General features: G+C 32.8%; 4 protein-coding genes across 6 annotated transcripts; 2 read left to right on the top strand and 2 right to left on the bottom strand.

Moving 5' to 3' along the window:
* Positions 1-300: 300 nt before the first annotated feature.
* On the top strand, positions 301-73,444 carry LOC123711001. Its single transcript, XM_045663377.1, has 17 exons — positions 301-446; positions 52,689-52,839; positions 56,612-56,828; positions 57,318-57,436; positions 57,806-57,949; positions 58,419-58,566; positions 58,867-58,995; positions 61,475-61,666; positions 63,377-63,708; positions 64,371-64,573; positions 65,281-65,430; positions 65,798-66,029; positions 69,837-69,915; positions 71,476-71,564; positions 72,126-72,186; positions 72,850-72,976; positions 73,272-73,444. The coding sequence occupies exons 2-17, from the start codon at positions 52,690-52,692 to the stop codon at positions 73,408-73,410; spliced, it is 2,511 nt and encodes an 836-aa protein (XP_045519333.1). The 5' UTR covers positions 301-446; position 52,689; the 3' UTR covers positions 73,411-73,444.
* Positions 18,810-44,597, bottom strand: LOC123710606 (lysozyme-like). Its single transcript, XM_045662625.1, has 4 exons — positions 44,456-44,597; positions 40,031-40,119; positions 20,276-20,339; positions 18,810-18,943 (listed from the first exon to the last, which is right to left on the bottom strand). Exons 1-4 carry the CDS (start codon positions 44,595-44,597, stop codon positions 18,810-18,812), a joined length of 429 nt encoding a protein of 142 aa, XP_045518581.1.
* Positions 73,445-98,202: 24,758 nt separating the features above from the next.
* LOC123710971 (odorant receptor 4-like) lies at positions 98,203-104,648 on the bottom strand. 2 transcript variants are annotated; one of them, XM_045663317.1, is made up of 9 exons: positions 104,386-104,648; positions 102,714-102,862; positions 102,364-102,622; positions 100,754-100,849; positions 100,030-100,222; positions 99,247-99,349; positions 98,923-99,024; positions 98,594-98,746; positions 98,203-98,305 (listed from the first exon to the last, which is right to left on the bottom strand). In XM_045663317.1, the coding sequence occupies exons 2-9, from the start codon at positions 102,759-102,761 to the stop codon at positions 98,249-98,251; spliced, it is 1,011 nt and encodes a 336-aa protein (XP_045519273.1). In that variant the 5' UTR covers positions 102,762-102,862; positions 104,386-104,648; the 3' UTR covers positions 98,203-98,248. The 2 variants fall into 2 exon arrangements, with proteins under 2 accessions (XP_045519273.1, XP_045519272.1); XM_045663316.1 differs by lacking the exon at positions 104,386-104,648 and having other exon boundaries at positions 102,714-102,983.
* A 214-nt stretch (positions 104,649-104,862) lies between these two features.
* Positions 104,863-113,138, top strand: LOC123711408 (lysozyme-like). Of its 2 annotated transcripts, none has more exons than XM_045663985.1 (5): positions 104,863-105,038; positions 107,737-107,825; positions 108,857-108,917; positions 111,397-111,529; positions 113,001-113,138. In XM_045663985.1, exons 1-5 carry the CDS (start codon positions 104,918-104,920, stop codon positions 113,134-113,136), a joined length of 540 nt encoding a protein of 179 aa, XP_045519941.1. In that variant the 5' UTR covers positions 104,863-104,917; the 3' UTR covers positions 113,137-113,138. The 2 variants fall into 2 exon arrangements, with proteins under 2 accessions (XP_045519941.1, XP_045519938.1); XM_045663982.1 differs by lacking the exon at positions 104,863-105,038 and adding an exon at positions 106,019-106,150.
* Positions 113,139-121,896: the final 8,758 nt, after the last annotated feature.

The raw sequence follows: 121,896 nt of genomic DNA, 5'->3' as shown, positions 1-121,896 counted from the left end.
CATGCATTATTCGATACTCATTTAAAATTCTAACATGAGCATATAAAGAAAGCTCGCCATTTCGATGCGGTCCCCTGCTGTCGCCGGTCGTCTTGCGGAGGTAGTAATCAAAGGTGTTTTATTCATATTACGCAAATTTACTTTGGGCTGTACCGGCTTGCGCCCACGCTTCAAAATCGCGGGGGCGATCGTTCGGAGGCTTCTGCGTTCAAAGCTGCGCGCGCGTTGCTCGTCACAGACGTAGTTCAATAAGTTTAATTCAAAAATCGAATTGACAATTCCGGTTTTATCTGTGCTTGATCTGTTTGGATTTGGAATGGCATAGTGTTGTACACTGAGTGAATGTTTATGAATGAGTGTACTGTGACGATATGAATAGTGTTGTGGCTGGTTCTAGTCCGGTGGGCGGCGAATAGTTGACAATGCGCAGTCATTAGAGTGGAAAGGTGAGTGTAATGAGTATGCCATTTGTTGGGGCAACAGTAAAAGTCAGTATACATCTAAGGTTGCTACTTACGGACTATTCGCCTACACGCAACCTACGTTTGCACGAGGAGAACCTTCGTTTATACTCCAACGTTCATTTTATGGCCCTTATGAATTACAACTTCTTAAAGGTTTCCAAAATCGAAAACAAGGTCGCTAAAAATATAGGTACATAAACCTATTTAACATCATAATCTACCTATTTATTATACTCATAAACAGACTTAGCAAACAGATAAAGTAAAATGTTTTATGATAGCGTTAAATAGCAAGAGCAAATATGAACTAAATAATTTTAATAACTTATAACAAAAGGAATTGAAAGCGTTTATTTAAAAAAAAAGTTAACGTTCTCAATATAAAAAAAAATTATGAGACACCAAAATACAATTTAGCTAAATGCTACATATATTGAAAGAACAACGTTGAAGGGGACTTTTGTCGTGATGTGATTATCTTAGTCTTAAATTGCAAAAAAACAATTGAATCACTCATACAAATAAGCAATTTAAATTTAATATCAGTAAATTTAATATAGTTAAATTTAATATCAATGCCAGCTAAACTTTAGTTGATTGATACTTATTTGAAGCCGTGGCGACAAAGTGATGATTAAAAAGATAAATTTCCTGCAGTCTAGAATAAACATTTAAGCCATCCGGATGAAACATCGTATTCATAGTAATCATTCTAGTTTACCACACACATACGAATATTTGAATGGACGCGTGGGAGACGTAATGTCGCGACATTTCGAAATTATGGCATTTTCACGAGATAGTTTGAACTTTATTCTTATGTGTTAAGGTTCAAAATAAATGGACATCCTCCGGCTGCTATTTGCTAATTTTCATATTACTTTAGTTTTACAGAGTCGGTTGACATAAAGCTTTGGCTCATAATTATCTGAGTGAATAAATCGTAAAAGGTCTTAAAAGCACTTTAGTAATAGCTGAAATGCACTGAAATTTTAGATAATTAGACTACCTATACATTTTTTGGTTGATATACAAATTCATTTCCATAGAACTGCTATACTATATTATCGGCGCGTGTCTTACCCTTTATTATAATATGTTCACACCCTCGTAAGACAGTTTCAGATCAGATTATACATGTCAAATGCATGACAAAAAAAATTGATTCAAAATAATGCCTCCTGCAATGAGAAGAAATAGTAGATTTGAAGATTTTAAAGTGTAATTGTTAAAATATATTGTTTTATAAAGAAAAATCCTCTTTAAGAAAACACTTTTTAAACGGATTGAAGCTATGTATTATTAAAAACTTCTAATTATTTACATACATAGTATATGTGGTACTTTTGACATTCAACACCTTTTGTCTTCAGTCACCGTGACCATGCACGCCGTAAAGCACGCGAAACGTCGGAATTTTTTTTAAAATTTAAAATTATGTAAATAATTATAAGTTTTTAATATTAATACATAGCTTCAATCCGTTTAAAAAGTGTTTTCTTAATGTTAAAAAGTTATTTAACACAAGACAATACTAAAAATCCTCTTTAAATGCCACGTTGTACTAAGGCTACAGAAATATGTCAATATTAGCACTGCCTTTATTGAGTGCATCATTGCAAAAGGACACTGACATTATAGCAATACCCCTCTTGTTTGAATAGCCCTTAGCTCCATTGTCGGGTAAAACGCTTTTCATACTTTCTCATTTACCCTTACATCAGTCTATACAGGTCACCCAGAGTTACCCCATTGTCCCAAGAATAGGCCAGCGGTCAAAAGGCAAACTGCACATTGTTCTACAAATGTTTTTTTTAAAAGAGTGCTTGTATTTCTGCTTTCGTTACTATTACCCACTATAGGCTTTTAATACATATTTGAAGTAGACAATGATCCATATCCATAAGGATATTTTTTTAATAATTGTCGTAGAGAAAATATAGTATATTTACCTATTAAAACTGCACTGAAACCGTATACAAAAGGTCTATTAGCAAGACAAACTTGTATAAATATTATTTTAGAGGAATATACCTGCGCCAGCGATCGCATAAAAATGTGTCTATGAAGGAGTTTCAGGTTGCACTTACACAAATTCTCTGAATGATTTGAATTTGTTTGTATAGATATATATTATAACTTTTATATAATAACGTTCCTATATTATAGTAAATTTGGGGGCTTTTGAAACTTACAATTGAACTAAATACAGGTAAAAATTTACTCGGATTTTGGAATGTTTCAATTTAATTCTTATAAAACTTTAGCATAGACACGATCTCGGCATTTCTCTCAAAAAACTCAAATACGTAAAATGGTGTGAAAGAATTCTTATTTTATGCCATCGTGAATATTTTTAAAAATAATGAAAATGCCATATCGTTCGCGTAGATTTTATATTTCTTTTAGAGTTTTGGCAGTGTTCTCAGTTTTCCGTGCTGCGTTATTATATAGATAAACTCACGATAGTATTTTAAAAACTCTTTTATTTCTCTGTACATTTCGTACGAAACCACAGTGCGTGGTTTTTATGAGTTGGATTTTACGGTGTATGAATGCGAAAGGTAGATTCCATACCATACCCACCTTCATCTATTTGCTTAGCACTCCTGGTGCTGTACTCAATTCCCGCGCAAATGGTTTTTGGTATAGTTATAATAGTTATATTGAGAGATTTTTATTATATTTTGTCAACGTAAATATTTAATGATTTTTTGAGTTTGCATCGGATATTGGGGGATGATGATAATACGTAGACTGCCGAAGTCATTAGTATCAGTTTGAATATGTAGGTGTAGAACAAATGCGTTTTACGTTTTCGTATGGCATTAGAAAGTTACTTTCAACTAAGGGCTATTAACTATATGCAGGTCAATATGTGCATATGTTAGAAAAGTAATAAATTTTGGATATTTTTAGGAATTTAAAATTACGAGACGTATTGGCACCTGTCATCGCTTTAAATTATACTGAATATTTTCGAATGTCGCTAGGAGGCGAATTATTTGGAAAAATGTCGATGTTAAAGTTTTGATATTTGCGTTTTATTCATTGTTATTACCAAATTAAATCTATCTTAAGTATTTAAATTAAAGTTACTACCTACAGAGGTTTATGGATGATAGTATAATAAACGTAATACAACGAAGCCCACTTTTACTTCGTTTTTAAAACAATGAAGAACAATATTTAGACTAGACAGGCAACGTAATTTTTATACATATAACCTCATCAACGTTCCGACATTTTTGATAAGATGTTAAAAGTAATACTTATCTTAAAACATTATGTAGGTTATGCATTTTAAGAGCTTGTTAACATAACTGACAACCAGTGGGCTTATTAGCCCACGTAGTTACATCATGATTGATTACAGGTGTTGAACCCGCTATCCGTGATATTATTATGTGTTGCTATTTGGGGACTGGAGGTCTTGGGTTTCATTCCAGCACATTGTCTCGAGGGTACTTAGCTACAGGCTGCTGTTACAACAACTTTATAATTCGCTTCTAAAAATTATTAAAGAGACAGAAATATCTCAGTCCTGTGCTCTATTGCAGGGTAACATGGCTTTAAATCAGCTAGTGAATCACTTTTTTTAAAGTTCTTGAAGTTTCAACTAGCTACCTTAAAAATGAATATAATCTTGCGTGTTACTTTCTTTACGACTCAAACCACATTAATAAGTTTGTTTGATTATAACGCTCGCATTTTAATTGGTACCTAAAACATTGTAATGTAGAAAACGTATCGATAACAACCGGATAAAATTTTACGACAACCCTGAGTCCGCATTTTAAATACGGACCGATATTGTATTAACCCATTATGAGTTGACATAATTAATTCTTGTCTACTTAACGGTTTAAGGTTAAAGCATGTATTGAAATGTATGTGGACAGTTACTGTTAGTGGATTCTTATGAAAAGCGACTGTCCGATACCTGGTTCGACGCCAATATCATAACTGCAAAGGAGATGACATGCGACTGGAGTAAAGTAGACACCGTAATCGTTTTTGTAAGCGCGGACGCAACATATGCGGCTTCCATACAACTGTACCGTATTCTAGTATGCTTCGTTTCATGCGGATATTATATACTATAATGTTTGTTTTTGATGGTTCGGAATCCTTTAATGTTTCTCAGGACAAAACCAAGCATCTAAGAAGCATTCTTTATTGTAATCAGACAAATGATTCATCTTTATATTCATTGCGCGTTATCCATTATACTCATACAGAGACTAGATTATAACTTTGTTGGATGCTTGCAAAAATTAAATGCACTTTGTGCGTTTTATTGCATAACTGTGATTAATTGTCTAACGTATAATAATAGTATAATAATTTGTTAATCTGTTCCGAAATACCAACAGTGTGTAGGCGTCTGACGAAACATGGAGGTAACTGTTGGCTTCTAACAACATTTTATAATTATGACACTTTAAATTGTAATCTTTGACACTTCGTAATTGTTAATTCACATTACGGTTTGTTAACGGAATATAATGTTATCAAATTTAAAGGGATGGGAAAGTTAATGGCAAATAATATTTTGGATTTATAATTTTATTTATTTATTTAGGAAACAAAACAGATACATTTCTATAAAATAAAAAGTAAAAAAATAAAACATACAATTAATACATAGGATATATCCAAAAAGTTTTACTGAAATAAAATTGGATACTTGTCCTGTCCAAGAGAGTTTGTGATCTATACATTCATTTAAAAAAAATCCACCCACACGAGTAGCGTAAAATAATTATTCAATAATTTTATGGTCTGTTTGTCCCTACCTATAGATATCGATACCGTTAGATATAGTATTTATTGCAATTACTATTAGAATACAAGGTATCGGAAAGAATTAAATATTGTGTTTATTTGTGAACAGTAAATAAATTGAAACAAAATCAAGGTTTTATTTGTCTTAAGTTACACGCCACAAATTCGACATTGTACAATCGAATTAAGATAAAAATAAATATTTAAGATTTTTAATTAATTATAATTTGTAGCCTTGGTATAATTCTTAGTATGGGGCCTTAGCATGTGCCCCATAAAACCGGACCTGAACAACCATAACGTTTTGGTGCCACACGCATATATACCTCCCACTCGTGCGCCAACAATGCCAACAGCGTAGGCTACGCTGAATGGAAACCGATCAATGAACATTTACACCGCATTTTTGAGATGGGTGATGCCACTATTGTCAATGAATAATTTGCATTTGTATAATAGTTATGGAGGTTCATCCATAACTATTATACGGAAGGGGGGGGGGGGTTGGGGCATGAACACACACATTTATGCTTCTGTTTCACTTGCAGTTGTGTTTGTTCACAAAACTATTAGAATAATGCCACGGAACCGGTTAATAAAACAAGTCATAATAAATAATTAAGGCGTCAAAAAAACTATTGTTAGTCAAATTTAAAATAATTTATAGTATTTGCAAAAGTATTACATATAATACGAAACCTGTTTTATCAAAGCCGTCTTGAGACTTTAATTCTCATTGGTTTTAAAATTACAATAGCTTCTCACTAAAACTTATATTTTATTTACGTTTCATATAAAACTTGTCATATGTTTAATAATCTGCGATAAATTAAAATGGGTTAAGACTGGTTCATATGCATAAGCGGGAGCGAGTAGGGAATATATAGGTATATAAAGTTCAGCGAAAATTAATAGATTAATAATGAATATTATTATTATTTCTACAGTATAAGGTTCCTGTTTACAATTTACTGTGTATGTATGTTCAAGTATTACGTCACGCATTTTTAGGAGATTCTTGAATCTTCCCCCCCCCCCCCCCTCATAAAACGTACCGTAACGTTTTCTGTACCAAATACTTAAACGTTTCGTGACCACCCAGTGACCCTTTATACCTAAAAGTTACCATTTGCGGTGTGAAGTACTGGAAAGTCGAAAATAGTATTTACAATAAGGCGTAATTCATTCCCCGCCCCGTTGGAAACCCTCCCCCCTCCCGCCAAATTCGTTACATAATACTTGAACGCTCCCACTTTCATAAATATATTTTTTATACATTGAAAGAGATTTTCTCAATTGGGCAATAACAAAATTAAGCCTATTTTTTACTTCGTTTGACTATTGCTACCGTAGAATATTTTCTTTACTGATAACTTTGCTTTAAAAAAATAATTTCGCGTTAGTCAAACAAACAAGTATCTCTTTCTTTGCATAAGTTTGGTCGTCGAAAAATCGCCTCGCTTATCAAAGGGTACACGCTATCATCACGAGGTTCCACGGCACCCACGCGTCTGTAGGCGGTACACCTCTTGACTAAACACAATCTAAAACTATTACGCAAATTTCACCTTTACAATAAAACGATAAGACTGATAATTCCATAATGTTTTTTTTATTCAACGCAATTATTACTTTCCAATTTTGTTTGTGTATTTATTTAACGGCCAATATCTGGAGTATTAGGCTATCGTGTAGGTGTGATAAAGTATTAGCATCTTCAAGTAAAGTTGTTTCACGGTTTTTTTTTTCATTTGACTTAAAGCCAATGCAATAATTGTGTCGTGCGATCAATTCTCGCCTATGTACGTACTAATAAAAGTTTGTCTAAGGCACAACAATCGGCGATGTTAAACGTCTCTTCTACTATTTGCGTATAAAAATGCAAAATAAATAACTGCAGAAATATAAGGTCCTTCATTTTACTGCCACTAGATGTACCGTAAGTGTCATGGTAAAACATAAACATAGTCAAATTTACAATATGCTTTAATACAATTTTTTATAAACTGTAAAATTCTACAACATACATATTTAATTGTCTAACTCGGTTCACTTGGCTTAGGCTTATGAATGTACTAGGATCATGAATAGATTCTGAGCTAAAGTAAACCGTTATTAATAATAATATATAAAGGTCTTTTATTTCTAAAAATGTAACAATAAAGTAATTCCGAGGCCGTAAAACTGTAGGACTCGTTTAGTCCATCGATTGTCTTTAGCTCTTGTAACGCCTTCTCTGGCTTCTGGCACACCTCCATTTTAGTCTACATTCCAGTTTCAAATATCTGCGTTTCGTCTCCTTTCAGTGCGTTTGATATTTATCACATTTCTCTCTGTAGCTAATTGGTAAATAATTATTTTGTTACAGTAGTTAAAACAATCAATATAATGTTTTAATAAAGTATTAAACTGGAGATAAAATTGTAGGCAAAGTTTGGTTTTACTCAATTAAAAGACGAAAAAGAGTTTATTACAAAAGGTTTTGTTTATCAAATGTTTTCACTGAAACTTAACAACATTGCATGTCACGGAGCACTAAAAATACTTACAGTATTTACTATTTATGCGGTACAATAACAACTTTCTTTTTTAATAATCTTCAAATCACCCTTTGAAATGTATTTCAACCCATTTTAAACTTAATTCCCTAACCAAGTACGTAAAAACTTTTAACCATACATGAATTGGTTAGTCCTTTAGATTGTGACCACTCCTGACATGGAACAATGTGAACATGCTTGATTTATCATCGCCATAAACGACGCATTTATAATCCATATATGGAAAAATCCAGAAGGCTTGTGTTGAAGATTAAATAACTGAAAAATACCTGGTTCAGATGTTATGTATTTTAAAATAAAGCGTGTCTGTATTTATGTACTCTCGTTAGAAGTTAAACTTCTTAAATAAAAATATTTTTTCGCTATGTTTGTAGAAAAAAAACGACACAACAGAAAAAACTAAAATTTTGACTATAACTTCAGGGTATCCGATTTTGTAACGGTGACGCGTGACGCGTGTGACGCGCGCGCATCTTAAAAATTTACTCTCATCACTTTTCCCTAACGCGCCAAAAGAAGTAAACTTCAATAAATTTATATACACTTAGAGGTAAATACATTTTCAACAAGATGGTGTAGCAGGCTAGCTGTCGTTAGTATGTACATCGTATGTACTCAAAGAAAAATATATTGAAAGCAAGATGTAGCCTATATATTCCATTCGGAGCAATGCTGCAGCGTGCGACTTTCATCCCTGAGTTCGTAGGTTCGATCCCATGCGCACAAAGAAAAAAATACTATATTTAACACTCGCTCATACGGTGAATGTAAACAGTGTGAGGAACCCAGCACAGAAGGCTGATGATCACCTTCACGTCTATAAGAAAAAATAAAATAAAGCAGTAACAGATCTGAGGCCCCTAAAGGGTTGTAGTGCCAATGGTTTATTCTACATACATATATTTCATTACTTATGAATTAGGTGTTTAGGAGTCAATGAGAATGGAATAAAATACAAACCCATTTTTTGTTTGGCCCTTAAGCCTCGTTAATGGTGTGTTGGGAATCCAATAAATATCTAGCTAATCTACAAAGTAGGAACTAGCCTAAACGAAATATTTTTTACTTCAAAAATATACTGATGTCAGTCAACTGTAATAAAATGTAAAACACGCAAAAAATTGCATTAAAATATCATTTTTCTGAAACGCATACCGTAAGATATATAACATAAAAATAATAATACTTATGGTAAACCATGTGACGGCATCAGGCAGTGGCAAAACCTAGTTCAATATTAAGATGACGCAGCGGGCGACATTTTGTGTGGTATGAATGCCAGATTAGGCACGGCTTTCCGAGAAGAATTTCTATGTCCTTCAACAAGGACGTCCATTTCTTTTATTGTTCTGTATTTGTAAATCAATAGCTATGTTAATTGATTGATCTTATCTAAGGCAGCTAAATTGAATAGCGCTTAAACAAAGCCGGTGCCTTATTGTGAATTAGTTAATAGTGTGGAATTTAAAGAGAAAAAAATTAAATGTAACGCTTTTAGACGTGTTTTAAGAAGTTTGTACTTTTAGACTTTACTTAGACTCATGAATTATTTCTTTGTGTTATATATAGATGTGGTATTTGTTGTGTATGTGTTTAAAGAAGGCGCTTTGTCCGACAGTTATCCAGGGTCTTTAGAGGAAGAACTGGCCTAGAATAGGAGGCAAACGGGCAGGAGGCTCACCTGATATTAAGTGATACCGCCACCCATGGACACTCACTTTGCCAAAAGGCTCGCAAGTGCGTTGCCGGCTTTACAAGAATTGGTACGCTCTTTTCTTGAAGGACCCTAAGTTGAATTGGTTCGGAAATACTTCAGTGGGTAGCTGGTTCCGCATAGTGGTGGTGCGTGGCAACTGCTTTAGAAAACAGTCAGTCGTGGTATTTTGTATTTTGCCTCGACATCCTATAATGAAACTCAGCTGCAGCTATTACACCGAAAAACTCTTCTGAACAAGCCCCATGGTAAATGCGGTAGAAGATGCAGAGAGACGCAACGCAAAGGGATTAAACCGCACGGAAAGTGATTGGTCGTCGATGATTCGAATCGCTCTTCGTTGAATAGGAGTCAACGTCAAGTGGAAGGAGCTGGTACTGGGAAGCTCCAGCCCAGACCTATCTGGGGTTAACTAACCAGGCGTTCTTCTTTCCTCGTCCAACCTTCGCAATCCCGCGATGGTATTGTAAATTATCTAGAAATTAAAATATTATTTTGTCAATCTTAATTTCTATTTTTATATTTTAATTGTATGAACTTTCACAAAAATAGGTACCTGCGCAATAAATGCCCCACTGTAAGGATTTTTGTCACTAGCAAATATACAGAAAAAATAGTAATAACGAACATATAATCGGTAATTTTCTCATAAAGCTAAAATCGATCTCTCTTATAGTCAAAGGATAAACATTAGTTGTCATTATAGTTTAATTATACACTTTATAGCATGATCACTGGTATGTCTTTTTACGCTTAATTAATTCGACGTCCTGTAGTTAAAACTTCGATTTTAGCTTAAGTGAAGTCCTGTCATACCATAAAACAAAACAAATGACATTGGGCGAATCAAGTACTTTTTCCACATCCGACCTTCAAGGCATCCAAAGCTCGTTAGGGATGGAATTCAACCAGTTCGCATTCGATAGCAAAAAGCACCAGAACCTATCGATACAGTGTCAATGACCGGCTCAATGTGGGAATCCGGCCGAGATGACATCGTATTGTACACTTTTTGTTGCCAAATTCAGGAGCCCTAGAGTTTTAACGAGGATTCGTAAGGTAATTTCATCATGTATCCGCTAGAGGCACTCGTTAAAACCGACAGAGTTGATTGATTAATAGAATGGACTTTAACGTAACGGTAGAGGTGCTTATGCCACAATATAGTCACACAAAAAAGCTTATATCAAAATTGCGAAAGAGTACGGAATATATATAACACTTTTTATCTAATATGTAATGTGATAAATTTAACCTGCATATTACCAATTTAAATGCATTTATAAATATTTTATAAACAAGTAAGCGATAGCTATGAAATATTATTAATTGGATACTGTTTTAAATAAAACTTCTGACAATTCGATATTGATGTAGTAGATTCTACATTCTGGAAGAGTCTTATAGTACAGATAATGAAAAGTCCTTCAAATTAATAACTCACATCAATATCGCTCCATCAAAGTGGCTAATGCACAAATAACCCTGGGCTACAAAGACCCCACGAAACATTCATGTTTAGTTCTGAATTATTAGTAACTTAACTAACTAGTTAAAACTAACGTTAGTAAAAAGCATATGAAGCAGATATGTAAATGCTCTATGGTCTATTATTAGGTGGTAGTAACAATATCATGTATTAAAGAAAATATGTTATAGTACGAAAATATAGTTATTACTTGCACTTGGATTAAATCTTTGACATAAGTACAATGAATTCTCTAACTATATTCTTATAAAGGATTTTTTAAGATCAAAAGTGCGTGAAATTTTTTCTTGTCTAAGCTGATTGATTGAGAGTTGATTTTCTGTCAATCATTTTCACGTGTTTTCACCAAAGACATTGGCATAATGCTTTTGACAAATGGCACTTGTAATAAACATTTACTCGGATTCCTAATAACATATTGTAATTTTTCGATTCGTTATTAAATGACAAATTTAGAGTTCGATGTACAATATATATCTTTATCACAAATTGTCTCACATTTTGATGTGAAACATCTATAGCCGACGTAAAACCGATTTCTGGCGTGGCGACGCATGCCGTGGCGACGCGTCGCCACGCTATACGAATTGTCACAGTAATACCGTCCTCAGAGGCAACATCGAATATAACTATTACCGAAGTCACTGATAAACGAATTAAGTACTCACAATTTGAAATAAATTCGTAAATTTTTGTATTTAATGAAAATAAATGTTTATTCAATAAATAGTCATTGATATCTGGAAAAAAATCGTAATATTTTATTTTATCATTATGACATATTTAGTTCCTATCACAATATGTTCTTTTCTGCATATTACTTTTACAAAATAATGTCGATGTTTCACATCTGCCAGGCGTCCCGTGACGGCTCACATTTTTTTTAACTTAACGTACTTTGGTACGACTCCTTCCCTCAAACACTTTTTACAATGATGAAAAGAGATTTTTGGGCACTTCAGTTAACGGCAATTTCTACTAAACTAGAAAAAAATTAATAAGTAAAATCGACTTTAAACTTAAAGCTAATGAAGACGTAATAAATAAAGTTAACGTTATCTCAAACGAGACACTACAATCTTTATCTTAAATGCTTTACAATTCTAATACGGTGAATGCTTAACCTCTGTTAGATTTACTTAAGTGTTAAGTGATAATTATGGTAATTATAATCAATGCCACTGAAATTAACCAGTACAACGTAACGCTTTTAACATTTAATCTAACCGACTAAAGAATAATTATTGAATTATTTTTATTATATATTACAGTTATATATATATATTATAAATAGCAAGAACCTTATAGATTTAGCTTACGAAAGCATTAATGTATATATATAAGATTAAAAAGCTAATGTCGCTTTTGTAATATAGTAGATATAAATATTTGACAATTTTTAATCATTTAAAACTTAAGATAACGAATTAAGACGGTAACAATATTGTACATAAGAGTTTGCTTTTTTTTGTAATAATGAACTCGTAATTTCTGCTCTATTCTAAATATATTTTTAGTTGTCATAAAATGTCTACTGATGAACTATATAATTACGGTTAGATTATAACTAAAATATTTTACGTTCATTTTACTGCTTCGTAATATTTTAGGTACAACATTTCCGTGGCCAAAAAATATTTGTAATAAGCGACTATGAGGCAGCCCTATAAGTTATACCCATTTGGAAATGTAAGAGCTATCGGAATGAAAAAAAGCGGACAATATTCTGGTATTTACGTAAGCGTAGGCTTTATCAGTTTATTGAGGAGTTCGTTAATAAATTAAACTGTGTAAACGGCGCCGATTTTACGATTTTAATGGAGCTTAGTGATTTTATTGCTTCCGATGCGCTGTTAAACGAATAAGATTATGTTTTAGGCTATAACGAGTGTACGCAATGAGTGATTGAAAAGACGTTAATTTATTTAATGCTATATACAAGTACAGTGGAATCTCTATAACTCGATTGTCAAGGGAAATGCAAAAAAATCGAGTTTTTGACTTAACGAGAAATTCTATTTATGATTTAACTGCTGAAATTTTGACTTATGGAGCCGCGATTTCTAAGTGTATTTTTCGATTTGTAGAGTGGAATTTAATAACAGCTCAATTCTAGTTTTGTAGTATATATTATTTACATATTAAAACAAACTTATTAATGAAGTAAACTGTACTCTTAAATATCTTCTTTTGATTAAAAGTATTTGTGACTTAGAAAGTTTTATAAATGTATTCATTAATTGCATGTGTACAAGACAAAAATAATAGATTAGAAGTCCACGAACATTCATTTTGAATTTTATTGCTATTATTTCGGGAAATTCAAAGAAGACGTCATTATATTTTACTAACTTTGAAATTCGAGGTATAGAGTATAAATATGTATTATTCATACTTTTGAGTTACAAAGTCTAAATAATTCGAGATACGCGCATTTAAGGGTCCAGCGGATGGGAATGGCAATCTTTTTCGACTTTTCGATGTTCGAGTTATCTCTGATTGTAATATTAAATTTTGTTTAAAAAGATCTTAATTCCTTTAAAGAAATAATAAATAATGATTTGTTGTTCAGATCACTTCATGAAATATCTTAGATTGACAAATTATTTTCCAAAATCTCTCGTTTTGATTTTACACCTACTGAGTCTCATTTTCAGTAGAATAAGTCTAATTAATGACAAACATCCTGTGTGGCATCGAAACGGAAATTGAAGCGAACGATTAAAATAATCGGATCCATTTACTTAAATTACGATTAATCATTGTAATGACAGCAGTGAAAATGTGAAACAAGTTGAGAGTGAATAACAATTTATTGCTTATGAGAAAACAACTGATAATTGCATCTTCAATAAATATAAGTTTGTAAGAAAGTTATTGGTTAATAGCATATTTATCAATTATTTTATATTTATGTATAACAGTACTAATTTAAAATTGGTTCCTATGGACTGTTATGGGATGTTGCCAGCATATCCTTACATTAGTGCGATGCTGATACGCTGAATTAGAAAAGTGATCCCCGGTATGCTGGTACCTAGTTAAAAGTTATTTAGCAAGAAGCACCTGAAGGTTTAAAGTTTCTTGTAATTCTTCTGAATACATTCCCTGTGATGCTTTCTTAAATGTTACATAGGCGTATATGTCACTCAACAAAGACAATCTAAAGATTACTACAATTTAATTTGTCTATCAACCACCGTGTCTATGGTTAGTAAATAGGCTATTAAGAAGTCTTAACATGTGTATTTAGTAATAAGCAGTCAGCTGTAGTGCAATTTAAATCTTCCACAGAGTACATATTTCGGTCCGTAACATCAAGATCCCGTTTCATCAGACTACGAGGCTTTGAAAATAAAACTGCAAACTAACCGCATGTTAGTAATATCCGGGCCTTTGAAATTTGTAACGAGATGCTGGGATTAGGGTCACCAAGCTCATAAAACAAATATATTTTGTAATATACATTTAAAGTTGGCAATATATATATATAAAATGGCTTGTACTGTTATTCAGTGAATTCATTTTAAATTCAAAGTTTTACAATGATAATTATTTTTATTTTTTATTTCTGTATGGTTTTTCTGTGTGCCTTATTTTCAATAAGTGGTTATTTCCATTCCAACAACAAAACAACAGTCTTTTTTGTAAGTTAACAACGGGTTGGGTTAGGTTAGGTTTCATTAGATGCGTGTCAGGACTCAGGACTGACAAATAACATAAGCTGCATTAGTTAGCATACTTATTATTTGTGTCTATTTATGTCTTTCACCCACACTTTCACAAAATCACACAACAAGTATTACTTAGTTTAATATATTTAATAATTGTTATCGTTTTCATTTTGTAAATGTTTCAAGCTTTTTGTAAATATTATGTTTTCCATCTTTGGCTTTATTTTTAGTATAATTGTTTAACGATAATAATTTACGTTAGCTGTTGGATTACAAAATAAATTATTAATACGATGTTTAACTCTATATACGCGATAAATTCAAAAACTACGAATGGATTCTACACAGCTTTACAAATGATAAAGGGTTAGGTATATAATTAATTATGATTTTATGCCAGTTGGCTAAAATACATTTTGTAATTAAATAAGTTACAAAAAATCTTGCCAAGAAACCGAAATTGACGCCAAAGCTGCGGGGTGAACCTAACAGTGAATATATTATGCTTGATGCAGTGAAGATATTGACATTTTTACTAAACGATTAAAAAAATATTTGTCTCAAATTATATATATGGTTACCCTACTACAGTCGTAATATTAGTTGCAGTTATAACTTAAATATGAAACATATTTGATATGCAATTTGTAGCTTTTCGATATATAAGTGACGTTTAAACTTTATTTGAATACTTCAAGTACTTGAGTGCAGGAAGCAATTATTTTTATATTTTTTCGAAAGTTTTAATTAAAAATCTCTTAGCAATGTGATGATAAGATATATTTTAGTACTACGTCGGTTTCTGAACGCAAAAAAGGAAAATTAAGAAGTCTAAATTGTCCTTCGCATATAAAATAATTAACTCATCTGTAATAATGCACGGCATATTTTCTTTAAAGAAACCTTTAATAACCTATCAATAAAATTCTTATAGTTTTGGAGATTTTTTTCATAAAACCATTGAAGCCATTAAAACTTCACTTTGTCAACTATTAAATTTTTATCCTAAATATACTTAGGAGATCGTAATAATCTCTAAAATCCGTTGGTCGTTGATGCAAAGCATGTCTAACAGTAACTAGTATATGGCTTCAATCAATTCACAATCATTGTTCTTTTCAATAAGCCTTCGTGGAATTGCCAATAGTGAAAAAAAATTCATATGAGAATCTCGCAACTCTATAGGTAAATAAAATTCTGTCGTTATCAATGTGTTGCAGTTTTTCACTTTTTTCCAGAATGTTGTTCTAAACCCTTTTCCGAATTTGTTATTAGCTCACAAATAATTTAACCTAAGGGCTAGTTGTTGCAAACCGTCTATAAAATACAAATGGAAAGTCAATACAAAAAATCATTACAAGTAGATGACGAATAAGTGGTGGATGATGTGCCGGTTAGAGTATATTTTATTCAATATTTTTTTTGGTTTTATCTACGATTTGCGCCAAAATTAAGGAGTTTTTGACATGACATCGCAAACGAAGCTTGAAATAAGCTTAAATCCAGTTGCACTCGTATTTTGATAGTCTTGCCATTTCATGTGTTACACCAAGTATACCAAGCGAAGTAGTTAGTTCTTAAAAGTTCATATGCGAACAATCTTACAATGTGTATATCTGTGTTAGGATTCCTAGCTCTTCCAACAAAGTTAAAATATATGTTTATATTTATTTGATTAGAGTTTTGATTTTTATAACCTGTTTACAACCAATTCTTCTACTATTTTTTAACAGAGAGCGGAGATGTTACACTATTTAATTGTAGACATAGTCTGCCAGCATATTGGGTCTGGCGAAGTCAGTCCTCACTGTTAGACCAACAAAAATATCCCTATTTATTTTTAAAAGCAACTTACAATCAAAAGCTTTATGCTTATATGATTTTAGGTACAAAACTGTAACTGTTGCCGGCTTGACTCACGTGTTTTAAATATCAATGAAACATACTCAGAAATATGTCTTAAACCCTGTTTGTTTATTATGGCATATACATTTATAACCTAAGGCATTTTGATTTAAGCTTTAATTGTAATATTAAATATTATAATTATGTTCACGTTATCTAGTTAAAGGATCATTGCTCTAATTAACACAGTAATGTGCAGCTGATAACTTTTAATGAAACTTTAACAGTATAATGAAATTTCGACACAATATTATTCCGCCATATTTCATAATTATGTTTGATGATAGGTATTTAATTCGAGCCCGAATTAATATTTTGGTTGTCTGTGAATATTTTTTAATTAATGTTTAATATATTTTTAATATGTTTAATTTATATATTTAATGTATTGTCTTTTGTTAACGTAGCTTTTATACATTAAGAAAACACTTTAAGAAAAACACTTTTTGAACGGATTAAAGCTAGGTATTATAATTAAAACTTATAATTATTTACATAATACATATATTTACAAATACAAAAAATAAATTTAAAATTATGTAAATAATTAAAAGTTTATAATAATAATACATAGCTTCAATTCGTTTAAAAAGTGTTTTCTTAATGTTGAATATTTTAATATGTTGTAGAATCTTAGTTATGATATCTGTTTTTTATAACGAAAACCAGTTTGGGTCTGAGATTTCTGTTTATGTTTAGTGATCATTAATTTTTTCTAATAGGTCAGTAGGTGATCAGCCTACTGTGTATGTGTCGCAGTAAAGTAGTTAAATCAGAGAGTTAATTGAATCTCTAGGCAGTTAATTAAATTTCGATATTCAATCAAGTGGCTAGCATTTTGATTTAAAAAAGGCTGCGTCGAAAACGTTTAACTAACTATCTGACCGAAAGCCAGCGTGTTGGTTAACAATGTAAAACAAGATTCCGCCATGATTATTTCATTTGTTATTGTTATTTCGGTGTGATCGTGAAGAACACAGATCTGAGATTTTGGAAAATCCATGTTTTGCTTTATTGTAAATGGTTAAGTTAGGTTAGGTGAGTCTTGTTGCCTTGGAATGTTTATGAATCTCGTTAAACATTTCATTCACTCACTTGTCTGACGGAACTTTTTTTTTTTTTTTTTTTTTTTTATAAAATAGGGGGCAAACGGGCAGGAGGCTCACCTGATGTTAAGTGATACCGCCGCCCATGGACACTCTCAATGCCAGAGGGCTCGCGAGTGCGTTGCCGGCCTTTTAAGAATTTGTACGCTCTTTTCTTGAAGGACCCTAAGTCGAATTGGTTCGGAAATACTTCAGTGGGCAGCTGGTTCCACATAGCGGTGGTGCGCGGCAAAAATTGCCTTGAGAAACGCTCAGTCGAACTTTAGCGACTTGATTGAAAATCGATTTTTAATTAACTGTCTAGAGATTCAATTAACTTTCTGATTTAACTACTTTGCTGCGACATATGAATCACGCCGTTATCTTTCGGACTGGCATCCCGGATTTCTCACGCTGTTTCACTGCGGCGTACGAACTAGTGTGAAATTTTCGTTTCCATATTTTTTTTCACGAGAAACTATATTGAGGGAAGAGTACAATCTACCCTTGCATTATACTAAATTATAAAAGAAAAAATGTAAATTGGTTACCCACGAATCCATACTTATTAAGCTTAAATTGTTCCGGACTTATGAAAATATAAATAATTTTTAGTAATAAAAACAATAGCTTTATTCTTATTTATATTGGTAAACAATAAATGCAGAGAAACATTACGATGTAATCTTGCGTTATAATAAAAAAAAAATACAATATTAGCAACTAATTTAGCTAATAACTTAAAACTAAGGTATAATTCGGAATCAACAAAGTGAAAACTGCTTTCCCTCTGATTTTTTTTTGTGTATAGCAATGTAACACCCTATATTTTTTTATTCAACCTAGGCTGATATAAATTTATCAATTATCAATAACCAAGATTAAATTTCGTAAACAATACATCAGTCGTTTAAAATACGAATTTACTAATATTTAATTACATATTTAATGATTGCTTACACACTAATGAATAATAATATCTATGTTTGTATTTCTATAGATACTTCTTTAAAAAGCGACTTCAAAACATTAGTAGCGCAAAATATACGTTTTTAAAGTCGATTTAAAATAGAGGTATCGTGCATATGCAACATTGCATTAACTTTGTCGAAGGCGCAAATGATTTCTCTTAGCACCTAGATAGATCCGGAAGGCTCTTTTCCTTGCAGTATGCGTAGGAGGAGGGCCAGGCCTTGAACCCAACTCTATCGTAGATGCGTTTAGCACACCTTACGTCATCAGCCAAATCTTCATTTAGGAGATCTAAATAAAAACATAGTGTTAAATACAGATATGCTATTGAGCCAGACCCATAACAAAACCGCTTCGATAGTTTAGTCACATATTCGTATACTACGCACTTGCCATTTTAATTTCATTTTTATTATTCATTAACGTCTAATATGTATTATATTTTACGAAGTTTAAGTCCTAAGGAAGCAGCAGTCTTACCATGTTTAGTCAAAGCATGTTAATTGAATTCATATCATACGCTTTTACTATAATATGTTATTACTCTGTTCGGTTTAGCAGTTGAAGGTGAAGGACAAAACATAGTTGTACGAAAATGTGCTAATTAAATCATCAATTAATCATAAATGTAATATTGATTATCTTACGCTGTGAAACTATTACAATAAACAGAAGCACTATTTTTATACTTACTTGTAAAAATACAATGACTTTGATCTTATTATTTCGTTATTTGCGCTACGTACAGGAAACGAATTGCTTTAATTGTCTTCGTTGTATTTTATAAATATTTACATACATGTGTTAGTGTTATATAATAATAAAGTTTAACTTTTGTTTCCAACAACTCAGAACACATTGCAATCAAAATCTGTTGTAACGACATTGAAGGGACTACTCATATTTGATGACCGATGACGTTGTTATTAAGGCCCTATCCCGGCACGAATTGCTGTGTCAGTGTCTCGGGGTGGACTGCGGTGCGCAGTAGAGAGCTGGAGCAGTGAGGCGCGCCAGCCCGCAATAACAATTAGTTAAATACTACATTAAATTAATGTAATTTTATTTAAAAAAATCTGAAATGGATTACTTGGCTTGCGATAAAATATATCGTGTAAATTTCAAATACATTTTCCTGAAAAAATCCATTCTTTCAAAATGGATACATAAACCACTCAACTTCACCAAATATTTTTTCCATTCGCCATACTTCAAGAAACGATGACAAAAAATGGAAAGATACAATGTACTTTTTTGAAGTTTGGCGACCGGGTAGGCCCTTAAGTACCTTATAATTCACCTTTGATTTTGGTCAATATAACTGTATGTTGTTCTAAACGATGTCGTCGTAAACAGTTTTGACGGTAATTTTAAAATATCACGACAACTGAAAGAAATGTGTTGTAGTTTTTTAAGTTAGCAAGTAAATTAGTTTTAAAGTGTCTTATTTATATTAAATATATGATCGTTAAATGCGTTGCTTAAATTTAGCTTATAATGATGCATTCTTACCCAGCAAATATGCATTGCATTTATGATTGCTCTTTATGCTATTAATATGGACTTGTATCTGTTTAAAATAACTAAAGGCTATGAAGGCACAAACAAAATTAAGTAAAATACCTTCACACTTCATACTGCAGTTGCCACCTTTTCTGCCTTTTTTGCACCAGTCCTTGTTGTTTATCTGTAAAAGATTTTGAAATAAACAAGTTATCACTAGCACGGCTATTTAAAAAAATGTTTTAAATAAACATTATATCGTTCTTTATATTTTTCTTTCTAAGTTAAATTATAAAACACAAAACTATATCATCACTCATTTCTTTTAATCTATTCATGTCACAGGATGTAAGTCTAAAGTACCATCATTATCACCGAGACGTACCGTGATGATCATGAATTCTATGCCCGACTGCTTAACTAATTCATGAATACATATAAATATATCTTTGACGCACAGCAATCCTTAATTTCAACAAAATGTTTTACACTTTCAAGAATTTCCGTTGAAACGGTTGGAATATAAAATAGTGAAATCCCCATCCAATGGTGACGTTTATTCGCTGTCTGCGCCCGTCTATATAGATCTCCTTCACTCTATAGGATTTCAGGCCAATTGAATTTGCGGAAAATATAGGATCACTTCTTTAGCATAGGTCTCTTACATTTTACTGAAAAGTAAGAAAAGTAATAGTGACTTTTAAAATAGGCATTTCTCTTCAAAGGTAGTTGGACAAATAGAAAATTAAATTATAAATGGAAATTAAGCATATGGATTAATATAGATATTTATACGATTACTTAATCGTGATGTTTCATATTTAATGTTGATAATTCAAACATGTATTTAATGTTTTGTCTTAATACGCTCAAATAAGTTTGATAATACATCATTGAGAATCATTTTAGGCTTAACTTATTCATTCATGATTGAATTTGTATAAAAGATTCCCAATTTGTTTATAACTCACACCAAACCTTATTAATACATATGCTATATCTAAAGGAAACACATTTTTTACCGGATTGAAGCTATGTATTATTATAAACTTATAAATATTTTACATCATTTTAAATTTCTCCCGACGTTTCGCATGCTTTACATCGTGCGTGGTCACTGTGACAATATTAAAAGATATCTGATATACGTCACGGTTCGGTTTAACTGTCATTGAAGTTTAGATGTATTTTAGTAATTGAATTTACATCGTAATTCCTGGACTATTTAGAAGCATTGTTCCATACGTAATTAAAATACTAATACAACCACAATTAAGCTTAGTGAAATTGGATTTACTATTCTGTCGCAATATGTTCAATAATCAATAGTTATTAATTAAATATCGTAATTACTGTTCGGATTGATTGTGAATAGGCCGACCGTTGTTGACAATTTTCATGTTTAATATTAGTTACATTAACAAATTTGTATGAACGATTTGTGTTTATTTGATATTTGATTACATTATACAGCATATTATAACAAGAATGTGAAATGATTTTATGAATTAAATTTAATTCTTGTCATTGCTATAAGATCACTTGACATATGTTATGATTTTGTTACAATAAACAGCATTGAAATTAAATGGAATTAATATATTGAAATGTACACTTATGAAGGGCGTAGGAGGAAAAGATTTGGCAAGAAATGGCCATTAACGTCACAGGCTAACCAGAGAAAGAAATTATGAAGTACAGTAATATGTATTATCATCAATATACTGGATTTAAATAAGTGGTACTTTACCCACTAGGACTAAGAATAAAGGTAAAGGACGTTTTGTCAAATGAAATAGTATGACATGGAAAGACGAGACAATGTTGATGAAGTGTTGCATTTCTTTAGGTAAAGAAATTTCAGACGCGATTCGGCTGGTCGTACATACATAGGTGCTAATCCCGACATTAACATACGGTAGCTAATGTTGGGTGTTGTAGAAAAAGAATGATAGTAGAATAAGAAGTACCTGGAGTAAAATTGCAAGTAAGGATAAGTAATATTAAGGGTTAAAAATAACGAAAGACAAGGATATGCTTAGTTTGTTTGGCCATGTAGAACGGATGCACGAGAAGGGGTTAAAAAGTAGTATAGTAAAGTCGGGTTGGGTTGGCGTTGTCAAACATACTTAGAAAAGGTTGGCCACTGTTTTTTTTTTGGCTTATATATTGCTAAATAATATAAACACATTTAACACAAATTGTTTGGGATCGCAAAAATTACAATCGTTTATTAAATCACCGGACCGCAATATTAATCGTATAACCGCACCGAACATGCATTATTTTGGTTTGTCCCCAATGCACTGTATACAATCGTAACTGATCATTCTGAGGGTTAAGGTAATTATAAGTTATAAGCATTTATCGATACTTTGTTATTTTCCTATTTTCGTAGCTCGTAGCACCTTATCACACTTTTCCGATACGTATATTCTAATTATCGTTTAAATAAAGGTAAAATTTATTCAAAATTTAAAATAGATATTTTATGAAGATATAGTTATATAAAGGATTACTATGTGGACTCTCAGTCATTCGTGGTAAAACACAGATTTCTCTTAAAATTAGTGACTCAGTTCAGTGGCTTTTGGCTAGGCACTTAGGCAATCCCTGACTGCATTCAGTCAAATGGGTTACAGGTATTCGAAATTCATGTAAGTTAGGTTCGATGGGTAGTTAAGAGATTTCCAAGTGTACTGCATATTAGTAACTTAGTATTTTATTCAGTATTGGATGTGCAATTAAAAAAATAAATTTTTATTTAGTTAAAATCATACTTGTCGTCCATTCTCGTACATTTTACGATTAATCTCATATAAAAAAATGGATACAACTATTTACTTGAAGCCTCACATATACCTTTTTTTAATTCTACATCAGATTTACAATTAATTATTATAATTATGTTTTCATCATCAAATGTAACCTAAAAAATCTGAAATATTTAGATATATTGCAAACGATTTACGGCGTATTTAAAATAAAACTACATATGTATTTACAAAGCTAGAAAGCGCTGATATTTTTCATCTCATATATCTAAGTTATAAAGTATTACCATATTTGTATAAGCTAAACATATTTGTATGCAAGTCGTATCATAAAAGCCATTACAGCGACATTTGAACCGTAAACGGTAGAAAAACGTCAGATACGCACATATTCGCGGGGAGCGCGATAAAAATGTAAATTTCAGCGGCACAGCGCTGCATTTTGTATTTTGTCAGCAAACACGTTTTTAATTAATTCGCTTATTTATTTGAACGTGTATTGATAGCGCTGCGGGATATTAAGCATATTGAGTTGCTATACGCTTTATTGGTGACAACCATATTATAATTAATGCGTAAAGTCTGTGTACAAATTATTCAGTTCTGTCAAATATGTTCTTCTCTTTGAATTCACAAGTTATTTTAAAACAAAACATTATTTTGCTTATCAATAGTTTCATTTGTATAAACTTTGCTAGTCTGTTATTATATAGTATTATGTATTCTATATCAGTATGCATACGACAATCATATATGAAGTTTGATGTCTAGTAACCACTGTCTAGACTTTGACATGTGATGAAATTGTCATAGTTTAAACTTGTGATAGTTACATCATGAATACTTAGATATGCCAACTTCGGAATGCCAAAATGATATGGGTCTTTATGAAGTTCATGGTTTAATACAATAAGGCAGTTTATTCAATTTACCACAACTTTAAAAAAAAAACGTTCTAAGCAATTTACGAGAAAGGTTCAACGCTTTCTGTTATTTCATCAAAATTATTAATTTATTATTATATATTTATTATAAATTTAAATAATATTTTATGATTTTTTATTAAAATATTTAGTATACAGCCTTTTAACTTAAAATATCAAACTGTACTTATAGGTTTGAGTATAATAAAGAAATATTTATTTTATTATAGTCAAAATTTGTTTTTAATATCTTATTTGGTTCATTTTGACCCACGACAAAGGCAAGGCAAATTTTACTAAGCCTTAATAGCATACCCTAAATTATTAACCTATACAATTCATTTGCACGCATGAATGAATTCTGCCAAGTGATCTCAGTTATTGTGAATGTGAGCGAGCAGGGTACAAGCTGGGGATTAGCAATCTCGCGTGAAAGTATTAGCTCACTACGTTATTTACCGACCCCAACACGTCTCGGCGACTTCTGACCTTTTGATATAGGGCTGTTACTGCTATAATTTACAAATGACCGTGATTTATTGTATTTATTGAATAGTTAAGGTTGATTATTGCTTAATAGTATTAGGAAAGTATTTAGAATTATATCATCTTTGAAGTTTTCTCAAAGGGATTTAAAGCATTGCTTGTAAGGATTATAAGCAGTGTTGTAAAGGATTTCTATATGAACGCAGTGTGCGCCAATATATATATCACTCTTATGTTAGAGTTTAGAACTATATTAGAAGTATCTTCACATAAATAATTTGCGATCAAAAATCCCAAGTTTCTTAATTTAAGACATTAATAATAACAGGTCGACAGAGAGATGTAACATTATGTTCCATGTTTTAGTAATATGTCTTAAAATCAGCCCTAGCAGTCCATACAATTAAGTATGCCAACAGCCAATTTACTTACAACAGATTTAAAAATCAAAATAATATGTTTTTGAAAACATAAGTTCTAACATATTCAGTACTTTTAAATGCCTTAAATGTAATTACAAATATAAATTGCCAACCCTATCATTGTCCCGTCTGAATTCAACGACTTCGATTTGTCGATACCGTCTTTAGTGGTTTCAATTTAGTGTACTAAGTCTTGAGAAACGGTTTTCTGAGTAATCACATGTTGGCTGGAATAATACGGTTTCACGAAATGAGACTCACGCTCACAGTGTATTAGGATTTCGGTAAAGTATATGGATAAGGGACCAATGTTGATGTTATTAATGTGATTGTTTTGTGAGCTTCTTAACTATGATAGTTTTACGTGTAAGCATCGTTTATTAGTAAACCACGAACCTTATGGAAGCTATTCTACTCATTACGTTATAAATGGAACTTAAAATACAAATACAGGTTCATCACACAAATATTCGTTAGGACCCGATGTGGTTGGCAGTACCAGAAAAAGCTGTAATGTCACGAATATGTTTCTATTGTTTAGGCAAATTGTTTAAGATTTTATCTATAAAAACATTAAATAAAGTTAATTAACCATTTTATATGTTTGGGCGGATGCAAGGCACTGGGATAATCCTGTGTTATGGATGATCGAACTCTTTGGAGGTAAAAAAATCTACTGTAAATAATTTAGAGATTTTGAGCCTGCGTTGTCTGGAAGAAACTTTCTTTAGCAGTAGTATAATGTAATATAATTTTTCTCCTGCTCTGTGTAATTATGATGTAAATAAAATTTTATTATTATGTATGCACATAGATGTCGTATATTTCTATTAATAAAAATATTCCGCAATTAATTTTCACAATACCGTTTTCAGTCAATATGTTTCAATCAATGAAATTTTATATATCTCGTGAAATGGTTGTAGATTCGCTTTGATTGTAGAACTGTCGAGCTTTGTAACAATTGACTTGATTGCCACACTACAACAGTGATCTGTCTATTGTAGTGGCAGTAGACGATTTAATTGTTTTCCAATTGTCATCGATCTTAATAAAGAATTAATTTTGTTGTAAAGTTCGATTAACTCTCTATTGAGACGGGTACGATATGTCGTACCCGTCTTTTTACTAGTTGTTTTATTAAATATATAAACCTTCACATTCTTTATGGAATGTTGATGATGCTTAATAATTGTATACGCTTCAGATTTCAGACAAAATACTGAATATAGTATAAAAAGACTTAAAGGTTTCGAAACTCTCCCTCGAGGGCAGCAGGGCTTCTCAGCCCTGTATTTTTAAACGTTACTAAAAGTAAGTACAACGAATGGGTCGAACTCGTTGATGTTTAAAAAAAGCAGTGGCATACAACAATTTAGGTCTGGGCCTCAGATTTCTGTATCTTTTTCGTGATGATTTGTTTTCTCTATTTCATAAGTAGGTGATCAGTCTTCTAGGCCTGATACGCCATCCACATTTTGGGTATTAGAAACCTTTTAGAGACAAGTAGGTGATCATGCTTCTGCCTGACACGCCATCCAGTTTTTGAGTATTAGGCAAGCCGGTTTCCTATTAATCTCTTCTTCACCGTGCGATTGGTGCAAAGCCAGGGTTGCTGAATCTACGATCTGAGAGATGAGAGTCGCATGTTGAGATCCCTAGAACGACACTGTTAAAAATTATTGGTAATTGCTTTTCGTATATGTATATATTATTTTAGTTTTTATTTTCCATAATATTGAATACGTCGTACTTGGAAACCAAGACATATTAGATATAATTATGCTACTAAATTTATATCAAAGGGTCTTTGTAAACGATTCGGTTCAGATATACAGGGTGATTGAAACTGTAAGTACTATCTTCATGTATTGGAAGCTTACGTTTGTGAGTGACGCGACGTGTTTATCGATACTGTTAAAACAAAAATATGACTTTTTATTCACGTGTTGTGTTACTACACAACATAGAAGTATTAAATTTAAAAGAAAATATTTGTGTTGGCCACTGATTTTATTTTTATTTGAATAAAATATTGCCTGTGATGGTAGATTTACGGTGACGCTGATATAAAGCGGTCAGTAGCAGTAACAACTGCTTGGGCATCTGTATGCATAGGGCATGGCCCATATAAAATGATGAATTAGAATAAAGAATAATAGAAACAGATCTATGTTTCTATTATTAGATCTGTTTCTATTATTAACAAGCTGCTTCCGCGAACTTCGTTTGGTTTTGATATATTCTTATTACTTAGCGTACCTTTGTAGCAGCATTTGGTTTGAAACATGTTGCTAACCCATAGAGACACTCACTTTTCCAGATTAAAACTCAAAGTACAAAACAAAATAAATTATTGTTTTTTTTTATATATTTCTCTCCAAAATAATACGAATTGGTCCAGCTGTCTTCGAGGTTTGTGCTTATTAATTTATTTAGCTATTCATTTTAATCGATATGCAGTAATTCAGTAGCCCAGCCCTATTTAAGTTGAAGCTGACACAGACGAATGATGGTATAGAGAAATCACCGGTCGCCTGGAGTCTAAGTTAGGAGAATATCACAATTTACACCCCAATTCACGCTTACATAATACAGTAATATAGTACTGTATTGTAGATATTATATGTGTTATTTTGTTTACGTTGACCGCTATTTTGTTTAGGCCTAAGAAGATGATTATATAAAACGCTAAGAACGATTGAAATTGTCATAAAGAGTATCATTTAGTAACGTTTTAACGTCTATTAAATTGTCTTTCAAAGTTTTTTTTTAAAAACACTGATCTTTACCAATAAAGTATAAATTGTTTTATTAAATACAATTTTCAATATGGTGGATTAAATTCCATTCGTTACAATTTTAAATGTGGTAATTGTTAAAAATTCAGAATGAAATTATGAAATAATAAATTAAAAAATATGAAATATACGTGGTTTCATTCGTAACAACTATTTTCTTGAATAGTAAATTGTCTTGGGTGCAATTTCTCTGAAAATGGCGGTAATTACTTATATACAGTTAGCATAAGTGTTTCTCGTATGAAACACGGAATTAAGTATCTCTTTCAAATCCATTTAATCCGACAAAGCCATAGCAAAACATGTATCCGATTAACCACATCTAATCCTGATATTTTGTGCGGTTCGATGCCCTGTCACTTCCACTTAAATTAACACGACGAATCACGGTAGAATACATTGTACAGAGGAATATACGTGAACAGTTTGACAATAACGCAAATTGCTATTGAAAACGCACATTGTACACGAAAAGCGGATTTTCGACGTATTGAATTGAAGAGATACAAACATGCAAGTATTCATACAAATTATGTTACAGCAGTAAATTATAATTTATTTTTTTAATAATTTACTGTATTTTATGATTGCTGTTGTCAGGTTCTACCGAAACACACATGTTAACGTGTAGAACTCAAACGAGGCACAATAAATTATTACATATATTACAGTAGTAGTAGTACCTGTAGATTAAAAAATATATTATATTTAATAATGACATAAACACATACATTCGAAGGAAGGAAGAAAGTCCGACGGAGTGAAGGCCTGCTCCAAATTCTTCCAGTTTTATCTTTGCTACTATTTTTCAATCTTGTCATAATGTCTAAGACATTATAACATTTTAACCATACAGTATAAATATAGATTAAATCTTTATAACTATCGTCATAGTTAAAACATGTTAAATTTGTTACGGTCCAGTTTTAACATAATACCAGTGTAAGCCATTACTGAAAATAAATGTTTGTTAGTAATCAATTGGGTGAATAAATATTGACCGGAGTTCGTTTAGAGTTCTATGTTAGTGATTAGTGTGGAATCATGCAAATAAGCGAATATTGATGCCTTGTTCATGTTTCACATCAGTTTTTTAAAATTAATTAAAAACACCTTGCTTCGGCTCGCCGTATGTGTTTTTAAGAGCTGGTTCCTCTATGATTGTTAGTTCCTATAAGGTTAAACCAAGGGGATGAAACTATTGATATTGAGCTTGAATTGGTAAATTTAATCTATTGAAATTGGACGTGGACGAAGTGTGTTGTCGAAGTCAGTTTCAGCTTTTAAATTGTATATTAATTAATTTTTGTACCAAATAAATAATTCATTGTTATTAACTACTAAGGAATCTTGTTAACTTTTTTCATGTAGATTGAAATATAAAGAAAATTTTGAATAATGATTCCAGTAATTATTCCTATACAAACGACCCTTACGTAGTATGGAAATGACGTTTTCATATATTATCCACGATAAGGCTCTCCCTCCTAATGATATAATGCGATAATCAGAAGTTTTGACAAAAGAATTACCATTTATATCGCGTTTCATTTTCATTTCAGTATACGTTTCAAAGTAGCTCCTTTGAAAGCACGAATGGAATCTTCAATTTTCATTTAATCTATATTCATTTTTCAAATTAAACGACTTTATTTTTTAACAGTTAACTTGAAATAAATAAATCCTTTATTAATAAGTCGTAGGGCTTGAAGTCGCGAACAGTCGTTGTTCAGGTATTCAAAATTAATAACAATATCGTTAAGATCGTTTCATATTTTGCGCTTGAAAACATAGATTTTTTTCTACCTTACGTTAACATTGATGTAGACTATATATGTGAATAAAATAATTACACTAATAAACTAATTAGTGATAAAAACCTAAATATTAATGTGAAACATCTTTTATTAAATAAACAGCTGTAAAACTAATTTAGAGCTAATATTAAAAAAAGCATCGCCACCCTTCGCCTCAGATTTCTGTATATGTTTCGTGATGATTTGGATTATCTAATAGGCGATGTAGGTTTTTAATAAGCTGTGTTTGACATGCCTTTTTTGGGTCTAAGACATGCCGGTTTCGTCACGATGTTTTCCTTCACCATAAATGCGAGGGGAAGTGCACATAAACGTCAATTGGTGCACAGCCGGGGTTCGAACTTATGACTTCAGGGATAAAATTCACACGTTCAAGTCATTAGTCTTATTAATTTATACATTTTTTTGTTTTTGAGTTTGTAGAAATCATTTTCTGAACTACTTAACCGTCTTTTGTTTTAGATTCTCAATCTCCTTATCTGATTTATAATAACAGACCTAATGAACGATAAAATGGATACGTTAGTTAATACACATTCATTTACTGGCCGTTTAAATTGTTTGCAATTAGCCTGCTAATCTATCATTAATATGTAAATACATTGTCTGTGTGCAGTTGAGGTTTGGCTCTGCTTTACCTTAGTTTGAGCATTGAAATTGAAATTACACAGACTGATTTGCCTGGCACAATTATATTGTGTGAAACGTAATGGTTAAATGTAGTACATAGATAAATGTTATTGTTGTATTAATTATGTAAGGATGGAGGCTTTGTGCCCATTAAAATCATGATGGTTTTTTGATTGAATAAGTACTGTTTACACTAACGTTAGTACTTAGCGATACGTAAGACTATTTGTTTAAAGCTATTCTTTCTTGCAGCAAAGCCACAGAGTTAAACTTGAAAGTTTGACAGATAATGGAACATGTTATCTTCAGTGGGTACAAAACTTTGATTCATCTTTACGACAGGATACTTTGTACCAAGTATTTTGGAATAGGGGATGAACAATATAGTCAGAATTTAAGCCTTGTTATCCTATATTTATTTAGGAAACGACTTTGATATGGAGACATTTGCAATACTCCCTCGAAGTCAGTATCGTATTCCTGTGTTTTTTTTTTTTTTTATAAAATAGGGGGCAAACGGGCAGGAGGCTCACCTGATGTTAAGTGATACCGCCGCCCATGGACACTCTCAATGCCAGAGGGCTCGCGAGTGCGTTGCCGGCCTTTTAAGAATTTGTACGCTCTTTTCTTGAAGGACCCTAAGTCGAATTGGTTCGGAAATACTTCAGTGGGCAGCTGGTTCCACATAGCGGTGGTGCGCGGCAAAAATTGCCTTGAGAAACGCTCAGTCGTGGAACGTCGGACGTCGAGGTGATACGGGTGGAATTTTGTATTTTGCCTCGACGTCCGATGCTGAAACTCAGCTGCAGGTATTAATCCGAACAACTCCTCTGAACACTCTCCATGGTAAATGCGGTAGAAGATGCAGAGTGACCCCACATCTCTACGCAACGCCAAAGGATCGAGCCGCTCGGAGAGGGATTGGTCATCGACGATTCGAACCGCTCTTCGTTGGATACGGTCAAGTGGAAGGAGCTGGTACTGGGGAGCCCCCGCCCAGAGGTGAGAACAGTATTCCATGTGGGGCCGTATTTGCGCTTTATAGAGTTGCAAGCGGTGGCCCGGAGTGAAGTACCGTCTCGCCTTGCTGAGCACACCAAGCTTTTTGGAGGCTAATTTAGCCTTTCCCTCCAAATGACCGCGAAACTGAACGTCGTTCGATATGTCAACGCCAAGTATTCCGATGCTGGCTGTGGCTTCAAGAAGAGTGTTTTCGAAAAGAGGAGTAGCGACAAAGGGTATTTTTTTCGCGGAAAACGCGCAAACCTGTGTCTTCTTGGGGTTAAATTGGACTAGGTTTAGTCTACCCCAGTCCGAGACTCCACGTAAAAGAGTTTCGACTTCAGACACAAGTTTGTTCCGGTACTCATCGACAACTGCCCGAGAAATACCTGCCCGGCCAGTGTAAAGAGTATCCCCAGTGCTGTCGTCCGCATAGCAATGAATGTTGCTAAGTTGCAACATGTCATTGATATGCAGAAGAAACAGGGTCGGGGACAGAACACAGCCTTGTGGGACCCCAGCATTCACGGGTTTAAGGTCGGAACATGCTCCGTCGACGACGACCTTGATGCTCCGATCGGCTAGAAAGCTGGAGATCCAGTCGCATAATTTCTCAGGAAGCCCGTAGGCTGGTAGCTTCGAGAGCAGTGCTTTGTGCCACACCCGATCGAAGGCTTTCGCTATGTCCAAACTAACCGCTAGTGCCTCCCCCTTGGACTCAATTGCCTCTGCCCATCTATGAGTAAGGTATACTAGAAGGTCACCAGCTGAACGACCACGACGAAAGCCGTACTGATAATCGCTAATCAGCTGGTGGCCCTCTAGATAACTCAAGAGCTGGCCATTAATAATGGATTCCATTATTTTGGAGAACAAGGAGGTTATTGCGATTGGGCGATAGTTGGATGGATCAGTGCGATCGCCTTTTTTAGGGATCGGATGTATCGAAGCGGTCTTCCAGCACTTCGGGACAGTGCCGAGCGAGTACAGGTACCGGAAAAGGCGCGTCAGGACCGGAGCCAACTCAGGAGCACATGTACGCAGCACAATTGGAGGGATACCATCCGGCCCGCTCGACTTATGAATGTCCAAGGAAGATAGTGCTCTGCGAACAGCACGTTGCTGGAATGTGATTTCCGGCATTGAGTTATCACACCGCGAAATCGCCGGTGGTGATCTCCCCCGGTCATCCAAAGTCGAGTTGGACGCAAAGAGACAGCCCAAGAGGTCGGCCTTCTCCTTCGCAGTGTGGGCGAGCGAGTCATCCTCTCTGTGCAGCGGTGGTATCGATGGCTGACAAAAATTCCCTTGTACAGCTTTGGCGAGAGACCAGAAGGCTCGAGTCCCAGAAGGGAGTTGGGCCAATCTCTCGCCAAATCTGGCGATGTGCTCTGACTTTGCCTTAGCGATTTCCCGTTTGAAGGACCTGGAGGCTGAGTTATATGCTTTTTTATGTTCGCTGGTATTGGCATCACGAGATATCGCCGCCTCCGCCCATGCATTAAAGCATTCTCGCTTTCGACGCGATGCCGCCTTGCAAGAACGCTTAAACCAGGGCTGTGACCTGCCACCGATCGGCACCGCAGAGAATGGAATAAAAAGTTCCATGCCCTGCAGAACCACTTCGGCGACAGAGGCAGCGACGGAATCTGGAGCTTCCGACGAAAAGCACATAGGCCCCCAAGGGTAGGACGCAAAGAAAGACCGCATCCCATCCCAATCTGCTGACCGATAGTGCCAAATACGACGACAACCCGAAAAACGGGGCCTAGGAGGGCGCGTAGTAGGCACAGTACTCCGGACCACACAATGATCCGATGAACCCAATGGCGGGTCAACAGAGACTTGATAGGTCTCCGGATGTGAGGTCAGCAGAAGGTCCAACAAAGAGGGTTTATGACCATCCACATCTGGTATTCGCGTAATCGCAGGGACCATTTGTGACAGGTCGTAAGCTAAAGCAAAGTCGTGAAAGGATCTTCCCGCGTGATCGGTGGTTTCTGAACCGAGCCAATCGGCATGGTGAGCGTTAAAATCGCCAAGTATCACGATTTCAGCGGTAGGAACCCCTTCGAGCAGGGAATCTGTAGCCATTTGGATGTGCTCAATGAGTCGCTCAGTTTCGGTATTTCCGCTATGGGACCTATACAGGCATGCGTAGAATCGCGGATGGTCATCGCAGTCTACGCACAGCCAGAGGCTAGATAGGTCCCTTCCTTCAAGCGACCCGAGGCGACGAGAACAGATATCCTCTCTGACGTACACGCAAACTCCCGCCCGCGGCACAAATGAATGTTCCAATTTGTACCCCGGGTAGGAGAGGTAGGAAGTATCAGCCGGGAAGGATATCTGAGTCTCAGTAAGGAAGAATAAGGCCGGCTTCGCAGTTTCGAGGTGAAAGTGAACCGCGTTAAGATTAGAGTTGAGCCCCCTAACATTGGTAAAGTCCACTGAGAGCGTGGAAGGGGATGCCTTCGGTAAATTCTTCCGTTTGCCCCGAGATCGAAACTTATAGTTTTTTGAGCAGTTTTTGCCCACCCCAGAATACGAAGGGCAGCCTGTGCATCCACCACCGAATACTGATTGTTCCGATGATGGACGCCCAGAGGGGGATTCTCCACAGCGGAAACGTGTGGTACCCCCCTGGGGTAATCTCTGTTTAAACTGCATCTTCATATTCTGGGGGAGGGGGGAATTGATGGGCTCCGGGAGTCTCACTCACCGCACGAAACGCGAGTACAATAAGATGAACCTATTGCATCACTTCACGCCGGTTTTCTGTGAGACAGTGGTACTGCCCCGGTCGTGCCTGCCCGATTGGCTGAAGCCCGAAAGCAACAGCATGGCACTCCCACTAGGAAAACTCCCACTGTGTGACATGGTATCGTTGTCGTCATTTTTAATAATCATGTTTTTATCTTTACAGTTACTAAGTTTATTTTATTATATTTATCAATTATTATAATTTTTTTTTGTATAATCAGTATTCTTTCAGTGAAATTTTTGCTCTTCGCAATTCATTATTTTTACTTTTTACTCCTATCTGAAAGAGATTGCTTAGTATCCCTGCCGGTTACATCATGATTTGAAGTTTCTTGTTAAAATTAATGTTAAATTTGTATGTTAAATTGTCTAAATAAATAAATATTAGGATAATAGTAAATGTGGATGGTTGACGCACGTGTAAGTGAGATTTTATTTTTTTTCCGGTGTTTCTGTGATTTTCCAAAGCTAAAATAGTTGTTATTGTTCTATCTTCACAAAAGTAACCCTATTGGTGCTGGTAAAGTATAAAATTTAAACTTATATAGTCGCTGCAGTTCCAGTAAAATGGATCCTGACCCCGAACCTCCCGACCCGGGAACCTTTTCTACGTCTCGCAAACGACAAGGAGAGGAGAGAAATATGCCTTCCTTTAAAAAAACAATTACGGATCCCACTCAGGCAAACCCGTCTGTTCAACACCTATATGTCCACCCCTCCTTTTCCGATGGCCCTCGATCGTACTCTAATGATGATAAAGGTCCATTCATTGTCCAAGTTTCCCGGGAAGTAGAGGACCCATCTTCTGGAGCCTCGTTACGTGCTATTACATTCGGTCATTTATGCATAAGCACAAAATTAGTTCTGTCATAACGGTGGTGTAAAAAATGTAGGCCGTAATAAAATTACCGTTGAGTTCTCTTCTGCTGAAGCTGCCAACAACTTTCTGGTTAACCCGATTCTCGCTATGTGCAAGTTTAAAACTATTACCCCTTCTTATAACATAACCAGAATGGGGTTGGTCAAAGGTGTACCGGTAGACTGGTCAATGGACGAACTCGTTGATTCATTAGAGCTTCCTCCTGGATGTGGTGAGGTATTAAAGTCAAGGCGACTGAACCGAAAATCAGTTACTGAGGGTGTCACCACCTGGGGGCCTACCCAATCTGTTGTCCTTACCTTCAGGGGACAAATGCTCCCTTCTAAGATTTACTCTCACCACACTTCCCTCCTTGTCGAAACCTACAGACTTCCAACCATACAGTGCCTGAACTGCTGCCGTTTTGGTCATATCAAATCGGTCTGCCGATCTAAGCCCAGATGTTACAGGTGTGCTCAGCTCCATACAGGTGATACGTGCGAAGTCACCTTAGAAACATCCACATGTCTACATTGCTCAGGTAAACATTTTGCTTCTGACAAGGGCTGTCCAGTATTTACTCGACAGCAATCCATAAAAATGGTGATGTCCCAGAACAATATCTCATACACTGAAGCAGCAATTCAGTTTCCACCTGTCCGACGTTCATATGCTGAGATAACAAAAGAAATGTTTACCCCTCCTGTCTATTCTCTAAGATCTCCTCAAAAAGCCCAAACTCCTACCAAAACTTCCTATCGCCAAACAATGTATCGCTCCTTTCGTCCCCAAGCTTCTCTAGCAAAGGGGTACGATAGAACAGCTCACCAGACTATTGTTGGTGAGTGCTCCTCATCTCTCCCAAATGGTTGTGCTCTCAACAATAATGTTAACACCCTTCCCTCTCAGGGCAAAATGTTAGAATTTATTTCTGAATTCCTTCTCAGTATTGTCGCCCCATGTAGCGAAATTCCCCTACCGCCCAACGTTGCCAAAAACCTACCCCACCTCTTTAAATTATTACAAAACGGACCCAATAACCCTAATTCAATGGAATAGTAAAAGCTTACGTTCAAGAAAACACGAATTGATCTCCCTCATAAACCTCCATAAACCCACAATTGTTGCCATCTCGGAGACATGGCTGAGACCTGGTTACCGATTTCGGGTGCCTGGTTTTTCCTGTCTGAGGGATGACAGGAATGATGGGTATGCGGGCAGTGCTGTCTTTGTACGGCATTCCCTCCCTTTCTCCCAAATTCCTCTTCCTACCCATAGCGAACAGATTAATGCTGTTGCTGTTCGTACCTTAGATATTTCTTTTGTATCTTTGTATATTCCTCACCCTTCTCCTTCTGTTCTTCCCGAGATACAATCAATTTTATCATCCCTTCCCAGCCCTATCATAGCCATGGGTGACTTTAATACCCATCACACTATGTGGGGGTGCCACGCTAGTGATAGGTTTGCTCCACTGCTGATTGACTTACTCGACGTTGTCAATCTCTGTATCCTCCATTGAGGATACAGAGATTGACAACGTTGGGGAGCCATCATTATGGCTCCCCAACTCGCAGGGTATACCCTAATCAGAATCCCAAATCTACAGTGGATCTCACCCTCTGCTCCCCTAACCTAGCCTCGCAACTAACTTGGAACGCCCTTGAGTCCACCTATGGCAGTGATCATTTTCCCATACTTATTACATTAAACAACAAATCCTTACCTCTCTCTTACCACAACCCCCTTTTGAAATATAAACTAAAAAAAGCAAACTGGAAAGAGTATGCCCAATCCGTTGATTGTATGGTAGACACTCTGCCAGATTTGGAACGTGAAGAAAATGTCTTGTCAGTGCTATGATCTATTTTTAAATTCTCTCATATCTTTTGCCGATTATCAGATCCCCAAAAAGCACTCTCCTAAAAATCTGCTGCTTTCCTCTCCCTGGTGGGATGATGAATGCAGCGATTTGTTTGGTAAGAGAACGGCTGCAGAGAAATCTTACTCAGCCTGTATGTCTCAGGAGAACTTTAATAATTATCAGAGGCTTGATGCTAAAATTAAAAGGTTAGTATCGAAAAAGAAAAGATCTAGTTGGATACAATTTTGTGAATCCCTTAGCCCTCGCTCTCCATCCACTATTGTGTGGTCAAATGTGAGGAGATTCCGTTGTTCCCTAAACCATGTTGATGCTTCTTCAAATAACCCTTCTGACTGGATTAACAACTTTGCAGACAAATTGGCTCCACCTTTCGTTCCCTACGTGGACTCATTTCTGAGTTCTATGCCAGCTCCAGCTTCCGATGAAATGGATGCTCCCTTTTCTTTCTCTGAGCTTCAAATCGCTCTTAATGGTCTCAAAGATTCAACTCCAGGGAAAGATGGCGTTCCATATTCCTTCCTGGCTAGACTAAATGACAAAGCTAAACTTTACTACCTTAAAATAATAAACAAATGTTTTGAAACTGGTATTATACCGGCATCTTGGACATCTCAAATAGTCATTCCCATTCTCAAACCTGGAAAAATCCCTTCAGATTCAAATTCATATCGACCCATAGCTTTGTCATCTACTTTAGCTAAAGTAACAGAACACCTTCTTAAAAACCGACTGGAATGGTTAATGGAAAGTAGAAATATTCTCCCCTCCTCCAAATTTGGGTTTCGGAGGGGTTTGAGTACCACAGACAGCGTCAGTATACTGACAACAGACATTCGCCTAGCCTTTACAAAAGGAGAGTACCTTGTGGGTGTGTTTCTTGATATTGCTTCTGCATATGCCAGTGTCCTACTTCCGGCGCTCAGGCAGAAAATGCTTAACCTGAGTGTACCTTTGAGGATGGTTCATCTCATATGTAATCTGCTATTTTGCAGATCTATTCTGATAAAGCATCAGGATACCTCTCTTCCCCCCAGACTAGTCTGGAAAGGTCTCCCTCAAGGCTCAGTTCTCAGCCCTCTGCTCTATAGCATTTATACCCACGACCTCAAACTGTCTGTCACCAGTTTCTGTAACATCTTACAATATGCTGATGATATTGTCCTCTATCACAGCTCCGGCAGTACAGGGGAAGTATCCTGTCGTATCAATTCTGCTTTGTATTATCTAGGCCAGTGGTTGTCTGACCACGGCTTGTCCCTGTCAGCTGGCAAATCTCAGGCAGTGGTGTTTACAAGGAAGAGATACATTCCTACTCTACTCATTTCATTTGAAAATCAAGCAATCAACCTGACAAATAAAGTAAATTTTTTAGGTATTTATTTAGACAATCGGCTGAACAGAATTGCCCACTCTGAACACATAATAAAAAATGTGATAAAGGTTTTAACGTATTAAGAGCAGTAGCGGGGGTTTGGTGGGGTGATCACCCCTATTCTTTAAAGTTATTGTATAATGCCTTAGTACGTAGTCATATGGATTACTGTATGTTTGTTCTGGATCCCTTTAACAAATCAGCTGCTGGAAAATTAAACAAAATTCAGTATAGGTGCCTAAGAATCATTCTAGGTGCAATGAAATCCTCCCCTATCCTATCCTCCCTATCCTATCCCCCCTCGGTATAAAATTAAATGAATGAATTATCCTGAAATTTAAATGTCCTCCCGAGTCTTCAGTGTTCACAGGAGAGGCCACAGCTCTATTGGAAGCAATCCTATTTGCACACTCCCATAACATACAACAGACAGCTATTTTGACAGACTCTTTAAGTTGTTTAATGTCCATTAAAGAGAACCCATTTCGTAGCAAATCACGTTTTCCTATTATAGTAAAAATCAGGGAGACTCTGCTCTCTTGTAATCAAAAAGGATTGTCTATCATACTAGTTTGGATTCCTAGCCACTCAGGTATCCCAGGTAACGAGACTGCTGATTCATGTGCCAAAGCAGCTGTTGAGTCAGGTTCTCTAGATAATTTTAAAAATTCAGCTCAGGATCTTTGTTCTCTTGCAAAGATATATCTGGACAGAACCTGGAAGACATTTTGGAATGACTCCAAATCGGTTAAGGGTAAGTTTTATGCTTCCATCCAACCAAACATACCAAGACAACCCTGGTTTTGTTATTATCGAAATGCAAATCGCTGGATTACATCCACAATCTCGCGTCTGCGTCTTGGACATGCTGGCACCCCTGTTCATCTAGCCAAGCTCCGGATAAGGGATCACTCTATCTGTGAGTGTGGCTTGGATGAAGGCACTGTATCTCACATGCTATTTAATTGTCCCAAACTAACTTATCCTCATTATGATATTCTTCCCCCTAAAGTCCCACGTCCTTTAAGTGTTAAATGTTTGTTAATGTTTGTGTTTTGTCCATATTGTAGATTTTTATGTAAATATATAGAAAGCAATAGAATTAAAGTGTAATATATATAAATTATTCATAAATAGTAAACAGTATTTAATAATGCTTTTACTCATATTTGTGTTGTCTCAAAACTAACAATCCAATTTCAACTATTTTTTTTTGTGTATATTCAAAATTAACTAAATTATTATTTTTACCGATCAATCTCCTTCGTGTCTTCTCCATCTACACGACACTGGCGAAGTACCTTGTGCCCAGTTGGCATAAATAAAAGCCATAAACAAGAAGAAAGAAAAAAGAAAGAATAAATATTATCGTCATTACATTCATTATCATTAAATCTGTTTAAGCTTCATTAGCTGTATATGTTTTATAATATAGCTTTGGACATCTATACGTCATGTCATATTTAAGCTTGTCATACGTTAATTTCTATTGGGAGACGTCACTAGGGGCTTAGCGTTAAGCTAAATTAATGCTTGGTAAGGCGATATCGTTTTGTCTATATAATATTAATTTATTAAGATTTACTTGGTATTCATTAGAATAGTATTGTTTATAACTATTTATGTATACATACTTAATACTTTCTGGCAAATAATTTTAAGTCATCACGTGTTAGACGCAAAAATCTTATATAAATAGAATAATAAAACAAACAAGTCGACTGGATAAAAAAGTCGCAATAATTTTTAGAACTGAAAACGTTTTTAGCGGTTGCTGTAAAAATATTACATACATTCTTTAATTTTAATTGCTTTTTTTATCTATTGATACTACGTATAATGTTAAGGATGTTAATCAACATAGGTGTCTTATTGAAATACCTATAGAAATAATCTTATAAAATAATAGAATATTGTACACCTCAACTCAAACTCAAAATAACTTTATTCATATAGGTAAACATGAACACTTATGAACGTCTGAAATGATGTTAAATTAATTGTAAATTGTTCTTATCTAATCTAATGCATATATGAATGAACTGTACCTACTAAAAGTTAGGAATTGATTTATATTATTCATTTATAAAAATGTCATAGTATTTTTTTATTTCATATTACATTATATAACTATGATTTACCTGAAAGAGTCCATAGCTGCTATATGAGTTGTTGTGGTTCGTTTGTTTGTCCGTCTGTCTGCCACTTGCATGCTCGATCAGGCATACCCCTGAAATAATATTTAATTTTATTCACATAAGAGGCAATTGAATTTAATACTATTTAAGGAAAATATGTACAAAGACTGCTTCGCTGATCACGAGTACTGTAAATGTGTACGAACACTACACAGCAGATAAAGTTGCACTTGTTACACACATCTTATTTTATTGGAAAGTATTCCTTTAAAGTTTTCCAGTAAGAGATCACTGAAAAGCAATAAGGACGTTGCCACCCTTATTCATTAATTTTTACTTTTTATTATCGGTACTGATATCAAGCTTCGAACCTAGGAAACGATATTCGAAGGAGGGTTAATACTGATGGGAATATATATAAAATATCTTGATCCCATCAATAATTCACTTCCAACCCTTCACGCATATCATTACAGTATATCCAATCCAAACTAATTCTACAACAAACTACCACACAGTATAACACTTAAAGACTCCAAAACCGCCCCAAACACGCACCGATATAAGTAATAATTTAACGTTATTCTCGTGATGTTATAAGACAGTCAATGGTTATTTTACTTAAACGCAAATGTAGTGTAAAAAATATCGATAAATATATTCAATAATATACACGTACTTTAAAGCTTAAATTGCTATTTAGTTGTATTCATTACTCTCCGGCTATCCAAGTAATTTTTGTGACAAAATATTTCGATTAACTTACCTATTGGTAAGCAGTATATACAAAAGTGGCACGGTAATTTGTTGCACAGCCTAAAACATGAATACGGAATCGAACGTGAAATATTATTATGCTATAACATTTAAAATAAAGGAAACTTGAATATTTCGGACACGTATTACGAAACACCATAAATTACGAGCCCTTCAACTAATAATTCAAGCCAATGTTGAAAGAGATCTGTGGCTTGTTCTACGTTGATACGCCAATAGTTTGGTCAAAGCACCAAGTCGTTGTTCAGAAGAGTGGCATCCAATAAAATACAACACAATAGCCATGATGATCGCCTTTGATAGAAGATGACACTATAAGTGCTTAGAGCGTGTGCGTTTTCAGTTAATCCCACTGTACGAGTGTGATTTTATCAGAATCCAGTGGCTTTTGATTTAAGCGTTTCGTATTAATTAGAATTAATTTGGATACGGTTCCCTGTACATTGTCAATTAAACCCGTTTTCCGACTTTAAACTTAAATGAAAGCCTCTAGAAATGTTTTCCCTCAGCGAAACCTTTTTATGCAAATAGTTACCCAACTTTGTTCTACTTATTTAGCCCAATTTACTTTAAATTGTAACCGACTTCCGAAAGTACAGGAATGGTTAAGTCTTAATTTATCATAATTTTTAACCCACAGCACAATTAAATTCCGTTTTGCATAATATCTTACAAATTTGTCTATCTATCCTAAAATATTTTGTCTTAACTTCGTGCTTTATACCTTATAGTAACTACTATATAAAGATGTACTCTAAATACACATTATAGTAACCGTAGGATAATGTTATAATTGAGTAACAAATTGAAGTAAACTGGCCTTCCTATTAGTTAAAAGTCTGTGCACTAGTTTTTGACCTTAACGCAAACAGACAAATGCGGCGGAGGGCTTTGTTATTTAATGAAATAATTAATGTATATATATAATTTATAAAAGTTGGAAGTGTTTAAAACACTCGAAGTGTCGAAAACTTTTTGAAACTTATTTACCAAGATGTCTATTATAAATATGTATATAAGACAATTAAATTGTGTGTACTAATACTACATAATAATAATAATAGGTTGGTGAAAAAATATCTTCGCATTTTTTAAGAAAATTCCCAATTTTTTTAATATAGTTTATTTACATTTAACTAAAGTATGTAGGAACCACTTTTTTCGATAATTTTGCCATATTGTAGGTGGGGTATCCCATTGCTATATAAATTTTGGGGCTTCTGATCAAAATACCGCGACAATTGGTTTTGGCAGTCCTCTCGTGATGTTAACCTGACACTGACTAAAGAATTCTGAAGAGACCGAAACAGATGGAAATCTGAAGGTACAAGGTCAGGACTATATGGCGGATGCTATAACACCACCCAGCCAAGCTCTGTGTGAGGTCTAGCGTTATCATGATGAAAAACCACACCCCTTCTGTTGATTAATTCCGGCCGCTTTCGCTTTAATCTCATCAGTTGTTCGAAGAGTTCAAAATCGATGGTTCTACCTGGTGGTAAGCAAATTAATAATACCCTTTCAATCCCACCAAACACACACAGCATCACCTTGTCGCGAGTTAACCCGGGTTCCACCACAGTCTGTGAAGCCTGATCGGCCTTTCACAACGACCTTTTTAGCAAGTTCTTGTCGTAGGTGATCCACTTTTCATCACCAGTTATCAGCTTCTTCAAAAATGGTTCGGTTTCATTACGTCGTAATATAGAATCACAAATGAGTACACGGTTCATTAGGTTTCTTTCAGTGAGCTCGTGAGGTACCCAAATATCGAGATTTTTTGTGTACCCAGTTTTTTTCAAATGCGGCAAAACTGTTTCGTTGTCAATTCCCAGTTCTTCAGCTACGTCGTAACTACTGATATGCTGATCTTGCTCCACTTTTTAATAATTAAAAATAACTCATTTTCCTAATTTGAATTTGGAATTATCTTCTTTAAATTTTAAACTTTTAATGATACCAAAACCAGCCAGATACAAATAGTATAGCCAAAGAGATTTTATTAGAAGTTCATACACACTATGTTAAATGTATATTAGGACTTTTCCCCAACCTAGTATTTGAAATAAATCCCTAACATAAGTTAACGTTGATCTAAACTTACTATGATGATATAACGAAGCGCATTAACCATAACCTTAAAGAATATCAACTTTAAGTATTTCCAGCAAAAATATACAGCTATTATTAGGTATACAGTGCTTTATAGTGGATTGCAATTCGGTGACAGAATTAATAGGGAAATGCATAGTGAAATGTCAATATTAATATAAGATATTAATTTACGTTCGGTTAGACAGTTAATTGAATTTGCAACTCAAACAATTCTATTTATATTATTAAACAATGTTTACTGTTCAACTGTTTAATGTTCAATTGTGTGTAATATTCTATGCTTTATAAAGAATTCAATTATCAACAGAAATTTAAATAAAATATAGAAAATATAATAATAATGCCCTCAATACAATGAAAATAACTCATAGTTCTCGCCCTGAAAGCGTTTTAATCGTTTTAAGAGGTATCTTGATGAATACTCCGTCATAGATGAGACACTTTAAAAAAAACCTTACAAGGGATAGAAAGAAAAAGTCTAGTTAAATCTTCTAGCAGTTACATTTCTATTATTACCAATTAACTTTCTGTGATAGCCCGAAACATTATTTTGATGAAAATCGAACCGGCACCTGAGAAGGTATTGAAACTAAAATAAACGTGTATAACTTTTCAATACATAGTCTGTTTGGTGTGTTGAATAATTTATCGCATTTGCATACTAACTTTGAGGATACGGAAATCAGTAACTTTGACAGCTTTGTGTTGTGTCAGCATCAATTAAGTCAAGAAATGACATTCAGGTCGAGTTACGGTTGGTTTACGTTTAAACGTCTATGTCTGATGCACAAAGTTATAGGTTTGAGACGTACTAGCGACCGGCCCAAGCTTCGCTAAGGCAACCAAGACCAGTAAACTTTGAAGAATTGTCATGAATCCTTTTAAATATTTGTGAAAATCGCAGTAAATTCCTTGATCCTTTAGGCACTTGTTTTTTTTTGTAGGCATTATTAAACTCTAAACTTTACTCTAGAACTCAATCATAATGTTTATTCCTTACGGCAGCATTCGTAAGAAACTTGCGTACGGCCGTATTTTCTCCGAATTACTTTTCAAATCCAGTTACCACGAAAAAGGCTTTATATTTCAAGTTGTTATACAGCCTACATTCACAACTAACGTGTTTTTCTATTGGTTACATAAAATTTTTATAATAGGTTTTCATAACGAACCTCGCAAAATTAAAATGTATAATATTAGTATCTATTAGCTTAAAGCCGCGTTTTTACTTGACGTACTAAATTTAATACTTAAGACGACCATTTTTCACTGTATAACACGATTTTGAAAATGTATTTATTTAACGTCTAGTACTAGAAGGTAAGGTTAGAGAGCGTGTCACACGCCGTCGACTTTTGGAGCCTAAGGCATGCCAGTTTCCACACGATGATTACCTTCACCGTTCCAGAGAGTGTTAAAGGTGCACATAGAAAAACAATTGGTGTTAAGCCGGGGCTCGAAGCGACGACCTCAGGGATGAGATTCGCACGCTGAACGCCACTAATATAGTTAGTTCGTATTTAGAAGACAACTTACAATTTGGTATCAAAGTTCTTGGGAAATTATACCGCAGTAGTTCTCTCGAGAGCTGGCATCTAGTAAACGTCCGTTTGTGTCCATGGGCGCTGTACACCAGGACCAAGGTGGTTAGAAGCAGCAGTTTTGGATGTAATCTCATCTTGAAAATCTGAAAACAAATAAATTTACAAAGGTAAAAAAATTGAATTTATGAATTCCCTGGAAAGTGCAGAATATCCTTTATAATGAATATCAAGTAACGTTGCATAGCAATGTTGACAATCTAATGTGTATTTGTCTAGATAAATTTCTTTATAATAAAACCAACTAGCTTTAATTTTTAAGCTCTCGGTCTTAAATTTCCGTATTTGTTTTGCGAGACATTAATCTGAGGTATAGAATCTTCTGTGTCTAACACAGGCCGAGAATTCGGGGGGACATGCACATAGAAAGTCCATTGGTCGTACGTCCGACCTCTTGGATGAGAGTCGCACTGGCTACTAGGCTTATACTGCTGGAAAAATTTAAAAAACAAAGAAAAACAATAGAATTCTCATCACGAATTTTACCTTCCAACTGTAAATTAGCGTAAATACAAAAGGAAACAACAATATAAGGTTGCAAAAGACTTCCATATTATTATTACCTATACAACTTTGAGATTCAGTCCTTTGCAATTTAAGAGAAAATCACAGTGAAGCTAATTTGAATTCTGTCGAGTCTTAATATCTTAACCTGAAGACAATGAAATAGGAATATTTGATGTGTTTTATGGTTCCACTTTCAGAAATATTTTACCCTTTATCGTCATTATTCATTGTAAAATAAAACCGTTTGAATAATATTATTATTATTAAAATAGAATGCGATTTCAGTTCTATGATATGCAACTATTTTTCGAATATATAGTAAATTATCCGTACTGGAACTTCCAAGCAACAATAATAACGAAAGAACGTTTTCCAGCAAGTTCGATATAGTTCTCCCAATATGCGTAGCGGTGATATTGCAACTCATTGGGATCAGGAGCGCTGTTCATATATCCATTGGATGTTATGACACCTGTATAATCATAGCAGAAAAACAATCCTCAAGCAGCCTTTGTGGTAATTGTACGTACGCCTCATTATTGTGTTATGTTTATAATCGTTATTATAGTATTATAAGTTATAATTAAAAAAAAAATACATAATTTCTTTTTTGCTACATCCACAACCAATGGTAAAAAAATACCAAAATTAACTATAGGTATATTGTGATATTCTATGGTTTACGTCATTCCTAATTAAGTTTTGGCGGGAACGTGAATAGGGAATGGTAGACAAATTAAAAGTACTGTAAGCGATTTCATTAATTGAGCCGAGGTTAAAAAAGGTAAGTTCAAGTGTTCACAACATTTTCCCATTTCACATGGCCAACCTTTTAGGTCTGAGGCTCAATTTTTTTGTTTCGTAATCATTTCTTTTCACTAATAGGCAAGTAGGTGTCGTCATTTCTCACGATATTTTCCTATAATAAAAAATGTGGACATAGACATAGTCCATTAGTGCACGGTTGGAGATCGAACCCAACGACATCAGCCTGCTTTTACATAGTAACATAATTTACAAAACTATATCTGAAATGGAAAAGACTTATTGTTTATATTGGAGCGTGTTGTTTTAAACATGAAACACTTCGCATCGTAATTTTAACATAAATAAAATGAATATAAACATTACAAAATTGTTAAACGATGTAATATAATACTATACAGTCACAAATTTTAACATATACGTCAGAGCATTGTTGGCTATAATGAAAATGCCCGCTCGAGATGCAAAAACTTGAAACTCAATTAAACGCGGAATCAGCGACCACGAACACGATAAGGTCTGTATCACACGAACGACTAAGGTGTATTTGTTATCTAACATATAATCGTCTAAATGACATCAGACAATCAATGACTTTATTGTCTATGATTTTTTCAAGTATAACTACGAAATATTACCAAATATAATTAACATATATAAAGTAATCCCACAACTAAGATAAATTAATATAACAAAAATCAATAACTAACCTTAAAATATAACTAAAATATATTATTAAAAGAGTCTCTTTAGGCAAGGTTCCGAAGGTACTGGTAGCGTCTCCCCTTTGAATAACTAGAATAATTCTTTGTCCGAGGTAGCTGCCAGCTCTTCGGTCTCCTGTGATATCGAGTAACCTTTTTGCTATCACATTAAACAACCTTCTAGCGCTAGGACCCCACGGACCAAGAGTCTCGACACCGAATGGGACAAAATCATATTCGGAGACTAGACGGGTCTATTTGCATCGCTCCTAAACAGTTTATTATATGTAATATAGCGAATCTATTTAGTTTTATGCCGTGGTGTAGTTTTAATAGTTATTATAAAACTTGGAATAAAAAGCGCTTTTAATAAATTATTTGAAAAAGTTATTTTATTTATTACACTGTACTGTCTCAAGTTTTTTAGCTTATTTGAAACACGTCAATGTTTCATTTTGCAACCATTGACAAACACAAAAAAGTTAATTCATATTAATTGTGTAATAAGCATAACTCGAAAGTCGTGCGACTACAGTTATTGTGTAAATACTTTATATAGAAAGCATTTAACACAGTTATGGATACTACAGGCCTGTAATAAGGTTTAAAATTCTACATAGTATGCACATTGCTACTCTATATAAAACATCGGTTTATATGTTTTCGGGGACATAAATTTCTTAAGGTGAGATTGACACATTTACAGCAAATTCATCTAGTAGCAGCAGAAATAATATATTCTATCTAGAAATGATTATAAGATTATAAATGTACCAACAATTGGGAAAGTATTATATTATTTATCTAGTATTGGTATCGATAACTTTTATAAATTCATGGCTACGAATTTTCTAACACCTACATAACATACACACCATTACATAACTGGTATTATTTTACGTTTAATTTACATTTTAAGGTTAGTTCCTACCGCCCTACATACACGAGAATTTCGGAATTGGATTCGCCGGGAATCCAATCAAAGAACTATGAGTATATACGCTACGAGACGCTGATAAAAAGCCATACTCATAAATTACTTATCAATTATACATCACATATATGTATATAAAACATTTTACATGATACGAGCAACATTCATAATTAATTTAAATTAATATGGTCAACGTAGTACATGTTTGGATTAGTCCAACGTTTTTACAACAGCGATTTAACTCTGTTTGCTCTAGTAATACAATTTTATTATTAACGAGCTTTTATTAACAGCATCGAATATTTATACTATCATTATGATTAAAGTAGTTTTCCTTCCAACATTGGAGATTTATTAGTAAATTAGTAATCGATAAAGATGTTTACCTCTATACGAAAACGGTTACGAATTAAAATAAAGGATTAAATTTGTACCATAATGACAATTTACTGAATATTTTTGGCACAAACTTTGTGTAGCGATACGACTGTATTACTTTTTTTGTGGCTTGACTCACCTCGATACTACATGTTAATGTGTTGTTTCTAGAGCAACGTAAATGCTTCTTTAAAAAACCCCGTGATTGGGTTATTTATATATAATTTAATCATAATAATAAATATGTAATAAAATGCTTTGACATGTGATGAGGAGCATAATTGGTGGCAGGTGCTAACGTTACGTACGCAAAAAAACTTGGCGATTTAAAAGAGATAGTTTTTGTAAGTTTTTCTCGTCCTACGCCCTACATTTGAGAACCGGCAGTAACGTAAATTTAGAAGCATTAATATTTTTACGTAATAATCTGTGGTCGATAAATGCCTATGAATGAAACGAAGTATTTGCTAATAAATAAAGGCCAAGCAACGGGTAAATATATATTAAATAAAAGAGGTATTTACCTAGTGTGTGGATGCGGTCGTGATGCAAGTGCAAGTAACTGTGGGCAAGAGTCCACCATTACCAATTTAGGTAATTGTACGCATTGCGTGCGGAGTTAAGGGGAAGTACCATAATAAATAAGAAAAAATATATGTTTTTATAAATCAGAATATACAGTATCATGTATACAGAAGTGATGAAGAGTGTGTGACTTTTAAGCCTTACGTGATGTGTTCAAGCACTGGCTCCAGGTTCTATCGTTCGATACCATTAAAGGAATATTTTGGACCCACAAAACGGCATCAGGTACGGAATATATGGGCTAGGTTTAGAGACATTGATTCTCATAATAATATAAGAAATGTCAAATAACTTATATACTAAAGATACAATTTATCACGTCGTAGCTGAAGCTCTTCAATGACCCACGATGACTGATGATCCTTGAAAGGATGAATTAGCGAAGTGGAACTTGGGTGGACTTTCATTTACGTAGATAACTGGGTCTTTTAGTCTTAAATTAAATATTAAGCTATCTGCAATTTTTATACTTTATGGAAGTCTATTATACCGCAGAACAGCCCCAGCACTCAATGTTTTTTTACCTTACTTATCAATTATACACTAAAATATATTGTCAATAGAGTCCTTATTAAAAAAAAATTTAAATGTCGCATACGGCTTTATTGATGTGTTAATATGTTTGTTTCATACTTAAATGTATGAAGACGACCTTGAATAATCAGTTAGAGGTACTCAATTTCGAAGGACACATTCTTTAGGAACCCGAGATTCAAATGAAGAATATTCATACGAGTCTTGGGTTGATAATTCTAAATTAAAATTAGATTTGAGGTAATTTTTAAACATGAGCCCCTGTTACTAACACTCAAGTTATTTTGATAAATGATTCCAATTTCAAATGAATCCTTTCTCATTGTTTTAATGTGTGAATAGGCGGTTTTCCGTAGGTCCAAATAAATTGGTGCAAAAAACGTCGCCTTAAAAGGGAATATTAAGTCTTTCTGGTGCTTTGTGTTACTAAATTGTACTCGCAGGGTTTGTATATAGTGATATGATTATGTTTATTCAATTGTGCAGAGCTTGTAGGGTAACTGTATTGTACTCGGTTGGATGAGATTAAAATTTCGCTACGTGAAATTTTAGACGTTGTTATCTTTTTTATACATTATTTCAGCAACGTTTATGAACGGAGTTTACACATGTACATGTCGTTTAAGGTTTTTTTCCAAGAAAAAATGAAAATATAATCTAGCCTGACGCGACGCACAATTTAGCTGAGTGCCAAGACATATATAGAAAAGGAGGTAGACTGCTTTTGTATTCATAGAATATAAAATTTATCCAAAGATTTTCTTAACTTAATTTAGATAGTAATACAAAATATTACATACGTATTCACACACAATAAATAATCGAAAATCAATTGCCAAAATTCAACTTCAAATCGCGATCAGTTTAAAATTCGAATATGCCATAGACATATAGGAATTCGGTTTAATTACAAATAAATTATATATTACAATATAAAATAAATTATAGTATAAATTGGTATGATTTTGAATATTCACTGGAATATCTAAACTTCACCAACGCTTACTTATCGAAACATAATTACGTCTCTTAGCCTACTTTTATTATTTTTTGTATCCTAAACATCGTAATAACATAAAGAATTAAGCCGACGAGTAAATATAATATCGGATTATATGTAGACTAGATATTAAATGTAGGCATAGACAATAGGATTATTCGAAGCCTATTAAAATGTATTTTACACGTGAGTTTCTTTATAAACAATAATGGAAAATAACCTATCACAAAGACTTGAAAACCTATTTAAGAAACAAAATAGTTGTATATTATTAACAGTAACTATTTAACTTCCCCAAAATACAGACGCACTTTTTTCCATAAAATTCTCCTTTTCACAGTAAAGAACATTTGTGGCATCATTCTTTGTTGAAAAATCAAGGACTCGAAGCAATTATGATTCGTGTTTTGAATATACAAACCAAGCGTATCTAAAATTGTCAGAAATAATTATTCAAATAGTTGGATTGCTATATGCAAATTAAAGAATGAAATTACCATAAAATATTATATATTATTCGTAGATATTTACAATAGAGTAGTACAGATAACTATAGTTATATAAAATAAACGCGACACAGGGATATTAATGTAACATTGAGTACATCTATTTATTATTTTCATTATTAAGTATATTCTGTGAATTGGAAAGGCAGGGAATATAACTATGAAAATAGGTCATACATCAAGATGCAGATCGAAGACGGAGCATTGTCCGTCCGTCACCGTGCGTTATCAATGGTCCTGCAATTTGCTATTATTCCCACCGTACATCTTGTACCGTGTAAGTTACAAGCCTACGCGCATCATCCATACATATGAAATTGGCGTCTTGTATGAGGTTCATTGATCCCTTTGTTAAAAAACATTCGGACCGGAATCAATAAAATATTTGCGTTTTCGACTGCCCCATCACAGTTGAACTTAATACCTTGCAAGAAGTTATCTAAATTAAGAAAAATTGGTAATCTGTTGGATCAAGGTCCGGGGAGTCTGGTGGATCTTAGACATTCCAATTGCCAATCACCTCTAATTTGGTAGAAGTCTGTTGTCCAGTGATCTAGGTCTGGTGTTGTCCTGAAGCAGCAGTGGCCTCGAGAGATTGACCATTGACCATTGGCGGGAGTCAAGAGCGGCAATTTCATGTTCGCTATCAGAATTTGATGCTAATTTAGAACTTATTGACCTATTTAATAAAAAAATAAATCAATGGCGCTACAACATTTTCAGGTCTGGGCCTCAGATCTCTGTATCGTGATCATTTGTTAATCTTATAGGCAAATAGCTGCCGCGCCTGACGTACGCCGTCGACTACGGCAAGTCGGTTTCCTCACGATGTTTTCCTTCACCGTTCGAGCGAGTGTTAAATGAGCACATAGAAAGAAAATCCGTTGGTGCACATCCGGGGATCGAACTTACGACTTTAGGGATGAAAGTCGCACTTTGAAGCCACTAGGACAACACTGCTCTAATTGACATATTTACGGACATATATTTGTATGAGAAAGAGTTAGAGAGATATTGGAAATAACAACAATCTAAAACAACGTGAAAATGAAAACTTGCAAGTCTTATAAAAATGACTTATTCATTGTAAAATCATGATGCTTATGTTAGTAAAATTTCACTTTAAGTTTCTGTTTTCGAAATACTAAACTTTGTAAAGAACATAAAAACCACGTTAATAAAATAAAAATTAAACCTCTATATGCCTCCATCCTATCCCATACAATATTCGTCCGGCCGTCACTCAGTGGAAATATCCCATTATGTCGCAACCACACGCAATGCAGTGGCAATTCTTTTACAAGTACCACATAATATGACCGGAACAGATTTGAGATGTCTTGTAACCGATGTTTACCTACTTCTTATTGAATTAATGCCTTAGCGGGTTCGGGCGGCGTCGAAAGAAGCGCTTTGTTATTGATCGAACTTATTATGTTTCTTTCAATTGGCTTTCGTTGGTTGGTTTATTTGCAGTACGCAAATAAGCTCATGATATATGACATGATAGCGCGTTACTTTACGAAATCTGAATATAATATGTCATGTGTAATATATTAAAGTTTTTACTAACATAAGCTAACCTGGTCAGTTAGTATACATTTATAAATATACTAAGTTTTTTGTGTGTTGTAATGTTTTCGTTTCGTTTTTTCTTTATTTTCTATTTTAAATTTTTAGTTGCCGTGCCTTCCATGCTTTATAGGGATTTAAAATTTGTACTGTGGTGTAGCATTTCAGGCAAGTTTTTGGTGATTTCTGTATTTTTAGTTTATTTATAATATATTAAGCAACATTAACAAATAAAAAAACTTATAAATAGGTTATGATTTATATGTTGGTTATGGTTAAATGTTGTCTGATATATCTAAAAGACCCAAGAGAAAAGCTAACAAAAATATGTTTAAACTTGCACTCCTAGTACGTGTCTACAGTATTCATAAAGCCTCTTAGATTTATCTGATATTACATTCGACTGAGAACCGTATTCCCTGCCGTTACTATGGTTAAATTTAGAACATAGTGAGTAATAGAGTTCAGTTCGTAAAGCTCAATTTAAGTTTCCATTTTCTGCATTATTAATTAATTTATTAAAACAATTACTTGTGACTTGGGAGGGGGGGGGGGGGGGGGGTTTTCAATTTTAACCTTTTATAGTTATATTATCAAAAAACGTCAAAAGTTTGAAAATAAAGCAAGACCTGGCAAGAACTTTTTCAATCATCATAAGTAATAAATGGTACATCTCTCCTCAGAATGTGGCTAATGGTTCCCGCGTTACTGTGTCTGGTATCGAATTCGGTAGCGGAATGGCGTTGTCCAGAGCTTAGTGCGCGACCATCGGCCGAATGTTCGTGCGATCTACCTCACACACTTCGCTGCGCAGGAGATCATACCGCACTACAGGTAAGTTAATACTATTATGTTTACAGCTATATATAGATTATGAAACAATATTTTAAAAGTATATTTCAGTAGACAGTCACAGACACGTTAAAAAAAAATTCACAACATCGGGAGCCTGGGATACATGTTGTTTTTCTGTTTCAGGGGATTTTATTGATGATACGATAATTATTTATCTATAGTATAAAAAGTAAGCCACTTTTTAGTGTTTTTTAGTACATGTTATGAGAAAGATTGCGTTCTTTAACAGTATATTATGTATACTGATAGCTATATAAGAAATATATTAATATATATTTTATTTTAAACCATAAATACTGGAATATTGACAATTATAATTTTTTTGACAGTTTAGTTCTCCTACATACGGGATGTAGCGTAATGAATGAATATAAAAAAAAACGCATCGCATCCATACTGGAAGACTATCCATTGATTTAAAGAATTCCTTCATTTGGAGTCTTGTCACCAAAATAATGGCAAAGGGTGTAATTTCATTGAATTATTGGAAATTTCGAATATTACGAAAACCGAGAGTAAATATAAAACATATTTTTCTGAACTTTACCTATAGGTAAATAATAAATATATGCATCCGTTACGCCACAACCCATACATGAACCTATTTCTCAAAAGATTTCCAAGTTTATAAGCTTTTTTAAATAAGACAATTTTATTTTTCAACCTCTTCCAAAACATATATCATATTCCTTTCGAGTAAAAATATGAACAAATCACTTAATAATGCCTTTTGTCGCCTGTCACGTAATACACACACGAGCTCAGACTATTATTACTTTTCCTTTTATAAACGGTATCTTATAACCCATCAGTGTTTACGAACATTGACGGGAATAATATCGCTTCTACCGTAAGAGATAAAATATAAGTTTTATAGTAGAAATATTTTTTTTTTATATCCGACGTCCTAATTTTATTGAATATTACTATTTATTTATAAGCACCATTTTTATCGTATGTATTCGCAGATTTGTGTAAATAGTGTCCAGTCCTTCTCTTCCTCCGACATAAAGGAAGGATTCTCGACTTGACTGGCCGGGCTGACGGCCGTTGTGTTCAGCGCAGATTGTACATACTTATATACATATGAAACAAAAATCAGGTTGTTATAAGCAATTTATAAGGACAAATAAATCAGGACCGCATATTATAATAGACGCCTCTTCGACTAAATATAGTGCAAAACAAACACACATTTCTATCACTGACCGCAAATATTTCATATTTTTCCTTCGAGTGACAATACAGATAGACATTATGGATTACTCTTGGATTGCGCCAAATATTTTTAGGTCGGCTGTTTATTTATTTTAGGCAAAACATAATATAAGGAAAAAAATCTGGTTAATTTTTCCATTGTATTTGTAATGATTGTTATACAGATGCATTTTTATTGCTAATACAATTGTGAAAAGAATAATATTCTTTGCTTTAGTAAAATATTCCAGCATCAGCATTTAATTTCCATATTTTAAAATTAATCAAATCATTTACGAGAAGTTATTTACGTCTTATTGATAAATGCAGTATATTAGTTAACGTTTAAATTTTTAAGGTACATTAGAGTCGATAAAGCCATATAGGTAACCTATCGACTTTATCAATAAAATATTTCATATTAACTTTTGCCTGAGATAAATACAATATAGAACAAAAATTAATCTCAGTATGTATAAACATTGAAATAAATAACCTTGCTTTCGAAACACCACCAACACCAGATGCTTGCCCAATGTGTTACACTTGCCCAAATTACTAAGTTCTGAAATAGTATTGTCTTTGGTTAACATAGCTTTTACACATTGAAAGAAAACAATTTTTTAACCGGATTAAAGCTATTTGTATTATTATAAACTTATAATTACTTTACATAATTTTAAATTTAAATTTTCCGACGATCCACGTGCTTTACAGCGTGCGTGGTCACGGTGACTTAAGACAAAAGGTGTTGAATGTCAAAAGTATCACAGCTGTAGAGAAAGTTGCGTTATCTGTATTTATTTCCCCGGAGTTGGTTAGCGGATTGACCCCAAGATAAACAATCCGCGAAAATAGAGGACACCGTGAGTAATTTCTACAGAAACCCGTCATCTTTTAGTCGATACCAACTCCGGGGAAATAAATACAGATAACATAGTTTGCACCCTTTATCGTAAAAATAATACACTGCAATAACTTTACTCAACCATCGTGACCATGCTGGCTGTTTACAGCAACGCGTTTTAATATTTAAAATAAATTAGAGAATTTTGTTAACTAAGCAAATTTTCATTCGAAAATGTATTTATCGTTCAAATACAAATCTTTAACAAGTTGAGTTAAAACGTATAATGGAAACGATATAATTTGTGCCTAACTTTTGTATACAAACGTACAATGATTTGTTTGAAACAGACCACAAATTGGAAATTTCTTTTTTAATTTTGTGAATTTAATGAGAAATCTTTCAATACGACCAGAGACTAAAGGAAAAATATGGATTGGGAACAACAATGGTTGGAAAATTGAATTCGCAAAGACCAAAAGATGTATTAAGAGAAGAGCGATTGTTCAGTTTTCATTATTAATTTTTATGTGACCTGAGCTTATTGAAGCTTTGCCGTAACTTTTTAAAACTATCTTTTTATATTTTCTTCGATTCGCTTTTCGATTCGTATATCGATAGGGTTGGTAACAATTTTTATATATAACATGTTAAATTTAAAAAAGGTAAGTTTAAGTTCAACTTCCACGGTTCAGTTACCTAGCCTTTTCAAATAATACGATTATTAAAAATAAGCAGTAATGAAACGTTATAAAAAGTTCAAAGTTGACCAGGGCTTCAAAGAGCTTTAAATTGAAACACATACCCATTGACCAATAAATCAAATAAAACAGCTTTCTCGTATTAGAAGAACATTAATTAAATTTTATATTTACTCTGAGCTGCAGACTAGGAGCACGAATTGCCCTCGAAGCTAAACGAATTAATTCAACCAATGAATTCGGTACCAATCATTCATTTTAACTGAATCGAATTTGTCCAAGCAAATTTTATTTGAAATATGTTAAATGGAATACAATAGGTTCTTAATTCTTTCTTCACAACTGAGCGTATTTTAAGGCAGTTGCCGCGCACCACCATTATGTGGAACCAGCTGCCTACTAAAATATTTCCTAACCAATTCGATTTAGGGTATCTCAAGAAGAGCGTACCAATTCTTTAAAGACTTCAAAGGCACTCGCTGGCCCTCTGGCATTGAGAGTGTCCATGGGCGGATGTATTACTTAACATTAAGTGAGTCTCCTGCCCGTTTGCCTTCCGTTCTATCAATAAAAAAACATGCCAACATTTCACAAACATTTCTTTGTTGTCAGGACATCGGTTCTCAGTAGACATAATCCAGTGACCGAATTCGAATCGTGTATAAACTTATTGTTTTACGATATTTTTCAATTTAAAAAAATCTTTATTTGATAACACAAAAATTTATAGTGTATGTACATATTGAGAGTACATTATTTCATAGAATGTAACAAACTTATAAAACTAAACACGTTTTTAAAGCCATTTTATTTAAAACTTATAAAACAGATAAATCTCAAAATTGTAAATGTTTCAAAAGATTAACTAAATTTAACTTTGAGATATACTACCTGGGAACAATGCCATCTTAAATATATATTTTATATAGGATTTCCTAAATTACGTCGATGAAATATGAAAAATATACCTATTCTTAACAATTACGTTAATTAGATTTTTTTTCAGATAATAGGCCGACATCTCCGCGAAAAAAGAGGGAGAAATAAGAATTCAGCTGTCTCACTTTTGGACTGTGCTCTACGTGGTGTGACGTCCCTCCCCTCTGCCTCAGTGGCTGAACTTGCAGGAGTAGGACTTCACGGCTTAGTGATATCTTCTGGGGACATTAAACGTGTACAACAGGGGGCATTCACGAGTATCGCTAGTACATTATTGGCTTTAGGTAACACATATAAATATATATATATAAACTGGCTTACGTCCACTTAATAAGAGGTTTTACATAAGAAAATTGATCAATTGTGTCAATTTATAATAAGTTTTAGATATATTTTTACATCGATGGAGGAACTGAATTCAAATTACGATAATTATTTAACATATCTCGGCTTACAGTCTTTTTTGCCGATGACTAGGGATGTCTACCGAATCAAATTAAATGACGTCGAATAAGTGATACCTGTATCTCATATCCCATACTAAACATATTTTATATTTTTTTATTAATGAAAATGAGAAGTCAGAGTATAATAAAAAGTTACAATGTAAATTTGTTATCATTTGTATTTTTTCATTCTTGTAAATTGAAAGCACTATGTTTGTGTACACCATGCGCATATTACTGTCGAAGCCACACATTGGTTCCACTTAGTTTTACAGTGGCCTTGTTAGTACGGCTATAAATAAATAATTCATTTACTTTTGTTCACAGGTCTTCCAAATAACCAACTACCATCGGTGCCTACGGAAGCTTTATCAAACTTAGGTTATTTAGACAGGTTAGACCTATCAAATAACAAAATTCACGCGTTGGATGGTAACTCATTTAAGGTATACATACATTATGAATTCATAACAATAATGTAATGAAATTTTAACGCTTGAAAGCGTAAATGATATGAAAAATAATTTAAAATTTGATAATGTATTTTGTATTAAATGTATTTTTTATTTTTATTGTTAATTAAAAAAAAATAAGTTTTGTATCACTATTTTATAACGATTTTTTTCTTTATAGTTAATTTCATTCGTTTTTATCTATTAACTTTCCTATTCTGAGGAACATTGAGGAACAACAACAAATATTAAAAAAACACTTTAATCTAAGTGTTAAATATCCGCTCCACGTCTCATAAAACAACCCAGTCCATTAATAAGCCTAGGTTACGGGACTGATGTATTTTATGATAATGTTTCCAGGGTCTTCAAAATCTAACTTATCTCGACATAAACGACAATCAGCTGACGAGTATATCGCCCGAGGCTTTCAAACCCCTAATCAAATTATCAGTTTTGAGGTTAAGAGGAAACCTCCTTAAAGTATCAGCCTTATCTTCGCTCAAGGTAAGGATTAATATTAACCAGAATATTAGCGAAATTAGCTCTATAGTTACTTTGAACTCGTTAGCAATGTTGATAATAAATTGGTTTTCTTTATCTATTAGACTGTGTGAGTACAGATACCCTAAATTCTTTAGGCTGATTAAGTCAGAATATGTTATATTTGCTGTCTTTACAATTTAAAATTTTAAAATAAATCTTCTTTGACTTAGATCAACCAAGTTCTAAATTTAAACAAACAAATTGAATCGTTCTAAATTTAAATTTGTAGATTTTTATTATAAATGCCAACACATTGCTGTGTTAAAAATATCTTAAAATTTTATTTAAGAACGTTTAAAATGCATGTTCTAAATGATCAACATAGTCTTGTGGAACATTTACTAACTTCAAAGTTAAGCGTTGAAAGAATATAAAGAGTAAATAAAACGGTTGAATTTCGAACGTTCTCCTATATCTAAACTATTCACAGGGGGCTAAGTCGTTGAAAGAGCTAGATATATCGAGCAATGCATTGGAAGGGCCAGTGGGACCCACAACACTGCCGACCTTATGGGTATTGGAGACCCTACACCTGTCAGACAATACATTCGCGAGTATACGGCGTGGCGCTTTGGCAGGTATTTTGCTGGTTTTATTGGTGGTCACGCGAATTAGGTATTCTCGACCATGAGTTCTATCTTTCCTCATATGTAAAATATTTTTCTTAATATTGAAAGTTTTTAAATATATTTTTTTTGTATTGGAGTTGTTTTAGTATATTAGCTTACATTTTAAATAATAGTATAGAGGCTGGTAATATGGAGAATCAAAAAAATAACCTGTACCTATGAATTTTCAAATTGGAAGCCGTATTTTAAAACGTAAATCAAATCTCTATAATGTTTGACATTTTTTAATAGAAGGCACTTTTTTTTCAGGTCTTGTAAATCTTACACATCTAAATCTTCATAACAATCAAATAGACGTATTGGAGGACTACGCATTTCGACAACTCATTAACTTAACACATCTCGATTTATCACATAATGAGATTGTTTCCGTTTCTGGTATGTCATATATTTAGTATAATAATTAGTACTGTTATGTCCAAAATATAGATAGATTTTAATCGTATACACCACAGTGGACAGATGATAGTTCACAGATAACATGTGACAGTTCATATTTGACAAATGACAGCAATAGATCTGCTCATTAGTGTGCAGCTCGTGTCGATAACAACTATGTAATTAATTTCGTAACGCTAGTCAACTCTAGCAGAAAGTCTAACAGAAAAACCAAAAAAAACACAAAAACACTAAGGAGAGTTTAAAGTCTAAAAAAAGGATCAAACGGATTGTTGGTGGGCTTTGACATTATTATACTTAAAGTTGTGAATCTATATGGGCGACACTAGCGCTAAATCGGAACATATAGAAAACAAGCTGACTCAAGCCAGTTAGATAGCCCAAGTATGTTGAAAACACAAAGCATGACATTTATTTAAACGATTATACCTCATAGATGCATATAATAATGAAAATAAATATTACAAACAAAGATCCTAAGTTTAATTATCAATTTCGTTGCAAACGAATGCTGACCAATCGATTTTTTTTTGCAATTACAGTTCTTATATACGTCGTAATGATATGTAATAGTTGTGTGTATGACTGCCTAAAAATATTAGCGTAAAATAAAAAGATTCATTTTTAATATGCAGCACAATACTCACTTACGCAGCTTTTTGTGGCTGTCGTCGTCGGCAAAAACGTAGATCTTTTTACCTAAGTCGCCAATACCTAACGATATTTCCTTCGCCATTGAACAAGTGTTAAATGCATAGAAATAACAATCCATTTATAAACAAACCGAAACATGAACATTTTTATGTAAAGTTACATAAATCTGCAATTTAATAACATTATAATAAATCATTTCCGAGACATTATAGAATTGATATTCAAGAATTTTTCCCAAGACCTAAATCAGATTAGGTCCAGATAAGCTTTATTGTGATAAAACGGGGCTCAGGAAGCCTGACGGTTCAATTTCCGCAAAAAATGCCGAAGGATTGCGAAAAAATGCCGTATTTTGCTTTAGTCATTATATTTCATGATTTAACAAAAATTAAGTAAACAAGATTTAATTATACATTTAGAATTATATCTCTCCCTTAGTTTTAGAGCAAGAAGATTCAGGGCCTATTATTGTATATTTTTATAAGTCTGTGATACTTTCTATAGACAACTTTTATGTATTAGATAAAGCTCAAGATATTGTTGAACTGTACCTACTGTAATTGATTAAAAAAATAAATTAAGAATAAAAGATGAACTAATTGAATGGTATTTTAACTAATATTTAGTGTTTAAAATGAAAATGTTCTTAAATAACTTTAAGTGAAAATTCACTCTCGTAAACCAAGCAATTTCCTGTTACTGGTCTCGTGACTCGAAAATTATCCAGGATCTAATAAACTCGGTCTAGATTTGTCAAGTATTAACTGACCACTGCCAGTAATTGAATTCAAATAACATTTTAAATTGGTAATTTAAATAATTTCAGGATATTTTCATGTCGTTATAAATAGAATTCAAAATCATTTCTTAATTTAGGTAACACAATGTATACTTATGAAAGTCAATAAAAAAGTACACATTATATTTGCTTATAAAAAATAAGTCAATGGCACTACAACCTTTTTAGGTCTTGATCTCAGGTTTCTGTATCTGTTTCATGATCATTTGTTAAACTAATAGGCAAGTAGGTGACCAGCCAGCCGGTTTCCTTACGATGTTTTCCTTCACAGTTCGAGCTAATGTTAAATGCGCACATCGAAAGAAAATCAATAAATTCTCCGCCACTCTTTTTAATAGCCTAGTTTGTTCCATATGGCATCTTTAAGTAATTTATAGATCATTAGTAATAATAAAAAAACCAGAGATTTGTCCTCAATCAGCTGTATGGCAGAAATAGGAGCACGCACTTACATTCACGTGAGAACAACACGCAAATACAATGATTGAAAATTATTGTACAATGACATAATAGGCTTACACAGATGTGTATCGGTCTTGGCCTTGCATTCAAGATTTATCGTTGATCATTTTATAGACAGGTGGAACAGCCTTCTGTGACTGAAAATCAATTGGTTTTAGGATCTAAGGAATGTTCATTTCCTTACAATGTCTTTCTCTACTGTACTAGCAAAGTATTACTTGCGAAACAAAAGAAATCTATCGATGCATAGCAATGCACCTTGCCTATAGCTTTAGTATATGAAATCTTATGGAGGCTGTATTTTATTAACTTAGCGTAAATTTTATAAACGTTAACAAATAAGCGATACTTCTCTTAACTTATTTGTACTATTTTAAAGTCAAATAAAAATTCCAATGTTCGCAACATCTTAGGATACTTTCATAGTCAAGTATAAAAAATATAACAGTAGTTTATTCTAATTCTAATCTCTTTAACGGGTTTTTTTGCCTAATACCATGTAAAAGATAATTTTGGAGTATTATTTATCTATTTTATCAACAGGTGCCTCACTAGCGCAGCTAACGAACCTAGTTCATCTGGATTTATCTCACAATTTTTTACGTTCACTCTCTGCGGAGCCCTTAAGGTCGCTCTACGATCTCACCGAATTGCTGTTACACGATAATGATATTTCGATTATTGAAGATGGGGCCCTAGGACTACATAAAAATCTTAGCCGGTTTACTATTGAAGGTATGGACAATTTCCAATTTATTTATTATGAATAGTATTAGTTCGTCCACTCAAATGCATTACTATATTTTGTTTATATGTTTTGCGTACTGGGTTTCATACCCAGCGATACCTTTATTGTTTCTGGCTTATTGGTACAGAATGCTGATTGACCATTTACAATATCAAACACCAATACATTACAAAGAAAGCCTCAGGGCTAATAACTCCCGTATGTCAAATTCAATATGTTTTTTACCTTATTTGACATACAAGAGCATAGTTACCTCTAAGTCTGGATTCTGAATCTTGTACTAATACATATTTAAGAGAAAAGATATTCGTCGCTAATATGAAGTTAAGCGCGGGATATTAATAATAATGACATATTATTTATCAATGATGATAGCACGCTATACAATGATTTGGGCTTCCATTGTAATGACTATACAGTGACAAGCATCTTATTGGGATACTTACAGATTGAAAGTGTATCAAATAAAAACTATGATGTTGGTACACTGTAATTTTAAAGCCTTTTATACATATTTTAACCTACTAAAAACTGTTAAATTTTTGTTAATTAAGCTTATCTATAAAAATATTCATTATAACAGGAATTTTTCGCGAATTGTGAAATTTGTATATAAGTTAAGACTAAGTTTTGTTCACGTGCTTCCTCTTGCTGATATTATTAGTTGTTGGGAAATCTTAACATTACACCATTCTCGCCAAAAGAGCAGATTCCATAAAAATAACTTTACATATTTTTCAAGAGTTTTTTTATTTACCGTTATTTTGGACCAAGCTTATACCAATAGAAATCTTTCCCTGTATATGTAGCTAATATATAAAATTTCATATGTATGATTAATTTCCTGAACTGCTTCGCACTTCTTATGTGAACTACGTTTGTCTCACTCAAGAAACTTTGGGTATGTTTTCTAGTAATTTTTCCCGTATGTCCAATACTGGTCATTGTGCGTCGGTATGTCAAACCCTTTGTTGAGCTGTCAGCGTATCACCCTGTATTATGCCATGGCGCCTATGACTCATTGTTATCTGGCCTTCATAACTTATGGGATTACAAGCTGTTACAACCTGTACGTAAATATTTTCAATAACGGGGCTATCTCCGTCAATTAACCACTATTGGTGGCTATTATGTCTAATAAAAGTCAATTCAAATTACAAATACAAACATAACATCTTTCTTGATAGAACATACAAATACTAAATATTGTTCTAAATTGGGTATGACAAACAATGACCATGAGCTTAACACAAAAGGTTAATCTGGTACTATATAAAATTTTACTTCTTTCTACATCATAAATTTACAAAAATAAATGCAAACAAATACGCCGGCAAAATACAGTGTATTTTTGAATGCTCTCAATTAATTATAAACCACAATTTATTGAAAATTGGTTCCCTCGTAGAAAATAAATCCACTCCATATAATTTAACAACAATCGGGAGGCAATATTTAAAACGGAAAAATATAATTACATTCACTCATTGACTTGATTATCGGCGGAAAGCACTCGATTTTTAAACAGAACAATTCACGAATTCCCAACTTCCATTCACAATTGAAGCCTTCATTAATGCCGATGAAATCACATCGCTGAAACAAAAAGCAAAAAGTTCGCTACAATCGTTTGATGATCGTTAATTTTAATTCCATCCCATTTATACTCATAAAGATAAATTCGTTCTCTTTTTCAGATAATCCTCTTAATTGCGATTGCTTAATGGCTGGCTTTGCCCGGTGGTTACGGGAAGCAAAAAACGTCTCTCAAACCGATAAGGCTTCTGTGGTCTGTGCGACCCCACCTCATTTGGAGGGGGCGTTATTGTCAAGGCTGTCGAAAAATAAGTTATGTGACGACTTCGAACACGTGGATACGAAGGAGGATGTGTACGATTATAGTAAGGTGATGATAAACTCCATAGATGATGAAATGTACAGTGATAAACGCGATGGATTAGATGATGATGTTTATGACGAAGAATTAGATGTGCCAGGCGAAGAGGATTTGCCGATTTCGACAGACCAGGTACCTTGAGATTTTTTACTCAATTATGTTGATTGATTGATTTCGAATGGTCCGTCTACACATCAAAGTATTGTGATAAAATGTTTCCTTATAAATACATAAATTTATTAACAAGTGTGCGTTTTTTTAATATTTCTCAGTTTTATATGGAAAACGAAAAATACAGAATTTGAAGTCTGCCTTGAAGGAAAGCTTAACTGTGAAATTCTTCCTGATAATATAAAATTTATCGACTTTTATATTGGTTATTACTAATTAACGTTCATTAGGGACGTTTAATATTATTACGGAGTAACTCGATAAAAGAGCAGTCCGCTATGCAAAGACGTTATAAGGTTTAATTGTAAAATTAATAAAAATATTGAAATACCTTTTTCAATTTTTTAAATTATACCAACTTCGTGTTATGTGTTGTTTTAATCAATAAATTGTGTACATAAATGGATAGTTTGAGACCTTCGCAGCCGTGGTTTTTCGCGGACAATTTAAATAATGAAGTTTACTGAAAAACATTGTACGTTGCTCCGTAAATAAACAAATATATGCAATTATTACTTTCAGCTATACAGTATTTTTTGCCAAATAAACAAATATTATTTAAAAAGAGGCTTTCCTGTTTTTTAAAATTTTATACAGATTTTGAAGAAATTTACTTATTTTAGGTACATTTGCTAGACGCCTGGTATGACGATGAAGAGATTCACCTATCTTGGTCAGTAGAACCTCCATCTACTCGGCGCTTCAGATGTACTGGGGTCACAGCGTCTAAAGGAGGTGGTCTGGCGAAGCACGTTGCTTGTCATCGAGCTCCACCTACTAACGTAATATTACGGGGGTTAAAAATTGATCCATTAGAGATGTATACGTAAGTATTTTAATATGAATCCTCTTTAAATGACTAAAATATTACAATACTCAACAGTAACGCCTGATATGATACAAACTCGGTTGTTTGGTTATTTGCCTCTTTATGGTTTTAAAATTTCGAAAAACTCAATTTCTTCGTTATATTCTATGTTTCACAGAACAGAATACATGTAATACGTAACACACATAACTGAATTAATTTAGCATTTCATGTAACTTTGACTAAACAGTTCACAGTTAAAAAGTTTATTTAAAACTTTTATTATGACTCTCCGATGAAAAGCGACTCGCTAAAGGATAAGGCTATGTTTAACGAAGACGTAAAAATAAAAAATTGCGCAGTATTCGTTATGTCAATAAAGAGATCAGTCACTTGATCAATGGAAATCGCAATTCACTTTGACATCTACTCAGCTGCGTATATTTTTGAAGGCGTTTCAAACAAAACCTTCGCCACCTTTGTAAAAGAACATCTATAAAAATAAACGTAATTTTTCATGGGTTTTCTATCAGTAATTGCTTATTTTACAAATAAACTTTGTGTTAACCCCACTGATTTTTTTTCCTTTGGAAATTTAAGTGGCTGTCTAGAGTATGTCTATTAAAAAAATGCATTTAAATTTTTAATAGACTTATTCTAAATTTAAAAAGTTTACTTAACACACACCACATTGCTATATATTATAAAAGTCATATTATTCATAGATTCTGCATTGCACTCGAAGAGATGGACGCTAAAGATGTGCCAATGGCTTTGGTACTAGGATGTGGTTTGCCACAGTTGGTACGACAAAGAGCGAGCTACGTCACAGTGAGGACTACTGTAGCTACTCAACCACCAGAACCTGATATACGGTAATATCCCATTTAATTTATAGTAAAAAATGTTTTACACACCCTTAACGTTTACATGTTTTTACTTTTATTTCGTATTTGCAATACAAACCAAAGTAAAGCTAAGGAAATAGGCGTTTCTTTTTTTTTATTTTTATTTGCGCCTAATAATATAGTAATTTTATTTAGTCTGAGTTACTCGTTAAAAGGGGTAAAAAACAAAATCGATATAGTAGTTTTATAATATCCTTATAATATTTTACTCGTAAGCATTGTAAGGGAAAAGTGGGGAGGTTATTTTAATTAGTGTATATTAATTTAAAGTTCGAGAGTAACTCAGGTCTGCTATAAGCTGTTCGCTGGAATGAAAATCTATATTTTCTTTCAGTGTCTCTGAGGTACGATCCAACGTAACAAGCGATGGAGTTCTCACAGTGTTGATATCGGTAATGGGTCTTCCTTTACGTTCTTTACGGTCCCAGCGTCTCTCAGACCACTATCCCCACTGCTATGTCGTATTAGCAGTGCTGTCCAGAGGCTCATTGGTAGCGCAAAAAGATTCGCCATGTCAAGAGACCTTAGCAATTTTCATGGAAGGATTCATTACCGGTCCATATGAAGTCTGCGCTACGATATCTCAGAAGAAAGATAAGTCTCAGCCTATATGCATTGTACCTCAAATGCTGGAACCATTGGGGTCCGAAATGAAATCTGGAGTCAAAGGTCTTAATACAGCTTTAATAGGTGTTGCGTTAGGTTTAATGGTGATTGTCGTGGGTTTGGTCTGGTTTGTTAGAAAAATGCTGAAAAAGCCAGTAGAGTTTCAGCCCCATAGATGCTTTAGGTCTGAGCAGGCGCAAGAGGAGACAAGGGCTAGTTATGTGATGTTGACTGCTACGTCTAAGGTTTGATACTAGTCTTGCACAAAAAATGTACAGTGTATTCGTTATCGGAAGCCTGTAAGTAAGTAAGTCACTTGGGCACAATTTCGGTTCTACAGTTCAGGCTTCTGGTATTAATATAACAGTAATTGGTATAAAAACTGAAATTAATAATTAAAATAAGTCTTTGTTCATCAGAGTGGGACAGAAAGAGACGAAAGAGTTTTTTAAATTAAAATAGTGCTGTTAGTCTGAATTACTCTTGATGAATAAGGTAGATAAGTCTCTCTTGTTCATAGAACTTAAATTATTTGTACGTTTCTAACTTTCTACACACTCTAGTATATTTAAGAAATTCAATATTTCATTTGAAGTTGTTAAAGATTTTGAGAATTTAAAAAGCTTTTGACACACATTGTTATGTTTATTTATGTGTATAATGTAGGTACTTATTTAAGGGACTATTATTATTGTCTATGATTGTATATAAATAATTTAAATAAGGATTACTTTGTGTTTAGACTTAGGGTAAATTAATTTTATTTAACTGTTGATAAGCGCCTGTAACTGTTATTATAATTAACCTTAAGGTTGTAATTAATTCTTGGAAATTCCATTTTATCATTCTAATATAGAAACATATTTAAATAAGTTTAATCATTTATTTTCCTTATTTATAATAACGAAAACAAGACATTTTAGAGGTAAATATTTCACTTAGTAAACGATAGAGTATATCTACCCTACCCATTAAATTTTCTCATAGTGCCATCTCCTTTCCAAGGTTGGTCATAATAGGGACTTTAATTCTGGATGCCGCGCTTCTGAACAATGACTGACCACACCATTGAGATTCTTTAACCAAGACGTGCCTCCGCGACTAGATCTTCCACGTTGCCTTGAATAATTAAATGAATCATATTTTTCTTATGTTTTTCTCTGTTCTGTATTCTGTCCAAAATATTAATATATATAAATATAATAATAAGCATACGTCTGTAAACAATGAGTCCCGTACCCTTTTAATGTATTTGATTCAACATATAGGTTACGCCTAATATTACATTTGCATGTTAAATTAAAATTAAAAAAATATATGAGGCTAGAGAGTCTCGTGTGTGTGCTCTAACTAACCACGTAAACAAATTGATAATTATATATTTATAATTAATTATAATATAACTTTATCTGTCACCAATTTCAACTTCATTATAATTAAGTTATTTATATCTAAGTATATATGTATTTAGGCAAATACACAAATGTGTATTAAAAGAATTAGCATTAGCCAATCATTTTAAAAAGCCGTTTTTCGATAACTAGGTCACCAGGTTACGATTGATCAGGATCTCAAACAACAGGAAGATTAATAGCTTCCAAAAGATCCTTATAGGTTTTGATAACATGTTTATTCGAATGTATTCCTAATTTTATATATTTATCACATGATTACGAATTGGTATCAAAATTAAAAAATATTTTTGAATGCCGCCAAAGCCATGGCATAGAAATTTATAATCTAGGAGTAATTTACCTTTGACCTATATTGTAATAGCCTTTTTTTAATTCGATATTATCTTTATAAAGTATATAATTATGTTATCGTTTATATAAATGTGTTTTATATTCCATATTTTGTATCGATCTTTAACGTCGTAAAATCGTCGTTCAGTGGAGCGGCTATGAAAACCAGTCAAGAATATCAATCAGAATATAGAAACAAATTACAATATAATTGTATTTCATATTTAACAAAAAATTCGACAACTAAAACTAAATTTTCTTAAATTTTAATGTTTCTTTACGAGTACTTTTTGTAGTTCACAAAAAATAAGTCCTTGAAACAACTACATATAAAATACGTATCTATAACTGTGTTAATAAATTGAAGTTTGCATACGAAAGTACATTACAAAATTAACGACCAAAATACCTTACAGATCCATCAAAAGTATAATTTATCCTGATTCCGGTATTATAGATTTGTATTCAATAAAAGTTCAAAAGTATACAATAGGTATTTCAAAGATTACTTGTAAGGAGAAACTCTTCAATGAGCTTTAGTAATAAAATAAAAATACGTCTTTGTAAAGTTTTGTTAATATGCATCGTAATTAAACTAGATTATATAATTTTTATATAAACCGTAGGCGTAAATATCCGGGTTTATACTCAGTTCAATGTATGATAATCCTACCTGGTAAGTGCGGCAACGTCGCAACATCCGATATTGAATAATTACGTAAACTATTGCGTGGAAATTAAATCACTTTATACTAGTACAATGCAGGTCAAAATATTAATAGATAGGTCTTGATGGTAATTGAACTGTAAAATAAGTAGTACTCTTTAGGTTGTAGTTACTTTTTTAAGTTTAAATGTTTATAAGCATCGTTGTATCATGTTCATTTGTTTACTATGTGTGTGAAGAATTATGAACTAATATGATTTATTAGCTATGAGACTAAAGTTCACATTATGTTTTTAGATTCCGATAAAGACTTTTTTCACACAATTTGTTCTACTAATCGGATTAATTATTATTTTTATGTTATATTAAACTTAAATGACGATCATTTTGTATTTAATACAGGGTTCTCCCTTAATTAATTTCTTCTGTTGTTTGTGGTATTAACGTAGGTTTTAATTAATTTGTAACGGCGATTGTATATGTTTGAAAAGAACTTTGGTTCTGCTTTAATTAGAATGTAATTAGTGTACAAATTAAATTATAAATTACATTTTATTTTTTAAAATAAAATATTAACAAATGGGCTTATTGTTTTTTCATTTCATTTCAATCAATATGGTTTTCGCCTATTTTGCTACTACTAAGTTGAAAGTTATATACAAAAAATCTCTATTCTCATATGTATTCATATAAACCTAGGTAGTTTTAATACTAGTTTTGAGTTTTGTTACCTTTAAGATATAATTGTACCTGTCGAGAAGAACAGTTGGAATAGGAACACTCAAAACAGATTAAACAAGCAGAATGTAGTCTGTAAAATATAAATAATATTTAAAATTAGAAGTCCCCACTTGTTTTTGGTTTTTCAGTAACAACTCGCCGATGGCCGCAGGAAAACTCGTAAATTAAATTTGACATATCGAGCCATTTTAAAAATGAGTGCGTCACCATAAACAATAATATACATATAACTTCATAACAGTGTTTTATTCTGAACAATGCGTCTGAGCATTTCGTTGTTGACGTTTACCCGTCTTACCCGTAGATCATTGGTTTACGCGAGTACTACATATTTGAATAATACTTCCAAAGTTTCTCGCTGATAACAATTTTCATATTTTGAACATTGCATTCAAGCCAAGGATTTCCTGCCAAGAGAAGATAAGCAATTACTATGCAACAAATTATAATCTCAAGTGTTTATTATCACTGGCTTCCCCGAATCAGATGTCAAATGTCAACGGTGTGTGCGCAAGATAAAATGTCACACTAGCAGTTGTCAACCAACAGTGATGGCGGCAAGATGTGTGCTGGGCGTTTTTTTTATTTGCTCAATATTTATATATGTAGCAGAGGCGAAAGTATTTACGAGATGTCAATTAACACGGGAGTTCCTAAAAACGAATTTTCATCAAAAAACTTTCCTTAGTAACTGTAAGTAAATCTTAAAATAATAATTTTAATAATATGTACGTGTAATACTCTATTGTTATGTTACACAGTTATTTTAAATTAGTTGGGGTTTTTTCCTGATAAACTTGAAACACTATAGAATGTATAGGACATTTATTACGACCGTGTCATGTTAATTGTTTGAAATGTATATTGTTCTCAATGTTATTAAAATGTAAAGCCGCGGAAATATATAATTTATTCTAATTATTTTTATAATAATAATAATAACCGGTGGCCATTATTCTGATACTCTACTCCGATACGATACTCCAAATCCCGCCTTTCCTCTCTATACTCTCTACCATGTACCTGCTGTTTTTTTAATTTGGTCTATCCATAACAATTATTTTTATAACTAACACATAAAGTGTCACTTTTACACATATATAATTTTTTTTCAATTAAAATTTTCTTTGCTTTATATTTTGGTTCATTAGTTCGTTAGCTATAAAAAGTACCAAAATTTTATCGTATGTTTTATCTTAAAGAATCCTGGGTAAAACAATGAATGAAATCATGTAAGCACTCACATTTTGGATTTCATTTGCATTGCACAAAACCATCGCGACTTGGTGATCAAAGCAAAACTTTAAAAAATATATATATCTCCAGGCAAGACTTGCTATCAGTGGGCTACGGTAACAATCAGTTAGATAATCAACCATATCTAAGTATGATATTAAGAAACATTTGAGTGAGTTTACCTAGAACTAGTTGGAAGCAAGGAAAGGGAACTTAATGCCATATGCTAGATTGCACCAGTGCTTGGATATATATTTATAATTATGTTACAGAAGAATTAAGAGACGACTCGCTGTACGGCTGTAAAGTATATTAGTACCTTCTTATAAAACGGTAGGAGGATACTATATTGGTTTAAACAATGTATAATAAAATTGTAATATTCATACAAAATTTCAAAAATAATATTTTATTATTACAATGAATACAACGTTCAAATAATGTGGTTCTTAAAGTACATACAATTAAATTCCTTTATAAACAGACATGTTTACTTTAATATAATTAAGTAATGTTGCCATCGTGCTCTCGATCAAATATTTAGACATTTTTGTGTACTCTCGAAATCAGTTTTAATAACAAGAAACGTAAATTGTAATTATTATTATGAAGTAAAACATATTCACAATCACATTGACAAAATTTGACTTTGGAGTAGGTGGTCGAATTGTAAGTGAGATTTCGACATTATATATGATTCGTTTCTTAAAAATCCCTTACCCTTAGCCTGCGTAAGTGTGTCGATGACTCAAATCGTCAACTCTTCTGAAGTTAATCTAGAGTTTTGATATATATGTCGTATGTATTTAATATAAAAAATAACAGACACATCACAAATACAAGGTATATAAAAATAAATACAAGAATATAGAGAGAAATTACAAAGTTTTTTATATTTCTTTTTTAAACATTTCAAAAGAAAAGTAATATTTCTACTCAATCATATACAAATAAAATATAATGTTATCCAAATTATCACATTTCTTTCAAGTTAATATGTTTCGTCTGGATTTCTAGGGGTATGCTTAATAGAACAAGAAAGTGGCAGAAATACATCGGCTTTTAATGTAAAGTCTTCGAGAAAGCAGTATTATGGATTATTTCAAGTATGTATTAGTAAAATAGCGTTTAAATTTTTCGATGAGAACGTTTTCATTTGTTTTTCTATTAAATTTTTTCAAAGTGGCGTTTGTGTTTTGGATGAACTTATATGCTAAACAATAATATTCCACAGAAGGATAAAGACGCAAGGACCGTTGGTAACGTTTTCATTTGGAAGGTTATTTTTAAGTCACCTTCGTGGTTCGATCTGGCCAACGATATATAACGCGATTTATAACATTATAACACATGATAAAGTATAACTTATCAAAAACTCGTGTATTTTAAATATAGGAGTATTTTTAAAATACACGAGTTTTTGATAAGTTATACTTTATCATGTAAACATTCAATGATGAGTAAAGTTATAACATTACTGGGCGATACTACCATTTTCATGAAAGCAAATACCTATCGTCATATAGGGATTAACAGATAATTTATGGATAATGTTTATAGACAAGTAGAATCAGCCTTCTATAGCTGACGTCGTAGATTTTTAGTCTTGTGATAGTGGATTCACTATTGGAGGAAATGTTACACGAAAATGGTCTATATTATTACAGCTAGGTAACGAATATTGCAAGGAAGGTCGCAAAGGGGGAAAATGCAACGTCGCTTGTGAAGGTAAATTTGAGTTTTTATTAAACTGATTTTAAGTGATATTACTAAACTTTATTATTGAACAATTTTGTAAAGTTATAGTCGATAATAAAGTTTATTTTCAAGTTACAGATTATGCTTAAGAATAAATAATAATATATAGTTCGTTTGAATTGGGGTAAAAAAATCGCTGGCGCTACAACCTTTTTAGGTCTGGGCCTCAGATCTCTGTGTCTGTTTTATGATCATTTGTTAATCTAATAGGCAAGTAGGTGATCAGCCTTCTGTGCCTGGCGCACGCCGTCGACATTTTTTGGGTCTACGGTAAGCCGGTTTCCTCACGATGTTTACCTTCACCGTTCGAGCGAGTGTTAAATGCGCACATAGAAAGAAAATCCATTGGTTCACAGCCGGAGATCGAACTTACGACCTCAGGGATGAAAGTCGCACGTTGAAGCCACTAGGCCAACACTGGTCTTGTTTTGCTGCTGATTTGGGGTAAATAGGAGGGGTAAAGCTTGTGAATGAAACGTTTAAGTGACATGTACTAAATTTTTATCCAAGGATGCCCTGCATATATATTACATATAGTCAAATTCAAATCTTTTAAAGGTCATTCACATTTCATTTATATAGAAAAAGTTTAAAGTTTCCAAATAAAAATAGTTGAAATAATTAAATTTTCAGCGTTGCTAGATGAAGAAATAAGAGACGACTGCGCGTGCGCATTGAAAGTATTTGAAGAAGAAGGCTTTAAGTATTGGACAAAGTGGGAGAACAGATGTAAAGGAGAACGATTGCCTGATATTGAGAAGTATGTATTAAGAAAATAGGTGCCAAGATATAAATTTTAATTAATTTCATACAAATTAACATTTTAATCAAATATTACGGCAATATTGTTACACGTTTATTTGATATAGATATGTATTGCTTGCTTTTATTTTCGAACCGTGATGGCTGTGCGCATATTTATTAACAAATATCTGTAATTATAATTTTATAATGGCGATATAAACGCGTTTTTTTATAAATTATCATCATCAATTTGTTTCTATATTTGTTTGTTTATCTTCTAGGTATCGTTATTTGTAGTATTTTATTTCTAGGTGTCCAGATTGGCAGTACCCTCCAAGGGCATCCCCTGATCGCTTGAAGAGGAATCTGCGTCAATTTGATTCCGTACCACCAACAAATATGTTAACAAAATACCAAAAAGTAAAGCGGCTACACTTAAGGAAAAAATAAATGACATTAAAAATACATCTTATACTTTCGTAAACTTTTCCTTTTATCTAAATTTAGTGAACTGCTTAATATATTTACTGGTTAAACATTTGTCTTTATCGTAAAAAATTAAATCACTTGACTTAACTAGAGAATTATTTGATTAAACTCATAAAGTCTAAATCTCTCAAGATTGCCGTATGACTGGCGTTCGATTGAATTTTGCACAAAAGACGGAAACATACGGCCTTCCAATTGAAAATCAACGTAGCTTTTATGTTGTAACAACGTTCTTGTACTATGGTGGGGACATTAGTTAGCAAAAAATACGATGATTCCTTATTACAAGTACAGTAGGATTCCTTACTAGAATTTGTAGTAATTAATCTAAAAGGGGCCTAGAATTACGCTTATTAAATATATTTTAATTGTAGATAATAAACTCGATAATAAATCTATAGTCTAGTGTATGAATATTGGTTTTCTTATATAATCTGAATTTTTCTATTTTTCCAATAAATAATTTCAAAATTTCAAAATAAATAATTTGAATGTAGCATCAGTAATTATAAATGAATCCTTTTCTAAAGTTGAGGATTAACATCCTTAACATGGTACGTAAATCTGGATATACGATACCGTGAATTTTTGCTTTCAGATGTATAATAGAAATTTCTAAGGAACTTGGCTAGTCGTATATTTCCCAGAATTACAGCACTCTTGCTCTAACTAGTAAAGTAAAAGAAATGTATAACATTTGAAATTATATAAAATATTATTCAGACCTCGGCCTTATGGTTTTCTTCATTTCCATATATCTTAAGGATGGTTTAAACCACTATATTATTATTGAAGAAAACTGTTTTACTATTCCATTAAATTTATTGACGACTTCGTCTAACATATTACTTGTGGACATATTGACATAAATATTATTAGCAAATTATATTTCAAGAATAGTCCAAACCTTGCAGCTATTTAACGATTTCGTATTTATATTTATTATTTCATATTAAATTATAGACCACTCAAAGCTGGATAAAAATGCTACCTGTAAGGTTGTATACCTTTGAATATCTGGCCGGTAAGAACCAGTATAACCTATCTGTATGTTTGAATTTCGAACCAGACTTGTTCGTGTGAACCACTGTACTTGGGCGATTATCTTATTTAAAACTCAAATATTTAGAGTATATGAAGCATAAAGAATTTATTATGCATGAAGTTGTTTGTGAATACATTATGTATACAACAGATGCAAATAGAAAATTTCAATTTAACACTTGGGCATTCGTAATTTAATTTTGTTTATAAACACAAATAACTGTATTAAATTTGTGTGTGCAGGTTTATTATTCCAGCTAAGGTATTACAAGTTACAAACATTAATGTAGATATAAAAAGACTTTAATAAACTCTTTTAACCCCTTAAAATATTATACATATTTTTTAAACAATCAAGTAGTACATATTAAACCTCTCTCACTAAGTCTTCCAGCAATGAGCATTGATAGCTTCAACGTGCGACTCTCGTCTTTGAGGTCGTAGGGTCGATCCCCAGCTGCACCAATGGATTTTCTATCTATGCGGGCATAAGAACATTCCCGCGAACGGTGAAGGAAAAATCTTAAGGAAACCGGTTTGCCTTAGACCCAAAAAGTCAACGGCGTGTGTCACGCACAAACGATTATGAAACAGATACAAAAATCTGATTTAATTTAAATTTTTTAAAAAGGCCTTCCTTAACATAAACTTACAAACACACTGTTTATGTAATTAAACGTTAATAAAACTTTGTTAACTTTTTTTGTTCGAAAAACAAAAGAAACCTGCAAACCCACGATAAACTTGACGATGATAAAAGTAAACTTTCTTCGCAATCATAAGAAAAAGGTGGAGAGATATGGCCAAATTTAATTAAAATAAACTTGAGTATCATAAGCATGTTGCTGTTAGTCAATATAATCGTATATTTACGAAAAGACCATGTACAGTTAATGTATCATTGATATTCTGTTCGGTTGATAAGCACGCGAAACGTTTTTCTAAATAAAATTGTGGGTAATATATTCTATGACGTCTCAAAGTCTTAATGTTGGTATCAGTGGTAGATATCAAATATGTTTTATTATTTTCCACCACAAAGAAGCATATAAAAAATATAAAAAGCAATATAATATGCAAAAGTATAAAAATAGATGTTTGTTATATCATCTCCGGCTGATACTTCCAACCTCTCCTATCCGGGGAACAAAGGAGCCTTTGTGCCGCGGGCGGAAACCCGTCAGAGAGGATGTTTACTTAAAAATCTGGTAACGCATTAACAAGCCTACTTGGTGCGTGTGTGTCCATGGGCGGTCGTATTATTTAAAATCAGGTACAAGTCAATTAATCCAATTGACATTATTGTTTTAATCTAGAGTCTCATAAAACGAAACAAATATTTCTTACAAATTAGAAAATTACACCTGGTATCAGAAAAAACAACTTATATGCATCGGTACTCTGCAACTCGGAATAGTGATAGCGATAGCTATCTATACAGCAGGATCACAAGGTAGTGACCATCGCTATCCATACTAAACAAAATTACTTAGAAATTGTATTCAAAATAGTCGGGAGCGATATCAATATCGCTATGGATGTTACAGGACTTTTGTACTTCTGAGTACTCGATTTTTCAAAAACTACAAATTCGTAACACTGCAGCAGCATCCAAGCGCCGAGTTGGCTGCGTAAGGGATTACTCTAAATAAATAAGTCAGTAAAACCTCGGCAACTTTGAGCATAATACAGTTTATGAGCGAAACCGTGCAATACGTGACCTCGCATTGCTTAACTTTGAAATTCGCTATACTTCACCTAACTTCTACGTGAAATATTGATGCTTTTGAGAGCTAAGTTTAGTTTTTTTCGCTTTTCACTTAGCGGCAACCGATCACGTTTTATAAACTTCCGTTATCATCTTACGTTGATGGAAATGGTCTGATTTTTGTTAAAGTTTTTCAGACTTTTTTTTATTCTGGAATTTGAGTTTGTTAAATATTTAAAATATTGTCTCTGTGTTTGTAAAACTAATTAAATTTGATAATAGCATATATTATGTGCAATGACAGTTGATATTATATAATAGAAAAATTACAAATCAGTTATTTAAAATGTACCTTCAAAATTCATAGCGTCAATCGTAACTTAAATGATAAATTAACAAATCCATTGTTGATATATTGAGAATATTGTGAGTAAGGTGATTGAGTTTTTCAACTGAGGTTAAACAATTAATGACGAGCAGTGTTGGCCTAGTAGCTTCAGCGTGCGCCTCTCATCCCTAAGGTCGTAGGTTCGATCCCCGGCTGTGCAGCAATGGATTTTCTTTCTACTATGTGCGTATTTAACATTAGTTCGAACGGTGAAGGAAAACATCGTGAGGAAACCGGCTTGCCTTAGACCCAAAAAGTTGGCGGCGTGCGTCAGGCACAGAAAGCTGATCACCTACTTGCCTATTCGAATTAACATATAATCATGAAACAGATACAGAAATCTGAGGCCCAGATCTAAAAAGGTTGTATTTTATTCATACAATTAATACATAGTTCGTAAAAAATAAGAAGCTTTGAACTTTAGTTTTCCATCTCCTCCAGTACATATTGATCCTAGTACAATAATGATATACATTATTTTAACTTATAAACATATCTCTTTTCATCACAGAGTAAATATAATTTGACAGAAAGAGATAAACGAGTACTTTTGTTAAAACACTGATTTTAGATTGGTTTAGTTAGTATTTATCCATAAGATTGATGCTTCTTTATTTTCCCGGATAACATTTTAATCACGCCATACTAACTCACTTACTGCAATGGTGCAGTAACCTAAAGTGAGCTTATGCCCTCGAAACTAGAGAAGGTCACCAATGACGAACGCGAGCTACCGGTTGACACTTGGAGCTCGCGTAGGTCCTTCCTCTCTGGAAAGACGCTGTATCTTTCCAGCGACTACTAATGATAGTTTCCCTAACTTACTTACTCCACTGGTGTAATAACTTGAAGTAAGCTTTTACCTCGGAAACTAGAGAAGGCCATCTTGGCCGAACGCGCGCTAACGCTTGCCACTTTGAGTCCTCTTCTCCACGGCTTATTTCCAGGGACTACTAATTGATAGATTTCTATTGGTTTTAAGTATTTGTTGCAATCAGAACGCTGCTTAATTCGAGCCTGACAAATAGTTACACCATCATATAATAAAATATATTTGAAGATACTTTAAACTTTTAATCATAAGCTTTGTTTTAATTTTAATTATCTAAAAAGCTAAAAACTATTTTACTGTTAATTAATAAATACAATCCAATATACAGAGTAACCAACAAAAGTTTATGAGCAATATATTTTCAAAGAAAATAAATCCCTCATAAAAATCTTGAAGGAAAGTATACATTGTACGAAGTTGTGAAACTGAAGAAGTTAATATCAAATATGAAACGCAAAATGCAAACATGGCTCTATTATACCAAATACATGTTATAGTTCATAAAAGTTAACGACTAGTATTTGTTTAACTACCAGCGGAACCGGTACGCCAGATTAAAGAGACCCTTGGAGTCTGTGTAATTGGACCACACCCTCCTACATTTATTCGGAGGAGAGAGGCCCTCTTAATTTTGTCACGCTACTCCGAGGAGACGTTGTCGTCTTAGAACAAAGGTTTTGCAAATGTAGAGAGAATGTACCTTGGGTTTGAAGGAATAAAGTCAGCAATCGTCTACTTGAATTTTCGACCTCAAGTAATATTGGGTGACGAAAAGGAATAAGAATTGAATAGAGTCGAGATAATAATTTTAATTTCGATAAATATTTTTATAAATTACAACTGTATATGTACATTATGTATGTCTACTTGTTTATGAAATAATAATGATCAAAGAATCGGATGTAACGCCAACAGACGACGCTAAAACTCATATAGGACTATGCTTCTGAATTATTTTCCTAAATAAATAAAGCATAAAAACGGGTAAATTCAAATACTACCTATGTCCTTTAGACATAATGTGGCTTGGAAATTTTTCCAAACCGTTTCAACAATACCACAGTTTATAATATTAGTATAGAACAAAGGTATAATCATAAATAATTAATTTTAAGTAACAGCGTCTCTTTAGGATTCCTTGTGTCAAGTGCCAGCAGTTTTATCACACGTTTGGCAGTCGGCAGCACTTACGCTGCTGGTGCATCTGAACTCTTGAAATATGAAAATTGAATCTTTTTACACGTGATATCATATTCTTTAATTAATTTTCTTGTTAATTAATAACTCAATGTAATAAGTGATTTCCAGTAGTTTATATATTTCTGTTTCGTGTATTCTGTATCCAGTTCGTTAAGTAGATAGTGGTCTGTATCTATCGCGTTTTCAAAAATCTATATATTTTATCTATCTATATATTACTTTTGCATAAAAAAATTTAACAATTAATAGTAATTGTAAAATTTATGTATGTAAATGTATTGTAACATTTTTCATTAAGAAAGTACTAGAACATATTTAAAAATAAGTTAAACATTTAATCAGTCTAAATTTGAAAGTAAACCACATAAAATAAACTTGACGTCTCAATTTTAGGGACCAAGACGAAGTTTACAGAAAGTTCAGAAATATCAGGATTTTACAAGTCTCGTTTCTTGGAGTCTCAAAGGAAATCCTGACTTTCTTCCTGTTTCAAATTTCAATATGCTTTGTTGGATCCGCATACAGTTTTTAAAACCGTCTTGAATGATATAGATGATTAACATATCCTTAATATTTGGGGCAGTATTATTTATAACAAAAATTTTCGGAAAAATCCATATGTACAAAAGCACTGGTTTCTGATAATGACTTTTTCAATTGCTTAATGGTATTGTACTGGTGTAATATCCTAAAAGAATGCCGGAAAAATTTCACGATATCATTTTCAAGTTTTGTAATAGCATTTCTAGGGGACAATTCCTGTGTTTCTATTTTACATTTCGTCACAAATCGTTTTTTCTTAGTTTTCAGATCTGTTATGGACTCTTTCTTACTCACCCACTGTTTTATTGATATTAGATAAATCAAATTAAATTCCGTGTAAGACAGCGTTTTTGAGCAACAGTTACCACATGTTCTCTCTAGAAATCTCTCAGAATATCGATCACAACAAAGCAATTCCAACATATTTTGGTGATTACTCACGGTTGTAAGTATATTTACCTTCTTTAGAGCAGCAAGTTGAAGGTCCATGTTTTCATGGATCGTGCAACTACAAGTTTCACGGTTTGACAATGTAGGGGGTACCACCCAAAATGGTCGAAGTCGGGCAAATAAGGAATAACTGATTACACATGGAGTGGTTTTCAAAAATTTCTTATGTAGGTTTTTTATGGTCTCAAGTAAATATCTCTTCTGTATTTTAACTTGTTTACGAGACACAAACTGTTTCTTACCTGCAGCTTGATGGCTGTTAGAATCGTCTTCGAAAAACTTCTGCACTAATCCTTGCATTCTATTTTTACTTTTATTAAGTTTTTTTATTTTTACTTTTATTAAGTTTTTTTATTTGTAAGGTTATGTCCAGTTTTTTAATACGAGACTGTTTTGTTTTTATTCTCCATAGTTTGTATTTTTCTACTACATTTCCAGATATAACTTGTTTAAATTTTTGTTTTTCTAACTTGTATTTTAATAACTTGCCCAAAAAGGGCTTTCTTCACTAATTCTTTCTTTTTAGTTATATCTTTACTCATTTCTTCAATTCTGGTCGTTGGTGGTTTTTCAACAGATTTTATAACTTTTTTAGCTGTTTTTTGACTAGTTTATATTTTTGACGCTGAGTGTTAAGTTTAGTTTTAAGCTTTGAAACTATATCCTTCATCTTTTTAATTTCTCTGTTTCTAGATTTTCTTTGTCTTTCACTTCTCTTTTTAGCTTCTTTTGCTCTTTGGTTTTCGTTAATAACAGGTCTGATTTCTTCATTAACAAAGGATTGCATTTCGTCTTCAGTTGGCGGAGGAGTATTCTGGCGTATGAAACTATTAGCGGTTTGTTTCAAGAGCTGTTTCCTTTGCCTGTAGTTTGATGAATAATTTTTCCATTTTTTTCTAGTTATTCGTTGCTCTCGTGGTGTCTTCAACGTGTTTTTTGTCCTTTCTCTTGTTTCTTTAAGTACTGAAGTTTTCGTTTTTCTTTGTATTCTGCTAATTTAATGGGGTCGCTTTTAATTCTGGCCAAACGAATCTTTTCGGCTTCTATCTTTTTTTTTAGTATTTCTTCCCTAGTCAATTTGCTCTTAGCGTGTCGCATGATGTTTCAAACTAAAAAAAATATAAATGATTATACACAGTACCAATTAAGACAAATTTCTCTAAAACAAAACAAAAAAACATCAGTCTTCTGGCCCAATACCTGACAGAGGACTGACACCAACGGACTGACGAAAAAGACTTTAATTTTAGGTTATAATCAGAACTAATGTATTTTTTGGTAATTTCGAATATTTGTAAACTACATTTTAACAGATCATAGTTAACAATGTATAAATGAAAATAAACCTCAGATTAACAAGAAAATTGCGACTCACCACAGGACTGAAATTTTGACTGACTTAGCACGTGTATAGATGACAAAAACAACCCAAGCACTGGTACAGTTATGGCGGCCGTAAAATTGTGCGGTCCGCAACTAACTTCATTACCAACATTAAAATTCAAACAGAGATTAGTCGTTGAATCGATTGAGTGATATTTGGCGCGAGTTTCCAAATTTAAACAACACACAACGGACTGACGAATAAAACAAACACAAAGTTTCTTTCATTTTTTTAAATAAAGTGGAGAACATTGCATTATGAAAGTTGTAGTATATATAACTATGTACATAAAAGATTACAGTAAATCAGTAAGTTTTCTTAAATCAAAGATAATGTTTAATAGATAGGCACTTGATTGTTAGTTTTTGGGATTGTGACATGCCAAAGGACTGACGTTTTAAGCATAAATTGTGTGTTTTTTATTAAGTTGTATTTAAAATAAAGGGCTGAAATTGGGTGAACAAATAAAGGACATTTCATTGTTTTAAAATATATTGTAATCTTAATAAAATATAATAAGACTTTGTATATATTAGCTGATGACGTTGAGTTACCCAACTTTTGTATAATCACCCATAATTTATTTTCAAATTTGAAAAGACGAAAACATAAATTAATTTGACAGCCAGAAATAGACAATTGATAAATCACCACAGGTTCACAAGTATGTAATTTCGTTGAAGTTAACAAATATTAAGTTAAAGTTTTACGTAGGAAATTCAATGTAAAAATGACGAAATATACAATTTTATAACATAACATTTAATACACTGACTAATTATCCCATTAATGCTCGTTCAGATTCAGATAATACCTTAAAATCCCAAATAATTAAGTTGAAAAGAAGACGGGCTAATTAAGATACAAGATAAAGCGCCGAATAAAAGAATTTGTAAAAAATACATTTTTGTTCATTAATAATGCCCTAAAGGAATACTTTGTACTTATTAAAGCTGTTACTGCCTTTGCAACTTTACAGTGTACTTGTAATGAAGTCGCTATTCTTAGTAAGATATTTTGATGACTGCGTATGGTTATTATCTTTACAGTATATACATGTAGATGAGTTGAACAATAATGATGATGGTAAACATATTGTAATGTGCCCATTGCTAGCTTTGTCGTTGACCAAGCTACTAGAGCTGGTACCAGCTGTTCACAAATAGTTTAACCTTTATGTGTCAAGCGGCATGTAGTGGAGTAGGATTCGGTGGGTCTCTCGACAAATTTCAGACTCTCCTAAGTCAAAAATTTGTTGTTCATAGTACTGAAGTTTTAGACCTGAATTTGACGAAACGTGTCATCCATAAAAGGCTGACTTGTTCAACTATGATGAATCTGAAATCAATACTCTATATGAATATATGTTAATGATTACCTTACTTATGTATAAGTTATACTTTTTACGTTTGTTGAAAAGTTTTTTTTAAATATATTAATTATATTGTTTTTATAACTTAATATAAATAATACAGTATGAAAAGGTAGAAATCCAAGCTAATAGAAATGACTCAGCAAAAAGGTAACATTAACAGGAAATTAAGACAACACCTGGACATGTCATTATTTTCCAAGCAAATTTATCTACATATTTGGCTTAATTAAATCTGATAATGTTTTATTAACTGGAGACCGGAAATAATCGCCCATGGAGATTAATAATTCATATTTGTAACACAATGGCGAAGCATTATTTGGAGTTATGCAATGAGCATTTGCTTCGAAGAATACCTAATTATAACTAATAGTGTCTTTTGTTTACGTGAGTGGAATAAATGCATCGGAATGCATTTCGTCACAATTTTAATTAAACAATTAAAGTTTTTACAGTATGCATGGTCACGGCTGTATTTTCTTGTCACAGTAATGAAAGAAAAGGTTAAAAGGTTCACCTGATGTTAAGTGATAGTGCTCATGGTCATTCACATACTGAAGCTTGCGAGTATGTTGCCGGCCAAGGAGTTTTGAAGTTTGCGGTCATTTATTACATCGTTAAAACTGTGTAAAATATACCTAGGATTCATATTTTTAAATACAAATAAATATTATAATTAATAATTTTTAATGTTTACATACATTGAATTTATTTTATTAACATAAAAATATTAAAACATTCAGCTTCAACTCTCTAGTTACTACTACGATATTCCATTACATTGATATATCCCAGTATCTGACACTAATTTGACCATTGGACCAATCTGAAATCATTTACCTAACAATTTAATATGATTATTACAGTTAGATTATATGGAAGTTGATTATGGACTATATATTTAAAATGCTACCACGATTAATTGGTTGCCCCTTCCGATTGATGAATTAATGAATTTTGTCTTCGGACAAAACTTTGGTTCCGGTTCCGGGTTATAAATACCAAAATACTGATTTGTTTTAATTAAAAATAAAGTGGTTTGTTAATGGTAAATTAACTACAGTTTATGATATTTAAAAATACACTGTGTCTAAAATAATCTAAATCTTCCAGTTGGCGACACATGGACCTGACAAACCCAAGAAAGGAAACGTTGAATGCGTTTGCAGGAGGCCTAGCCCTATCATGTGGTTCCTTAAAAACTACAGTTTACAGTTTGGACTGCAATTATAATTGTATATTTTCTAGAGGCGAACAGTGCTCCGTGAAATGCTAGTGATAATATGATCTTTAAGGCAATTTTACTACAATATACTCATTGTTATATCTCTATAGACATTTTTAGGGTGGTCATAAAGTGACAGTTGCCGGTTCAGCTACTTAGTCATAAAACTGACTCACATAAAACGTGACAGCAGCTTTTAGCCCACTTTTGTTGGGTTTTAAGCCCGATATTAAAGATAATGTCTATGGTGCCTATATGGGGCCAATAAAAGCTAGTTTGATTTATTCTTTCTGTTTTCCAAAGATCTTGCTATCGTCCTTGCATACCTCTCCCGCTTCCTCCACTCTCATAATAATTAGCTGCAGTCCCTTTGATCTGCCTTTACTTAAGTAAATTCGAAATATAATCCAGAAACGGATGAGCTAGGCTACTCCAACAAATTACTACTAATAGCAAGTTTTGCTTAAGAATATGCCATACCCTCGCATTCCAGGACTACGTGGGTGACTGAATCTGACTGATACTTGACGGATATACAAGCTAATTTAAAAAAAATATCTCCTACAAATAACGATAAACATAGTGTTAATTTGACGTGTAAGGTTTTTCCACAGCTAATAAAGAGAGAGAGAGAGAAACATCTGAACTCTTCTTCATAAAATGTAGGTAAGAACCAAGTCCAGTTTTTTAACAAGCTTGACTTTGATCATAATTCGTACAGTTATAATAATACATTACTATTCTTTTAAACATAACATTATTGGTATCATCCCTAAACTTAATAACCTATCCAATATAATGTAGGAAGTATAATTTATTTATATTTAATTTTATTAAAGATTTAAGTTGACGCCTGGTAGATAGTAGCACCTCAGTGCTGGTGCCTTCCTGGCTTAACAAATAAGTATCCCAATACAGCAAAGAAATTCCGCCAGCGTCAAAGATACACACACTGCCCCAGGGACCAAACTTTTTAATTTTGTTTGAATTTTCTTTATAATAACTTTTATTATTACTTTGTAGGTTATTTAAATTGTAAATACGAAACAAACACATATAGCATGATTAAATGATTCTATCTTTATATTTATGGTTATGTTAATATCGGTGCCTAGGTAACACTGATAATGTTTAGAAAATGAGAAACGGCTTCATGTAGAAAGTTGCCAATACTTTTATTGCTTTTCGCTGTAATCTCCGTTCCTCTTTGATAATCGTCGCATTCGATGGAACCACTGAGAAAAGCAGTGGGCCCATTCTTCCTTAGGGGTCTCTTCTATGTTATTTTCGTACGCTTTTATCTTCAGGTTTCGTAAAGCGAATACCTCGAATTTTATCATAAGTTCTTGGGAATAAATGAAAGTCACAGGGCGCCAGGTCAGGACTGTATGGCGGATGACTCATTATCTCGACACCTGCCATAGTCAAATATTCAATAGTCTATTTAGCGGAGTGCCCTGAAGTATTGTCGTTGTGAAGGAGGATCCTGCTGCGAGGGCGCTGTCGATTTTTTTCCAAGACAACAGGCAAACAGCGATTGACATACCAGTCTGCAGTAACTGTCCTGCCATCTTCTAGCACAACGCGTTGCGTGTTGCGCAACGACCTTTCCGACCAAAGAATGTGGTAATCAATCTTTTTTCCGTGACTTCTTCCTTTCTTTACCTTAGTTGGCCGATTCTCGAAAGAAAACATCCACTGAGCTGATTGTCTTTTGGTTTCGAGTATGTAGCAATATATTTATAATAGCTTCCATCACCTGTGACGGTGTCAAATACAGCATTTGAGTCACCGCCGTTGAACTTATCTAACATTAGGCAATTACAGTCCATGCGAAGGTGTTTGCGGTCGTCGGTTAAAGTATGGGGAATCATTCTGGTACAAAGCTTCCTGACCTAAATGTTCGTGTAATATTTTTTGAACTTGACTCATACCATATGCTAATCGCAGCTTATTATAGCTTTGTTACTGAGTAAGCCGACAACGAAAGTCATAATAAATCATTGGCCGAAAATTTTCTCACGTTAGGTTAATTTTCACGAGTAACAAGAGTTAAAAATTTGCCGCCAATTCACAAAAACAAATGAATGCAATATACTTCATTAGATTACCAAAGAGTTCTAAAATTGAAATTCAAAAAAGTTTTCAATATCAATCTTTCTTACATTACAGTTTTAATTATTACCCACGTATGTATTCATAGCAAATATAGTCAATAAAAAGGATGAGGTAAAACTAGATCAAACAAGGCTAAAAATTTGTCTTATCAATCAATATTTATTCATCGCAATAAATCACGATGGCGCCTGATATATTATAATATTTTGGCTTGATGTTTATGATATATTTATGATGCGTGACTAGGCTCTTTAATCTTCGTTGCTATTTAATACGGAGTTTACGTAAATAACATATACCAAAAACTTTTGAATAAAGAACATCTTCAGCTTTTTCTATAACTGTCAAGCTCTAACATATAGTCTGCTTTATGTATCAAATGTAATCCTTCCGTAATACCTAAAGAACCAATGGTGCTAGAACCTTTTTAAGTCGAGCGAATGATTTCTAGATTTCTGAATCTGATCGTACATTGTATGCACGGTATTAGAGCAGCCTACTGACGCGATCCTATTAGATTACCACAATTCCCGTAATCTGATATTATAATTGTAACACATATCCTAAATTCAAATATGAATTTTTAAAATATGTAAGTTCAAATAAGCAATAGGAAGAAATCTGAGACGGCGCCGTTTGTATGGCTTGAGCTGTATTTATGCTTCTTCATATATTGTAACCGATATGGTAAAGGATACCGTCTTATTTATAGTATTAGGGCTTTGTGGTGCTTTCGTGCTTATATTGAAACCTAAAAAGAAATCCCGGATCGAATTGAAGACGTAATAAAATTATCGACCCGTTGTTGCATTTGCGTTCTAAATATAAGTAGAATTTAATGCAAGGAAGTGTATTAACTGTTTGATACATTGGCTCCAACATATTTTATTTTTCTATATTATCGTTAAATCACTATATAACACTCAATATATTACTTCAATTAGGAATAGGAGAATGTCTAATATTGCTACTTAATTTTCCAACTAGAAAGCTTCACGAAACGAATATTAGACAAATGTAGATGTAAAGACATTTTAATTAGATTTCCAACAAGCAATCGTGACGATATTGTGCGAGATCGCTGTAAATGGATTGTAAAATTAAATTGGTGCCAAATAAATACCAGTGAAAAGTAATTACGAAGGTTCAAATGTTCGCTAGATTTTCTGTTCTACATTTTAACAAGGAATTTCTTTAATGCGCTCTTAGTTCCCAAGGTTTTTGCTTTTTGTGTCTACTATCTTTTATAACTATTACAAGTTGTTAGTTGTTTTATTGTGTGGACAGTTTTGACCATGTAAAAATATCGATGAAAGTTAATATTATAATTTGTATTAGGAGGTCCAACATTGTGTCAGGTATTAAGTTTTTGAAGAACAGCAACAAAATCATATAAAACTCTTAGCCGAATTAATAAAGCAAAGTCGACGTAGTATGAACAATATACTCCAGATTGCCGGTAAGAGATCGCTCGAAAGCGATGAGGCCGTGTTACAAAAAAATAAAAAAAAAATATTTATCCTACAATGACGGCGGATATTGTGAAGTAACATCAAAAAAATATTATATTTTAAAAGAAATGTGCTGAAAAGTAACACCTAGTACTTTAACATGTATACTTTAAAGGAGTAAAGAATACTTAAACCTGTAACGACCCTAATTACCATCGCTAATAAAGACAAATATCTCTATTTTACAGTTCTTTGTATGTTCTTTAATCTTTGGTGGTCAGGCTTTTTCGATTCGGTGCGCTACGCAGTATATGCAAATACTAAGTGACAAGCCGAGTGTTATTAAAAAAGAGGTTACAAAAATGTCTAAAGCACTCTGAATACAAACATAGTTTCATTGTTTCAAGGCAGTATATTGTGTAGTCCACAGAGGTGCAGTTATGATAAATGTTGACTTATATTTTTGTTGTTACTGTAGTTTTGGTCACAGATATAAAATTCTTAAACTAATGCCATTACAAAATATTAAATGGGTATGTAGCCTACAATCACTGCGATGACGCCTAACTCTGAAATGGGCTAAATTATTCCGCAAGGAATATATTGACCTTAGCCAGTGGGGCCTTCAGGCCAGCCAGATTATTGCTCTAGAAGCCTCTCTTTAGGTTGGAGGGTTCACTATCATTCCTCCACAGGAAATATAAGAAAGAAGGGTAACTTTAATGAAAATAAATGGAGAAGTATATATATTGTATAAGAGCAGTATTAATCTAATGGCTTCAGCGTGCGACTCTCATCCCTGAGGTCGTAGGTTCGATCCCTGGCTGTGCACCAATGGAAAGTCCATGTGCGTATTTAACATTCGCTCGAACGGTGAAGTAAAACATCGCGAGGAAACCGGCTTGCCTTAGACTCAAAATGTCGACGCCGTGCGTCAGGCACAGAAGATCACCTACTTGCCTATTATATTAACAAATGATCACGAAACATATACAGAAATCTGAGGCCTAAACCTAAAAAGGTTGTAGCGCCATTCATTTGTTTTATTTTTATATATATTGTAGGTATACTGTGTAGGTATTATCCAAGTACTAGAGACACAAGTGTGTTAATGAATTTTAAAGTTAAACCAAATACCCTAATTGTTTATACATAATGTATTGTGACCAGTTAAATAAATATATAGAAATTAGCTTTTATATACATAGTCTGCGACCTATTATAATATCTTACTAATTATTAAATAAATTAAGAAAGATGCTTTCCTTCACCCCAGACTCGGCTTTCTATTCCTGTTATAAAGCATCATTGTAGCAACCCTATATAACTATATTTTAATCATTTTGATATTTAATTTCTCCAACATTGAGTATAAATGGTAAACAATTTGTTTCGTTTTAATTTAAATCGAATTAAACAAGCAATTAATGCAAATCCAGTAAAACTCAACATCCGTGTAAAGTCATCAAGTGGAAATAATTAGGGCTGCCACAAAAACAATTTGTGACCCGTGACGGGCTACTCTGGATTGAAACTTCCCATCTTCCGTTTTATGCTCTTTTCAAAATTTCAGCGTTTGAATAAAACCTCTGTTGTGAAATGAGGTCGGTGCTTACGGTATGAAGTTAGTTGTGGTAAATTACAAATGTAATACACATTAATACGACATAGGAATGATTTAAGACGCCTGACATCTGACATTGGGGGAAACACTCAAACAAAATACTAAGAGCTCTGTTCTAATAAATTGTAGGGAAAAGAAAAATATACCTGAAAGGCTTTCGAGGAGAGAGGAAGGTGCGTTCTTTTAATCTGAAGATTAACCACGACCATTCTAACTGTCAAAGCCAGTGGTTGATGTCTTACTTACTTGGATTAATCTTCTTCAACCCCTGGGATGGGACAGAGGTCGTCCACAGTGAGTCTTCAGCACGTTCCAACTTGAACCTTGTATTTCACATTGCTCCAAGTCTTTCCGGCTCTTCTTGCCTCATCTGCAACTGTACGGCGCCAGGTTTTGGTTATGGCATGTGGCTGATTAATGATCGTAAATAAAGCATTTGCGAGATTCAAGATATGACTTCTCCCCACTCACGTTAGCAATACGATATGTATTATAATATAGAATTATATAGAATTTCTATCGAGGTAGACCTATTTTTTTGTTTTGGAAATTGTTAAAACTGTATATTTATTTGTTATATTATTTAAAAAAACGTTACAACATTTTTAGGTCTGGGCCTCAGATTCTGTATCTGTTTCATTATCATTTGTTAATCGAATAGGCAAGCAGGTGATCAGCCTTCTGTGCCTGACGTACGCTGTCGACTTTTTGGGTCTAAGACAAGCCGGTTTCCTCACGATATTTTCCTTCACCGTTCGAGCTAATGTTTTGCGCACATAGAAAGAAAATCCATTGGTGCACAGCCGGGGTTCAAACCTACGACATCAGGGATGAGAGTCGCATGCTGAAGCCACTAGGCCAACAATGCTCATACTATATTATTAGTGATAAATATAGCATAACAAGTATATTTAGAGATATATTTTTTTATTGTAAGATTATCGGTGTAGGTTTTATTGCGTAGTTCTATCGCATTAGTAGTAACTGTTAAGAATAATTATGTGGAAATAAAAAAATGACGTCATCGCCGCAAAATGTAGGTGTCACTATACTTTCATATATGAAAGAGCGATTTTATCACTTAGTCTTCATATGCATAACATACCAAGTCTAAAATAATATATAATTTGCATTTCTTGCCTAATAATATTAATTTTAAGTTACAGAGTTCATTAGGGTTATATTTTTAGAATATACACATAAAGTCATTCAAAAGGTTTGCTCTAGTTAAGTGTCAAGAAATAGGGACATTCATGTTATGAGTATTACTCGAATAATTATTACTCGATTAATACTGTTTTATCACAATAGAGTTGTTAGTAGTATTATTTTGTGTAGGTCGCGAGGCGATATGATAAATTATGTTTTTTTAGATTGTACACGATATCGGTACAGCGCTAAATTAGAAGTTCTATAAGACACACAGTCATATTGCTGGCTGATCAAAGTTCCTTAGAATTTAGAGGTATTTAATATTCTAAACTTTAAGACTGACTCGTAAAACAAACTGTTCAAAAGCTCCTATAAAATAATTTAGGTAAATTCCACAAAGTTGAAAACTATTTTAATGGAGAATGTTAGAGACAGGAACTTATCTTTTCGACCTATATTAACTATCTCTGTCTACCATATCGAAATTGAATAGGAAAGAGAAGGACGGAAATCAAAAGACATGCGGAAATTGAGTAGACCCTTTTCACGCTGAAAAACTCAATAGGATGAAAAGGGTGAAGGCTCAAATATTTGAATATGAAAAGCATTTATTAGTTTAAGTGGTCTTCGCCTAAATTCACATCTAAAGATATAATACGTGTACAATACTGGACCTTACATTGATATAAGTTGCATATTCATATATATATATTTATGTATTTTTAACGTCGATATTTGATTTACATAACAAATCAATCGAAGATGATTTGCACGTCCGTTCCGACCCGAGCGAACAAAAATCTATGGTACCTCCATTGATGAGCACGCAATGTACCGTCCCGTCAAGGTGACATAAGGGGTAAGCGTACCAATTTTTAAAAGGCAAAACACTTGCGAGCCGCCTCGCAATGTCTGTGAGCGGCGATATCACTTATCAGGTAAGCCTCCTGCCCGTTTTCCCTCTGCTTTTTCTTCGTAGTCTTCATTACTGAACACTAACCTCAGCATGTCTTAGTGTATTAGGGATGTTGACACCCATAATTGTGTAAATTTGCCTGCCTGCCTATCCTGCATCCATCATATCATATCCATCACTCCCCTGCTATTAACAGCTTGTCGAAACTAGCTGGTCGGGAAATATAATTTGAAGTTAAGAATATAGTGTATTTAGAAAAGTTTATAATATAAATTTTAAACTTACTGTAGTAAGATTGAAACTTCAAACAGCTACGAAAGGTTTATCTTTATCATTTCACGTATTTTTATAGTTATGAAAGTACTTGAGACTATTACAGATCGTAAAAATAAATGACAAAAAGCATGAGGTGATAGGGACTTTCCTGACCCTTTAACCTTGTATTAAATTGCTATACTATTCTTCAGAATCTCCACCAAGAGTTTTCACTCCAATTCTTTTTGAGAACTTTTGATTGAGTATCTGTTACGATACTGCGCTTAAAATAGAAATCTTTGAACAGATAAATATTGTATGAAAAATACATGAAGTGCAGTCTCCTGAGTCACAATCAAACAAATTGCATTCGACTGTAAATACGACTTGGAATATTTACATTGGTATTTCTATTTTTGAATATGTGAGAGTGTATAGCCCAGATAGTGTAGTGGAAAACAATATTTTGTTCTATAAAGTATTTGAGAAAATTATTCTACTATTTAGAATATTCTTTCACAACTTATCCTTATCAGGTACAGCATACTCTTCTGTTTATGTATGTTATTTATTACGAAATAAAAATGATTCACTGGAAATTATACTCTGAACTATTTGTTACAAGCACTAAACTACGAAACGATAAGTACACTAAACATTTCACAAAAAAATAAGTACACTAAACATTTTTTAATCAATATTATTATTGCTAGGCATTTCTAGTTCTTAAGTCAATGTATGCCAAGTCACCGTTCAAACCGCCTTATCTCACTCGTGTCTCCGTTAGACACTCACGTACTCTAGACTATCTGGAGCGCTTAACAATTATCATCCGTGACAATTTGGTCTCGTGCAGTATCCGAGGAATGTGGTTTCTTACCGGAGCCATTCAAAGATACAAATTCTATCTGTATTGATCTGTGTCTCTATTAATTTCTATACAGTCCACTTAATAATCATATAAATACTTACTTCGCAGGTGCAGCAACCCAAAGCACGTATTTGACTCCAGAAAATATAGAACCACCTATTGAAAAATGCTCAGCTCAGCTCAGCATTTTGTTTCGCCTTATTCTAGGTTTGTAGAAAATACGACACTAACAATAGAAAAAAGTTATTTAATACATCGAAATATTATAACGCTTTATCTATTTCTATAAAGTTTATTTAAATATAACAAAAAATATTTTTACTTAATTAAAGAAATTGATATTTTTATTCTAAAATGTTGGCTTTTCTTACGTCAGGTTGTCTTTTTTGTGACGGTGTGCGCGCTCATCGTAAAAATGTGCTCTTATCATTTTCCCCTAACGCGCCAAAAGAAGTATATATAGTATAACTTCAAAAATTATAAGTTGATGAGTCATCCCAATTTAAAATTCAATAATCCCAATGTTAACTATGCTAAAAAAAACTGAAACCACTATTTCTCAGCGGTTGCATAATTGGATCAGCGGTTCAACGGATTTCCAATATTGTCTGTGTCCGCCAATGGAATATTTAGATACAGAAATGGAATAACTTATTTATAACTATTGTTTGAATAGCATGCTCTGTGTTCTATTTTCAAACGTATTTAGGATTGAAAAACGCTAAAAACGACAAGGACGCACTATATTATTACGTTAATTACATTTTACTGTGCTCCTGATGCCTAACTGGCTTTTTATGATACTATGAATGTTAATTGAGAATTAGCAGATCTTGGGACGGTTTTTGTACTTGAATTTTTTGTATCAACCTGTCACTGTGTCTATTTGTTATTAAATAAATTTAGTAGATAAATTTGTTCAACACGTACCTTTCAAAGTTATTTTTATTAAATATGCTAAGCTGTTTGTATAAGAAGTGTTCAAGACGGTAGTAAAAATGGAAGACTTGGAAATTATCGATTTTAAAATAATCGCCTTAAAATCTTTTACATAATGCTATTACTCTGCACCAAAGGTAAACTGCTTACAGAAAATCGCTACATTTTTGCAACTTTATGAGACTTAAACTTTTCTTCCGTTTTGTAATTTCTTATTCCTATTAAAAAGATTGCTTTATTATCATTATTTTAATACTTGTAATTTTCGTTTTGTATTATGGTGTATGTATAGTGTGAGAAAAATATAGAAAAGATTTCTTGCAATTGTTTGACGAACATCAAATAGATTAAGTTTCTGAGAATCTCAATGAGTTTCAACGTCCTTTGTGCGTTCTCAATGTTTGTAAACATTTACGAGCGCGAATGTTTACTTCTAACAATACAACTATCTTAACAGTTAACCAATGCGATAGTTTTACCTTTTAAATGCTACGTGTTGCCAAAGTAAAAGCAACGATGACGTTTCATGCTGCTTATTAGGAGCCCCTTCGAGTTGAATTCAATACTATGGAGAAATACCTTTCTTAAAGCAACTAAACCGGCGTTAATTTTACTATTACCTCTTTTATCCAGTTGTGTTTTTGCTGAGCACGTTGGAGAATGAATCACTGGAAATACGGAGAGAGCAATCGGCCATCAACTTTGCACCCAATGAGGGGTATAACAGACTGCATGAATTGCTTCCGGCACTGCTTAGTAGTGAAAAGTAATTCAGATCCCGGATGTATGCCCTGCTGTCTGAGTGGAGGACTGCCGCCAGCAGTCATCAATTCCGCTTATAATCTCGATCCTTAACAGTTTCTTCAGATCTGCACCAGAACTGGATATATTTTTGACAGGTTTGGGAAGACTGAGAGATGATTGTAAGTTTTTTTTTAAAGTAGGAAATAAACATTTGTAAGTCGTTTAACGTTATTTGTAAGTAAGGGTATACTAATTATTGTTTGGCATAAATGCTGATAAATGAATTCTTATTCATTTATTATTATATATATCTTTATACTACTTTATACTTACTACTACTATACGTACTATATACGTAGGATCTATGCCGTGCGAAGGCACTACTCGTTTTTTGATAATTTTTGAATCATAAGCGATTATTTATTAAATGATTAATTACTTTAATTACAAAAGAAACGCAGAGGACAATAATACTTTTTCGAGAAATCTTTAGTTTATTTTTTCTGAGTTAAATGCCATAGACAAAGATTTGGCGCCCTCGTTGGAGGCACCATTTAATATGCTACTATAGATTAACTAAAACGGCACTAAATTGTAATGAAACAATTTTATGACAAAGATAAGGCACGACTGTAAAAAGAAAACTTTATTATCAAACTACGTAATAGACTAATTTGTTACGACAATACCACTTTTCAGCAGAAAACTTTAAAATTAGTAAGTCCTCGATGACCTTATTACTTAACAACTCTTTGTACTAATGGTTTTCGAAAGGCCTTTATTAAGATAAAGGATAATTTTATGTTTTTATAAAACAATTATATGATTGGAACGGTTAATGTTTAGCCTACGAAAGATTACGCCAGACATTCTCGTGCAAAATAAATAAACCTATAATTCTTTATTACCTTGCATATTTAATAAGGTAACCATGAAACAACAATGTATAAGATTATTATAGAAATTTGAGCACCACCAAATACGATTTTTTATTGACGAGTTTTTTTTTGTTGTAAAAAGTTAAAATAATAAATAATTAATAACAATAATTTTTGACGTACGAAAGTCAGACGTCGCACCAATCTCTTCTGAATGTTACCCTTAGCGTGAACTATAACTCCTGATTTCCAAAATTTAATACAGTTTTCACGTACGGGAGTCGGACCTAGCATTAAGTCACGTTTCTTAGATTCTAAATCTTTCCATTAGTAAGTATTACTCGATAGTAATTTCGTAATTAAAGAATAATACATTTCGATTCGAGAAAAGAACGAGTTACAATAGTAGTACATTTAAGAATTTTAAGAGCAACCAACGCCTTAATAAATTACATTATGCTATGACATCGTGACTGAATGGGGTCGAGACAAAAGTGAGTCGTAAAGAACGAATGAATGAGCTGTTTCATTCGATGTCTTATTTCGCTCGTTAACATTTTGTGATACTTTCTTGGTTACGGGTTTGATAATGAATTTCTTTCGTTACAATATAAGTACATGATTACAATTTAACAATTATTTCTAGGAAGGAGGTTGAATGTGAACTTAAAATATAAATATGCTGGGCTAAGTTTAACAAGTATACTCAAAAACAAAAAAAAAACGCATGTTACGAAATGTTTTTAATCTACTGATTAAATATAAATTAATTAAGATATAATTATATTTTAAGACGGTACGTCTTATTCTAGTAAATATTAATACACTTTTACATTTACAGAAATATGATTTTACGGTAAACGACGTTGCGAGGGTCAGCTTAATGTTTAAAATCCCGTAACCAAGGTAGGCTTTTGTGCCTTTCAACACGAAATAATTAATTTTTCACTGAGAATTGGACCCAGGACTTGTGACAATTGATTGAGTGTACAATTGAGCGAGATCCTCGATGTATGTTGTGTTATTTATACAAATCTATATACTATCATTTTATATTTATATAGAGACCGTTGGTCGAAGTGAGTGCAACAAAAGAAAGAATGTAATCTACCTTTATACCTAGGTAACACTAAAAATGTTTAGCTTAAACGGCTTAATGTAGAAAGTTGCCAATACTTTTATTGTTTTTCGAAGTAATCTCCGTTCCTCTTTACACATCGTCGCATTCGATGGAACCACTGAGAAAAGCAGTTGTCTCATTCTTCCTTAGAGGTCTCTTCTATGGCATTTCACCGCATCTTTAGGGCTCGTAAAGCGAATACCTCGAATTTTATCTTTAGGTCTTGGGAATAAATGAAAGTCGATGGGCAGGTCAGGACTGATTGGCGGATGACTCATTACTCGACACCTGCCATAGTCAAATATTTAACAGTCCGTTTTGCGGAGTGCGCTAAAGCAATGTCGTGGTGAAGGAGGATCCTACTCCGAGGGCGCTGCTGTCGAATTTTTTCCAAGACAACAGTCAAACAGCGTTTGACATACCAGTCTGCAGTAACTATCATTCCATCTTCTAGCACAACTGTCGCGAAATGACCTTTCCGACCAAAGAATGCGGCAATCATCTTTTTTTCTTGACTTCTTTCTTTCTTTACCTTAGTTAGTTAGTTAGTGAGCTGATAGTCTTTTGGTTTCGTATTCCTAGCAACTTTTATCACCTGATGTCAAATACAGCATTTGAGTTACCGCCGTTGAACTTATTTGGCAACACCAGTCCATGCAATTTCTGGTCGTCGGTTAAAGTATGGGGAATCAATCTGGCAAAGCTTCCGGAGGCCTAAATATTTGTATAATATTTTTTGAACTTGACTCATACCAATGCCTAGGCTTGCCCGCATCTGCTGATAGGTCACTCTCTTATCTTCCTCTATCATGCGTCCTTCAGCACTAATATTATCTTCAGTAGGTGCTGATAAAGGACGTCCCTCACGTTTCCCCCAAAAACATTGAGATTGCCACGTCCACGCTTAAACTCGTTAAACTAATTGTAAATAGTGGCACGAGACGGGGCTTCATTAAAAAATGCTAATCGCAGTCTATCATAGCATTGTTGTTGAGTAAGCCCACAACGAATGTCATAATAAATCATTGACCGAAAATTTTCATGCGTTAGGTTCATTTTTACGTGTAACATGAGTTTTAGATTAGCCGCCAATTCACATGATGACGATGATATTAATTTATTCCTACTGGTAAAGTCAAAGGACACCGCTTATTCACAAAAACAAATGACAAATGGTTTAAACAAATAGTTCTAAAATTGAAATTAAAAAAAAGTTTTCATTGAAAATGTTTCCAACTGGCCAGTTCTAAACATTTTCAGTGTTACCTTCGTATAGCAAAAATAAGTTCAATAAAAAAAAAGTTTCATGTTTATCTTTTTTTTATAGAAGTGATATCGCCGCCCATGGGCTTATTAAATACAATGCACTATCTAATTCCTCATTTCACTTTTAGTAATAGTTAATAGCATAATTATTAGCAGACAATGACTCATTATAAGCCACATATAAATTTAACCTATTTTAGGAATGTACGAAACAAATGAACAAATCAACCATTTAACAAAGTCTGCTTTTTGTTTATTATGCATATTTTATATGGCAAATTTGCCCGTGACTTCATTGTCGTGAAAATTATTTGTCTAGTAACTAAATTTCTCATTAGTTAGGTTATCATATTCGACTGCTAACCATAAAGTCTCCGGTTCAAATCTCGGGTTGGGCCGGCAATAAGATATGTGCTATTATAATTTTAACGAAAGCAATTCAAATTAGGATTAGAAGTTCCCGACTTTTGAGCACCCCTCACAGCTGATTCGTCAGCACGTGGAACACACATAGCCGGAATTATGTTCTAATATATTTAATGTGTACGTGTGTAAAATAAGTGACGTTATATTTTCTTGTATTGCAAGCATGCATGTTGTTTTAGAACTTATAAATTAACTAATTAAGAGAGATGCTCCCACATAAGCAGCTCCTTTTTACTACAACCGAATTTAAATGTATCAAGAGATGTCTCATTATAATAAAATATGTTAGATAACCCTGCAGTCAAAAGCCGACGTGAGTCACTAGTATGAATACCATTTATCTGATAAAGATTTATTTGAGGCGGTAAAAAGTATTTACGGGCCCATTAACACAAATGGAAGAAACAGATGAGGAAATGATCAATGTTTTTGTTTCTCTGTATTTGGGTAAATTTTCTTTCGCTTTTCTTAGGCGTTCTTATAAACAGAATGTCTTATGATAAAGCCATTATTATTTATAGCGAAAGCATTATATAATGAATAACTACCTTGTATATTAAAATATTTGCTAACACTGGGCGCTTAAGTCACGAAAATCATTTTAATGTATATTGGAATATGTATTTGGAACATAGAATAATCGAAGAAGAAGTCATATATTGTGCCTTAGTTGATTTATGTAAAGCCAGTTCTTTAAGGGTATAATTTATAACACCTTTGCCGTATACCTACAGCACTTGCCCGTTAAGAAGCGGTTTTATAATATAGCTAAGCAATTTTATTTATAAGTTCTGTAATATGCTTAACTTTGATAATCCACGGGAGTTAAATTAAAAACAACATGTAATACTAGACTACTATATTTCATAATATTTGAGAGATGATCGTGTCTATGTTTCTAACACTGACATCACTAAAGTGAAAAATGACATTCCCGTTTTGATGAACTGAAAAGCAATTTCAAATTAGAAAATCAGAAACCATATGTCATTTTAGTAGGCATTATATGCGTTGAGCGGGTGACACGCTATTTTGCATTTCACTTTTAAAATATGCAATGTTTTTGGTGTTTCATTTGTAATTACTTCACGAGCAACGTGTACTAATTTAGTTTAGTGTAAAATTACGTTTGACGTTTGTGCATTTAGAAGCTTAGGAGATAAAAACTTTTTATGTATTAATGGGATCTGGAAGATAATAAATAACAAGAGTAATAAATATCGCTTAAATATTACCCATGTGAATGTAGGTAGAGATAGTGGTATAGATCCAAATACGAATATAGGCATCCTTTGACTGAGGGCCATGTTGAACACTAAGACGTTGAATTTATGTTTCCGATTAAATATGTACCATTTCTCTGTCACTGCTAATTCTAGTTTTTCACACTGAAATGTATGAAATATAATTAAAGGACCATTTTATGAAGGAGGAATAAAATAGATAGATCAGGGTAAACCTCTGTACCGATGCTTGAATTAAACCTTAGTAAATTTTGTCGAGTTCTTTTAACTTAGGTTTATACTAAAGCATTAACTAGTTGTTATTTATAACATTGAATTACCTGGTTTTCAACCTGCTGTCCCAACGCGCAAAACATGAATACAACAAGAATAAAACAAAATTCATGAATGTAGTATTTTAACGTTTCCAATGCTAGTTTAGGCTGCAAAAATGACATCGACACACACATACATATATGCATTATTTTTTAGTTTCTCCATAAAATTACAACGTTATCGAGATATGATTTTTTCAAGTGTCGTTTTCAAGCAAATTAGTGATTTTGGTAGCATTTTTAATATAGTTAGATTTGTAAAACTGGATGATATTGATATTTGGAGTTTCAGCTGTCAGGTTGCTATTGACATTCGAAAATATTACTTACAGAAACTGCAATCTTCACCGAACATACACAGACCAGCATGATAGCGACCAGTATCAAAGCCAAATAGAATGGCTGGCAAATAACATTAAGCCGATTGGCGAATCTGTTCAAATGGATATTTTTAAAATTGATTGGACGTTCATTTAACATCGGATTAAGTACAGAGAATGTAAGGCTGTGTTTTAAAGGTTGATCATTTTATTTGTATACTCAAAACTGTTAAACGAACAGACTCCTGGGAACAAATTTTTGTAAATTGTTTCTACAGTACTAGCGGGTAGAGTCTAGAGAGAGGTCTTGAGATCTATATACGTTCCCGGTTATCTACGAATATTTTCTTCCTAGCACAGTAAACACTTTATGATTTATTTTAATTATTATGTAAATGTTAAAGAGTATAGAGTTAGTATAGAAGTCAGTCGTTATTTTTTCAAAAACTTTAGCAAATAATATTTTTGGAAAAATATAATATTTGAGTGTGATATATTTAGGCGTAAGTATATGTATTATCATCAAATGTCATTGCAAACCAAAAGTCATATGCTCATGCTTTTTTATTTTATAACTGTTACAATTCAAGTTTTATCAAAATCATATAGGCTCTTAAGATAATAATGTTTAGGTACCCTTAGGAGTACCCTATATAAGTTTGATATGGTGTGTTTAATGCTGCTGGAATTTCGCTTCATTATATTTTTCAATTACATATAATAGAAAATCTATATTAATTTTGTCATATATAATGTAAGCGCCTATCTTCATAGATTAATATATGTAACTAACCGTTTCGTTCTAACATAATGATGAATACATTGTGATAAAACTGATGTGCAAGCGACTTGCCACATCTCATTTCTAGTACCAATCACTTCTAGAACCATGTCATCTAGATAAGTCACTATGAATGTTATTATTTGTAGTTGTCGAATCACTTGACAGACGAGCAAAATTATCATTGCCTGGAGACCGGGATATGCTGAAAATAATATTGATTAAATTATATTTTCACTATTACAAGCGGTTGAATAAAGTGAAATGTACCGTTCAGCACTGTTGGCCAAGTGGCTTCAGCATGCGACTCTTATCCCTGAGGTCGTAGGTTCGATCCCCAGCGCATCCATAGACTTTCTAGTCTATGAGCATTTATCATTTGCTCGTACGGTGCGTTACATTGTGAAGAAACCAGGCATGTCTTAAACTTAATAACTGACTGTTCATTTACTTGGATATTAAAAAAGACGACCATGAAACAGATACAGAGTTTGGTGGCCCAGATTAATTATTTTTTTAGTTAACAAATTATAAAGGTATCCTAAATATGGTAAGTATCCTAAGAACTCGCCAAGGAGATTATTATTATTTATTTATTATTAAACAAACATACGCACTACTTTTATATTTTTATTTTTATACCCCGAGTACAAGGTACTTTTAAGAAATTCACTGGAAGAAAAGAATCGAAATTTACGTCAAACCGTAAGTATGAAAAAAGTATTATTCTACCCACCTATGCAACACAAATAACCAGTATATGCGTGAAATATGAATGACGCAATGTACACATTAAAATCATCCAAGCTCCATGGAAACCACATATCAAACGCTAAAAATAATAAAAATGGATCAGATTGTTTGATTATAGTATTCTTTATTATGTATAATCGGATTGTTCTTGGTTCTGATTTTGGTGTTCCGTCAGTATTATTATCAAGTCTGATTTTGTTCCTACTGGGTTTTCGGAAATAGCGCCAATGGTTGTACCGATACTTCAATTGTACTTATTATTGAAGGGAAACTTCTTTATCGGCGTTGTAAAAAAGTTTACCGTCACATTTTCGGTTACGCGTCACATTATTCCGTTACGCGCCATATTTTTCTTGTCCCTATCACGGTTGATTTGAAGCCATTAAAAACAAAAATATAACGATAGCAATGGTAATAATAATTATATTACAGTTAATGAAATTCTGTAATAATCTTGTTAGAAATAATTGTATTATTTGTATTCATGTCTCTTATAAAGGCCTTTTGTTAAACTTTATATAATTTAACTTTTTTTAACCAATTTCTGTTATTTGCATATAGTAGATCATTTTTCGAAAAATAAGGTCATAAAGAAGTTTCACTTCTTACACAACACGCACACATTTTTTATTTACTATGCCATTTGATAATGTTAAGCATATCCAATGACAAACAATGAATGGAAATGATAAAACCTTACTGGCGTAGATTTCGTGAATTTGACAAGAATTTTCGATAAAAATCGTTATAGTAAATATAACTATAATGTATCTACACCTAAACCTTCATGTGTAAACCGTATTCTATTTTGTTTGGGTTAGGCATGTAATATGTAAGTCTCAAACCGCCCAAAATCGAGTACAAATCAAGAACGGACGGTACAGTAATCTCGGAAGGAGCGGCAATTGTTTTCACAGATGTAAAATATACACAATGTCTTTCTTTTCACCATATACTTGTCAAAATGAAGACAATAAATCTTTATATAATAGTATTGTTAATGCATTTTGTGAATTTAATTTTTACATATAAATTATTCGAAACCCGTAAATGTATATGAAACTGGTTGGTAACGCATCGATTTGTCAAGGGTTATCAAAACCATTCTAACGTGTTAATTACAAACGAAGTCTTTAAATTACATAAACCATAGAGCTTAAATGTTGTCAAACGAAACGGTATCGCATTCCGTTTGATTGTGATTGGTCAAGAGCATGTACACGCATCCTGCAACACGACACGTCATTCCGCTTGTCCAATCACATTTACACGCAGTTTCGTCATTCGTTTTACATTCAATTATATAACTCAGTCTCGGTGCATAGATTATAAATAAAATTACCTTATTGTATTTATTAATAACAATAATTAACGCCATGGCTATGAAACTAATTAATCAACTTTCTAAAAGTTACAGATCATTGCCGTGTAATACTTTTATTGTGTTATTAGAAAGAATTATTATACATAACTTACATGATAATTAATATGACAATTGCATGTCCATTTTTCTGTGGTTGTTATTATAATTAATCAATCTGAATATACAAGTTTCCTGGCATATAAACGATTTATTATTTTATTTATACGTACCTAAAAGTCGTAAATTTTCGTCTTCCCTTATAGTCATCATGTAAATCGGTCCACAAAGATATAATGTAGCGCATAACCAAACACTTGCGACGTATGTCTTTAATAACATTTTGGTTATCTTAAAAACTCTTATTTGCGAAGTAAGTACTAGGTTTTTCAACTCGTGGAGTTTACCCGTCGTAGTAGCTAAAGATATAACTGAATTTACAAGTGGTATGTCTAAAGCTCGATCACAAAATGCCATTTCTTCAACGAAAGCCTTAAATCAGAAATTGATATGTAATATATTAAAAAAAGCTAACATATGCGCTACCACTAATTGATTAGTATACATAGTAATAATGACATACCTCAAAATCCTTTTTAAATATCAAACAAATACCAAAAGAGATAAACATTATAACTCCGGTTGTCCAAACGCAAGCCCCTTGAATACATACCAGCAAGTCAGATAGATTCGATATCACAAAAACCGATGTAAAAATAAATGTTAAAAAACCTAAAAGAAAGTTAAAAGTCTGGATTATCAGCCATCTTTTAGAATTCCAGTTTGGTTTTGCGAAAATCGAAATTCCCGCGAAAGAGAGAATACGATCGAAGACTTGGAAAGTTTCATCCATGTCGAGTGTTAAGAAGTGATTTATTGGAGTAATATGAAATTTTGTGTATCATACCATACAGTCTCGTGGAAATTAGTTTAATTGACATAAAGTTGTACTAACACGTGAAAAAATGCTTTTATTTGTTTTTGGAAATTGCTTCTGAAAAGTTTTGTACAGCTATTATAGTTTTTTTTGATATTTATTTTATTTCCGTTCCTTGGTACCATCAGTAGGGACACTTGTCTTGCATAATTTTTGCTAGTGCTAATTTTTGTAGTGTATGCCTAAAAGTGCGCATATAACTTTTGTACTCGGCTGTACACGATATAATGATTTTCAAGGGTTGTATTTTGAAATGATAAAATAAGTATGTTCTGACATATTTCTTTTTGTATTGTAATTGCGATAATAAGACATGATTGACACTTCTTTTATATTTTCGTAGAACGCTTATATATTACTTTTATTTGATGTCTTTTTTGAAGACTTTGATTTAGTAATTCTTGGCTCTTTAGTAGGGAATCTTCTAGAGACATATTCAAATAGAAATCGTATATTCAATTTAATACATCATTAACATTAGTAGTTTTTTTATGAATAAAACTCAACTCAAAGATATCTGAACAACTTCACTATACATGGTACATTAGAAGATGCATAGAGACCCCACAACTCTACGCAACTCCAAGGGTGATCCCTTCGCCGCTATTAAAAGACCGGTCCTCGCTGATTCGCTCTTCGTTGAATACTGAATGGAAAGAAGCTCTTTGCTTTGCTTTGGTCTCGCTATTACCAGAAAGTGATGAAAGATGTAGAAATATCGAGAAAAATTTCAGTCAACCCGTATGCGTAACAATATTATTAAGTGTATAAATTAAGATATTTTAAAATTTTACCAGCTATGAACCCAAATTTGTTACCAAAGTTATTATTAATCATAAGTAGCAACACATTAGCCACAAATACGTAGCATAGCAGCATAGCTGTTGCTAAGCTAAATTCGAGTTTAATTACTTTAGAATTTAAACTGCTACTATTTACAACTAGATAGATATTCGCATTTTGTTACAAGAAATAAAGTTTGTCTAAAATCAATTTATTTTATTCAAAGTATAAACTTTAAAATAACGAAATAACGCAGGTTGTAATTATGTATTTTTCTACATTCACGCTGACATTTCAAGTACACACTACAAAATAAATCCACAGCGTATTCGAACATGCTAAATGGAAAAAAAAAACACAAACTTTAATAAGAAATCGCGCCACCTCTATGTCAGTTTTAAAGTTATCTGTGGCAACACATGTTAAAACTTGAGTCTCTTTTTGGCGCCTTATCATGAATATGTTTGGTATAAGGCGCGTTTTAAGTTTAACACTAAATGTATCGTTTTGCTACATTTTTAAAAATTATACTCACAAATATTAGTCGTTGAACTTCTTGGTAGCCACAAGAAAAGAAGAAAAAAAGAAGAGTTCCGCGAAAGATTCTAGGCCCGATAAAGATGGATGAGAATGACTGAAAATTGGAGAGTTAGGGAAGGAGAAGATTTCGGAATACTCATCGGAATGAGAAGTTATTACGCATTCCTAGTGGCCGAATGGCAACCAGTAGTGCGCAATCATAGTGGCGTCCGTTAGTTTCGGAGGCTAATGCACGCTTTAGCTCGCTGCCCCAGGGGATGAACTGTAGGAAGATATGTAAATTGTAATGATAACATCGACACAGTCTAGACACAATCGTAATAAAATGTTTTATTGTTTAATAAAATTGATTAAAATCATATCATATCCAATCATAACGTTAGTAGGTAAATATTATTGTAGCACTTATAATGCTTGGATTACGACAAGTATCAATTAATACCTATGAATTATATAACTCGTTGATACATCTATGATAAGACAGAATAAACACGATGCTCATGCATTTTATACGCGATAATTGAACAATGAGAATATTCGTAGTGCTTCTCTTGTTGGGTGTTTGTGAATGTCGAAGGTTTACAAGGTGTAGGCTCGCTACTGAGTTGATGAAAACGTTACTTATCGATAAAACATTCCTTGGTAACTGTAAGTATTAAAATAACTTGCTAATATTAAGGAGTATGGTATATTGTTAAATTAATGAAAAAAAATCTTTCCGTGAAAATCTTTACATAGAAAAATCTTTAACATAAATATTATATATTAAAATTACAAAAATATTGTTCTTCAATCAGTAAGTAATAGAAGCAAACCTATATAGTGTGTTGTTTTCTTCTTCATCCGCTAGACACGCCTAATATTAGCCTAAATTTATTGATCAAATCGATATAAATGTCCTATGAGGACCACATAATTGACGTTTACATACACTTTTATTTATTTATATGTCAGGTAACAGCTTACTTAACACATAGGTAAATATCTTGCTTACAAATTTTATCAAACATATATGAAATAAGTAATATTCAAGCGTTTGATGATTATTCTAGCTATGTATTGCCAGTGAAGATCTGATAGGTGATAGGTTCAAGGTAACACAGGCTTGAGATTTAATGTCATTACCAAGATATTAGATATATATAGATTTTATTCTCCTTTATGTAACTCAAAACAGATTTTTTTAAATAAGTTTCGCAAAAACAATACAATGTGCAACATTATACAGACATATAAGACAATTTGTTAATTTGATTACTAGAAAGTGATTACTTCATAAATAGTTTTATTGTTCTCTCACGTCCATACTGGGAAGTAAATTAAAAACTAATTTTATAGTCATTATCTATTGTTTAATATTGACCTCATAACAATACTTTTTATTTTAAAACCGTTATATTTTAAACTAATATTATACATTTATATTCTAAGATAAATCTAATTCAACAAGTCGCTTTATAAATGCAAGTTATTATAGAGTTCATAAAAAAAGTATGTAAATATTTCAAATTTACGATTTGACAATATTATATTCTACTGTTATCCTAATTATAATCTGTGAGTACTTCCGCGTCATTTGACATTGACATTTTCCTCGCGCGCGCACTTTTACGCCAATACGTAAACGATCGTGATGCGGTATGCATGTCTGATTATTTGTTTGTTTGTTTGTGTGAGTGCTAAGCGATTTGAGACAAGATGCAAGCTAGCGCGGGAATTAATCAAAGTTGGAATGCCCACTGATGTATTTTTTGGACATTGTAAGCATATTAAATAATGTTAAATGATATATCGCATGCGCAGTATAAAGTTCAGTTAGTTTCGCTGCGAGTTACCTTGAATTTAACTAGTTTTTTTGGTCATGAGATTCCATTGTATGTATTTGCGTATTATTGCTACCTCCTCCATAGCTTAGTGTTAACGCACGTGGCGTACCAGCCTAGTTTCGCGTCCAGGGGAGATATACATTGTTTCGGTTTAAGGTACAGATAGCTACCCCATTAAAAAAAATAATTGAAACATAAGGAGAAATGTATCTGCTATGGCCTGTTATCTGACTTCAAACATGGTCAAATTCAAACATGTTTTAAGATGGACTTCCTGTGTAGAGTAAATAGCATTTTCAGACTTTTTAAATTTTTTCTACATAAAAATATACAAGGAAAAACTTATCTTTGTAATACCTGCTACGCTAATACATATCTACTGACAAATCTAGGTATACATAATATCAAGCAACATAAAATAAACAACACAAGAAAGGTCAAGCTGGGCTCGAACTGATTTAAATAACTCGTATAAAGTGAGTTGATTTTAATATTTACAAACGATACATTTTAATAAAAATGTCAATTTTTTTAAATAAAATGTAAATTAAATACCAAAAAAAAAATAGTTCTAATAATGGAAATCATTCTCGATCCACTTGAACACACAAAAAGTTTCAACTAAATCTGTTCCGTCGTTAAGGAGTTTTACAAACACATGCACAGAAGATTTATATATATATACCAACTGTTTAATTGCTGTATAGATAAATAATATAGTTACCGACTACGGCGCCAACTGCCGGCGGTATTTGTAAATCTAAACTATCCAGTGCGCCACGCGAACGCATACAAATAAATTAATTCAAATCAGTACAGCTGTTTAAGAGTTCAGTGGCATACACACGCACAGTAGAATTATATATATATATATATGTATATATATAATTCTACTGTGCGTATATATATGCAATGAAGCATGTATTGATTGAATAAAAAGGTAAAACCATGAATATTAAGTGTTAGTACTTTCTATGTATATTATATAATCAATTTATACGAACAGATTTCCATTCACACATTGGTGCATACTATTTATAATAATTAAAACTTCAGTTATGTTTATTGAAATTGATATAAAGATATACACAGTTTGTTATTAAATATTAATCAGCGCTGCAAAACGAGAACAGTTAAACAATCCTAATTTCCATTTGATAACTATACGTAAACAAGTATTACGAGTACTACATTTAAATAAATATAACTTCGACTTTATTACATGGAATAACATAAAGTTTATATAATTAGTTATACAACCAGGATTTATGTAAAAGAAGTTTTATAAATACTGATTTTATTCTGTTCATCACATTATTCGAAAATCTTACAATACTTATAATATAATGTTTTGCAAATAAACTCCAACCGCCAAGTAATTTTATCATTGAGTTTTTTTATTATTAGCTAGCTAGCGGGCTAGCGGGTCTGCTACCGACAACCTTAGAATGGTATACTCTTTTTTGAAGGTCTTTAAGTCGTCTATCTGGTTCGTTGATAACAGATTTTATATGTTGCAGGGGTTTGTCTGATTGAGAAGGTCAGTAACCGAGATACTAAAGCCTTTGTCGTTACACCGAGCGGCAAGAAATTATATGGATTATATCAGGTATCACTATCATACATAAAACATGGTATATTATAAATTAATTATTTACAAAAGCTTGCCAACGCTACACTCATACATTGACACATAAGAAAAAATATTTAAGATTAAATGTGATAAGTTTATAGGCAAACATAACAAAACCATTAATTCCGCAATTATAAAAAATAAAATAAAAATATTGATTTCAAAGTGTGTTCACAATTATAAATTAATGTAACGAAATGTAGTTTAGGATTATCAAATTAATATTTTTTTACGCCTGAACTGTTGATCGATTTGATGGTATTTTGTACAAAGATTATTTTGAAAGATACATCACAACGATTCATATATAAAATGTACCAGGATACGTTTTTGTCCATAAGTATCTTGTTTTAAAGTACTTGTATTTAACATAATGCGTTTTTAGGTCGTAGGTGCATGTATCTGGGCCGCGAGAGAATCTTAGTGAATATTGTTCACATACTTCAGGGGACGTGTAAAGCTTCTCGGTGAAAATAGGCCAGACATTTCACGGGCCTTTAATTTCTATCTGCCGAGTGACGGCTCCTAACTAAGCCAACGTCTAGACTTAGAATCCAATTGCTTGAGGCTATTCTTTTTAAACCTATTTAAAAGGTTACATTATAAAGTTAAATGTGCAGAAGAAGCTCGTTTATGACTAGCTAAGAATGTTATTTAAATAGTATCTAAAATATTACTGACGAAAGAATACTGTCCCACTCAAAATACTTTCTTCTGGTCTTCATTGGATACGTTCAAAGGAAGATTAGTGTAAAAACCTTCAATCATATTATTAATAATATTATAAATGATATTGATATGACGCGAGTGGGGTTACAATGACCGATTGAGCATGTCTCATACATATACGAAGCGAAAGGCCTATTGTTATTCAAATTAATTCATAGTAGTACCGATACAATCTTGATTATAATTTAAAATAAGACTGTTTTTTAGTAAACGAATAAGAAATACCTTCTAATCGTTATCAATTAAAGTGTTAATATAATTATAATTTTCGTTCACAGATTCCCAGTCGGTGGTGTCGTGAAGGGAAGAAAGGTGGCGAGTGTAATGTTGCTTGCGAATGTAAGTTTTTTACCCAAAGATAAATAATGCCTAATGAAAAGCCTAATAATGTAACGTAAAACAATAAAATATACAATGGAACGGTACGTTTGATTGTTATTGGTCAAGCGCACCTTAAGTCTAATCATAGAAACAAAACGCACATTTATTATTTGGTTTGACTTTCACACCCCATGTTAAGCAATGTCTAAGTCTCCATTTTGAACAAGTTCGTTTAGTGGTTTTTATTTAATATATATTTTTGTATTCATACGCTACTTATACACATCAAAAAGTGGTACGAAGTAGTATTATTATAAGCAACAAATAAAATATAAACGAAGTAAGTTCCTTCAGGCATAAAGGTTCGACAACAGTTACTGGCTGGATATATAGGAATTTAGCCCTTAGACTGATATTTTAAGAACCAATTTTGTATAAACAAAATGTCTTTCTTTCCCTAGGTCTATTGTAGAGTTTTATGGAGCGCATTTTACGTTCGCGGCAATTTTACAACGGTCAAGTACCACTAGTAAAATACTAAGTGAACAAGTGCTTTTTGGTCGTATTATATTTTTCAAATCAAGTTGAGGTTGCCTGTTTATTGAAATGAAATTTGGGAATGGTCTTAAAACAATATCTGTTTATTTACACATTTAATAACAGAGATTATGTTGGCCTAATTCAAAAGTTACTATGCTTATTTTCATATCAGTATAATCAGTTATAATATTTTTATTTAAGAGGCATTTTTCTCTTAGTGTTTAATTTTTTCAATTAGCTTAGCGCTTCAACTCCGGTGGTATGTCAAAAAAAATTGGAATTCATAGTAAATCATTCCATATAAAATTTTGGACTTCCAATTTTTATTCCCCATTATTACCAAATTTTCAGACGTAGAAATTATTTTTATACAGTAATTTATAGAGTTTTATTTTTTCGCATTACTATTAACAACATAGACAAAGGCTGTTATAGTATCAGATAAATAACTAAATAATTGGTGTACCAGTTTGTTCTTACAAAATAATTTGGCCACCGTACCAAGATGTGCCTCAAACCTAATATCGCATGAATAACGACTGCTCGTTATGCATAATATAATATAGTTAGAATAACTGTCGCCTAACTATTGCAGCCAGGCTAACTATATTACGGGGGAAGTGGTTTCCACAATGTAGTTCAAATACAATTTCTAGACTGTGATGATAAACTAATTTCCTTTAAGCTGAGCTAGATATTATCTCCTATTAAAAATCTAGTATCTGTCGTAGATAATAATGATAATTTGCGTTTAAAAGTCATACAATTTCTGTAGTGATTTGTTAAACTATAAAATGCGAATCAAAATATATGTTATTTTGGACGAGTAAAGTTCGGTTGCAGTTGTGGAACGTTCAAATAAATGAAACTCTTTGGAACTGGGTGTTAACTGGCTTTTAACGTTTAAAACTTGAGCATATAACTAACGCTAAATTAGGGATATTGGGGTTACGAAGCTGGATTATCAAAACACTAACTAGACTTCTTGTTGGGTTCTTATAGGTAATACATCTGTTACCTATAAATAATATAAGCGTAGTCGACCTATTGGGCATTGACAGAAAAGAGAATGTTATGTTACAATTTACTAGTGTATAAAAAACATAAAGGTTTCATAACTCACGTAACCACCACTTGCCTTAATATTTAGTCATTATTGTGTCTGTCAATACAGTTAATAATTCTGGAATATATTAATATTTTACTATACGTAATATTTTATGCATTCTAATACTTGAATAGATAATGAATACCTTTTAAGTTAGCTTGTATTATTGTTATCTTACAGGGATAATTGCACTCATAATTTCCATTTCAGTCATGGATTCTGTAAATCAGCAACAAGTATTTTGATAATTTAAATATCTATCTGGGTAATAAGATCAATAAATTAAATATTACGTGAAATATATTAAATAATATGTCCAGTAATCCCTTGACTTAAATGAAACCGCTGCCCTTGGTCCTTCAAAACCTTTCGAACGTATTGATATCGACAGGGCATTGCCCTTATATATGGTACCTAATTAACAAAAATGCTGTCATCTTAGTCTCAGTATCTTTTGAATCATTAATAAATACTCAAAGTATTCATAATAGAAACCACATCTCGGTATAGATGTTGTTCCTATTATGTCGAAGTAAAAACAATTGGTACTGCTCAATAACGCTCCAAGGTGTCATGAAGTATAATAACGATCAAATAAGGCTTTTATTTATCGTTCCGTCGCAAAACGATATTCGTATATTTAAATATAGGTTATATGTTTTGTAATTTATAGCAGTAAAAAACTTTTTTTGCATAGGAAAATTTGTTTATTAATCTTGAAATTCAATCTCTAGTATAAAATGCCATTTCGATTGAAATCCTTTAAATTCCTCTATTATGGCCAAAATCAGAATATTTTACACAGTAACGTAAAACAAAACGCATTAATCCTTGTCTTTCTTTATCCAGCTTTGTTAGACGATGACATTAGGGATGACACAGCATGCGCAGTGAACATCTTCCATCGCGAAGGCTTCAAGTACTGGACCCAGTGGTCAGCTCGATGCAAGAATGATAACTTTATAACAAAGGAAATATATAAGTAAGCACTTTAGTACGAAACTTTACTAACGGCGAAATAATTTAGTTGGTTAGTTATTTCTCTATAAGTTAAAATAACTTTTGACATACTAACATAGTAATTATTTAATTGCTTATAATTATAAATTGCGGGTTTTTTTATCATGTATAATGATATTTACTAATTCCTAGGCAAATAAATTATTTTATTTAAGAAATTGTATCTTTTGTGGTACGTCATTTTAATTCGGGAAGTAATCATATTTAATACACTATAAATTTAAATAGCTATTTAACTTGAATTCTCATGTTATTTTGAAAGTAATATTCCTTAAATAATTTCGTTTGTAATTCTTAGTATTACAGAGAATCGTGACTAATGACGAGCGCTGAAGGTCGTAAATATGAATATTATTATTTTTCTTATAATTATACATTTCAATATACACTTATATAATTACAAATACATAATGAGGTTTTATATATTGCTTCTAAAACTAAATTGCTTCTAAGACTAAAAAATAATTTCGTGGAGTGTCAGAGTTACTTATGTTAATTGAATAACTTTAATCAAATTAGAGAACTAAGTTTATATAAATATGAAGGAACCTAAAGACAAAAATGCCAAATGCATAGATCCTTATGTTAGTCATTTGTTAAATCTTCAATTTGCATAATCAGCCCTTGGGTCACATTGAATCAACTTGATGGGTTGCATTTTAGCTCTCATTAGAAGAAAATGTTTTGTCTCTAGGGATAAAGGCGTGTGCACATAATACTAAAACTATACATTTATACTTATCCCTCATTTTTTTATAAATAAATAGATAGATAAGGTCTAAAAAAAATTGTAACAAAAAAGAAACCATATTAATTTGTGTTAAGTATTTGATTAAGCTTATTTTTGTTATGTATTTGATATTTTTAATAAGTATTAACGATAGATATTTGCAAGTAACAGTTATGTTTCGTCTACAGCATAAAGAGACACAATTCTTTTGTACGCCTGAAATAAAAAAAAATAGTTTAAGCGCCAATTCTTGTCCTTTATCCATGATATGAAGTGGATATTTATGAAATATCTTCTTTATAATTTTACTGTCAAATTCATAAGTTATAAGGAATACGAATGTTTAGACAATATTATACTGTAATATAGTGTACAACACTCTTATCATAAAGTCGTCGTCGACTTTTTAACTTCTGGATAAATACAATTAAAAATTCAAATGCTTTTCTCTGTGCTCATTGTTATTTTAATGATTAAAAACAATAAGATGCTATTTTCTGAATGAGAACTTCATTTAATTAAAAATAAAAAGTTTTTAAACTTAAAGCTTCCTTACAGATTACTTGTAGTAATATTTATAAGTTATATTTAGTGCTATGTATTCCCTTACGTCAAAACATATAGACGACTCTGGTTCTTACCCTTTTAAGGACAAAGCAGAGCCTGAGAGATTTATTGCCTGTTTACACGTATTTTCTTCCAGGTGTCCAGATCTAATATCCCCACGGACAAGTCCCGAGCGAATGTTGCACAGCGACTCATTGAAAATCAGGAGGCGGTACGCTAGAAGTGCTTTACAATCTAGATATAGCTATTTTGGATTACAATGGTTACAGTAATACATATGTGTTTTATTTATCCTTGTATTCGTTAAATATAAATCATTGGGTGGTGAGAGTGTAAGACAACGAACGTAAGAAAAGAGCACTTTTATGATTGGTTGACAGCAGCACACACTCACACATAATATACGAAGTGAATTATGTATATTGCCAATGTTTTTATTTTCGTTTCGAGTCAAAAGAATATAAACATCAACAATACAAAGTCTCGGAAAACGAATTGGAACGAATTGATTGTAAAATATTAACAAAGCTTATTTTCACTTGACAATTGTGAAACAATATTTGGGGGCGACCTTAAGCGGAAATAATAAACAAACTTTCAGATCCCTTTGTACGCCGCATTTGCGGGTCTTCCTTTATAATAAACATTTTAACAAATTACGTCTTGGCTTTGTGAACTACCAGTTCATGGTTTCGCACTTTATTGTGCCAAATATGGGATTCCAATTCTGATACCTTTATATTGTATTTGAAGACTTTAGAATGAAATTAATCAAAAGCAGAGATGACCCATACAGGACTATAGATACGATAGTTCACTTTAGGTATTCAACTTAAGTGCACATACCTCTCGGGTGCCTGATTCTAGGTATGTTGTATCGGTGCTTACGGAGTATGGGTTCTAGATCCACAATCGGGTAAGTAGTCGGTCTGCAGTATCTTACTCAAAGGTTGTTGGTGTAAATATTTGATAGGGAATTTATTTATTGCTTAGTTTGTGGTTGTCATTTTATAATTCTTTCTAGAAACTAATGTAAGCTTTCGGCATATAACATTAAATACACTTCCTACTGAAAATATAAACGTCAATTCGACATTCTAACTTAAAAAAGTCAACTTGAATTCAACTGCTAGTGCACATCTGGCAACGAAATTCAAGAAGCGTTCCGAGTACTATTTCTTTAGAACTACTGGGGATTATTTTAAAGCTTATTTTAATGGTGGCAATTCTTGCAACTACGTACCGGATTGTAACAATGTGCTACGGTTTTGATAATTCATACAATTATTTTCGTTGTGAACGAGATAATTGGCTTTGTGTAGTAATAAGCGGTCGTTTTTGTATGAAATTCCTGCAATCAGTTTGCAGTACTGTTGATGTTAAGTGTACGTTAAGGAATAGAGTATGTTAATTTCATTATTACATGCATAGTTTCATTGTTATTTTAATTGTATAAAATGAAGTAATCATAAAATTTAACCAAATTATTTAATGTCATTAATACTGAAGTCTTTATGACCACAACCAAATACAAAGAATATGACAAACATAATTACCCCAGGTTTGTAGACTTTAATAATGTTTTTGTCACTCTTGAACATTACTTTATCTGGATGGCTCTTGAAACACAAACACACTTGTACGCTACAAATAAAATACGAATGTACAGGAGAAGAATTAAAAAAAGTGTATGTCATGATGACTTTATTTCGCCAAAAGTATTCTCTGCAATTCTAGAAATTATCTTCAGGAATTTCGATTGGATAAACCTAGGATTAAATGTTACTTCCGCATAACGTATATTAAATATGTTCTGAAGACGACGTAGTCTTGCTTGTATCAGTTAGCTGTCTGTCTACAGCGTAAGGCAAGGGTAAGGCGTTTATATTCATGAACTTAACAAAAACAAAAGATATTTCTAATTCTGCAAAAAAAGAAACTATAAAAATTTACGACGAAATAATAAAGTATGTAAACGGTAAAGTATGTAATATAACTAGTCTGGCCATAAATACTGTAACACAAAACTTTTCTTTTTCTCAATTTTTTAATTATGTTAAATTTGGAACGTTTCATTTTTTTAAAGTTATCACCTTTATTTTAGAAAGTTATTTAGATTTTGCGCCATTTCATATATTTTTTTTTTTGTTTTTTTTATCAAATTACATTGTGGAATGGGATGATAAAGAAAATACGATTGCAGTGATCGCCTTGCACAAAGGTCATTGGTCGTTGGTCGTTGGTCATTCAAAATTCAAAATCATTTATTCATATAGGTAACACAATGTACACTTACGAACGTCAAAAAGGAAATATAAATGCTTCTAATTTTACAATTACTGCCAGTTCTCAAATCAAAGGGGTGGGACGGAAGAGAAGAACTGGCAATAAACTCATAAATAATTGATAGCGATTAAATAATGACTGGAGGCATTTTTATTTTATATATTTAACGCCTTTAACACTCATTTACAATAAGGCACACAATGCACACAATAATATATATATATATATAATTGGTTTTGTCTAGTGACCACACCTGCAATGTTGGGTCTAACGCGTATGTTGCCGACCTACCAGGGTACACTCTTTTCATGAAGGTTCACTTCGATATATAATTCTACCTATGAACTATTTAGACACCTAAACCGATTCCCGATTTAAAGATAGACCCAGTAATTGATGTTTTACTAATACGTCGTTTCTCAATTATTCCCTTACTGTTCTGTCCGAATAGGAAAAGCTCACAGCGAAGATCCTAATGCCTTTAGTTTAGTGCAAATGGGTATTAAAGCTCTGCTAAGCCCAAGAGAGACGTGTAGAGAAAACAGTATAAACCTAACAAGTCGCATTGCAATTTGACACAGGTGTGACAACATCTGTCGACGGAAACAGCTGTTGTGCCCTTTACGTAATTCATTTCACTTGAAAGCCGCCGCTTTTTGAATTTGCACTATTTTGTCTCTTAACTTCTTCCGAATTTACTCCTTAACGTTTGTCTTAACTGAAACGTAAGAGTAATGGTTACTTAGTGCCTTGACGACTCCCAACCCTAGAGTAGTGCATTTGAATCACAACTGTGCACCAATGGAATTTTGTTAATGTGCGTAATTTACACTTGCCAGTACAAAGAAGAAAAAAGTTTTTTTTACGTGAAACGCTTAGTGCCTCTAACGGTATAAGGCTAAAAGCTTTGATGTAAATATTTGACGAAGACGTCCTTTACATAAAACTTTATCAATTTTTCTAACATTAATCTATACTATATATATTGTAATGGTACAATTCATTTTTCAATATTTATTTATTAATATATAGCAGAAGCCTAACAACAAACTATCTTAAACTAGTAACAATTTATATTGGTATTAAAAATCAAAATTTTTCATTCATCCTTCAGTCTTCCCAAATCTGTCTCAGTTGGTGTGGCGTGGTGCTGAAGTGAGGAAACGTTTACACCGACATCCGTGGATTTTATGACTGTTGTCGGACAGTTGCAGTGTACAGTAATAAATAAAGTAAATTTTTCCAACTCATTCTGAGAAAAACAGATATCGTAGTAAACAAAAAGATTGTCTTAAAGTCGCATCCGATTGACTAAACTTAAACACTACCACAAGATAATCAAATAAACGATGCGACGTTTAACCGCCATCTTTGGAGACGCAATTTCCTTAAATTGGAACTCGGAGCGACCTTTCAAAGGAACCTGCTTCTAACGTACAAAGAATCCAATATAATTAAATTGCTTATATCCTTTGTTCGTAGCTCAGCAAAAACACCGCTTTTGGACTTCGTCGGATTATATTATAGTCTAGATTACTTATAGAGATGCATAAGTTAATTGTGTCGCTCAAACAATAGCTATATTAAAGAGGTAGACTGACTAATATATAACCATGCCAAACATTACCTGTCCACATCGTATCCTTAACCTTCGTACTAATGATGTGAAACTGAAGTAAAATTATCGTGATGCATGTGTCACTTTTTTTCATGTTGTCCTGGTCACTGTTTACATATGTTTTAATTGCTATATTTTCCATTAGTTTTGACTAAATAACTATATGTCTTTGGTATTTTTGCACTTTAATTTTTTTTCTCACGGTGGTTGCCTGGAATAGATCGCTCGAAAGCGAAAAGGCCACCAGTTGCCCTCCCCTCTCATTTAATTATGGCAATTATATTATTATACATGCAAAGAAGTTTCAATAAATGAACATTAGGTATTAGTTTATTAGACAACATTTACCAATCAGCCAAAAATATAATATCTCTTTTACCTGTTATTGAAGAATTCTTCAAATATTAGGGCGAGGTAACTCCATTATGTGCGCACTTATTTGCCTTACGATGTTTATTATCTTCATATGAGTCAGAGTCTCTTAGTTGTTAGAGTTTGGTCTTTCTGTTAGCGTAATCCAATTTTGTATGTTGTTTTATACATTTATATTTCTATGTTTTTTGTACATAATAAATATAAATCACGTCAATCTAATTATAAGCTAGATGCAAGGGGATTTTACGCTACGTAATCACTTACAGGCAACGCATTATGCATACGATGTAAGTGCATGAAAAATAGGATTAAAATTATAACACAAGGAATTAATATTGATTATCCGCTCAAAGAAGGAAATATCTTTTTATAAAAATAACAAAAAAGTTTAAATTAATATATTTTAATATATAAATATAACAAAAAATTAATATATCGAAAAATAATGTGTGAGATAAATGCAATAAGCATTGTTGAATCGCAATAATAAGCAAAAATTAAAAATAGCATATGAAAATTTAAAAGCTTTCGTTGGGATCAACTAATGTTTAATGTTTAATAAATAATTCTAATCTCATCGCTCGCAAAATCACGCCTTTAAGGAAAATATTCAGCCTCAGTAGTTTTTGCTCACTAAATATATTTTGATAAATTGTCTAATCTAATTAATCTAAGTAACACTGCATTTTGGCACTGTATCAAAGTTAAGGCTTTATTTCTCGCCTAATATATCGCTGTTGAGATTGATTGAGTGTTTTTTGTCTACCATGAATTGGCATTTTGCTTTTTATACTTTTGCAAACATTCTCTATTTCGCCATAATAATTTATTTAGGTATCAACGGTATTTATAAAAAAATACGTATCCAAATGAGCATAAAAAGAACATGCCAGGATCGCATATATATTAGGAAATATTAGTGTGTCTGTCGCATGCGTAAGCGTGTGTGTGCACGTGTTCATGTGTGTCAGTCTATCTGACTACATTCTGATATTTTTTTATTTAATTTTTGTAGAAAGCCTTTACTTTAAAAACTCAATATGAAAAAATAAATGACGGGAAGAGTTACTTTTGTTATTAAGCGAGAAAAGATCACTGTCGCTGGTTTGAAGCCTCCTATAACGACAGCCTAGTAACAGTTTTTTTTAATATTATTCAAATCATGTTAAAGGATGTGAAATTTATACAAAGGGATAACGTGACTTACACGGTCAAAAGGCATTTTTAAAATCACGCGCTCCACCATCTGAGTCTTGTATGTTCTTCTAAGTGGGCTTCTTTCTACTCATCTGAGAAGCCTTTTCGAAGAAGAAACTTTCGTCCGAAGGACAATTGTAAAGAATTTATATTCCCATTTATATGGGAATAGCGCGTAGATCCACACACTTAACAAACTGTACAGGAGGCAAATTCACACTACCAGAACTCTTTTTGAGATGATTGAATTGGGCAGCATTATTTACATAGTCAAACCTGCAATTTCGGACCAGGATTGGGTGTATACGACGTGGGGGTAGTCGCAAAAATGAATTTACTATATCATCTTTAAAATAGAATAACAATAGAAAACGATATAAGGTTTAATTAATAAAGTTTTAGTATTATTATAATTGAAGCCTTCTACGCCACCATCGTTAAACGAGCTGAGTTCATACTAAAGATTGGAAGGATAGTTACGCTTAATCTAGATGTATCAGTAAAAGTGTTCAGTATTGAACATTCCACTTCTTTAGTAGAGTAGTAGTAGTAGTAGTAGTTATTGTAGGTATTTATTTGAACAATTTTAACTCCTTTGTTTATTTGTTACAACAAAGGAGAACTCGGCAAATTCATTAATTATCTGGTTGGCCACATCTTGCAAAGTGAAGGAACCTGTTTTTTAAAAAGGTACGTAGTGTATGTTATATTATTACAAGTCAAATCAAGTGCGTCAAAAAGTGCAATAAGATGTCAGCAACAATAAACACGCAGAATACACGCGATACGATGCCTATATTATTAGTATATAACACTGTATGAAAAGGTATAGTAAAATTGATAACATTTCTAAAACTACTGTTGACACTTAATAGGTAATACTCAATATTATTAAAAATTTATTTATAAAAAATTATATTAAATTCTAAGCACCAAACTTTACATATTTTAACTCCTATTAATTCTTTATTACAATTCACCTCTGTTGTACCCTGGATTATAAATCGATGAACGCGGGGTGCACGCGTGAAAGACATGACTCATTGTAACGTTCCACCTGAGCCGAGCGTGCAAATCTTGAGAGCGCGGAACAAGCGATAGACAGGCACGATCGGACTTGGCGTTTGGCTTGTGACTCATTTATCTGTCTTCCACTCATAGAAGAGAAACTGTGGCAGCGCACAACCTTTACGTGAATTGTTTGGTTAACTGTGTAATCTATCGAATAATTTATCGATTTTTTAAAAAAAAATCTATTAACTTCTTTGTATTATACAAAATAATGATAATGATTCAATTCAATTCATAAAAGTAAGCAATTTTTTATCAATGTTTTCTTATATCTTGTTTTTGACCGACTTAACAGATGCGTTATTTTTTTAGAGATTTACCTTCAGGGGATGAAGATATACTAAGTAGTAATAGACTGAGAGACATAAGTTAAAGAAACTTTACACATATTACTCTGCAAGAAATCTGAATATTCTGCGTAAGAAGTTTTGTTTTATTTTAATAAGGTAACATATTTCGGCAAGGCTTTGGCGAAAATATTTACACGTAACTTTAGTAGTTGCAATTCTAAAATTAATTCTTCGCATAGTTATTAATGTGGTAACACGTCAAAGTTTCTCCCAGAGCACCTCGATGTCGAGATGCACTCGAACTAACTCTAAGGCAAGCTATTTCCCCGAAGGTCCTTTAAGAGTTGTGTATGTATGTAGTCTTTTGATTGTTGTTATTATATCTTCATGTGTTTGGTGTAAGTATATTTATTTTCACATTAGTTATGTTTTACCCTTACTTTAATAACATTTCATTCTTATCCATGAAACAATTTATGGACACTTTTCAAATTATACCTTGTGTTTGTGATGTGTCTGTTAGGTATATTTCTTGAATATATAAATAAATAGGACTAGCGGACTTATTCTTAAACATAAACGACTCTGTGGCTCTGTTGTATTATATATATACAATAAACTTTGCCCCTGTTTCATTAAATATTTAATGTCCAGTCAAGAGAGTCCTGGCTTTGTGCCGGTCTTAGAAGGTGATAATGAGCACTAAAAGACTGCTACATGCCTATTGAATAGTGAACTCCACATCAATCTAATAATAAAACAAACATAATTTAAGGTTATTACTTATTTATATCGACAATAATTAATATTAAAGGTCGTCGGGAGTGATACTCAGTACATTTCGATCAAACCGATCAGCTAGACGTTGAGTTAAAACCGCGAGCGGCCGGTGTCGCTGACATTTCGATAAATTACCATCAGTGTCAATGAATAAAGCCATATTTCATAAAACAAGAGAATTGAAGCCCTAGTTTAAGGGTTGATATTAAAATAAGTAATCAACGTGTCAAAGAGTTCATACTTATTCAAGCGTTTTCATGATTGCGTTGTACACATGTACTTTTTAGTGTATAAGTATAAATTGAAATTGTTAAATATACACGAATATAATTTCTTTAAAAAAATATATTCACTTTAGAAGGCTTATGTGTGGGATATTAGTGAATACTTCTTTTATTTAGTAATGTCATTTTCTCACCGAGTGTCATAAAATATTAATTCATACGTTTAACCATAGTATTGTCTTTTGTTAAAATAGCTTTTACACATTAAGAAAAACACTTTTTGAACGGATTAAAGCATGTATGTATTATTATTAAAACTTATAGTTATTTACATAATTCTAATTTTTTTCCGACGTTTCGCGTGAAAAGCTGTATTTAATCCTAGCATTTATGTACTTTGATTCCCAAAACATACAAAATGAAATTCTTTATTCCACGTCTCTTACACTATTCCCAACAATACCTCTATATATTATATCCTCGTTATCAATCAACGTCGGCGCTGTAAAGTAAGTTCTAATGAAATTATCCACTGAAGATAAGCCCCTTTCATTATTCATGTATTTTGAAGCTACGGGATAATTATTCGCTGGATTTGCGCTAATGAGCCGAATTTCTAGCAGTTGGTATAGAGTTTAGTATGCTTATATATTAGGTTTATTAATTTACTGTATTAAGAAGTTCGAGTTGAATACTTTCTACAACTTCTATAATGATTAGGACAATAGGCCGTACCACTAACAAACTATTTGTTCTAGGCCACATAATAAATAAATAAAAAGAGCAGTTAAAAATTACGTTTTGTTTTTATTAATTCGTCACAAAGGCGTTACAAATAAGGGAGAACAAATAATATAATGACATGGTTCTTCTTTATTTCGTAGGTATTGTAATTGTAAATTAAACTTAATGTTAAATTCAAAAATCAAAGAAAATAAGGCTTTAAAAGGAACATAAATTTGAATAAAACAATAAAAATATTTGCTCCCTTATTGTGTAATGAGAGTTAAAATGGGAGCTTGTAATCTGATGTATACTCAACGTCCACTAACAAAATAGCTGATAATTATCGTTCCACTATTTTAATGACAAATAACAGGCTTACAAATGTGTTATAGCCGAATTCCTGCTGTGCTCCAATCAAACGCTATTCACTCGTTAATACAATTAGCTTTTGAGATGTTTTGATCG

This window comes from Pieris brassicae, chromosome 6 (genome assembly GCF_905147105.1).
Source record: "Pieris brassicae chromosome 6, ilPieBrab1.1, whole genome shotgun sequence".
Lineage (NCBI taxonomy): Eukaryota > Metazoa > Arthropoda > Insecta > Lepidoptera > Pieridae > Pieris > Pieris brassicae.
This window is presented reverse-complemented; position numbering and strand designations above follow the sequence as displayed.

Excerpts from the sequence above, each read along its gene's own strand:
- LOC123710606 (XM_045662625.1), bottom strand. The coding sequence starts at position 44,597 with ATGAGATTACATCCAAAACTGCTGCTTCTAACCACCTTGGTCCTGGTG. Across the intron at positions 20,340-40,030 it reads GCAGCTATGGACTCTTTCAG|ATAAACAACAAGGACTGGTG; the intron begins GTAAATCATAGT and ends AATCTTTTACAG. Across the intron at positions 18,944-20,275 it reads CTGCAGTATGAAGTGTGAAG|ATCTCCTAAATGAAGATTTG; the intron begins GTATTTTACTTA and ends GTTTTTATTTAG.
- LOC123711001 (XM_045663377.1), top strand. The coding sequence starts at position 52,690 with ATGTGGCTAATGGTTCCCGCGTTACTGTGTCTGGTATCGAATTCGGTA. Across the intron at positions 52,840-56,611 it reads GAGATCATACCGCACTACAG|ATAATAGGCCGACATCTCCG; the intron begins GTAAGTTAATAC and ends ATTTTTTTTCAG. Across the intron at positions 71,565-72,125 it reads AGTATTATGGATTATTTCAA|CTAGGTAACGAATATTGCAA; the intron begins GTATGTATTAGT and ends ATATTATTACAG.
- LOC123710971 (XM_045663316.1), bottom strand. The coding sequence starts at position 102,983 with ATGGATGAAACTTTCCAAGTCTTCGATCGTATTCTCTCTTTCGCGGGA. Across the intron at positions 99,350-100,029 it reads CATTATGTTAGAACGAAACG|ATTCGCCAATCGGCTTAATG; the intron begins GTTAGTTACATA and ends CCATTTGAACAG. Across the intron at positions 99,025-99,246 it reads CGGTGAAGATTGCAGTTTCT|CCTAAACTAGCATTGGAAAC; the intron begins GTAAGTAATATT and ends TCATTTTTGCAG.
- LOC123711408 (XM_045663982.1), top strand. The coding sequence starts at position 106,024 with ATGCGGTATGCATGTCTGATTATTTGTTTGTTTGTTTGTGTGAGTGCT. Across the intron at positions 108,918-111,396 it reads GTGTAATGTTGCTTGCGAAT|CTTTGTTAGACGATGACATT; the intron begins GTAAGTTTTTTA and ends TTCTTTATCCAG. Across the intron at positions 111,530-113,000 it reads ATAACAAAGGAAATATATAA|GTGTCCAGATCTAATATCCC; the intron begins GTAAGCACTTTA and ends ATTTTCTTCCAG.